This window comes from Microcaecilia unicolor, chromosome 5, assembly GCF_901765095.1.
Source record: "Microcaecilia unicolor chromosome 5, aMicUni1.1, whole genome shotgun sequence".
Classification (NCBI taxonomy): Eukaryota; Metazoa; Chordata; class Amphibia; order Gymnophiona; family Siphonopidae; genus Microcaecilia; species Microcaecilia unicolor.
Genome location: NC_044035.1, coordinates 342,420,473 through 342,564,651, shown reverse-complemented (window position 1 = coordinate 342,564,651; position 144,179 = coordinate 342,420,473). Strand labels below are relative to the sequence as shown.

General features: G+C 44.9%; 1 long non-coding RNA gene and 1 pseudogene across 1 annotated transcript in view; one reads left to right on the top strand and one right to left on the bottom strand.

The window, feature by feature from the left end:
- Positions 1–47,165: 47,165 nt before the first annotated feature.
- LOC115471365 lies at positions 47,166–97,214 on the bottom strand (annotated as a pseudogene).
- A 42,734-nt stretch (positions 97,215–139,948) lies between these two features.
- LOC115469906 overlaps positions 139,949–144,179 on the top strand; it is a 6,615-nt gene continuing 2,384 nt past the window's right edge. Inside the window, exon 1 of the long non-coding RNA XR_003942085.1 lies at positions 139,949–139,958. This is a non-coding gene — a long non-coding RNA (uncharacterized LOC115469906). The remainder of the gene's footprint in view (positions 139,959–144,179) is intronic.

Genomic DNA, 144,179 nt, shown 5'->3' with positions numbered 1-144,179 from the left:
GGAATGTTGCTACTATTTGAGATTCTGGAATGTTGCTACTATTGGAGATTCTAGATGGAATGTTGCTACTCTTGGAGATTCTGTTGCTATTATTTGAGATTCTACACGGAATGTTGCTATTCCACTAGCAACATTCCATATTTAGATTGTGAGCTCTTTGAGCAGGGACTGTCTTTTTGTGTATGGTGTACAGCGCTGCATATGCCTTGTAGCGCTATAGAAGTGATAAGTAGTAGTAGTAGTTATCGAATATGGCCCTGCGCGTCTAAATCTATGCGCCAGGATTTATGCCATGTTTTCATTGGTGTAAATGGACGCACATAGCTTTAAGCGCTGGGATATCAACTAATCGTATTCTATATACCGCGCCTAAATCTAGGTGCCACTTATAGAATACACTTAGGCGAAATTGTTTTCCGCGTGGATTTTTAAGGCACCATACATAGATTCCCCACCTATGGGGGGGGGGGGATTCTATAAATGGTACCTTAAGAAGCACATGGTGGTATTCTATAAACCGTGCCTAAAGTTAGGTGCAGTTTATAAAATAGCACTGAAGCCCAGGGATTGCGCCTACATTTAGGCACGGCCATATGTACCAATGAAAATGTGGTGCAAATGCCCACGCCTATATTTAGTAGCATATAATGTCCCAAACAAAAAAAAATATTTCAACTCATACCATCACAAATATCTTATCTAGATTTAAACAGGAGCATTATTATAGTAGAACTGTAAGCAGCTTCAACTATACAGTGAAGCATCATTCTCTTTTTCCGGGGATCATCAGATATTACTGCAACTCACACCATCGGAACTCAGCGTTCCTTGCTCTATTGAGCAATGGTTGCAGCGCAAATCTTCATAAGACCACCCTTTAGGAATTTTCTCATCTGGATCCTCAGTGGAAGTAATAATTCAAAAAGTGCATAACTTTAACTTATTTCAAAAACATATGAAGTGGAACATAAACACTTATCTTTTTTTTCTTATTTTTGCAAATGGCAGTAGATGGCAGCAACTTTTAACCAGAGGAGAACCTCTGCCGACTTGGCCAGGTTTCGAAAAAAAACTTCCTCAGGGAAGAGGCGCTAGCTCCATGGTACAAACACTCTCCTGCATGGGCACATAGACCTCTTATTCTATAATTTCATATGTAACTTAAAGTCGCGCTCCTGATCCGCCTTGATCCATCCATGCCCTCCCATTTCCACATCCCCTTTTCTGATTCACGCGTAAAATTTAGAGGCAGATCCCATGCCTAAATTTACCTGCATACCCGTTAATTGATTCTAATTAGAGCCAACAATTGCGTGTTAACAAGTCAATTATTGGCGCAAATTAGCTCATTATTCAATTATAATGCATGCACTAACTGGAAGTGTGCCCAGATTTGTGCGTGCATATTTTGGCGCTTTTTAAAGAATTAGATGTTTTTATGTTTGTTTTCCTTTCTTTGAGTTTATTAGAGAACATAGCTGAATTCATCCATTTCTACCCCACCTTTCCAACTTGTAGGTCATGACAGAGTATAAACATAACATGAAATGCTACAGTAAACAGAGAAGAACAACAAATCTGTTTAAGGCAAATAAAATTTTGAGACTAGTTTCACTTGACTTTTTCAAAGAAAAGGATGCATTTTGTCCACAAAATAAAACTGCTTTGCAACATATGAAAAGCCTTCAGCTTTTGCTCGGGGGAATTATGGCTTCACCTATTTGGTATAAATACGTATTGTGCAAAATCTGCATGAACGGCTCCATTAAACTGAGCTCAAAGCTTGACTGATTTATGATAAATCAATCCATTGTTGGAAACAAAAGAATACATTCAGGAAAATATATTCAAAATCTCCAGCAGCCTTCAAGTCTCATGACATTTTTGATGGTGTCCCTATTGTTAATGGGTATTAAATATAAATAACGGTGGGAAAGATAATGAGATTCAAAACTTAAAATCCACATATTTAAAAAAAAAAGGCAAGTTCAGAATAAAGGCTTTCCTCCTTTCACCCCGTTACACTTAGGCGCTGTATCGCATGCAGGGTCCTGGAGCAGGTAAGATCACCCACTGGTTTTAGAGGCTGCTGTACTTAGTCACTACAGAACCACGAGTCGAAAGAGATAATAGAAAATAATTGTGCCCTGTATTAAGCGAAAGCAGTACTGCTCTGTCAAATGCAGGGTAGAAACTCTGCATCTTTGTAATGCAGCCAGAGCACAGTATGCCCGCCGTGTACAATAGAGGCAGGGTACAGCAACATATCATTATAATGTGGTGGGAGCTACGTGACAAAGAAAACAACCTTTAAACTCTGAATTTCAGTGCCTTTTTTTGTGTACGTGTCTTAGTTTATTTAAGGATTAAGATAAACTTGTGTAACATTAGTAGTAAAATGAGAAAAGGCATGGAATTTGCAACAAATACAACAGCCGTAACATGGGAAACAATGGAAAACCAGAACAATGGTCTTCATGGCGATCATGGATTCAAATAAAGCAGCAAAGCAAAGGTTATACTGCCTTTTCAATAAAGGATATCAAAACCTTTCATTTGACATTATATGTATTTAATCAATTCTTTTGTTTAGCTAAATATGATTCATAAATGTAAATCTGAAGAACTAAATTCCACCAGTTATCATAAACCACTTGTGTTAAGTCTTTCCAGTGTGATATAATCATCTTGATGGCAAGCGGAATTAGGGTATCAAACAGAAAGCAATCCTCTAAGGATGTCAAACTATCGATGGAGGCAGATTTCAAAATGTGGATCTTGAAAGAATAATTAGTATTCAAATGAAATATTTTGCATATAGTATTCCAAACTAAAACCCAATATGCTTGTACAAATTTACATTCAAATAGTAAATGTTTGATATCACCTAACTCTGACGTACAGGACCAACACATTTCTGAAACATCAGAATTAATAAAATAAGATCTTAATGGAGTCCAATGAGCTCTGAGGTGGAAGAAAAATAAGGATTGAGTAATAGAAGTAGATCTAGAAGCGTGAAACATGGTGTGCGCCACATGGACTGCCATTGTGAATCGAGAATAGTACAATTTAGATCTACCCAGTCAAATGCCTTCTACACATCTAAGAAATTGAAAGGATGAGAAAGGAGCTTGACCGGGCAGAGTGTAAGGCATGACAAAAAAGTCTAGTGTTATCTGAACCATATCGGCCTTTGATAAAATCAGTCTGGTCTTTGTGAATCAGGTAGGGTGCCACATTTTCTAGGCAAAAGACCATTAATTTTGCAAAGTATCTTATTGTCAAGATTCAAAAATGATATTGGACGATAATTTTGAAGAAGAAGGGCTCACGCCACATACAAGAACACACAACCTACAGCACAAGAGGCCAAATAGCCCCGAAAACATTCTGGCAACAAATATACAACAGCGAATGGACAACACAAATGGACTCCATACACTACCTCTCAAACTGGGACAAAAGATGCAGAAGCATATTAGACGAAATAGCACCCTTACAAACAAGAACATCACAAAGACATATCTCGATACCATGGTTCAACAACGAACTGAAAAAACTAAAAACACAATCCAGGAAACTCAAACGAGCATGGAAAAAAATAAAAGACGAACACACGCTCAACGCTTAGAAACAATTACAAAGAAAATACAAATACCCAATAAGACAGGCCAAAAGGTCATATTACAGAACCAAAATAAGACCAGACTACAAAGACATGAAGAAACTATACCAACTCGTAAACAAACTTCTAGACACCACCGTGGTCACCACAACCAACACAGACATCCCATCTGCAGACAAACTCGCTAAATATTTCAATGAAAAAATTGTAAACCTACGCAACACACTCCCTCTTGACAACACTGATATCGAAAACTTCCTTAACGGTCTGGACCCAACCCCTGGAGAATACCCAGCGGATCGAATCTGGTCAAACTTCGCTCTTCTCACCACCGAAACCGTTACCCAAGCGACCCATAAGTCCTCCAACACTCGCTGCAAACTGGATACTTGCCCCAGCTACCTAATAAAATCCGCCCCCGACCGCTTCATAGCAGACCTCACATCCCACCTAAACTACTTACTCCAACAAGGTCTCTTCCCTAAGGAAAATGGCAACATCCTACTCACCCCAATTCCCAAAGACACAAAGAAAAAGACAAGTGAACTCACCAACTACCGCCCAGTAGCATCTATCCCACTAGCAGTCAAACGGACGGAAAGCATGGTAACCAAACAACATAAACAAATTCTCAATCTTACATGAATCACAATCAGGTTTTCGCCCCCTCCATAGCACTGAAACAGTACTCATTACACTCCTGGCCAAATTCATGCTGGAAATAGCAACAGGTAAAAGCATACTTCTCCTTCAATTCATGTCTAGTGCATTCGACACGGTAAACCATAATATACTACTAAGACTCCTAGAGTACTTCGGTATTGGTGGAAACATACTTAGTTGGATCAAGGATTTCCTAACCACCAGGACATATCAAGTGAAATCAAATTCAAACATATCATCACCGTGGAAATCCGACTGCGGAGTACCTCAAGGGTCACCACTATCACCGATCCTCTTCAACCTAATGATGACACCACTAGCCAAGTCCTTATCCAACCAAGGCCTCAACCCATTCATCTATGCAGACGACATCACAATATGCATACCTTACAAACGTGACCTGACAGAAATCACCAATGAAATCAAGCTCAGCCTAAACATCATGAACTCATGGGCAAATGCATTCCAACTAAAACTCAATACAGATAAAACACTGTCTCATCCTCTCATCCCAATAAAATACGAACAAACCTACTAATATAAACACCCCAGACTACACCCTCTCTATCTCAGACAGCCTGAAAATTCTTGGCATTACTATCGACCGTAACCTTACACTTGAGAGCCAAGTTACCTCTACAACTAAGAAAATGTTCCACTCAATGTGGAAACTCAAACGTGTGAGACTATTCTTCCCGAGGGAAACATTCCACAATTTGATACAAACAATGGTACTAAGCCATGTAGACCACTGCAATGGAATCCTTGTGGGATGCAAAGAACAACTCATAAAGAAACTTCAGACTGCTCAAAACACAGCAGCCAGGCTTATATTTGGAAAAACGCGATTCGAAAGCACCAAACCCCTCCAAGAAAAATTACACTGGCTACCAATCAAAGAACGTATTGCTTTCAAAATCGGCACCCTGGTCCATAAAATTATCTACGGCGAAGCCCCGGGCTACATGACAGATCTCATAGACAGTGGCGTAGGAAGGGGGGGCGGTGGGGCGGTCCGCCCCGGGTGCACGCCGCTGGGGGGTGTCAGCGCCTCGCTGGTTCCTTGCTCTCTCTGCCCCAGAACAGGTTACTTCCGGGGCAGAGAGAGCAAGGAACCAGCGAGGCGCCGACACCCCCCCAGTGGCGTGCTCTCGGCGGATTGGCCCTCCCACCCACTCCTCACCGCCTTCCAGGTATGTTCTCGCAGGCGGGGCGGGGGGGGGGTGTTGCGCTACGGAGGGGGGAGGGTGCGTCGTGCTGCACTCGGGGGGGGGGGGGTGCGCAGCGGCGACCCGCCCCAGGTGTCAGCTGCCCTCGCGACGCCACTGCTCATAGAACTACCAACAAGAAACACAATCGGATCATCACAAACATACCTAAATCTCCACTACCCAAGCTGCAAAGGACTCAAATACTACTACTACTACTACTACTACTTAGCATTTCTATAGCGCTGCCAGGGTTACGCAGCGCTGTACAAGTTTAAACACGGGGAGGGACAGTCCCTGCTCAAGAGAGCTTACAATCTAACGGTAACAGACTACGTAGTCAGTGTAGGTAACAGGAATGGGGAAGGTGGTTAGGCGCCAAAAGCAAGGGAGAAGAGATGGGCCTTGAGTAAGGACTTGAAGATGGGCAGGGAGGGCGCATGGCTAAGGGCTCAGGAAGTCTGTTCCAGGCATAAGGTGCTGCGAGGCAGAAGGGGTGGAGTCTGGAGTTAGCGGTGGTGGAGAAGGGTACAGATAGGAGTGATTTGTCCTGAGAGCAGAGGTTACGGGTGGGAACATACGGCGAGAGGAGGATAGAGAGGTAATGGGGGGCAGCAGATTGAGTGCACTTGAAGGTCAATAGGAGAAGCTTGAACTGTATACGGTAGTGGATTTGGAGCCAGTGAAGTGACTTGAGGAGAGGGGTGATATGACAGTATCGGTTCACGCGGTAGATAAGACGTGCGGCGGAATTTTGGACAGATTGAAGGGGGGATAGGTGGCTAAGCGGGAGGCCAGCGAGGAGAAGGTTGCAATAGTCAAGACGAGAGGTAACGAGCGAGTGGACGAGGGTTCGGGTGGTCTGTTCAGAGAGGAATGGGCGAATTTTGCTAATATTATAGAGGAAGAAGCGACAGGTCTTAGCTGTCTGCTGGATATGGGCAGAGAAGGAGAGGGAGGAATCGAAGATGACTCCGAGATTGCATGCTGAAGAGATGGGGAGGATGAGGGTGTTGTCAACAGAGATGGAAAGTGGGGGAAGAGGAGAAGAGGGTTTGGGTGGAAAGATAAGGAGCTCAGTCTTTGCCATGTTCAGTTTCAGATGCCGGTTGGACATCCAGGCATTGATGTCGGAAAGGCAGGCTGAAACTTTGGCCTGGGTTTCAACTGTGATGTCGGGAGTGGAGAGGTAAAGCTGGGTGTCATCGGCATAGAGATGGTACTGGAAACCATGTGATGAGATCAACGAGCCTAGGGAAGAGGTGTATATCGAGAAGAGAAGTGGTCCAAGGACAGATCCTTGAGGAACCCCGGGTGTCAGCTGCCCTCGCGACGCCACTGCTCATAGAACTACCAACAAGAAACACAATCGGATCATCACAAACATACCTAAATCTCCACTACCCAAGCTGCAAAGGACTCAAATACTACTACTACTACTACTACTACTACTTAGCATTTCTATAGCGCTGCCAGGGTTACGCAGCGCTGTACAAGTTTAAACACGGGGAGGGACAGTCCCTGCTCAAGAGAGCTTACAATCTAACGGTAACAGACTACGTAGTCAGTGTAGGTAACAGGAATGGGGAAGGTGGTTAGGCGCCAAAAGCAAGGGAGAAGAGATGGGCCTTGAGTAAGGACTTGAAGATGGGCAGGGAGGGCGCATGGCTAAGGGCTCAGGAAGTCTGTTCCAGGCATAAGGTGCTGCGAGGCAGAAGGGGTGGAGTCTGGAGTTAGCGGTGGTGGAGAAGGGTACAGATAGGAGTGATTTGTCCTGAGAGCAGAGGTTACGGGTGGGAACATACGGCGAGAGGAGGATAGAGAGGTAATGGGGGGCAGCAGATTGAGTGCACTTGAAGGTCAATAGGAGAAGCTTGAACTGTATACGGTAGTGGATTTGGAGCCAGTGAAGTGACTTGAGGAGAGGGGTGATATGACAGTATCGGTTCACGCGGTAGATAAGACGTGCGGCGGAATTTGGACAGATTGAAGGGGGGATAGGTGGCTAAGCGGGAGGCCAGCGAGGAGAAGGTTGCAATAGTCAAGATGAGAGGTAACGAGCGAGTGGACGAGGGTTCGGGTGGTCTGTTCAGAGAGGAATGGGCGAATTTTGCTAATATTATAGAGGAAGAAGCGACAGGTCTTAGCTGTCTGCTGGATATGGGCAGAGAAGGAGAGGGAGGAATCGAAGATGACTCCGAGATTGCATGCTGAAGAGATGGGGAGGATGAGGGTGTTGTCAACAGAGATGGAAAGTGGGGGAAGAGGAGAAGAGGGTTTGGGTGGAAAGATAAGGAGCTCAGTCTTTGCCATGTTCAGTTTCAGATGACGGTTGGACATCCAGGCATCGATGTCGGAAAGGCAGGCTGAAACTTTGGCCTGGGTTTCAACTGTGATGTCGGGAGTGGAGAGGTAAAGCTGGGTGTCATCGGCATAGAGATGGTACTGGAAACCATGTGATGAGATCAACGAGCCTAGGGAAGAGGTGTATATCGAGAAGAGAAGTGGTCCAAGGACAGATCCTTGAGGAACCCCAACAGAGAGCGGGACGGGGGTGGAAGAGGAGCCATTAGAAGATACTCTGAAGGTGCGTTGGGAAAGATACAAGGAGAACCAGGAGAGGACGGAGCCCTGGAACCCAAATGAGGACAGTGTGTCAAGAAGTAAATTATGATTGATGGTATCAAAGGCGGCGGATAGGTCGAGGAGGATGAGGATGGAATAATGGCCTTTGGATTTGGCGAGGAACAGGTCATTGCAGAGTGCTGTTTCTGTCGAGTGTAGTGGGCGAAAGCCAGATTGAAGCGGGTCGAGGACAGCCTGAGAGGAGAGGAAGTCAAGGCAATGGCTGTGGACAGCACGTTCAAGTAATTTGGAGAGGAAGGGTAGAAGAAAGATGGGGCGGTAGTTGGAGGGACAGGTGGGGTCAAGTGATGGTTTTTTGAGAAGTGGTGTGACTACTGCGTGCTTGAAGGTGTCAGGGACAGTAGCAGTGGAGAGAGAGAGGTTGAGGATGTGACAGATTGAGGGGTTAACTGTAGGAGAGATGTTGGTAAGCAGATTGGTGGGAATGGGATCCGAGGAACAGGTGGTGCACTTAGAGGAAGAAAGAAGGCGAGCAGTTTCCTCTTCGGTGATCTCAGGGAAGGAGGAAAAGGAGGCCAGGTTAGGTTGCATCCAGTTTCTCCTACATAAGCACACTACCAAAAGACGTGAAAACAATGTACGACCACCTAAACTTCCGGAAATCACTAAAAACTAACCTGTTCAAAAAGGCATACCCCATCAACCCAACTTAAGTGCCTAAACCCTGCAACACAGTGAAACCAAAGCTTGTAATAGACTATGCATAACTCTTCCTCTATATGATTCCCCAATGTGTCTCTAACACATGAACCTTATCCGACCACATCAACTCCATGTATTTGTTTCTCTACCGGAGATGGCAAACACCTCTACGGTACAATGTAAGCCACATTGAGCCTGCAAATAGGTGGGAAAATGTGGGATACAAATGTAACAAATAATAATAAGTTGGGCAGCTCTGTTAGGTTTAGTTAGGACTATAAAGTCCGCTTCCAAAAAAGTCCTTTAGAATTGTGGTCAGAAAATATATCTTGATAAAGAAGTAAAAGCTTAGATGTATTACTATATCTGAGACTGTTGGGTCCCGTAGCTTTTGCTTAATAGCAAATCAAATTTCTTGCTCAGAGATTGGTCAAGATAAAAGATCAGCTTGTTGAGTAGAGACTTTTGGTAGTATAATTGAATTTTTAAAAAGCCATTATATCTTTGGATGATTTCACACTCTCAGCTGTACAGAGGACTTTATAAAATTTCTGAAATTCAGCAAGGATGTCTTTAGATGATGTCAAAAACTTGGAATTAGACAATTTCAGAGAAGTGAATCTGCGCTTGGTCTGACGTCCCTTTGATTTATTGGCATCTGAATAGTAAGTGGCACTGCAGTGGCCATATTAAAGTCTCATTGTACTTGAACTTTGGAGTTGTTGAAAGATATCAACCTCTCTCCTGTGAAATAGTAAAGATTCCAACCTCTTGATTTCCAGTTCTTGTTGCTCCAATTTTAGACGTTGAGATTTGCATTGGTGAGCAACATAATCTCCTCTTGGCCATGCTTTATATGCTTCCCAGATTATGGGAAAAATAGAGGCTAGGAAGAACCACAGTTTCTCTTGAACATTTCTGTGGATTCTTTATGAATATATCGGATATAGGAATCATCACTTAGTAGAGCTGGATTCAATCTCCAGGCTCTTTGCATAGAATCAAGGATTGCCCATTGAAAAGAGCATGACGTTGCATAATCTGAGACAGAAAAATCATTGATCAGATGTGAAAGCATATCTTTAGAGGTCAGAAAGTAGTCTATTCTGGAGTCAGTATGATGAATGTTGAAATGAAAGGTATAGTATTTGCCTTTAGGATTCAGTAATCTCCAGAGGTCAGTCCATCTTTTAGAGTGCATTACGGAGATTCTATAAATGGTGTCCAAAGCCGAACACTGAGAAGATCCAAGCCAAGCGCCAATTCTATAAAGGTCGCATAGCACTAAGCAACCTTTGTAGAATAGCGTTTAGCTTGGAATGCTAAAACCTGGTGTAAATGTTGACACGCAACTAATGGCAGTTGGGAGCATAACAGGCTTATTTTCGAAAGGGATCGCCAGCGACCTTCCGACACAAATCGGGAGATCGCCGGCGATCTCTCAATCCCGGCCAAAACGATATTATCGAAAGCTGATTTTTGCCGGCCCCAATTGCTTTTTCGTTGCGGCGCTGGACAACCTTCAAGGGGGCGTGTTGGGAGGGTAGCGAAGGTGGGAAGGGGGCGGGGCAGGGTTACGAGATGGCCAGCTTCACCTTATTATGAAAACAAAAAGACTGGCTCAAACGAGCATTTTGCCGGCCGGAGTTGATCCATGTATTTTTAGGACCAAGTCCCAAAAAAGAGCCCCAACTGACCAGATGACCACCGGAGGGAAGCGGGGATCACCTCCCCTTACTCCCCCAGTGGTCACCAACCCCCTCCCACACAAAAAAAAAACAATTAAAACATTTTTTGCCAGCCTGTATGCCAGCCTCAAATGTCATACCCAGCTCCCTGACAGCAGTATGCAGGTCCCTGGAGCAGTTTTTAGTGGGTGCACTGCACTTCAGGCAGGTGAACCCAGGCCCACCCCACCCCCACCTGTTCCACTTGTGGTGGTTAATGTTGAGCCCTCCAAAAAACCCCAAAACCCACTGTACCCATATGTAGGTGCCCCCCTTCACCCCTTAGGGCTATGGTAATGGTGTAGACTTGTGGGCAGTGAGTTTTGGGGGGGATTTGGGGGGCTCAGCACACAAGGGAAGGATGCTATGCACCTGGAAGCTAATTTTGTTTTGTTTTTTAAAAGATTTTTTAAGTGCCCCTTAGGGTGCCCGGTTGGTGTCCTGGCATGTCAGGGGGGCCGGTGCACTACAAATGCTGGCTCCTCCCACGGCCAAATGCCTTGCATTTCACCGGGTTTGAGATGGCCAGGTCCGGTTTCCATTATGGCTGAAAATCGGAGCCGGCCATCTCATCTAAACCCGGCAATCCTATTCTAAACCCAGCGAGCGATTTGGCCGGCGCTAAGCGTATTCGAAAATACGCTTGGCTCCGCCCGCTTGCGGTGCCGGCCCCCGAAGATGGCCGGCCATCGATTTCGCCGGCGCTGTTCGATTATGCCCCTCTATTCCAAAATACTGGGCCTAAATTTTCAGAATGCCCTAAACCGCCCATGCCCCTCTCCTGGCTACACCCTTGCATGAGACCATTTAGGTGTGCAGTGTTATAAAATAGTGCATAGGTAGATTCGCATTTAAGTCTTAATTAGTGCTAATTTGTGTCCATAATTCATTGTTAGTTTATTTATTTTTATTTATTCACCATGCTGGATATACTGCAAGGGGGCCGGTGAAGGCAGAATGCAGTTAACAACACGACTCAGTGGTGTTCCTAGGGTGGCTGACACCCAGGGCGGATCGCCGATGCGCCCCCCCCCCCCCCCCCCGGGTGCAGCGCGACCCCCCACCCCTACCCCCGGTGAAAGGCCACCTTCCCCCGGCGAAAGGCCACCCCTCCCGGGTGCATTTTGACCTGCTGGGGGGGGGGGGGGGGCCGCGCGCCTGTCCGCTTCTCTCGTTCCATGCTCCCTCTGCCCCGGAACAGGAAGTAACCTGTTCCGGGGCAGAGGGAGCACGGAACGAGCGGAGCAGATAGGAGCGCGGCACCCCCTCCCAGTGGCGTGCACCCAGGGCAGACCGCCCCCACCCCCCCCCCCCCCCCCTTGGTACGCCACTGACAAGACTAAAAAAAGCAAAAAAAAAGAAAGGCTCATTAAGGGATCCTACAATCAAGGCATGGTAGGCCTAATCCTACGGATTCTATGCGATTCCGTGTGTAAATCTAGGCGTATTTTATAACTATGCACATAAATTAATTGTTTTAACAAGTTGTTAAGTATTGTTAACAGCGCTTAACAAGCAATAATGAGCACTAATTGGCTAAAATTACAATTTACGCATATACGTTGCTAAGCGTATTCTGTAATTCACTACACCTAAATTCTAATTGCACAGGCAAAAGGGATGTGGTTAAGGGGGGTGTACAGGGGCGTAGCCAGACACCCACATTTGGGTGGGCCTGGGCCCAAGATGGGTGGGCAGAAGAACTCCGCCCTGTCCCACAAGTGATTTGGTCTCTCCCTTTCTCACCTGCATGCCATATGGTCTCTCAAACACCCCCCCCTACCCCACATACCTTTTAAATAGCAGATTTTCACCAGCAGTGAGCAGCAACTAATACACACTGCTCATGTTGGCCCCACAGTCTTCCCTCTGATGCAACTTCCTGTTTCCGCATAGGTGGGAATACATCAGAGGGAAGACTGGTATGCAGGAGGGACACTTGTTGGGAGTTTTCGGCTGGTGGGGCTTGGGGATCCCTGGCAGACACATCATAGGTGTGCTGCTACTGGGTGGGCCTAGGCCCATCCAGGCCCACCCTTGGCTACGCCACTGGCGTGGAAATGGGTGTTTTGTGGTCAAACCACAATCTATGTGCGTTGTTATAAAATATGGGCCAGTGCACGTAAATCTACACGCAGGGATTTACATCAGCTTTTCATTGGCGTAAATGGACGTGCGTGGAATCAGTCACCTTAACTACACATAAGCGTATTCTAAATACCGCAGGTAGATTCATAGGAGCCACCTTTTCAAAATGATTGGGGGTTATTTAAGAGATATTTGCTTCAGTGAATGATTTGTTATATTGAAATATATATTTTTTAAGGTCTTGCATATAATGAAAAGGTCATATGTGTATTTTCTCAGGCATTCCTGGTGTCTTTTTATGTGATCTGCATAGAATTTACAAGGTATCTGCAGCATATAAGCATTGTGTTCGATTCGATTAGATTAGGTTAGAGAGGCAGCGAACAGAGAAAGTGAATTCAGCCCTCAGGTGTGTGACACGCACATAGCAAAATAAGAGTCGCTCATTACGGGCAGAACAGCAGCATTTTGACAGGTTGAGCAGTTTGAAACGATTTACAATTATCGCAAGAGCTGTATTCTTCACCATGACACCCGAACCTATCTCCTGAAGCATTCAGACTGAAATCAGCATTAGTAGCCCTGGAAATATATTATCTTTTATAAATGTTTTATTGTAAAGAAAAGTTTTCAAAGAAGGTCTCTTCAACTGTTCTCCACCTGGTCCATTCAAAACTATGTATCTCTGTCTCAATCTTTCTCTATTTATCTCTCTTTATATGTATCACCATCTATCTTTATATTGGTTTATCTCTATATGTGTCTCTCACTATTTATCAATATTTATTTTTATCTTTATGCCTGTCTTTATCTGTCTATATCTGTGTGTCTCCATCTATCTCTTTTTATATCAGTTTATCTCTACATGTCTCTATCAATCTTTATTTTTATCTTTATCTTTGTCTTTATCTGTCCATATCTGTTTATCTCTATTTGTCTGTTCCTACCCATTGGTTCCTATTTATAAATATCTCTATCGCTCTGCCTGTATCTACAGCACCGTGTAAAAAATCTTCAAATCCTTTTACATTTTTCATATTCAACAATCTAAAATGTTCAAGTCAACGTGCATGAAAGCAGGAGTATATTTTAATGACTTGAACAATGTTGCAGCAGGGTTGGGCACAGGGTAGAGAGTGGCAAGGGGGATAGGGGTAGAGGACATGGAAGGGGAAAGAGTAAGAGACAGATTATGTAGCATGCTCCGGCATTGCTCCTGAATATTTTCAGCAAGCCCTGATGCTTTTTGATACAGCTCGCTCCCTGAAGTCGACGGGGACTCACCAATTAATGCAGCCCTCTTTGGCAGCGGAGATTATTCTTCTATCCGTGACCGTGCATTAGCCGTAATTGGACCTTTATTACGGAACCAGCTGCCCAGCAATGTCCAACGTTTGACATCGCTAATATAAATTTTTAAGAAAATGTTGAAGACGCATCTTTTTGCGTCAAGCTTATGTTTGATGTGAAAACAAGACAATGAAGTGAGATTTAGGTCCCTGTTTACAAAGGTGCGCTAGCGTTTTATAGCGTGCGTTAACCGTGTAGACGCCCATAGGAATATTATGTTCAGAGGGAGTTGGAGGAGCTTCTGTCTGGGGAGATCGAGGGGAGGGGAGGCGTTTGTATATTTGACAGTTCCGGGCTTTTTTTTTTTTTTTTTACATCCCGGACCTGTCAAGCAACTTCTGCTGGAAGATTGAGCCTCGGGCACATGCGCAGGCACAATCCTCCCGCAGAGGTACCCCAATGATCGAAGCTAATAGTGTGCATAAATTTGCATGCTGTTAGCTTTGATCATAGTGGCGTTATTTCCCGCTAATTTTACAGCGCTGTTTGGAAAGTGCAGGAAAATTGATCACAGGGACCTCAATATATGCTTTGTCTTGTACACTGCCTGTCATGGCTGAATGTTATTGGCTCTCCCTTTTCTAATTCGTTTGCTTGAATATTGAACTCTACGGCCTTATTGCTCTATAGGTAATTTTCTCTGGATGATTTATTAAGATTGCACAGAGGGTTTTTTAAGTAAAAATAATGGCATTCAATTGAAAATATCTATCTACAGTTGGTCCACTCATATCCTTAGGGTGTCTGTATTGAGCAGGAAACCTTTGTTCAGTGGCATGAAACACCATGAATGTGAAGGTCGGAGGTGAAACAGGAAAAGGTAGCTTTGCACGTGTGCATCCATTTTAATAGAGACGTCTATCACGATGATCAGATGAACAGGATCAGAACCTACAGACGTTTCTGCAGGATTTAGGCAGTGCTGCTGCTGAATAGAGTATGAATTTCAAAGCCAGGCATGATGACGAAGCATTACCTGTGACCTAGAGCAATGAAACAGATACCTTCAGCACAATCACTGAGATGGAAAATCTCATTTGGCCTCACAATAACACATAATAAAAATAAGACTTCTTTCGAGCGATCCCTGTATGGATGTGAAATCTTCAATGAATCCTAAGAACACAGTGTGTAGAGATCATAACTGCTTTCGATGAAACTAAAGTCATCATTACTGCTTTCCCTGAGCCTCAGCTGTGATGGGAAAGAGACAGAGGTTGGAGTGGTTTGTAGGGATGTGCACTTGTTGGTATACATTCGATTAGTTTAGGCATTTTCAGCATTTTAGGGGTCCCTTTACAAAGCCGCGCTAAAAGGTGGCCTGCGATAGTGTGGGCATGTCTTTTGGGTGCACGCTGAGCCACTTTTTACCGCAGCTGGGAAAAAAACCATTTTTTTTAATGGACCGGGAAATGGGTGGGCACAAAAATTAAAACTAGCACTTGTCTATTTACATCCTGAGCCCTTACCACCAGCCACTGACTCGGTGGTAAGGGCTCATGCGCTACCCACGTGGTAACCATGCCGCGCACGCCAACATGGCCACACTGGCAATTACCGCTGGAAAGGCCCCCGTGGTAGAAAATATTGTACCACGGGATTCGGCGGGCGCCAAACTCGGAATTACCACCAGGCGCACTTGCTACCCCGGCAGTAGCGCCGATTTGGCGCATGCTACCCGCACGTTAACCCTCCCACAGCTTTGTAAAAGGGCCCCGTTGGTGCGCAAACTCAACTGTACATGCATCCTCCCACGAATTAATGCTCGTAGAATTGACTTGCATGCAGTAAACATGAATGTGTGAAAGAGGCTGTGAGGGCAATGGGTACAGTGGAACGGCGGGGAATTGCCTGTGTCCTTGTACCAGATTGTGTAGCACAGGGGCGTAGCTACGAGGGGCCAAAGGGGGCATGGGTCCCCGTAGATTTGGCCCTGGCCCCCCCCCGCCGCCAACCCCTTCGACCCCCCCTCCCGCCGCCAACCCTCCCCCGCCACCATCGCCGTCGGGTACCTTTGCTGGCGGGGATCCCCAACCCCCGCCAGCTGAAGTCCTCTTCTCCGGCGCGGCCACGTTGCTGATCTGCAAGGCTTCTGTTTCTGTGAGTCTGATGTCATGCACATCAGCAACGCGGCCGAGCCGGAGAAGAGGACTTCAGCTGGTGGGGGTCTCCAACCCCTGCCAGCAAAGGTACCCGACGGCGGCAGTGGGGGAGGGTTGGAGGGAAGGGGAGTTGGAAGGGTTGGCGACGGGTGGGGTCATAGGTGGTGGTGGCGGCGTGTGGGAGTCAAAAATGGCAGGAGGGGGTCAAATAGCAGGGGGGGGGGGGTCGGCGGCGCCGGGGGGGGGGGCTAAAATGTGCCCCTTCACCTCAGGCTCTGGACCCCCTACCGCCGAAGTCTGGCTACGCCCCTGGTGTAGCATGCTCTGGCAGTTTGCTCTGAATATTTTAAGCAAGCCCTGATACTTTTCATACAGCTCGCTCCCTGAAATTGGCGGGGACTCACCAATTAGTGCTGACCTCTATGGCAACAGTGCGTTATTCTGCTATCCATGATCGTGCATTAGCCGTAATTGAACCTTTATTATGGAACCACCAGCTGCCCAGCAATGTCCAACTTTTGACATCGCTATATGAATTTAAGAAAATGTTGAAGACGCATCTGTTTGTGTCAAGCTTATGTTTGATGTGAAAACAAGACAAAGAACTGAGATTTAGTATTTTAAGCTGTTGCGTGTATTTCTTTCTGCTTTTATTTTTTATCGTGCATGTTTAACTGTTACCCATGTAGTTAACAGGCAGCTATAAATGAGGTAAAGAGGTCTTGGCATTTCTAAAATGGTGATTTCAATGTGAGTGCAATATGAATGTGGATATGCCAACATATTCACATCTATATCACAAACAGCATTTCTAAAATGAGCAAAAAGCCACTGGAAGCCAGATGTGTCTATGTACACCCACTGCTACTGATTGGGGGCAATATTAGAACTGAATGCCTGATTTTAGGTACTTCGATGCAACGCAAGGAATGCTTATTTTATAATGGCATGTGGGCACCAGTAGCATAGCCATAGAGGGACCTTGAGGACCTGCGGACCCCCTCCCCCCCAAGGGTACAAGGCACGGTTTCTTTAGGAGCACTCCCTCACAGAAGCGGAGCCACCTTAATAATAGGTATTTTAGCCTACCTGGCCAGGAGGGTGGGGCTCCAAGCAGGAAGTTAAAAGCCCTCTGGCAGAACAGAACAGGGTGGCCCCCAGCAAAGTGGCCCTAGCTCAGAGGCTTGCAGCCTGTGTTGTAAGAAGCCTCAAGTCTATGCCTCCAGGGACTGTGTGATTGTGTGAGAGGTAAGTGAAACCAGCTATCCCTTGGCTATTGGAACTGTGACTGTACTAGAGAAAGTTATTACATATTAACCCATTAGTGCCCAATGTTAACAAATCAATTTGTTCCCATTTGGCTTATTATGGGAACATTGGGCACTAATGGGTTAAAGTGTGGAACGATGTCAGGATCAGGCTACTGAAACTAGGATTGTGTTTGAAGAGATTTTATTAGAAGTGTCATGCATGTGGTTGTGGTCACAGCAGTTAGCATATCTGGGTTTAAAAAAGGTTTGGATAAGTTCTTGGAGGAAAAGTCCGTAGTCTGCTATTGAGATAGACATGGGGGAAGCCACTGCTTACCCTGGTATTGGTAGAATGATATGTTGCTACTATTTGGGTTGTTGCCAGGTTCTTGGAACATGGATTGGCCAACGTTTGAAGCAGGATACTAGGGTAGATGAACCATTGGTCTGACCCAATATGGCTATCCTTATGTCCTTATGTGAGAGAACAGGGCTGATTATTTCCCTTGGGTACATAAATAAAGTGCTTTGACTTTTACCTGCAGCCCATATATGTCACAATTTCTGAGGTCCTGCAGCCAGCTGCTAATCCACGCCACCACTCAAGCCAATAAAAAACCTGAAATTGGAGGAAATTATAAATATTCAAAAATGAACCAATTTTTTTTTGGCTCTTGAAATCATAAGAACATAAGAATAGCCATACCGGGTCAGACCAGTATGGCAGCCGGAGAATAATGGCTCCACTTTGATGAGGTCTTTTCCTCCTTTTTTCACACCAACGTCCCAGGGACGTCCAAATCGGTATAATCGAAACCCGATTTTGTATGTCTCCAACTGCAGTCCGTCGCAAGGATGTCCAAATTTCAAGGGGGCATGTCAGAGGCATTGTGAAGGCGGGACTTGGGCGTGCCTAACACTTGGAATTCTTTGAGCCATAATTGAAAAAACTAAGGACGTCCATGATGAACACTTGGACATTTTCACCCGGACGTGTTTTTTTCACAAATAATGCATAAAAAGGTGCCCAAAATGACCAGATGACCACCAGAGGCAATCGGAGATAACCTCCCGGTACTCCCCCAGTGGTCACTAACCCCCTCCCACCCTCAGAAAACATCTTTAAAAATATTTCGTGCCAGCCTCAGATGTCATACTCAGGTCCATGACAGTGCATGAAGGTCCCAGGAGCAGTTTTAGTGGGTACTGCAGTGCACTTCAGATAGGCGGACCCAGGCCCATACCCCCCCCCCCCCTACCTGTTACATTTGTGGAGGAAACAGCGAGCTCTCCAAAACCCACCACAAATCCTCTATGCCCATATATAGGTGCCCCCCTTCACCCATAAGGGCTATATGCTGTACAGTTAGGGGTAGGGGGTTTTGGGGGGCTCAGCACACAAGGTAAGGGAACCATGTTCCTGGGAGCATTTTATGAACTCCACTGCAGTGCCCCCTAGGGTGCCCGGTTGGTGTCCTGACATGTCAGGGGGACCAGTGCACTAGAAATGCTGGCTCCTCCCAGATCCAAATGGCTTGGATTTGGACGTTTTTGACTTGGACGTCTTTGGTTTCGAAAATCGCCAAAGGTCAAAGACATCCAAATCCAAGGCCGTCCAAATCTAGGGACGTCCAAATTGAAGGACGTCCTTGGATTTGGATGTCTTTGACGGTATTTTCGAAATGAAAGATGGACGTCCATCTTGTTTCGAAAATACGATTTTCTCCGCCCCCCCGGATTTGGACGTTTTACAAAGACGTCCAAATCCAAACATAGACGTTTCTTTCGAAAGTGCCCCTCTTTATTCACTGTTTTTTATGAGGCGTTGCACACATTCAGTGATAGACAATTAGCAGCCATCCAGGCTCTAAGAGTTCTTAAATTGAGTTCCACCAGCCGGAACCCATCCTCTATCCTATCAGGTAAAGGAAAATATCTAATATCTAAATTGATAAGCAGCTTACAGACGATACATAAATAAGTTGAACAGCAAAGAAGAAAGGGGTGAAATCTGTGGAAAACCTGAATTTAGTGTAATTTAGTGTGATTGAACAACTTGAAACTGACACTCAGCCAAAAAAGACCTATACCATAATAACACCTTGCCTGAGATCCCAAAAGATTGCAAACGGTGTAATAAAATGGCATCATTTGCAGTGTTGAAAACAGCTGCCACATCTAACGATGCCAAAAAGAAAAAAAAAACCCTCAAACTAGGCAGGCGGCACCTAAGCACTCTCCTTTCATGCCACAGCGTACATGACATATGTCGACACTTGACAAGTCATCCGAGAACAGAGTGGAGTAGTAGGCAAAATGGCAATTGTACCTTTGCAATGGCCGTCCTTATTCCTTCCAGTGGCCACCTCCTGGTCCCAGGTGTTGCTGAACTTGATCCCAATGCTTTTCTGGTACAGTGGTATTGTAACGTTTACAGAGTTTTCAATGGATGAGACAAGCCGCCTTGTTGTGCTTTTCTGTATAAACGTTTTCCACAATCAGCACTTCGCAACCAGTTACAAAATAAGTAACCATGCCCGGCTCTTTTCTTACAGAATCTACTAACGTCTGTTGTACCCGTTAGGGGACCTCAACATGTATACGCTGGAAGAGAGGCGGGCGAGAGGGGGTATGATAGAGCTGTTTAAATACCTTAGTAGCGTTAATGTACAGGAGGTGAACCTTTTTCAAATGAAGGAAAACGCAGGTATGAGGGGGGAAGGGCACACAATGAAGTTAAGAGGAAATAGGCTTAGGAGGAATCTAAGAAAATGCTCTTTCACGGAGAGGGTGGTGGATGCGAGGAATGGCCTCCCGGTGGAGGTCGTGGAGACGGGAACGGTGTCAGAGTTTAAGAAAGCGTGGGACAGGCGTGTGGGATCCCTTAGGAAAGGAAGAGTTAGTGGTTACTGAGGATGGGCAGATTGGATAGGCCTTTTGGCCCTTATCTGCCATCATGTTTCTAGGTTTCTTTATTTGCTGTGAATCATCTCTTCTGTAAACCACCGTCATGGGCTGCAGCCATCTGTCTTTCACCCTTAGCTTACAGTTCTCCAGGGCCACCGAGAGGGGGGGACAGGGGGGACAAAATTCCCAGGGCCCGGGCCTCCAAGGGGGGCCGGGCGCCGCAGTCCCACCCGCCACTGCCACCGGGCCCCTTCCACCCGAACCCCCGCCAGCAAAAGTGCTGTCTTCTGTTCTGACTCCGGCGTGCGCGGCCCACACAGACGCACTCCTCTCAGCTGATCATCGCTGTACTCTGCAGGGCTTCTGCACATCTGACGTCCTGCATGTGCAGGACATCAGATGCCCAGAATCCCTGCAGATTACAGCGAAGATCAGCTGAGAGGAGCGCGTCTGCGTGGGCCGCGCACGCCGGAGTCAGAAGACAGCACTTCTGCTGGCAGGGGTTCGGATGGAAGGGGCCCGGCCCAGTGGCAGAGGTGGGTAGGACTGTGGCGCCAGGCCCCCCTCGGGGGGGGGGGGGGCGGCAACAAACTGGGGGGTGGCAGTGGGGGCGGAGCCAGGGGTGGGCCCAGGGGTGGCCTTGTCCCGGGCCCGGCCCAGTCTCTCAGCGGCCCTGCAGTTCTCCTCTTCTTAATCATTCATGTATCTGACCTTGATCCACACATGGTTTCTAGAGTAACATTTTATATTTCCCACTGTATTTGAGCATTTGCTACTTGTTTTTCCTTGTTTGCTGGTCTGCTTCTTTAAGAGCTTTTTTTCTTGCTTTGCACATTGGCCTAGTGGTTAGGGTGGTGGACTTTGGTCCTGGGGAACTGAGTTCGATTCCCACTTCAGGCACAGGCAGCTCCTTGTGACTCTGGGCAAAGTCACTTAACCCTCCATTGCCCCATGTAAGCCGCATTGAGCCTGCCATGAGTGGGAAAGCACAGGGTACAAATGTAACAAAAATAAAATAGATACTATTGGAGATTCTACATGGAATGTTGCTACTGTTGGAGATTCTACATGGAATGTTGCTACTGTTGGAGATTCTATATGGAATGTTGCTATTCCACTAGCAACATTCCATGTAGAAGGCTGCGCAGGCTTCTGTTTCTGTGAGTCTGACGTCCTGCACGTACGAAGCAGAAGCCTGTGCGGCCCACATTGGTGATCTGCAAGGGCCGACTTCTACATGGAATGTTGCTAGTGGAATAGCAACATTCTATGTAGAATCTCAAATAGTAGCAACAGTTGAGGAGTGGCCTAGTGGTTAGGGTGGTGGACTTTGGTCCTGAGGAACTGAGTTCAATTCCCACTTCAGGCACAGGTAGCTCCTTGTGACTCTGGGCAAGTCACTTAACCCTCCATTGCCCCATGTAAGCTGTATTGAGCCTGCCATGAGTGGGAAAGTGCGGGGAACAAATGTAACAAAATAAATAACATCTGAAGCTGGTATGTACTGTTTCTTTCACATCTTTGGGGAGTGGGAGGGAGTCAGTGTGACCACTGGGGGAGTAAGATGGGTCATGCCATAATCCCTTCAGTGGTCATTTAGGCCACCTTTTTGTGATTTAGTTGTGATTGAAACAGGTCTAGACCAAACGATCTAACTTTTAGCCCTGGACACCTTTTTGCTTTGTTCCATTATGGCAGAAAAATGTCCAAATTTTGAGAACACCCAAATCCTGCCCCCAACACCCCCACCCCCCTTCTGATTTTGATTCACTGCAGATGAGCTGCATAGAAAAAGTCTTTAAAATGGGTTTTGAAAATAGCGATTTGGACGTTTTGACAAAAAAAAGAGTCAATCTACAGCTTTGTGATTCTTGTTGGACGTACTCCTGTTTTGAAAATGAGCCCCGTAATCTTCCATAACCTCAGGTACAAAAATAAGATTCTAAGCCCTCTGGCTACAGTACCTAGGGGGTCCTTTTACTGAGGTGCACCGAAAAGTGGCCTGCGCTGGTGTAGACGCGTGTGTTGGACGCAGGTAGGTCCATTTTGCAGCGCACCTGCAAAAAAAGGCCCCCTTTTTTGCTGAAAATGGATGTGCGGAAAAATAAAAATTGGCGCATGTCCATTTTGGGCCTGAGTACATAAGTATTGCCATACTGGGAAAGACCAAAGGTCCATCAAGCCCAGCATCCTGTTTCCAACAGTGGCCAATCCAGATCACAAATACCTGGCAAGATCTCAAAAAAGTACAAAACATTTTATAGTGCTTATCCCAGAAATAGTGGATTTTCCCCAAGTCCATTTAATAACGGTCTATGGACTTTTCCTTTAGGAAGCCGTCAAAACCTTTTTTAAACTCCACTAAGCTAACTGCCTTTACCATATTCTCTGGCAACGAATTCCAGAGTTTAATTACACTTTGAGTGAAGAAATATTTTCTCCGATTCGTTTTAAATTTACTACATTGTAGCTTCATCGCATGCCCCTTAGTCCTAGTATTTTTGGAAAGCGTGAACAGACGCTTCACATCTACCCGTTCAACTCCACTTTATCGCCACCCATTGACCTAGCAGTAAAGTCTCAATCATTAACCAAGTGGTAATAGTCAGCCCGCATACAATGCTGATTACCGTCCGTTAGCGCTGCGTGCCAGAAATTTTCCAGGGCATGTAGTGGGTGCATGTAGAAAATGAAATTACCGCCCGGGCCACACAGTAGCCAGGCGGTAGTTCAAAACTGACACACATTGGATGCACGGATGCGTCTATGCGGCTTAGTAAAACGGGCCCCCTAGTGTACCTCACCTTGAACTACTACTGAAAACATGTGAGCTAAAGGCAAACAAATGGTTCTACCTTCCCTGCCTCTGCCCCAAGGCCGGCACTGTGCATGATTCATCAGCATCTCACAGGATAGGAAAGTGGGAGTTGGTCTGGGATGTGAGACACCAGTGGAAAAATGAGAAAAGAATGTTGAATGATGCCAGCAGATGATGGAGGTCACTGGCATCGGTGGACAGAATGAAAAATAGGAATGGTAGGGCATTAACAGGGGAAAAGGCGAGAGGCAGCTGAAAGTCTGAAAATGAATGGGTCAACCAGAGAAAGCAAGCAGAAGTGCCAGGAGTAAATGGAGGGAATTGAATAAAGGTGAGGGAGAGCAGTGATTGGCTGAAGGTGCACTTTCTGGTTATAAGAAGTATAAAACCTTCAGAACTATGTACACTGTTTAACAGCTTTTGAGTGAAGAATCCAGGGCATGTGCTTCATGGGTAAAGTTATTAATACACAATTATTTCCTTTAGAATATTTAAGTAATCTTGATCTGATTTCTTAATATTGAGGTCGATAATTTGTTGAAACTTACTAGTTTATTATATGTTTGATCAAGTGTGATTTCCAATTTGTGTATTATCATTCATAAAGGTGAAATTATGTTTGTTAAAAAGCTTAATTAAAAAAAAAAAAAAGTAAAAAAAAAAAAAACCTTCAGAACTGTTCTTGGGTTTCTCAGATTGTTCAAGTGCCTTTTTAAAAGAAGTTTATATATATTACTAATTATAGCTTCTCATTGGTTATCGTCATCCTTTCAATAGGTTTCTGAAATACCCTATTGTATTAATATCTTTTTAAAACCATGCACCCCTGGTGATAAATATTTTCTTTTCCAGAGGTATAATTTTGTCATCATTTGTGAGTGATTTTTTTTTTAAATTTGCTGTGTATTATCTGTGGTCTTGGTGAAACTCTAGTTGTGATAAGAAAAACTCCACACATTCAGGCGATTAAAGAAATTGTAACTTATTATTGGGAATATATTGTGATAATTAGTGTGGCACGTCAACTAAATGCATTCTTCAGCATCCATGAAATATGTGCGGGACAAAAGCCAAAAGCATACTAAAAATGTCCTAGTTTAATTTTTCTACTTATGACGGATTAATTTATAGCATGCATTTTAATTTGTGGGCCGATTTTATCTGCTGTAGACAAAAGTCTGACAATCTCTCCTCATTTTAATTAGTAGAATCCTCTTAGACAGAAACAGCACACTAAATAATCCTACGCGTTTGATGGCATTTCCTTGTTAACAAGCATTCTACAAAAATCTAATTTTTTCATGCATTTCACTTTCCTGTATCCACATGGTGATGGGGTTGCAGGGGTTGAGAACAGGAAAAATGACACATATTGAGTTGGATTTACTAATGGTGCAAACAGAGAATAAAATAGCATCTTTGTCCTGTACAAAATAAAGGGTCCTTTTACAAAGGCGTACTGATAAATGGCTTGCGGTAGTGTAGGCGCAGGTTTTGCCAAAAATGGACATGCGGCAAAATCAAAATTGCCGCGCGTACATTTTGGGTCTGAGACCTTACTGCCAGCCATTGACCTAGTGGTAAAGTCGGCAACACTGAAAATCTCAAGCCGTGGCGTATATAAACTCTTGCTGTGGATGACGTAAGACGCCTATACCATTCATAGCTATTCATAATATAGCCACGCCCCCCAAAAAAAGATTTTTAGTGTTGTCGACTGACAGGACTGAGATGAGCCATTGTTTAAGTAAGAAGTTAGTTTAGATTTGATGCATATTTACTTGGAGTGCTGTATAATTACACTGTGATTTTTGTTGCAGTAGAGGCGCCCATCTTCCTATGTGGACCCTGACGCAGTTTACAGAGCGAAACGCTGGCCAACGTCGGCCAAGGAAGAGGAGGGTGAGGCAACCGATCACAGGCAACCGATCACGAAGCTGATCAAACAGTGGCGGACCAGGAAGTTAAGTTTTTCAAACTGTTTCGGTCTTCCCTTTTATGATTTAATTGCGGGGACTAGAGTATTAAGCCATGACCTGCATTTTTGAATATTTGATACATGCTCCATTTTCTTAAGTGAGCAAAGTTTGGGGTTTTGCAGCCTAAGATGAGGCGTTGATCCTGAGGAGGCTAGTGTTTGGTCACTTGGATCACCCGTTGCCGAGCAAGGCTATTCTTAAGAACCTTGCGGCACTTTGAGGCTTCTCCCCAGAGCTCCATATCTAATTCCTATATATTTAGAAATCCTAGTGCTACCAGAGTGGTTCTTGAGTACGTGGATATAGGAATTTGATAATGCACTTTCCTTCTGTTCAGCAGTGGGAGTGTTTATAATGAGTACATTTCAGAATGCCCACTAAATGCTCATTTCCGCACCCATAACCATCCCCCTTTTTGCCTGTGTGCACTGCATTACAGCATGTGCTTTGCAAGTTGTGCGCATAAATTCTAATCATTGCCAATTAATGCTCATTAATTGCTAAGAGCTGTTATCAACGCAGATTAGTTCGTTAAAGCCAGTTAAGTTATGCGTGTTGTTATAGAATACTCTTGGATTTCGGTGCAGGTCTCTAGGCACGCTATACAGATAACTGTAGATATTCAGCGTAGATAACCGATTAAGCGCTGCTGAATATAGACAGTTAGCCCTGGACAAGCGAGTTAAACAGCCTCAGGAGCCTGTTGTTGCCTCTGAAATGGCTTTGAATATTGACCCTTTTTATTAACTACGTTGCTTTCCAAATTTCTTGAGTCTACATGACAGCCTATCAATATTCTACCACTTAAATGTGGGTTACGCAAATATAAAAGTTCATATCTTTAGAGATACCAGGATTGATTGCTATCTGTCGACATTTCTCTACATTCGCACATTTGTTTGTTAGTGACAACAATACAGAAAATGAGGGAGAGAATGGTATTTTTAATCAGTTAAGGACTTTTATGAATTATATTTGCAGCTTCAAGACATGCTTGTGTTTTTCACCCATTCCTAAAGCAAATTCTCACCTTCAGAAGAACAAAAATGCCACTACATCCATGAGAAATGCATATAAAAGGCTGTATAATTCAGATTCCCAGAGGAGACAGGGACATTCTTTAAATTTCTATCCACTTCCTTATCAAAGCGGCCTGTGGTGCAACCAAACCCCTGCTCTTGCACTGGGCCCCAGCTGACAGTCCGCGCTCTCTCTCTCTGACCTGTTTCATAATTGGATATGATGAGTTTTGCTCCACTCAGGCTTGCTGAAATTTGAAGAGCAAAACCTCTGACAGCAAACACATGTGCAGTTTCCATGTATGCTTTCTTGTGTTTCTTTCTGGGATTAGGGTACCACCAACCCCCTCTCAAATGTCAGCAAATCAAAAGTGTATCCAAGATGATGGAGGAGGAGGGGAACTGGGGATCCCCCAACTTATTCGCATCAAGAAGCTCCTTGAATTGATTGTTTTAATGCATCAGATTAGCCTACCAGAGAAATCCCAGTGCCAAGTTTAGTGTGTGTTGTGACAGTGAGGGCTGCAATTTGGGGAGTTTTCTTTCTCTGAATGTTGGGAGGCAGGAGATACTACTTGCCAGGCTGTTGAGGACTGTTGCCACTTACCCTAGGAAGAAAGGCTAAATCTTCAGGTTCCTTAATGATCTGTAAAGCCTGATTGCTGAATTGGAGAGTGAAGTTGACATGTGACATGGTGCAGTTGTATAAAATCACACCATGTCTAGCTGCTATATATATATATATATATATTTCATATTTTTTAATTTTATGGGATATGAATTACATATAGAAGATACACCTCCCTGAACTATTTGTAATTCACATCCCATATAATTAAAAAATATGAATATATATATATATACGTGTAATGTATACGTGTTATACCCCGCGCTTTCCCACTTTATAGCAGGCTCAGTGCGGCTTACATAATATAACAGGTATACAAGATAACAAAAAGGATAAAACAGCTAAATATAGTATATAAGCAGGTGGACAATAAAAATGGGTAAGTAAGATGGGTAAGGGAGGAAGGTGGTAGAGGAGGGAGTGGGAAGAGTGTGTAAATTGGGATAAAGTGTTGTAAATTAAGGAAGAATGAATAATGATGGTTGGGAGAGGGATGAATTCAAAAGGATAAATGAGGAAGCATATTTCAAGTTCAATCAAATAGTCAGATCCGGGTATCTCAGGTGGATTCCTAATTTAAGTTAATCAGGGAGGTGTATCTTCTATTTGTAATTCACATCCCATATAATTAAACAAAAAAACAAAACAAAACAAAAAAAAAATATATATATACACACATACATACATTTATTTATTTATAGCATTTGTATCCCACATTTTCCCACCGATTTGCAGGCTCAATGTGGCTTACATTTGCCGTAATGGCGGTTGCCATTTCCGGGTAACAGAATTACAAATGTTTTTGCGTTAGGTGCAGACATACATGGTAACATACATGGAACATAACATATATGGAACAGATCATGGTATATATATATATACCATGTGCATACATACATGGTAAAGCAGAATACATTATGGTATTGCATGAATGTTCCTGAGTAGTAAATGGATTCTAACATATATTAGGTCATTGACTATAGAGAGACCCTATTCGACATAAGGTTTAAGGTGGTAGTGCTTGATCATTAATAGCAAAGAGGTTAAACAGTCATGTGGTAAGATTTCGGTTTTGTATAGATCGTGTATAGTGTTATTATTTAGTATTTAAGATGGATGTTTGTGGTATGCCTTCTTGAAAAGATCTGTTTTCAGTAGCCTTCAGAAGATGGTTAGGTCTTGCGTTGTTTTTATGGCCTTCGGTAGTGCGTTCCATAGCTGCATGCAGATGTATGAGAAACTGGTCGCATATGTGGATGTATATTTTAGCCCTTTACAGTTAGGATAGTGGAGATTGAGGAATGTATGTGATGAACCTTTTGCGTTCCTAGTAGGCAAGTCTATAAGGTCTGACATATAGGTCGGGGCTTCCTCGTAAATGATTTTGTGGACCAGGGTGCACACTTTGAACGCAATTTGGTCTTTTAATGGGAGCCAGTGTAGTTTTTCTCTTAAGGGTTTGGCGCTTTTGTATTTCGCTTTCCCAAATATGAGTCTGGCTGCTGTGTTTTGAGCGGTTTGAAGCTCCTTAATGATTTGTTCTTTGCATCCAGTATAAATGGCGTTGCAGTAATCTAGATGGCTTAGTACCATTGATTGTACTAGGCTGCGGAATATTTCCCTTGGGAAGAAAGGTTTGATTCTTTTAAGTTTCCACATTGAGTATATCTATATCTATATCTATCTATCTATCTATATATACAGTGGGGGAAATAAGTATTTGATCCCTTGCTGATTTTGTAAGTTTGCCCACTGACAAAGACATGAGCAGCCCATAATTGAAGGGTAGGTTATTGGTAACAGTGAGAGATAGCACATCACAAATTAAATCCGGAAAATCACATTGTGGAAAGTATATGAATTTATTTGCATTCTGCAGAGGGAAATAAGTATTTGATCCCCCACCAACCAGTAAGAGATCTGGCCCCTACAGACCAGGTAGATGCTCCAAATCAACTCGTTACCTGCATGACAGACAGCTGTCGGCAATGGTCACCTGTATGAAAGACACCTGTCCACAGACTCAGTGAATCAGTCAGACTCTAACCTCTACAAAATGGCCAAGAGCAAGGAGCTGTCTAAGGATGTCAGGGACAAGATCATACACCTGCACAAGGCTGGAATGGGCTACAAAACCATCAGTAAGACGCTGGGCGAGAAGGAGACAACTGTTGGTGCCATAGTAAGAAAATGGAAGAAGTACAAAATGACTGTCAATCGACAAAGATCTGGGGCTCCACGCAAAATCTCACCTCGTGGGGTATCCTTGATCATGAGGAAGGTTAGAAATCAGCCTACAACTACAAGGGGGGAACTTGTCAATGATCTCAAGGCAGCTGGGACCACTGTCACCACGAAAACCATTGGTAACACATTACGACATAACGGATTGCAATCCTGCAGTGCCCGCAAGGTCCCCCTGCTCCGGAAGGCACATGTGATGGCCCGTCTGAAGTTTGCCAGTGAACACCTGGATGATGCCGAGAGTGATTGGGAGAAGGTGCTGTGGTCAGATGAGACAAAAATTGAGCTCTTTGGCATGAACTCAACTCGCCGTGTTTGGAGGAAGAGAAATGCTGCCTATGACCCAAAGAACACCGTCCCCACTGTCAAGCATGGAGGTGGAAATGTTATGTTTTGGGGGTGTTTCTCTGCTAAGGGCACAGGACTACTTCACCGCATCAATGGGAGAATGGATGGGGCCATGTACCGTACAATTCTGAGTGACAACCTCCTTCCCTCCGCCAGGGCCTTAAAAATGGGTCGTGGCTGGGTCTTCCAGCACGACAATGACCCAAAACATACAGCCAAGGCAACAAAGGAGTGGCTCAGGAAGAAGCACATTAGGGTCATGGAGTGGCCTAGCCAGTCACCAGACCTTAATCCCATTGAAAACTTATGGAGGGAGCTGAAGCTGCGAGTTGCCAAGCGACAGCCCAGAACTCTTAATGATTTAGAGATGATCTGCAAAGAGGAGTGGACCAAAATTCCTCCTGACATGTGTGCAAACCTCATCATCAACTACAGAAGACGTCTGACCGCTGTGCTTGCCAACAAGGGTTTTGCCACCAAGTATTAGGTCTTGTTTGCCAGAGGGATTAAATACTTATTTCCCTCTGCAGAATGCAAATAAATTCATATACTTTCCACAATGTGATTTTCCGGATTTAATTTGTGATGTTCTATCTCTCACTGTTACCAATAACCTACCCTTCAATTATGGGCTGCTCATGTCTTTGTCAGTGGGCAAACTTACAAAATCAGCAAGGGATCAAATACTTATTTCCCCCACTGTATATATATGTACACACACACACATATATATATATATATATATATATATATATATATATATATACATATATATGTATATATATACATATATACATATATATGTATATATGTGTATATATATACATATATATATTTTTGTTTTGTTTTGTTTTTAATTATATGGGATGTGAATTACAAATAGAAGATACACCTCCCTGATCAGAAAAGACAAATAATTAAATTAAGAGCAGTAAACCTAATTTATTTTAGGCAGACTACATGTGGAGGCAGCAAAAAACGTTCAGCCCGATACTTAAATGCTGACCGTGGTGTTAAAAATATGGAATTTCAACACTACTGTTTGGATAGCAATCAGCATCAAATATATATGTAGAGTGGATGGTACTGCCGCTACTGAGTGAGCAGCAATATCCAGTCTGCTATCCAGATTGGCTGTCCTAAATACAGTGCACTCCATTTAAGTACACGTCGCATAAGCGCATGGTCTGTTTAACTGCATGCCGTACTTCGGTCCCGTTTTTGGCGCCATCAATTTCTATGGGGACAAACTTCAGTTTAGCGCACCACTGATAAGTGCAAGATTCGCTTATATGCATGGTTCAATACCACTCCTCTACAGGAAAGACTCCGCATTAGCGCACGCACGGAATATGGAAGCCGATTAGCGCGTGACAAAGGGGCGGTAAATTTGAAATCTCGTTGGTTAACTGCCACAGGCAGAATAAGCGAAAGAACATTGTTAGAGCGTACACTGTCTTTGGAATTAGGCTACAAAATTCCAATACATTTTCAAAATAAGTTTATTGTGTCTTGCGTAAAACAGTTTGTTTGATTTTTTAACAGCATCCCCTGTAGGGAAAAAGATGCCACAACTACTTAGATATGCATTAATGATTGGTGGTATATCAGATAAAGTGAACCAGAACCATGAACCCTACAGGACTCCATCTTATTGGCATTATCGGCATCTATGGAGTTTATCTTGCATACAAATGATAGCCAACAGTACCAGTGAGGAGAAGGTGACGGAAGGCAAAGTCAAAGAAAACAGTCATCTATCTCCGAAAGCAATGTTTATGCTAGTGAAGAATTTCTTGATCTGAGAAATTCAACTCACAACATTACTTGTTTCCCAAGAAATTAAGAAAAGTAGACTAGGGTGGAAGAGAAGACAGTAAGTCCCAATTTTCTTCCTCAAGCAATGGCGAAGTAGACCCCAGCTGATCTGTGGCTGTCCCCTCACTTGGATTTTGGTGAGTCACCTTTCCAAATCTGAGTTCAACATAAATTCCAGTTCAAGGACTGAGATTATTTCTCTATTAAAGAGGGTTTACAGTCCAAATTCTAGCTAAGACAATGGAAGATGGAAATGACAAACCCCGAGGTCAAGAGCAGAATTTTTACCCCGATCTTCCTTCTACTATAAGGCTTCTCCTCTTCTTCACAAAAAGGATCCTCCGTGCCTGCTCCAGGCCTTTTGGTTTTCTGTTCCTGTTTCTGCCTCCGCCGCCTCCCACCCCAATTGATAAACACAGCATGAAAGGTTATAAAAGTTTTAATTCCACTGGTTAAGATTTATAGGAAGCAAAATACATCGGTGGACAGATTTATCAAAGGTTTTTACTCCATTTCTGTGCCTGTGGGAAACACAAACTCTTGATAAATCAGACCATGTATGTGCAGTGCAGGTCTTAGAGCCAATTAGCAGTAGAAGAGAATACATTTTGCAGTTCAATTGAAAAGGGAACTGAAAGAAAGAAGAATCATACGTCATTTTACAGTCTTCAGAGTGCATTGATATAAGACGCTAGTGACTCGGTTCTGCATTCAGTGCATGCTTTGATTAACTTTTTCTTTTATTCTTTGCACCAAATGACTTTAAAACCAGTTCAAAAAAAGTCAAAAGCTGATTAATGAACTTTCTCCGGCCATCTTGGACAGCTCTGAAAAGGTAGCTTTGGAAACTAGCGTCAAATACGTTGTTCTGAAGTTAAATTAGGACTCCACTGTTTGTTTTCTTGCCTTTGGTCCCTTTTGCAGCCTTGCTGGCCGTTCCTCACTCTAAATTTAGGGCCAAACTTCAGTTTATATTTAAGGTAAAGTTGGCGAGTCCCTTTTACTTGCTCAGGTTTAGGATTACCACCTCTTTAGTCAAAGAGCTTAATCATTTTCAGGAAAGGAAACTTGACTGGCTGAATGAATAAAGCAAGCGAAAAGTCATGCACAGACAACAAAGTGGGTTCTTTCCCCAAAAGAGCTAATTATCTGAGATGGCTGGGCAAAGCCGTGCAAGACTGAGGCACAAACTTCGTTTCCACGCTATTTCCCATGGAATTTGTTGTTTTCTTCTAAAACTGCAAGAAAACAAATCCCTGTGCAAATGGGATATTTTCAAAGATTTAGCCAAGAACTACGGGCCCGATATTCATAAGTACATAAGTATTGGCAGACTGGGAAAGACCAAAGGTCCATCGAGCCCAACATCCTGTTTCCAACAGTGGCCAATCCGGGGCACAAATACCCGGCAAGATCCCAAAAATGTACAAAACATTTTATACTGCTTATCCCAGAAATAGTGGATTTTCCCCAAGTCCATTTAATAACGGTCTATGGGCTTTTCTTTTAGGAAGCCATCCAAACCTTTTTAAACTCCGCTAAGCTAACAGCCTTTACCACATTCTCTGGCAACGAATTCCAGAGTTTAATTACATGTTGAGTGAAGAAACATTTTCTCCAATTCGTTTAAAATTTACTACATTGTAGCTTCTTTGCATGCCCCCTAGTCCTAGTATTTTTGGAAATCGTGAACAGACACTTCACATCTACCCGTTCAACTCCACTCAATATTTTACAGACCTCTATCATATCTCCCCTCAGCCACCTTTTCTCCAAGCTAAAGAGCCCTAGCCGCTTTAACCTCTCCTCATAGGGCTTTTGCTGTCCGCCGCCAGTGTTAAACCTGAATATTCAATGCCAGGCCATTTCCAGCGACCAGCATTGAATAACCAGGGGATTTTTAACCAGTTAAGCCGATATTCAGTGCTAACCAGTTAGCTTTTTAGCAGTTAACGATAGAACAGCTATTTATCAGGCTATTTATGCACAGAACACGGCAGCTAGGCTCATCAATGGAAAAACACGATTCGAAAGCGCGAAACCCCTCCTCCAAAACTACACTGGCTACCAATCAAAGCACATATTGCCTTCAAGATTTGTACTCTGGCACACAGAATAATCCACGGCCTAGCTCGGACAACATGACCGAACTGATCGACTTACTAATTAGAAACACAATTAAATCAGTGAGATCGTACCTAACCCTTCACTTCCCCAGATGTAGGGGCCTTAAATACAAATCAACATATGCCCCCAGTTTCTCCTATATATGCACCCAGCTATGGAACGCATTGCCAAAAGACATGTCTTTCTGTCTCTCTCTCTCTCTCTCTCTCTGTCTCCTTTGAAGCTTTCCCTCTGGCCAATCCCTACCGTCTCTAACATCACTTCCAGTTTCTGCATGGGTGGGACGGATCAGAGGGAAAGCTTCAAAGCTGTTGTAAACTGCTGTTTACCGCCGGGTACGCATAGAAAATATTTCCTACCACGTGTTTTTGGCACGTGCCAAACTCAGAATTATCACCAATTTTAAAGTTAACACGTGCATTGCACACTTGGCATCTGGTCTGCATTATTCATATGCCATTATGTCATATATGGATTAGAGTAACAGAGAGGCAGGTTGTCCACCCACTCGCCACAAGCATGCAAAATCTGAGAGCACTTCATTGACTCTCTCTCTCCACTGCTCTTGCATCATTTCCACTGCGCCTTCACGCTTTCAGAGTGTCCATGACAATGGACACCTCTGCGACCCCAGTTAGGGATGAGGTCATCGTTAGCTGATCGGCTTTATGGAATTGTGCAGAAACCTCAGTGGAGCAGCACAGGCAATGTAAAGGAGCAGAGACAGAGGAGTCGAACGCATATGACTAGAATGAATTGACTGGAAAGGATATCTCATTTTTAGGATATTACAGAAAGCTGTATTTTATTTGTATGATGACTTCATTGTACTTTTACTGATGTTTGTCACACTAGGCTATTTCTGGGGAAAGCAGTTTAGACATATAAAATCAGAAAAAGAAATAACCTTTAGCAAACGCCAAAAATTGATCAAAAGTAAATCTTTCATTCACTTGCTTCATGCTGGGAGGAAGGAATCCTTTAAAATTAATAACACCTAGTATTGAACATGTCTCCCATGCCCCAACAGTTTTTTTTATTTTTTTGGATTTTGCTCACACCTTTTTCAGTAGTAGCTCAAGGTGAGTTACATTCAGGTACACTGGATATTTCTCTGTCGCAGGAGGGCTCACAATCTAAGTTTGTACCTGAGGCAATGGAGGGCTAAGTGACTTGCCCAAGATCACAAGGAGCAGTGGTGGGACTTGAGCTGGCCATCTCTGGATTTCAAGATTGGTGCTCTAACCACTAGGCCACTCCCCCACTATTGTACACAGTAAGGGCAATGCCAGAAATTGGACACCCACATTTATATGTGCATTACATGCATAAATCTTTAGAATGCTAGCATTTACATGCGTGTGTGTGCACATACTTGTGCAAATGCTATAATTTTTCCGAAGTGTTATTCTGCGGACACCCACTTAACTTACATAGTATGTATTTGGGAACATACACATGGGTAGACAACATAGAGAAAAATCAGGGACAATCAAGAAGATGAGATTGAGGAGACTGGTGTTCCAGCACAACATAAACTTTTTTGAAGTATCCAAAGTATATTTTTCAACAGTGTTGGATCATCTCCATTCATGGAGTCTGTGGTGGTCAGATTCAGTGTAGATCCCTAAAGTTATTGACATCCCCCCCCCCCATTACTAAACCACACTAGCAGCTGGTGGTGTGCTAATGCCAACACAGTCCATTCACTTTGAATGGGCTGTGTCAACATGGCTAGCATGACTTAGTGGAGGAGTGGCCTAGTGGTTAAAGCACTGGTCTTACAATCCAGCAGTGGTCAGTTCAAATCCCACTGCTGCTCCTTGTGATTTTGGGCAAGTCACTTAACCCTCAATTGCCTCAGGTACCAACTAAGATTGTGAGCCCTCCTGGGACAGAGAAATATCCAGAGTACCTGAATGCAACTACTGAAAAAGGTGTGAGCAAAATGCAAACAAATAAAGGGGCAAATGTATATCAGATCTGGTAAATTTTTCCCCAGTTCAACGGAGGAATATTTTGACAATCTCTGTCCAGAAAATCCAGGAAAAATCTGAGGCAGGCTTTATTTCAACTGGCTTGAGTGTAGGCCTGGAAATGCCTACACAATTCTACTAATGAAGTATTTAGCTGTAATCAGCCCTTACATTCTCCTATCTACCTCCTCAGTCAACGGTATGGTTTCAAGGTACAAGACAGTAATCACTGCACTGTTAATGAAACTTATAGATCAATAGACTAAGTAGTACCACATACGGCTTTCTGTAATCAAAGTTCATTAGTAACAATTGCCCTTTCATTGGCCAACACACACCATTGTCTACAGTAAATGTTTCACTTGCAGTTCAAATACCAAGTAGAGAACAATGCGGACTTTTATTGATGTATTACTCTTGTACAAAATACCAAAATAAACAACAGTGGACACTATCACAACTTTCTTCTCAACAGAAACTGAGAATGTAAATGTGAGGAGCAAACACAAACTATATAAGTTCACAATCTTCAAAAAAATGGAGGAAAAAGAAGACCTCAGCTGGCTGTGATCGTCACAAGACGAAATCAACATCCATCCCATAAGGGAAAACCAGTTCTTTCATATATGCAGCTCACAGTTTCGTTCAGCATACAAAAAACCTCCTTCAAATTCCAAAAATTACTTATCATTGCTTCCTACACAATACAAAACATTGACATATGTTCAACTGAATGGTGCACGGAGACAGATTGTATTGTGTAGGAAGCACTGAGAACTAGAAGAGAAGAATTTATTTATTTATTTTTTTAAGTAGCTAGGAAACTGACCTGGGGGCATGAAGTCTGATCCCTTACCACAGATCCTGCCCCATCCTCCTCCCTACGCACGTTTCCGAAGTTCACTCATTTTCTTTTGGATTTCAGGAGGTTAGACTTAAGGACTTCCTAAGTAAGAGGTGAAACTCTAGGGCACGGCTATCCAACCTCGGCCCTCGCCCAGTTGGGTTTTCAGGATTTCCACAATGGATATGCCTACGATCTTTTTTGCATACAGTGTAGGCATTACATTTGCATATTCTTTGGAGAAGTCCTGAAAATCTGTGTTGGGGACCTCAAGGACTGAAGTTGGATATCCCTGCTCTAGGGCATAAATCACAAAGATAGCTGTCTGATGCTTTGGGGTTACAGGTCTTATCTGCATTTTGGCTGGAGTCAAGCAGTGCTTGGTGCTCCCTCTTGCATGCATGCTTCCACTGGCTTTCCTGTAAGAGTAAAGAGGTGTGGTCCACTCTTAAAGGTTATCAATAGAAATCAAACAAAATAAAACATGGAAAAGAAAATAAGATGATACCTTTTTTTATTGGACATAACTTAATACATTTCTTGATTTGCTTTCGAAGGTTGCCCTTCTTCGTCAGATCGGGTTCTACATGGAACGTTGCTATTCTTTGAGATTCTGCTGTGGAATCTTGTCACTCTTTAGCATTCCGGAATCTTGCTATTCTTTGGGGTTCTACATGTAGAGAGGTGTGGTAGCCGTGTTAGTCCACTCTTAAAGGTTATCAATAGAAATCAAACAAAATAAAACATGGAAAAGAAAATAAGATGATACCTTTTTTATTGGACATAACTTAATACATTTCTTGATTAGCTTTCGAAGGTTGCCCTTCTTCCTCAGATCGGAAATAAGCAAATGTGCTAGCTGACAGTGTATATAAGTGAAAACATTCAAGCATTACTATGACAGTAAAATAGATACTATTGGAGATTCTACATGGAATGTTGCTACTATTGGAGATTCTACATGGAATGTTGCTATTCCACTAGCAACATTCCATGTAGAAGGCTGCGCAGGCTTCTGTTTCTGTGAGTCTGACGTCCTGCACGTACGTGCAGGACGTCAGACTCACAGAAGCAGACGCCTGCGCGGCCACATTGGTGATCCGCAAGGGCCGACTTCTACATGGAATGTTGCTAGTGGAATAGCAACATTCCATGTAGAATCTATAGAAATCAAACAAAATAAAACATGGAAAAGAAAATAAGATGATACCTTTTTTTATTGGACATAACTTAATACATTTCTTGATTAGCTTTCGAAGGTTGCCCTTCTTCGTCAGATCGGAAATAAGCAAATGTGGTAGCAGATAGTATATATAAGAGAAACATCAAAGCATTACTTTGACAGTCTGACAGAGTGGGAGGGTGGGGGTACGCATGGGGACATCAAAGCATTTCATTGATATTCTAACAGAATGGGTGTTGGTAGGTGAGAGGAAGGTAATAAACAGAGAAATAATGGAGAAACAGGCCAGATGCTTAAGACAAGATTCAATCTGCACAGACATCACATGAAAATAGCCGGTGCCAGTCAGGCCCCCACCCCTGTGGGCCAACACTTCACAAGACCAGAACACGGCACCAGTGGTTTCACAGTAAGAATACTGAAAGGTAATTTTAAAACAATACAGGAACGTAAGACCTTTGAAATAAGAATGATTGAATATTTTGACACCTAACAAACAGGACTTAATAAGGATCTGGGTTTTCTAACCCATTATAAACCATAAAGCTGTATTTCTCTGTTTATTACCCTCCTCTCACCTACCAACACCCATTCTGTTAGAATATCAATGAAATGCTTTGATGTCCCATGAGGGAGTCAGTCATTATGTGCTGCTTTTTATTCCACTCCGTTGTTTTAAAGAAAGTCAGCTATCCACATAATGTTTTCAATATTGGTGAAACTGAGAGATAAAAGGAGTAAGCAGTGTAATTACATGACCAAGGAGCAATGTAACAGAGAGTGTATGCACGGTACCTGCCATGGGACATAACTGATCTGATGTTTGGCGATATGTCAGGAAGCAATAGGCAACTTCAAAGCAGAAAAGTCATACAAAATGCAGTTTCATCACTTTGGGTAAATGGATTCACTCACTTGTGGCTTGGTCCTAGCTTGTAGAAAGGTTATATGATGATACTGGGAACAACAGCAGACTTGTGGAAGAAGTTGTGTCCAGTGCTGACCAATGTACACACTTCCTGCAGGATTGTGATTAGAAAAGCAAATCACATTTCTGTCAATCACAATCCTATCTTTATTTATTTATTTATTTATTGCATTTGTACCCCACATTTTCCCACCTATTTGCAGGCTCAATGTAGCTTACATAGTACCATCAAATGCGTTTGCCCAGTCGGTGGATAACAAATACAAAGTTGTATAGTGATCGTATGAGGTATAAGTGGAGGGTCGGAATGGATAAAGATTGCGTGTTGTCCTGTGCGATCACAGTCATGCTGTGTTGGTAGGTGAAGAGGGTTACGTGGGGTCGTTGGGGTAGGCCTTTATGAAGAGGTAGGTTTTTAGTGATTTCCTGAAGTTCCTTCCAGATGAACCTTTGCCTTTAAATCCCTCCGTTTGCTATACACAGCCTCCCCCATCTGCCCATAAGGTGGCTGTGCAGTTCATCTCTGGTGGTGATTGACTGTTTATATTGAGTAATTTGGTTTCACCCCACTCCTTTTGTCAATGATATGTAATTGTCCATGTGGCTTAATTAGAGGCTGCTCAGGATCCAACAGGTGAACCTTCAGCCATGCCCCCTCCCCAGGGGCAACTCGATGCCCTATTCCTCCCCTCCCATCTCCCTCCAGTCCAGTATCTCCCCTTCCCTTCTCTACCCATCTCCCAGGTGTACAGCATCTCAGGTGTACAGCATCTCACCTTCCCCTTTCTACTCCCTCTCCCCGATGTAACCAAGATCCTTCCTTCTCCTCTCTATTCCCCTCCCAGGTGGTCAACATATTTCCCTTCCCTCTCTACCCCCTCCCCCAGATGGCCAACACTTTCCCTTCACCCTCTAACTGTCATGTCTCCTACCTCAATGGAAGCGGCGTCCTCGGGCTGCACAGGGTCCCGTCGACACGCACACGCCACTGCAGGGGTGTCAGCTCCACTGGTTCCCTGCTCCCTCTGCCCCGGAACAGGTTACTTCCTGTTCTGGGACAGAGAAAGCAGGGAAACTGTGGAGCCGACGCAGCTCCCAGCGACATGCACTCGGGGCGGTTCGGCCCTCCCGCCCGTTCTTCGCTGCTTTCCCATGTAAGTACGCGCTCCGGGGGGGTGCGCTCCGGAAAGGGGAGGGTGCGCTCCGGAAAGGGGAGGGTGCGCTCCGGAGGGGGGAGGGTGCGCCGTGCTGCACCAGGGGGGGGTGTGCAGCGGCGAGCCGCCCCGGGTGTTAGCTACCCTCGCTACGGCACTGGCACTGGCATTGCCCTGAGCCATATATGTGTAGTTCTTCTCTGGCTGCAGGCTCCACCTGGGTCTGCTCTTCCTCTGCCTGGCTTCCCTTGCTTCTCTCCTATTAGTCTTCCGGTTCCTCCTTCCGCTGCTCTTGTCCTTTGGCTGTGCCCCTTCTCCCTGCTGATGTCAGCCGCCAGCGCTTTATCAGCTGAGCTCTCCCTAGACTCCTTGCATTGGCTTCTACGTTGGTAGGTGTTACTTGCTCAGTAGCGTGCTTCTACTCTACTTTGTTCTTTGTTGCTGACTTTGTCTGTACCTGGATTACTCTTGTGTCTGCTGCTTGCCTACTGACCTTGCCTGTATCTGGATTACTCTTGTGTCTGCTGCCTGCCTACTGACCTTGCCTGTACCTGGATTACTCTCTTGCCTGCTGCCTGTCTGGCCGTCACGTTCATCACCCCGCTTCCTGCTCCATCTCGTAAGTCCTGCAGGCCACCTGCACCTAGGGGCTCAACCTCTGGGGAACGGCAGTCAGCGCAGGTGAAACCTGGGGTTGTCCGGCCGCCAAGCAGAACCTGGTCCGAGTACCGGGCTCGGCAGTGCTGTACTTGGTACAAGCACTCACAGGTCTGACATTAACTCTTACTTCCCTCCAAATGGCCAGCATCTCCTCTTCTCCAGTCTACCCCAATGTGGCCAGCATCTTTCCTTCACCCTCTATCTCCCACCAAGTGACCCAATATCTCCCCTTCTCCTCTCTACTCCAGGTGGCCAGCATCTCCCCTTCACCCTCTACCTCCCTCCAAGTGGCCAGTACCTCCCCTTCCCCTCTCTATCCCTCCCCCTAGCATATAATTTCCCCTTCCCTACCTCTACCCATATCTGTCTCCCTACTTCTTCCCTCCCCACTTCCAGGCTGCTGCCCTACCTCTTTCAGGTCCTGCCCAAAGTTGAAAGGAGACTTAGCACTGCTCAGGCACTGTAAGTTCACTCCTTCTTTCAAGTGATCTCTTGACCCAACCTCCATTATCAGGAAGTCTGTCTCAGAAGGGAGCAGAATATGGCAGTGCACCTCTGCTTATAGGGCTTACACAGCACTCAATCTTGTTTAAGCTTCAGGCTAGCTCGGAGGAAAGTAGACAATGGCAGCAAGAGGTCCAGCAGGAAGAAGGGGAGTGGAAGAAGGTTCTGTCATATACCAGAGCCGCACCGCAGCACCTCCTAGTGACAGGGCTGGCTCTGATCCTGAGTTATTCTACAATAAAGCTGAACTGCATGATCTGGAACTTCTTTGTTGGAATTGTCAATGGCCATAGAAGAAACTGGAGGAGCTTTTAGTATTAACACTGTAGGTGCCAGCTTTTCAAAATGATTGGGGCAGTTAAACACAACAGAAATTCTCCCTCCCCGGACACAATAAAGGAGGTTGCTCAAAATTGGGGGGTGCTCAGTTGATACCTGTGGTTAACACCAGCACCCACAATAGCAGCCTAGCTCTGCCAGTTTCTCCCTGTGATCTCCCTGTTTTTTCCAGGTTTATTTCTAGGGCCTGGATGTGTAGGGCAGTGGCGTAGCCATGGGTGGGCCTGGGTGGGCCAGGGCCCACTCTATTTGGACTCTGGCCCACCCAAAATTGTGCACTCTTGCTATGGTTTGCCGAGGTCCTCAAACCCCGTCAGTTGAAGATTTCCTCCTTCTCAGGCAGCCAGTGCTCTTTCAAACGGCAGCTAGCAGCACTTGCCTCGAGCTGAAACCAACACCAGCCCCTCTTCACATGCTTAGTTTTCATGCATGCACGGCCTGCTGGCCGTGGCATCAGCTCAAGGAAAGTGCTGCTGGCTTGTTTGGAAGAGCAGGAGGAAATCTTCAGATGGTGGGGTTTGTAGATCCCCTCCTGCTCAGGTATTTAATATTGTGGGCTTGCAGGTGGAGGGAGGGATGAAGAGCAGAGCAGAGGGGGGCTAGGGACGGGGGGAGGGCATGAATTCTATGCCCACCCACTTTGGACTCAGGCCCACCCAAAATTGGCTGTCTGGCTACGCCCCTGGTGCAGGGGCCCATCCACTTTGGGTTCAGGTAGCAACGCATCTTGTTGGTGTTACTGGTGGGGATCCCGAAGCCCGGTCAGCTAAAGATATCCTCTGTGTTTAATGTGGTGGGGAGGGGGAGAGAAAATATATAAGCCCACCCAGTTTGCCCTTAGGGCCCACCCAGAAATACAATCCTGGCTGTGCAACTGCTTATCATGACAGAAATGACCCACCTTTTCTTTTTAGGCCTAAACAGCGAATTCAGATCTCCACCAGAATCCTCAGTTCTCATGTTTCGTGTGAGTGTCAGGGGAGTGTGCGGACATACGAGGAATGGGCATGGCCCAACCAAAGTTCAATTCAGTTCAATATCAAGTATATAAATGCATGTATGTGACTGAATTGACTACGATGTCCTGCATTTCCTTACTCCAGAACTGACGGCACTGAAACCCCGAATTGAACTCACTACCGAATAGTGTTACACGAAGATTTCAATACTAAAGCCACATTAAACGTAGTATTACGCAAGATCTAGTTGTCGGAGCAATCTAGACAAGTGTAGGGTTCACAAATTGCCAAGGACCAGCGATTGTGTTAGGGGACAATCATTCGCGTCCATAAAGCTTTCAAGCAGTGTTGCGGATTTACAGCATAGAGCGGTGAGTATTCACAGCCCTGCACATCATCCGTCAGGGTTTTCTTGACCATTTACCAGCTTCCTAGCAGGTGGCTCTTAAAAAAATATCATCCTTTGTGCCCATATTCCGATTGTAAACAAAAATGGAATGGATTTAAAAGAACCTTGAGGGGGAAAACACACTTAGATTAGTGCAGAGGGCGAAAGTTTTATTGTGAGCTGTAATGCTATTAATTTAAGTGCATGAGTAATAATGTTGAAAAACATAAAAAATGACCAGAAGCTGCTAGTTCGGGTTCTTGTTCTCTGTTTCCTGTATTTAGCTGGTTTTAAATTTTCTCTTTGAACAACAGCCAAGAAGTCATAGACGATCAAATCAACACAGCTTCTTTTTATCTTGTCTCTCTCTCTCTTTCTCTGCACATTTTCACACTAGAAAAAGAACGATCTTGCCGTTGGCACGTGCACTACTCTTTTTCTGATATTTCTGGTGGATCACGGAGAAGAGAGTTGTCAAAGCAATCTAGTCCTGTTGAAGCAGGGCTAGGGCACCTAGCTTGCCCTCTCTGAAAACTGCCAAAGGAAAGGACACCGGGGAATCCGCAGCAGACGGACTTCAAGCCAGATTGTGAGGAAAAACTGCCATGTGCATGTTTAGATCGAAAGAGGAAAACAGCAGACATATGCTATATTTCACTCTCCTCGGACACTTGTATGAGAAGGACGGAAGGGGGACATGGCCATTTTTAGCGTATGTACTTTTGAAAATGAGCATAAAGAAACTACCCGGTAGCTTATCTATGAAAATTAGTGTGGGGTATTTGAAAATCGCTCTGTAACAGGGCTCCCAAGGTGTTTTACACAGTGTCACCAGGAAGAGCGCTCCCGGTACAATCAAGAAACAAATGTCCACCACCAACTTCAGTCTTAAGGCTTTTATTCCATGCAGGTTTCTAGTAGAGCTGAAACACGGTTCCAACAGCACCTACCAGGATTCAATACAGGCTCACAGTCAGCTTCAGTCTGGGCTCTTTATCCAGTGCACAGTAAACAGTAGTTCAATTCCCAAGACAAACAGTTCATTCAGTTCATCATCCCTATTAAATCACAAAGTGGCCTTTACCTTCAAGAGGGTTCAATACTTTACGGACTTCTCATACCCAAGGGATTTTCCCTGCATCAGCTTCACTGGTAAATACAATACTTCAGGGCCCTCTCTTGCCCAAGGATTTTTTTTTTGTTACATTTGTACCCCGCGCTTTCCCACTCATGGCAGGCTCAATGCGGCTTACATATTGTATACAGGTACTTATTTGTACCTGGGACAATGGAGGGTTAAGTGACTTGCCCAGAGTCACAAGGAGCTGCCTGTGCCTGAAGTGGGAACTGCTTCTCTCCTCCTAAACTGAACTCCTTAGACTCCTTCCCACCTGCCTAATCAATCCCTGGCTTCTGCTCTGACAACCAATCTGTCTCCTTCCACTAGCTTCCCCCACACCCATACCAGCTGAGTTGAGCATTAGACTAATGAGGAGCTCTTGCACACAGAGTTTCCTATCTCTCTTTCCCCCTAGTGGCAGCCAATCTACGCATTCTGCCAGCTTACACCCATGTCTTCCCCGATTGCAGCTAGGAGTCCAGTCCGGGTTCTTCATCTCACCCCCTGGCTCCTGGCCTGCAATGCCTTCTGGGACTTGTATTTCAAACTGAAACTGCCTTAACCCAACTATCCTGGATGTGACTATCACAACAGTCAGGGTTAGATTCAGTAAACGGCACCAGGAAAAATCAGCACTCAGTGCTATTCTAGAAAGGGCAGTCCAGGATGAGCACCTTTTACCGAACAGCACCTAGATTCTGTAATAGTTTGCAACTGAAATGTCCTGCATTTAAATCAAGCAGTTGCTATTTGGCATAAGTTACCAAGAGGGACATTTTCGATATGATGCCCAAGTCTGACTTTGGACGTTTTGCAAAAAAACGTCCAAAATCTGAATAGGAAAGAAGGTCATTTTCGAAAAAGAAAAATGTCTTTCTTTTTGGAAAATACTGCTTTGTGATTTGGACGGGGTTTTTTTTCGGATGTTTTGTGATTTGGACTTTTTTTTGGTCCGTTTTCGACAGAAAAAAAACATCCAAGTGCAAAACGTACAAAATCAAGCCATTGAGATGTAGGAGGAGCCAGCATTTTTAGTAGACTGGTTCCTCTGCCACAGGGGCATATCTGCGTGGGGCCACAGTGGCCTGGGCCCCCGCAGATTTCGCCCTGACCCCCCTACCACCGACCCTCTCCACCTCCCGCCCGCCCACCACCAACCCGTCGCCGATTTTTGCTGGCGGGGGACCCCAAGCCCCCGCCAGCCGAAGTCCTCTCTTCTGTGCAGGATGCAAGTTGCAATGCTTCCTGTTCTTCTGAGTCTGATGTCCTGCACGTACAACGTACAGGACTTCAGACTCAGAATTTGGAACTCAGTCTGACGTCCTGCGCGTTGTACGTGCAGGACGTCAGACTCAGAAGAACAGGAAGCATTGCAACTTGCATCCTGCACAGAAGAGAGGACTTCGGCTGGCGGGGGGTTGGGGTCCCCCGCCAGCAAAGGTAAGTGACAGCAGCGGGGGAGGGTTGGCGGCGGCGGGAGGGGGTGGAGAGTGTCATTGGTGGTGAGGGGGGGGTCTGGCAGTGGCAAGGGGGTCCAGAAATGGCGGGGGGATCGGTGGCGCCGAGGGGGGGATTGGTGGCGCCAGGGGGGGGCTAAAATGTGCCCCCTCCCTCTGGCTCTGGCCCCCCCTACCGCCAGAGTCCAGATACGCCCCTGCCCTGCCATCCCAGAAAAGCGATAGGGCACCTTAGGGGGCACTGCAGAGGACTTCAAAAAATGCACCCAGGTATACATCTCACCATTGCTCCCTTACCTTGTCTGCTGAGCCCCCCCAAAACACACTACCCCCAACTATACACCACTACCATAGCTCTTACGGTTGAAGGGAGCACCTATATGTGGGTACAGTGAGTTTCTGGTGAGTTTTGGAGGACTCACAGTTTTGTCCACAAGTGTAACAGGTAGGGGGAGGTAGGAGCCTGGATACACCTGTCTGCAGTGCACGGCAGCACTACTAGGCTACTCCAGGCACCTGCATGCTATTCTAATGGACCTGAGTATAACGTCTAAGGTGGGCATAGAGGCTGGCAAGTAATGTTTTTCATCACATTTTTTGAGGGGTGGGAGGGAATTAGTGACCACTGGGGAAATAAGGGGAGGTCACCCCTGATTCCCTCCAGTGGTCATCTGATTATTTAGGGCACCTTTTTGTGTTTTATTCATTATGAAAACAGTCTAGCTTAAAACATCTTAGTTTTAGTCTTGGGCATTTTTGTTTTCTTCAATTATGGCTGAAAAACGGCTAACTCTTAGGAACACCCAAGTCCCGCCATGAACATGCCCCTGATGCCCCCTTGAGATTTGGATGTACTTCTGACGGACTTCATAGAAAAACATCTAAAAATAGGTTTTGAAAATACTGATTTGGATGTTTTTGTGAGATTAGATTAGGGATTCTCACACCCAACTTTTGGGTATGAGGACTGATGCCAGTTGAAACCTGGTATAATTCCTGGAATGCAACTTGGGCAAGCATCCTCCAAATTCTTTCACACTGCGCATAATTCATTGGAACTTCCCTGACCCACTGGTGCTCCTCTCACAGCCACACCCCCTTCTGGATTGTGTGTGAGAGGATTTTGGGCACAGATCATTATAGAATCGCAGACAGCCACATCCATGTGCAAATTCAAATTAGTGCCAATTAACCTCAATAATTGATTGTTACCAACTAATTATCGATTGCTAATGGCTCATTATTTTGTGTTTGGATCTAAGGATCATGTGCAAATTTGGGCATCCAAGTTTTGGCGCCATTTAGAGTTTATTATGGTTTATTTCAATTTCATTTATTTATTTTATTGCATTTGTATCCCACATTTCCCACCTATTTGCGGGTGCAGTATGGCTTACAATATGTTGTAAAGATGGAAGTACAATTGTAGCAGCTTGGTTATTGATTACATTGTGACGAGTTATGCGAAGACAAGTCAAGTATCATCGAGGGAAAAGAACAATTGAGAGAACAATGAAACAATGGAAAGAAACAGCAGAAGATGATAGGAGAACATTCTTTTTTTTTTTTTTTTTTTTTTTTCCTCTACAAAAACATCTTTATTTTTTATACTACATTCAGTGTTAAGTTATGGGAAAATACAATCAAAGTTCTCTTTCAAGTACAGGACACTGAGATTTTAGAGTTAATAAAATCCACAGTTAAAAAAAACTGTTGAAGGTTTAAAGATTGATGGCGATATCTATACTCCTCTGACACTGTTCCTTCTAGTTTGTTTGATCAGAATACTATTCTTTCTACATCATAGTCCCTAGGCATGAATGTAATTTCTATGTTAAAATACATATATTCATATATTGCAAATATCATCCAAGGCTTAAAATGTAGTCCCAAGAGCAAATAACAAGTTAAAAACCATGTCCTTCATATGGTAATGCATTTCATAGCATCAAAACAGTTCCTTTGTATGTGAATAAGCCTGGTTTTGTCTTTGATGAGTTCTTCATGACATTTGGATTTCGAACTTTGACATGCTATTTGTTTTCGATGATGAGGTAAGTATAATACAGAAAGAAGATGGGAACTGGCCAAAAAAGAATACAGATAGTCCAATACCAATGAAGACGAAGTAACAACTAGAAAGCAACTCCCTAATGCCATTCTAGGGAATCTGCACTCAGTTTATTTGAAACATAACAGTAAAACTTACAATGTAAAAGGCAAACTGGTCACAAGACTTATTCATTTATAGAACAATACAAGGAATGTTTATTGTACTTGCTACCATAGTGAACCAGTAGGCAATGTAAAAACAATGAAGTATTGATATTGGCAATCATGCCACTCACAAACGTGCAAGCCAGTCAAATAATGCTAGTCACAGGACACATTGAAAGTGCTCTGAATTCCAAAAGGATACACAACTAAGGTTTTGCTTATTTCACTTCTTTGGAAAAAAAAAAAAACAACCAAACAAAAAAGTAAGTTCTTGTTTGTGAAAACATCAAAAGTGTTGTTGCTTGGGAAGTTTTGGAGGTATTCATGGTCAGGGTAAGTCTAACAAGCTATTGAGCCACTGTAACTATGGATCAGACAATGATTCTGCATCTATTCAGTAGTAGCACATCTGGCTTGATCAGGCTTGTGTGCTGTCTTCACTTTAAGGACACCTTTCAAAGCTCACTGTTGTCATTTCTTTCTATAGCTGGTATGCTTGTAGAATGTTACTGTAATGCTGTAAAGTGTTTGTATAATACAGTAATGAAATCTTAGGAAGCTGTTGTACTCTGCAACTTCACTCATTTTAGAGCCCCCTCTTCTCACTGAATTATCTGCTTCATACATCCTGTCACAGGTATCATCATAGAACTTCTTGCTGTAGTTTTAGGTTTTATTTGTAGGTGCTGTATGTGTTCGATTGTGAGCTCCTGGCTGGTATAACTGCATGGCTGGACGATCCTTATTTCTTATGCGCTCCTTTTTGGATGTCATGTCATCACACTTGTCCTCTTTACCCAGTTTGTCTACTGTCTCCACAGTGAAGCTGTAGCTGTGGCTCCCTTTCTTCCCTCTGTCCTGGTTGTAGCTTTTCCCCCATTTCAGCTCGTCTTCATTCCTTCGCACAAACTTCTCAAACTCATAATGAGCTCTGTGCTTTCTGCTGTCATCCATTCGGAACCTTTGTCTCTCTGGTTCTTTGTCTCGAAATCTTCTCTCCATATCCCTTTGTTCTTTGTCACTATCATTTTGTGATTTTTCCTTAAGTTCTTTTACAAAACTTTCAAAAGGTTTGGATTTTGTGTTCCCAGATCCAGAAGATTTTCCCCATTTCACTTCTTCAGCTTCAGTTTCATCCCCTTTATCTTTTTGCTTCTCTGTCACCTGTTCATCTCCTTTTTCAGGCTTCTTAAGAAGCTTGATCCTGATTTCTTTCTCTGCTATTTTCTTCTGTTTCTCTGCTTCCTTTCTTTTCCGCCTTTCTTCTTCTCTGCGCTTCCTTTTCTCTTCCTCTCGCAGACGTTTTTTCTCCAACTCCCGACGCCTCCTCTCTTCTCTTTTCTCTTCTCTGATTCTCTGTTTTTCTAATTTCCTGTTTTTAATATATTCCAAAAGAGGTGTAGTTCGCCGAGCTATGAGTTCTCTTGTCTTGGCTTCTATCTCTCCCAACAGAGTCTCAGGATTGGCACAGATTTTCTCTTCATCAACACAATAGCTTTCTAAAAATTTTCTGTATTCTGGATCTTCTTCAATGCTCCCTGCTTTCGCATCTTTTTTCTTCAGTTTTTTTTTTGAAAACTTTTGAAATGGGGCAAATTCTACAACAGCTGGATACTCCTGACCTTTGTTGTCGATGAATACATATCCATCAAAGCGATCTCTAAAAAGAATGATGTCATCAGGATTTCTAAAATTTATATATGCTCTTGAGAAGAGATGAGGATAAAGGCTCGGATCAGCTGTGCAAAACTCAAAGTAGTCATGAGAAGGCAGAGGTTGTAACTGTTCTTCCAGTTGCTTCTTGGTTATGGTTGGAGGCAATCGACGAATAACCACCTTTGTGAGCGCAGCTCTCTTCTCCTCCTTTCCTTTGCAGGGCGGGTGCTGCTCCTGCTCCCGAGGCGATGGAGGAGCTCTAAACTGGAGCTCGACGAGCCGCTTCTCCCTGGCCCGAGCCAGCGACTCCTTCTCGGACTTCTATTAAAAAAAAATATTATGAGTAATGGTATACATGTGGTAAAATTATTAATAGTGTGCGTAAATTTATTAACAGTGTGTGGACTTCATATGCTTTGATCTTTTCTATAAATTTTATCAAAGAGATGAGTCTTCAATAATTTGCGGAAGTTGGTTAGTTCGCAAGTCATTTTCAGGTTGCGTGGTAGTGTATTCCAGAATTGTGTGCTCATGTAAGAAAAGGTTGATGCATGTAGTGTTTTGTATTTTATTCCTTTGCAATTAGGGAAGTGGAGGTTGAGGAAAGTACGGGATGATCTTTTAGCGTTTCTGGGTGGTAGGTCTATTAAGTCGGACATGTAGGCTGATTTTGTGGACTAATGTGCATACTTTAAAAGTAATGCGTTCTTTGAGTGGGAGCCAGTGCAGTTTCTCTCGTAAGGGTTTAGCACTCTCGTATTTACTATACCACCCTTCCTGTGCGCATCACAGGGCGGTTTACAATGTGACCACTACAACTAAACTAAGAAAATGAACGCCACAATGATACACGACAGAATCATTCATAGAATACAGGGTCAGTGTGGAGAGTAATTCTATAAAAGAGTTGCCTATTCAGAGCCTATCTATATAGGAAAATAAGCACCTACTTTCCTGTATAGAATACAAGCCTAATGGTTAGTGCAATGGCCTGTGAACCAATGGAACTGGGTTTGATCCCCACTGAAGCTCCTTGTGACACTGGCCGAGTCACTTAACCCTCCATTGCCCCAGGTACAAAATAAGTGCCTGTAAATAAATATGTAAGCTGCTTTGATCGTGACCACAGAAAGGCGGTATATCAAATCCCATTCCCTTTCCTTTCCAAATATACGCACATCTGGGGAGATTCTAGATATGGCGCCCAAAAAAATGGGTACTGACTAAGGGCATGCTATAATTGGCGCTTAGAATAAACTTAGTTGATATTTCAGTGCCTAAATCTACGCACATCCATTTACACCAAGGAAAACGTGGCATAAATCCCGGCGTGTAGTTTAGGTGTAGCGGCCCATCCTATATAATAAAACGCACCTCCAACGTTCTGAAGCCGAGAAAGTGAAGCCTTCAAGCCTTGAAGCATTCCGGCAACGTTCCGGAACTACGTGTCGTCAATTGAGGAGATGGAGTCTTACAGAGCGCATGAATGCTTCAAGGTTTGAAGGCTTCACTTTCTCACACACACACACACACACACACTCTCACTCTCTGCCTCTCACATACACTCTCTCTCACACACAGACTCACACACACACTCTGTCTCTCACACACACTCTCTCTCTCTGACACAAACACACACACACACTCTGTCTGTCTGTCTCTCTCTCACTCATTCTCTCTCACATACACATTTCATCTCTCACCCACACACTCTCTCTCAAACATACACACTCCGAGGAAAGGGGGGCATGGAACACGCTGGGGAGGAGAGGGAGGGGGGCATGGAACTCGGAGGGAAGGGGGGGCCAAGAACTCGGAGGGGAGGAGAGAGAGGGAGAGAAGAAGAGAGGGAGGGAGGGGGGCCTGCACCTCGGACGGAAGGGGGGCCTGGAACTCGGAGGGGAGGAGAGGGAGGGAAGGAAGGAGGGGGTCATGGAACTTGGAGCCCCACCCACGCACACTCAATCTCTCTCTCTCACATACACTCTCTCTCACACACTATCTCTCTCTCTCACACACACACACACACACACACACACTCACTCTCACACACACTCTCTCTCTCTCTGACACACACACACACACTCTGTCTCTGTCTCTCTCTCTCTCTCTCTCTCTCTGACACAAACACACACACACACACACTCTGTCTGTCTCTCTCTCTCTCTCTCTCTCACTCATTCTCTCTCACATACACATTCCATCTCTCACCCACACACTCTCTCTCAAACATACACACTCCGAGGAAAGGGGGGCATGGAACACCCTGGGGAGGAGAGGGAGGGGGGCATGGAACTCGGAGGGAAGGGGGGGCTAAGAACTCGGAGGGGAGGAGAGAGAGGGAGAGAAGAAGAGAGGGAGGGAGGGGGGCCTGCACCTGCGTTAGGAGTTACGGATCAAGAAAGGGATCTGGGTGTCGTCGTCGATGATACGCTGAAACCTTCTGCTCAGTGTGCTGCTGCGGCTAGGAAAGCGAATAGAATGTTGGATGTTATTAGGAAGGGTATGGAGTCCAGGTGTGCGGATGTTATAATGCCGTTGTATCGCTCCATGGTGCGACCGCACCTGGAGTATTGTGTTCAGTACTGGTCTCCGTATCTCAAAAAAGATATAGTAGAATTGGAAAAGGTACAGCGAAGGGCGACGAAAATGATAGTGGGGATGGGACGACTTTCCTATGAAGAGAGGCTGAGAAGGCTAGGGCTTTTCAGCTTGGAGAAGAGACAGCTGAGGGGAGATATGATAGAAGTGTATAAAATAGTGAGTGGAATGGATCGGGTGGATGTGAAGCGACTGTTCACGCTATCCAAAAATACTAGGACTAGAGGGCATGAGTTGAAGCTACAGTGTGGTAAATTTAAAACGAATCGGAGAAAATTTTTCTTCACCCAACGTGTAATTAGACTCTGGAATTCGTTGCCGGAGAATGTGGTACGGGCGGTTAGCTTGACGGAGTTTAAAAAGGGGTTAGATAGATTCCTAAAGGACAAGTCCATAGACCGCTATTAAATGGACTTGGAAAAATTCCGCATTTTTAGGTATAACTTGTCTGGAATGTTTTTACGTTTGGGGAGCGTGCCAGGTGCCCTTGACCTGGATTGGCCACTGTCGGTGACAGGATGCTGGGCTAGATGGACCTTTGGTCTTTCCCAGTATGGCACTACTTATGTACTTATGTACCTCGGACGGAAGGGGGGCCTGGAACTCGGAGAGGAGGAGAGGGAGGGAAGGAAGGAAGGAGGGGGTCATGGAACTTGGAGCCCCACCCACGCACACTCAATCTCTGTCTCTCACATACACTCTCTCTCACACACTATCTCTCTCTCACACACACACACACACACTCACTCTCACACACACATACACTCTGTCTCTCACACACACTCTCTCTCTCTCTGACACACACACACACTCTGTCTCTCTCTCTCTCTCTCTCTCTCTCTCACTCATTCTCTCTCTCTCACTCACACACACACTCCATCTCTCACACACAGTTTCTCTCTCACACACACACACTCTCTCTCTCTCTCTCTCTCTCTCTCTCTCTCAAACATACACACTCCGAGGAAAACCTTGCTAGCGCCCGTTTAATTTGTGTCAGAAACGAGCCTGTTTTACTAGTATTCTATAACTTGGCACGGAAATTTTGCAATGCCCACAAAACACCCATTTTCCCACCCATAACCATGCCCCTTTTTGCCTACATGCATTAGAAGTTCAGTGCACATCATTATAGATTACGCTTAGCAAGTCGTGCACCTAAATTATAATCAGTGTCAATTAGTGCTCATTATTGCTTGCTGTTATCGGCGCTCATTATTTATTTATTTATTTATTTGTTGCATTTGTATCCCACATTTTCCCACCTATTTGCAGGCTCAATGTGGCTTCCAATGTTCCATCATGGCATTCGCCGTAGCAGTGTAAAAGATACAAATGGTATTACATAAAGAGCATGGATGACATAATAGAATTAGGCAATCAGGTATAGAGAGATAACATTCAGAATATCAGGTAAATGGTGATGCGCTACAGTTCCTATTGTGGAACGTTGTGGTATGCCTTGTTGAGGAGCTGGGTCTTCAGTGACTTGCGAAAGTTGATTGGGTCGTAGATTGTTTTCAGGTCAAGTGGTCAAGCTTAACAAGCTTGTTAAATTGCATGCAGTATTATAGAATCCACGCCAGTTTCGGTGCGGATCTTTAGGTGAGCTCTATAGAATATGAGGGATAATGTAGGCCTCAGCACTTACACCAGCTACAGAGCTGGTGTAACTATTCAAGCCTAGATTGCTAAAAATGCATGTACATTATATTATTCTATAATTTGCATGCGTAGCAGAGTGCACCACCCACACTCCACTCAGACTCCGCCCATCTTCAAACTGCATGCCATCACATTTAGGCAGTGGCGTACCAAGGACGGGTCGGTGGGGGCAGTCCACCCCCAGTGCAGGCAGCAAGGGACTGCACTGAACAGTCTCATGGCTGTCGGCTATGCCGGTTCCCTGCCCTAGAACAGGAAGTTGACGTCAGAGGGGCAAGGAAACTGCAGAGCCGACAGCCGTGCGACTGCTCAGTGCATCCCCTTGTTGGAGGAGAGAAGGAGGGCAGGGGGACTGCGCCTGGAGGAAGGGGTGTTCCCTGCTGGGTGGCAGCCAAGCTAGATATGCCACTGCCAGAAGTGTAGCCAGGTTGTGATGCCAGGGAGAGCGGAGAGGCAACTGCATTTATGCATCATTTTATAGAATAGCGCATAGCTAGAATATAGGCATTTATGTGCATATCTGCACACCTACACACATAACTGTGTATGTGCCTGAATTCTGATCATTTACACATGCTCTTGGTGTCTAAACATTGGTGTCCTCCATGGGCGTAGTTTGACTGTTTCATTTGGGGGGGGGGGAGCAAGGGATAGGGCTGGGCATGTTAGCATATTCATTTGTATGTGTATATATATATACAGTGGGGGAAATAAGTATTTGATCCCTTGCTGATTTTGTAAGTTTGCCCACTGACAAAGACATGAGCAGCCCATAATTGAAGGGTAGGTTATTGGTAACAGTGAGAGATAGCACATCACAAATTAAATCCGGAAAATCACATTGTGGAAAGTATATGAATTTATTTGCATTCTGCAGAGGGAAATAAGTATTTGATCCCCCACCAACCAGTAAGAGATCTGGCCCCTACAGACCAGGTAGATGCTCCAAATCAACTCGTTACCTGCATGACAGACAGCTGTCGGCAATGGTCACCTGTATGAAAGACACCTGTCCACAGCAGGGGCGTATCTGGACTCCGGCGGTAGGGGGGGCCAGAGCCAGAGGGAGGGGGCACATTTTAGCGCCCCCCCCCCCGCTGCCCCCCCCGCCGCCGAGCCCCCACCGCCACCAATGACTTAGTCTCTCCACCCCCCTCCCGCCGCCAACCCTCCCCCGCTGCCGTTCTTACTTTTGCTGGCGGGGGACCCCAACCCCCGCCAGCCGAGGTCTGCTTCCACCTGCCGCTGCCTTCAAACCTTCTTCTTCAGCCGGCGGGGGACCCCAAACCCCCGCCAGCCGCCCCGCGCTGTTTAAAATTCATCTTCGGCCTCCGTGGCCGTGCTGCTGGGATAGGCGGCGCTGTTGAAATCCACTTCGGAGTCTGACGTCGCAGCACGTACAACGACGTCAGACTCCGAAGTGGATTTCAACAGCGCCGCCTATCCCAGCAGCACGGCCACGGAGGCCGAAGATGAATTTTAAACAGCGCGGGGCGGCTGGCGGGGGTTTGGGGTCCCCCGCCGGCTGAAGAAGAAGTTTTGAAGGCAGCGGCAGGTGGAAGCAGACCTCGGCTGGCGGGGGTTGGGGTCCCCCGCCAGCAAAAGTAAGAACGGGCACGGGGGAGGGTTGATGGCGGTAGGGGGGGCCAGGGCAAAATCTGCGGGGGCCCAGGCCCCTGAGGCCCCACGCAGATACGCCCCTGGTCCACAGACTCAGTGAATCAGTCAGACTCTAACCTCTACAAAATGGCCAAGAGCAAGGAGCTGTCTAAGGATGTCAGGGACAAGATCATACACCTGCACAAGGCTGGAATGGGCTACAAAACCATCAGTAAGACGCTGGGCGAGAAGGAGACAACTGTTGGTGCCATAGTAAGAAAATGGAAGAAGTACAAAATGACTGTCAATCGACAAAGATCTGGGGCTCCACGCAAAATCTCACCTCGTGGGGTATCCTTGATCATGAGGAAGGTTAGAAATCAGCCTACAACTACAAGGGGGGAACTTGTCAATGATCTCAAGGCAGCTGGGACCACTGTCACCACGAAAACCATTGGTAACACATTACGACATAACGGATTGCAATCCTGCAGTGCCCGCAAGGTCCCCCTGCTCCGGAAGGCACATGTGACGGCCCGTCTGAAGTTTGCCAGTGAACACCTGGATGATGCCGAGAGTGATTGGGAGAAGGTGCTGTGGTCAGATGAGACAAAAATTGAGCTCTTTGGCATGAACTCAACTTGCCGTGTTTGGAGGAAGAGAAATGCTGCCTATGACCCAAAGAACACCGTCCCCACTGTCAAGCATGGAGGTGGAAATGTTATGTTTTGGGGGTGTTTCTCTGCTAAGGGCACAGGACTACTTCACCGCATCAATGGGAGAATGGATGGGGCCATGTACCGTACAATTCTGAGTGACAACCTCCTTCCCTCCGCCAGGGCCTTAAAAATGGGTCGTGGCTGGGTCTTCCAGCACGACAATGACCCAAAACATACAGCCAAGGCAACAAAGGAGTGGCTCAGGAAGAAGCACATTAGGGTCATGGAGTGGCCTAGCCAGTCACCAGACCTTAATCCCATTGAAAACTTATGGAGGGAGCTGAAGCTGCGAGTTGCCAAGCGACAGCCCAGAACTCTTAATGATTTAGAGATGATCTGCAAAGAGGAGTGGACCAAAATTCCTCCTGACATGTGTGCAAACCTCATCATCAACTACAGAAGACGTCTGACCGCTGTGCTTGCCAACAAGGGTTTTGCCACCAAGTATTAGGTCTTGTTTGCCAGAGGGATCAAATACTTATTTCCCTCTGCAGAATGCAAATAAATTCATATACTTTCCACAATGTGATTTTCCGGATTTAATTTGTGATGTGCTATCTCTCACTGTTACCAATAACCTACCCTTCAATTATGGGCTGCTCATGTCTTTGTCAGTGGGCAAACTTACAAAATCAGCAAGGGATCAAATACTTATTTCCCCCACTGTATATGCAAATGACTATGCTAATATGGAGGAAGGAAGAAAGGGAGTTTGGGAATAGCCATAATGAATATTTATGAGATATCTCATACATATTCATTATGGTTATTCCCAAAAAAGCCAATTCTTTCTCCCTTCCTTCCTTCTTCCCCCGTTACCCAGCACTCCCTCTTCTCCAGTAGTACTTCCCCACCCCCTTTCCCATACTATGCCAGTGTTGACCTTAGAAATGCATAGGCTCTATATGTAGATCCTTCAAGAGGTAGTATGTCATGATTTAGGCTCTAAAACCCTTTCTGGTGTTTTGGTGCCACCTCAGTAAGGCCAACACACAATCTCTCCACTGCAAAACGCTATACACAAACTTGTGCAAAAATACACTCATAACCTTACCAAACCATAACAGCACTAATTCCAAGGACAAGACGAGCTACAACCTTATGCGTGGAAAGGCAGCACTGTAATTACACCAGGCTCTAAAAAACCAATACACTACCTCGTGACAAAAAAGGCTGCAAATACTACACACTAGCAGAATACTGCACCTTGATCAGACATGAAAAACACATGGCACAACAGACATGACACAAGGAACTAGAAATCAAAAAATATGAAGGCAAAATACTGAACTGGAAAGTTACCTGAAGAAGTCAGACTTGGGATGCAGCAATACTAGAGAAATTGAAACTTAAATGCAAAATATCACAGATGCACATTTCCAAAAGCTGATGTATTCCAATTAATAAATTCTGAATAAAATACTTTTTTCTACCTTTGTTGTCTGATCATTTAGTTTTTCTATTCGCTTTGGTCCCAGTGTCTTCTGTTTTATGCAGTGTCTTCTTTCCATTTGATATTTTTTCTCTCCCCATGTCCATCATCCTCCTGTGTCCTTATGCGTCCTGTCTACCATCTGTAGCCCTGTCCCTATCCTTCCACCAGTTTCAGCATCTGCTCTCAAAGTGTTCCGATCCAGCCCTTAAATTCACCAGTTTCCCCTCCATCCATATACTCCCCACTCCCCTCCCTCGCGGAAACAGGAAATACATCATCAGAGGAAGGCGGGACACTGAGAGGGAAGGGAAAGGCTGGAGGTGAGCCCGCTGTGCTGTTTGCAGTGCCGTCGCTGCGACTTAAAATAAAAGGTTGAATCACAGCGTGGCAGGAACTGAGAGGAGGGCTGTCAGGGAGCTGAGGGGGGGAAGGAGAGACCAAGAGCTGCCTGTAGCCAGGGCCACCGAGAGACTGGGCTGGGCCCGGGGCAAGGCCGCCCCACCTCTGCCCCCCCCCCCCCGCCGCTGCCGCCCCCGTCGCTCCCCCTTCCACTGCAGTCCGCTGTCTCACCTGCCTGCCTCCACGGCTCTGGGCCCCCTGCATTCAAGGTGGAAGTTGCAGATCACCTCTCTTCTGGCCTTCCCTCCCTGTGTCCTGCCCTCATCTGATGTAACTTCCGGTTTCCACGAGGGCGGAACACAGGGAGGGAAGACCCGAAGAGAGGCGATCTGTGACTGCCGCTTCGAATGCAGGGGGCCTGGAGCCGAGGAGGCAGGCAGGTGAGACCGGGAACTGCAGCATCGGCGGCCTGACCCTGACGCCGGGCCCCCTGCATTCGAAGCGGCAGTCACAGATTTTGTCCCCCCCCCCCCCCGTCCCCCTCTCAGCGGCCCTGCCTGTAGCCGGGTTGCATTGCCCCCCCTCGCCCCCCCAAACTACGCCCATGGTGTCCTCCTTTGCTTCCCCAAAAGCTGCTGATAAAGGTACACCTACTCCAAAGCAGTAATAATTGTTCCACATAAGTTTAGGTGTCAACGTCTGTATTTTATAACATATATCAATGTGCCACTCCCACCGCAACTCCCCTAACATTTAACGTGTGCTTATTTTTAGTGCATGCTAAAAATGCTAGCATGCTTTTGTGAAAGGATCCCCACCCCCACCCCACCCCTCAGTTCTGTAAATGTACCTTCCTTTCACAGGAACATTCCCAGCTGTAGATGCAGAATGAAGTATGTTTTCCCTTACTTTTCAGCAAGCAAAAATATTCAAATTCTGGTGTCACCCTAGTAACTGCAACAGAAAATCTGAACAGAACCAGATAGTCTGTGAAATAATATAAAACCTGCAAAAGAAAAGGCACTCAGAAGCTCTAGAACAAAACAGCCTTTTCACAACAGCACTAACTGCCAAAAAAAATCCAACAGCAACAATGCAACCCATTAGAAATATTCCAACAGGTGGTAGAACATCAGTACAGCTCCTGCTAAAAACTAGATTAAGCTGCATTACTAGAGATCCGTATACAGAAACTACAATCTACCAGAATCCCTTAAAACCCTACATGTGGAAATTGTTCCCCATCCGTTGTCTCCTTGGTTGCAGAGCAGTGGGCGGGGCAGGGGCACTAGGGTACATGTCATGTGATTCTAGCTTGATATAGAACATTACAATAGCCATACTGGGTCAGACCAGTGGTCCATCTAGCTCAGTATCCTGTTTCCAACAGTGGCCAAGCCAGGTCACAAGTACCTGGCAGAAACCCAAATCGTGGCAACATTTCATGCTTCAAATCCCAGGGCAAGCAGTTGCTTCTCCTATGTTTGTCTCAATAGCAAAGTATGGACTTTTCCTCCAGGAACTTGTCCAAACCCTTTTTAAACCCAGATACTCTAACCGCTGTTACCACGTCCGGCACAGAGCTTAACTGTTCGTTGCGTGAAAGAGCCGGTGATGGGAGGCGGGGCTAGTGCTGGGCAGACTTCTACGGTCCGTGCCCTGAAAATGGCAGATACAAATCAAAGTAGGGTATATGAGTTCATCTTGTTGGGCAGACTGGATGGACCGTGCAGGTCTTTTCCTGCCATCATCGCAGTAGCGTAGCCAGACCTCAATTTTTGGGTGGGCCTGGGGGTGGACTGGGTGGGCATGACCCACATATTTCCTCTCTGTCCATCCCCCTCCCGTAAAGATAAATACCTGGGCTGGCGGGGATCTCCGGGCCCTGCCAGCTGAAGAATCTTCTGGAGGCCCCCAAGGCTTGAGAAGTCTCATCCCTGCGCCAGTCACCAGCGTGGCGGGAGGCAGCGTTCAGCAGCGTTGCCTGCGTGCCTGCCTTTTAAAATAATTCGTCTCCCCAGGCTCCACTGCATTTACTTCTTCGCCCGTCGCAAAGCGCTGCCGTTCGCACAGGCAGCTCTGCTCCCCTTTGCCACGTCCAGCCGGCCCTCTCTGATCCACTTCCTGTAGTGGATACGTAGGGCTTTTGACTCGTAACCACTTGTAACCACTCGCCTCCACCTACCCTCCTCTCTTCCTTCCCGTTCACATTAATTGATTTGATTTGCTTAGTTTATTTATTTTTTGTCTATTAGATTGTAAGCTCTTTGAGCAGGGACTGTCTTTCTTCTATGTTTGTGCAGCGCTGCGTACGCCTTGTAGCGCTATAGAAGTGATAAATAGTAGTAGTAGTAGTCTCTTGTAACCAGAGCTAATATTGTGATGTCATAATGCCTCAGGCCACCAATAAGAGCCAACCTCATCAGTGATGTCACAATAGCTTGATTGTCCTATACTTGGCTCACTTTTATTACATAGCTCTTTGAGCAGGGACTGTCTTTCTTCTATGTTTGTGCAGCACTGTGTACGCCTTGTAGAAATGCTAAATAGTAGTAGTAGTAGTAGTAATGTCCCTGAGCATACCTCTACTCAATCTCTGGCTATATCCCGCTTACCATTTCACTCCATATTTGCCTCACATATGCTTGAAATCTGTCACAGGTTTGAATGTTACCACCTCTGCTGGTAGAGGATTCCAGGCCAGTGGTGTACCAAGGGGGGGGCGGTGGGGGCGGTCCGCCCCGGGTGCACGCCACTGGGGGGTGCCGCGGTGCGCGCCTGCTCCTCCGAGTTCGCTAAACTTCATTCGTTCGCTGCAGCTCCCTGTGCCCTGGAACAGGTTACTTCCTGTTCCGGGGCAGAGGGAGCTGCAGCGAACAAACGAAGTTTAGCGAACTAGGAGGAGCAGGCGCGCACTGCGGCACCCCCCCCCAGCGGCGTGCACCCGGGGGTGTCATTTCGCCGGAGGGGGGGTGTCATCTAGCGGGGGGGTGCGCTGCACCCGGGGGGGGGGGGGGCGCATCAGCGCTCCACCCCGGGTGCCATCCAGGCCAGGAACGCCACTGTTCCAGGCATTCACTATTCTAGTTCATTACATTCTTTTCACATGTCCTTTGTAATGCTTTTCAAAATGTAAGTAGTTATGATCATCACAATTTATAATACTGTTCCTACATTTCCTTGTTTTTACTGTATTCTTTACCATGTAAGATGCTTTCTTTTACTATGTAAGCCGCACTGGACCTGCTGTATGTGGGAAAGAGCGGGGTACAAATGTAATAAATAAATAAATTCACGACTGTCCCAGTGAAGAAGCATTTTTTCACTTTTCCTCAGAGCCTTTTTACTTCCTGCTTTCTATTTTCATCCCTCGTCCTTGAATGTCTCCTCTTGTGAAAGATGCTATGTTCCTCTACCTCCTGGAAGTATGCCAGATAGTTGATTGTTACTATCATATATCTTTTCTCTTCTCTCATTCTGTTATTGCTGATGGTTATTTAGTATCACTTTCCATAGCACAAACCAAAAAAATAGTGCATTATATAATAACTAGTAAAAAAAGGCCCGTTTCTGTTTGGTGCTAGCAAGGTTTTCCTCGGAGTGTGTGTGTTTTACAGAGTGTGTGCGAGAGTAAGTGTGTGACAGAGAGAGAGTGAGTGTGTGAGTGTGTGTGACAGAGAGATTGAGACTGGGTGCGAGAGTGTGCGTGTGTGTGTGTGAGAATGAGAGTGTGTGCCAGGGCCTCCCCTCCCCTCCCTCCCTTCCAGTTCCAGGGTCCTCATCCTCCCTCCCTCCTTGGGTCCTCACCCCCACTCCCTCCCTCCCAGGGTCTTCACCCCCGCTCCCTCCAAGAGTCCTCATCCCCCCTCCCTCCCTCCCAGTTCCATTCCTTCCAAGCATGGTTGCATAGCTGTACAGTGACATCCATCATCTTTCACTTTTGCTTACCCACATCGCTGTAGCGCACCCATTTCTGATGGAAATGAAACGGGAGGCAGGCAGGCACAACTGAGGCTCCTAGGGGCAGTGGTTTTTTCGTCAGCTGGGGGGAGTTTCGGGAGGGTGGCAGCGTTTCAGGAGAGAAGAGGTAGGGAGGCGGCGGTTTTTTTAGAGCGGTTGGCAGGGGGAGGAGTAGGGAAACATGCTCTGCGTGTTTCCCTACTCCTCCCCCTGCCTAGGTCGCGGTTTTGCTTACCCACATCGCTGTAGCACATTTGTTTCACTTTCCCCACTGTGCAACAAAACAACTCAGGCTGCAAGGGGCAGCGGTTTTTTCGTCAGCTGGGCGGCAGCGTTTCGGGAGAGGAGAGGGATGTCGCCGGCGCTTTTTGAGGGCGGTTGGCAGGGGGAGGAGTAGGGAAACACACTCTGCGTGTTTCCCTACTCCTCCCCCTGCCTGGGTCGCGGTTTGTTGCTGTGCGTCGGGCTGGTGACGTCATCCGAGATGCAGCCAATCAGTGGGATGATCTACTCCATCTACCAGACCACCTTCGAGAGATCCACGGTTCCAGGCAGCCTCAGAACGTTGGAGGTGAGAATTGTTATATAGGATGGTTAAGATGCACTGAATGTTTTCTCCTGTTTATAGGATTTAAAATAAAATCTTTTTAAGTAGTAGTAACAAAGCTAGAGCCATCCTTAGGGTAGAGTGAATCAAGACAGCAGCCACAGGCATCATGCAAACATGCATCACACAAACACACAAACCACACACATATAAACACACACACAAATATGCAAACCACACACACAATTATGAATTTCTCACATGAAGAAGGGCAGTTTTATTCCCTTATTCTACCTCCTCGTGCTGTGATAAAGCTTGAACATGGGGGCAGGGAGGGGGAAGGATAATTTACAAAGGCATTTTCATACCTGCAGGCCATTATACACATGTAAAATGGCTCTTATAGAATCACACACAAAAAAGAAAAAAGGAGAAGAAATACCCTTACGTGATAAGTCAACGATATACAAAAAAAGTAGGGTGGGCCAATGGTCTTCTGGTGCAGTGAAAAAATGAGAACTCCAATCCTTTCCCCACATCTTTCACTATTGTCCCACCCTATATAACTGTGTTTCTCTGTGACACATTGTACCATACTTTGTATTACCTCTGTTATACATTGTAACATACTTTGCACTATCTCTGTGATACTTTATAACTTACTTTGTATTGTATCTGTGATACTTTATACCATACTCTGTAAGCCGCACTGAACCTGCTATTGAGCGGGAAAGAGCGGGGTATAAATGCTACAAATAAATAAAAAAATAAACGATGGAAGCAATTTACTAACATAGAAAGGTCACTAACAACAATGGTCCATATAATAATAGCAAGAATCCAAATAAAAATTCATCAAGAAGTGTGCTCATAAACACAAATTTGATGAGTTTGCATGTGGACTATTGTTGTTACTGACTGTTGTATATTAATAAACTGTTTCCATCTTTTATCCTCTGGAGTCCTACTACTACTACTATTTAACATTTCTAAAGCGCTACTAGGGTTACGCAGCGCTGTACAATTTAACATAGAAGGACAGTCCCTGCTCAAAGAGCTTACAATCTAATGGACAAATGTACAGTCAGTCAAGTAGGGGCAGTCAAATTGGGGCAATCTAGATTTCTTGAGAGGTATAAAGGTTAGGTGCCGAAGGCAACATTGAAGAGGTGGGCTTTGAGCAAGGATTTGAAGATGAGTAGGGAGGGGGCTTGGCGTAGGGGCTCAGGAGTTGATTCCACGCATAGGGTGAGGCGAGGCAGAATGGGCGGAGCCTGGAGTTGGCGGTGGTGGAGAAGGGTACTGAGAGGAGGGATTTATCCTGTGAGCGGAGGTTTCGGGCGGGAACGTAAGGGGAGATGAGGGTGGAGAGGTAATGAGGGGCTGCAGACTGAGTGCATTTGTAGGTGAGAAGGAGAAGCTTGAACTGTATGCGGTATCTGATCGGAAGCCAGTGAAGCGACCTGAGAGGGGTGATATGAGTATATCGGTTCAGGCAGAATATAAGACGTGCAGCAGAGTTCTGAATGGATTGAAGGGGGGATAGATGGCTAAGTGGGAGGCCGGTGAGGAGAAGGTTGCAGTAGTCAAGGCGAGAGGTAATAAGAGCGTGGATGAGAGTTCAGGTGGTGTGCTCAGAGTGGAAAGGGCAAATTTCGCTGATGTTAAAGAGGAAGAAGCGACAGGTCTTGGCTGTCTGCTGGATATGCGCAGAGAATGAGAGGGAGGAGTCGAAGATGACGCCGAGGTTGCGGGCAGATGAGACGGGGAGGATGAGGGTGTTATCAACTGAGATCGAGAGCGGAGGAAGAGGAGAGGTGGGCTTTGGTGGAAAGACGATAAGCTCGGTCTTGGACATGTTCAGTTTCAGGTGGCAGTTGGACATCCATGCAGCAATGTCGGATAAGCAGGCCAATACCTCCTCTGATAGGATTACCCCACTCTATGCATAGTAAGAACATGTGGACTTGTATGTGGTTTTAGTACAGTATTTTGGGCCACAGTTTGGGTGGCGCCTGGGCAAAGTCACAGTTTGCATGCGCACTTTATATAATATATGTATATTAGAACATACTTTATCTGTGGACATTTACACCTACTTCTGAGCAGGGATAAATATCCATGACTTCATTTTAGGCAATGGTTTCTGTGGGAATTGTTCTAGTATTTCTAGGAAGCAAGTGAAAGCTTGGCTTTTCAACCAGGCCTTTAATGGAAGACGTAATTAACTTGCTAGTCACACATATGTAGCGAGAAGACATGTTTATCCACTCCTACCCTAGCTAAGATAATATTCAAACAGCTTTCTGACCTCATTTGTAACTTTCCTTAAATTAGTACCTCATCGTCTTACTCCTGTTACTCTGTCTTATCTATCTATGGGGTCCTTTTACTAAGGTGCGCTGAAAAATGGGCTGCGCTAATATAGGCGTGTGTTTTCGGTGCACGCAGATCCATTTTTCAGTGCGCCTGTAAAAAAGGGCTTTTTTTATTTTTGCCAAAAATAGACGTGCGTCCATTTTGGGTCTGAGACCTTACCACCACCCATTGACTTAGCAGTAAGGTCTCCCATATAACTGTATAACAGTTTCTTGAGGGGATGTGAGCCTTTCCACTTTTCCAAGCTGGTGAATTAGGAGGGCACAGGAGGGGACCAGGCTGACACGTTCTAAAAAGAAATGCATGGGGGTGGGGATTGATTTGAGGCAGAGGCGTAGCCAGACCTCGGCGGGAGGGGGCCAGAGCCCGAGGTGAGAGGCACTGTTTAGCCGCCTCCTTCGCCGCCGACCCTCTCCCTCACCACCGTCGACCCCCCCCCCCCCACGCCACTTTGGACCGCAACCCCCCGCCACTTTGGACCGCAACCCCCCCCCCACGCTGCCCGCCGCACCGCCGCATCAAGTACCTTGTTTGCTGGCAGGGGTCCCCAATTTGAGGCCATATAGAAGGTCACGGTTTCTACAGATTTTTTAATATTCCGTGAGGATTTTGCATTATAGAGCTAGAGAGAGTTTTATTCCTTTCTGCTCTGAGTGTTCTTATTTATTCTGATATTTCTTTGAATGTCTCCATCCCCACCCCACCCCCATTTGATTGTCTTGGTCCTTGGACCAATTTAAATAAAATGATGGCTGCAAACAGCAAAGTGAACACTTGAAACCCCTTCTGAGAACCTGTTCTGAAGTTGGAAATTATCTTTACTTGGATGAAAGGAGTGGATTCAGTCAGCTAAAATGAACCAAACAAAAAAAAAATCATTGCAAAATGAAAATCCGAATTGTACGCAGAAAGAAATCAAGAGGTTTCTTTTAAATATAAAAACAAGGTAAAACTAGCATTTCTCAATTAAACTGTAATTTAGATACTGGTTGACTTTTGGATAAAAACATCCCTTGTTTATCCAAGTGAGAAATAATATTATTTAGAAGAATGTGCTAGATGTGCATTGTTGGCATGGATATGAATAAATAAATGACACTTTAAACTGCGGCTGTGCGTCACAAAAATACAAAAATTTTACTGAACATACATTCAAAGTGACACTCGAACGTGGTTCATACAAAGAAGCTAGTGCAAGAATTTTGCGTTCGAACAGCTCAGTGCACAGCTTCCTGACACAAGCATATAGAAAAAGCAATATGCAAATAGATGTATGCAAAAAAAATGTACATTAGTATGGGAAAGCACACCTGATGCATGCACAAAAAAATTGTACTGGCACTCAGTATTGCACAGGCAAACATCCACTTATACTAGAATACCAGTATTTATGCGATGAATGGCATTCCAGCATGAGTGCAGATGAATGCACATGCATAAGTCCAAGTGCAGTACAATTTTTGCAATACCAATTTGTCAACAGTCTAGCGCTTTACTCTTTATTCCAGCTCACCTCCTCCTCAGCTCTGTTTCTTTTTTAACCCGTCCACTTAACAGAAGCCAGAAAAAAACCTGAAGGTCTTGTACATCCCCAGTAAAGAGGAGAAACAGGCATGAAATCCTCTCTAATGCTACCGCAGAACGAGCTAACCTTTGCTCAGCCTTTCAGACTTCTACACACATCTCTACGTTAAGAATACTATCATCTGTACAGAATGGTTCAAAATAAATGCATTGGGCTGTTTTTATAGGGGTCCTTTTACTAAGGTGACCTACTACTACTATGACTACTACTTATCATTTCTAAAGCGCTACTAAACGTACGCAGCGCTGTACACTTGAACATGAAGAGACAGTCCCTGCTCGATAGAGCTTACAATCTAATTAGGACAGACAAATAGCACACATAAGGGATAAGTACAAAAGAGTAGCAAGATTCCGGAATCCCACAGAGTAGCAAGATTCCAGAATCCCAAACACTACTACTACTACTTATCATTTCTATAGCGCTACTAGACGTATGCAGCGCTGTACACTTGAACATGAAGAGATAGTCCCTGCTCAACAAAGCTTACAATCTTATTAGGACAGACAAACAGGACAAACAAGAGATAAGGGAATGTAATGCTGAAAAAGGCTTACCGCGGGACGCGCTAAAACGTCTTGCAGTAAGTTTCCCTTTTGCATGCAATAACCACATCGTATTTCTTTTTTTGTATTATTTTGTGGAGGGGTGTGGCACAGGTGGGGAAGGGACAGGGAACGGTTATGGATGTTATCGAACTAGTATGCAGCAACATATCAAAAGGAGATATGGGTGGAGCAGTAAAGACTGAAACAATGAGGCATAAAGAGCAGGGATTCTCAAAGTCCGCCAATACTTTAATAAAGTCTCTCAATGCAGTGTGTTGAAAGGACTCACTCGACACAGCCGTGTTTCAGCAACTCGCGCCTTCATCAGGAGTCTTCTTCCAATAGACGCTAAACTCAAGGATAAATGAATTGCAAAGTAGAGAATATGAGCAAATAAATTATACAGAGTTGCAACAATGTATCAGCCGGAGTGCACAATCCCCAAATTTTATAAGGGCGCCTTAAGTTGTGTGTGCTAATTTGGCCGCATGGTCAAATTGCGCACACAATTTAATTGAATAACAAGCCAATCATCGCCAATAATTAGTACTTAACAACCAATTAGCGGCACTAATTGACATTAAGTAGAATTTACGCACACAACTTTCCGGGCATATTTTACAACATGATGTGCATAAATCCTAATGTATGCAGCTGAGAAGGGGAAGTGGCTACAGGCATAGAATGGATGGGTTGTGGACGTTTCAAAAAACTATCCGCACTATTATAGAATACACCCGATCTGCGCCTAACTTAGGCTCAGGTATTTAAGCCTGGTTTAAGGTGGTCTAAATGGGTGTGCCTAAATTTTAGCTGCAAGAACAGCGCATGAGCATATTCTATAAACTATGCCTAACTTTAGGTGTAGTTTATAGAATCACGCTAAGCGCATGGTTTTTTGGCACCGATTTTTAAGGTGCCATTTATAAAATTTGGCCCAATGCAAATAATAGCCCTATGCCATATTATATAACATGTGTGCCAAATTTCATACTGGGGAATTCTATAAATGCTGCCTACCATTAGGCACTAATCAATCGCCCAACATTAGATGTGAAAAGTGCTCTAATGGATGCCGAAACGGGACTGAAATACGCTTACACACCCAGTTATAGGATAGCACCTAAGTGTCTGTGTGAGTACCTGCAAAGGGGGTATGGCCATGGGAAGGGCATGGGAAGGGAATGGGCGGGTCAGGAATGTTCCAGAAAATTGCTTGCAGTTTTATAGAATTCTGCAGGTGCACGTCCAATTTGTGCCCCAGGATTTACACTAGGCTTCAACTAATAGAAGTCCTCATGCTCAAAGTTGGGTGTGGAATTTTTATTTATTTATTTATTGGGATTTACTAACCACCTTTATGAAGAGATTCACCCAAGGCGGTGTCCAGCAGGTACAGTTTAATATCAAACTTACAATTTTGTTAACAGCAGTGGCATAGCTATGTGGGGCCAAGGGGGCCTGCCCCCCCAAATTTCATCCGGGCCCCTGGTTTTTCTGGCAGGGGTTGCTGAAGCCTTGTTCAGCGCCGGTCTCTGGCACTGCCGCGTCACTTGCCCTGCTTTCTCATCCTCCTCACGTCCTGCAGGCTTCTTTAAAGGAGCATGCAGGACATGAGGAAAAGAGAACAGGTCAGGGAATGCGGTAGCGCCAGAAACCGGCGCAGGAGAAGGTTTCAGTTGGCGGGGGTTGGGAAGCAGCGAGGCAGAGGGGGCGGGGCGGCAGCAGGATGGCAGACTAAAATGTGCCCCCCCCCACCTCGGGCTCTGGCCCCCTCCCACTGCGAGGTCTGGCTACGCCCCTGGTTAACAGCATAACAATAGTAAAATGAACAAGTAAAGACATAGAATGAAAGAGTTAAACTTTAAAAAAGCAAACTGAAGCCTAATAAGACTAACATGAAATAGCATGAAAAATATACACATTTAGCAGCACTGAATTTCAAATAACACTGATATAATATGACTTCAGCACAATATCAATGAAACATCTAATAATCACACATTAGACCATTATTTATTTAGATTTTGCTCACACCTTTTTCAGTAGTAGCTCTAGGTGAGTTACATTCAGGTACTCTGGATATTTCTCTGTCCCAGGATGGCTCACAATCTAAGTTTGTACCTGAGGCAATGGAGGGTTAAGTGACTTGCCCAAGATCACAAGGAGCAGCAGTGGGATTTGAACCAGCCACCTCTGGATTTCAAGACTGGTGCTCTAACCACTAGGCCACTCCTCCACTAGCAGCATGCCATCTAGAATCTCAAATAGTAGCAACATTCCAGAATCTCAAAAAGTGGCAACATTCCATGTAGAATCTTCAATAGTAGCAACATTCCATATATTTATTTATTTAGATTTTGCTCACACCTTTTTCAGTAGTAGCTCAAGGGGAGTTACATTCAGGTACTCTGGATATTTCTCTGTTCCAGGATGGCTCACAATCTAAGTTTGTACCTGAGGGTTAAGTGACTTGCCCAAGATCACAAGGAGCAGCACTAGGATTTCAACCGGCCACCTCTGGATTGCAAGGCCAGTGCTCTAACCACTAGGCCACTCCTCTTCCACTCCCACAGTCAAGTAACATTGCTAATGCTTTTCTACAATACAGCTTACCATCTAGCTGAGGGGCCAAATACAGATATCCAGATGGAGACAAGATGTGTGGGACGGAGTCAGTTGGGATAAATAAATGGGTGGCTAAACTAAAGCCATGTTCTTTGCATTTGAATTTGGTACCGAATGCTACTCTATAAAGAGCATTCATCCCAGAGCACCCTTTATAGAATAGCGTTAGATGCCGATGTTTTCCGTTTACTGAATCTAGCTCAAAAGGCTAATATCTTCCACTTGAGTACATGCTTTGTTAGGACAAACTATTAGAAAGTTGCCGTTGAATTACGCAATTCACTAAGCTGTACTATTTGCATATTCTCCACAATCGTACTCTGCTTTTTCTTTCTTTTCATTTCTCTTTTTTTTTTGTAAATGTTAAATCCTCAATAAAAATGCTTAGACTAAAAAGAAAATATTCCAATATTCAGTGCCACTACACCGCAGCTTTGTACAAGGGCCCCTGAGTGTCACCACTAACAATTCCTAGACTGCCCTGGCTCCAACCGTGTTCTATAAAAATATTCAGAGGAAAGTAAACAAAAACAAGAGAAACCGGAAGCCTATATGATTCTTCAAACAAGTGGCTGAAAAAATACAGACAAAAGAGGCTTTCTTCAAGAAATACAAAATAACGCAACTAGAGGATCACGGAACAGAATGTAGCAAGAGCGGAAAAGAAGCGAAGAGGGAAATACGGCTAGTGAAAGCAGAGGTAGAATAACAAATGACTAAAGATTTAGAGAGAGGTGACAAGACCTTTTTCAGGTATATTGGGGAAAGGAGAAACGCTAGGAATGGAATTGTAAGACTGAAAGATGTTGAGAATGGCTATGTGGAGAGTGATGAGGATAAAGTGAATGAACTAAACAAATACTTCTCTTTGGTGTTCAAGGAAGAAAATCCTTAAGAAGGACCGCAGTCAGCTGCCAAGGGTATATCTGGGAGTGGATATTGAACCATTCACGGAAGAAAGTATTTATAAACAGATTGAAAATCTGAAAGTGGACAAAGCTATGAGGCCGTGTTGGATACATCCCAAGATTCTGAGGGAGCTCAGAGAAGTCCTGGCAGGACCTTTTAAGGATTCGTTTAATAGATCTTTAGAGATGGGGAGAGGTTCTGCAGGATTAGAGATGAGCTGGTGTGGTCCCTCTTCACAGAAGACTCATGAATAAGCTGAGAGGGCTGAACTTAGGACCCAAAGTGGTGAACTGGATTGGAAACTGGTTGACTGAAAGGCCACAGGGAGGGGTGGTAAACGGAATCCGTTCTGAGGAAAGGAAGATGAGTAATGGAATGCCTCAGGGGTCGGTGCTGGGGCTAATTCTGTTTAATATATTTGTGAGAGACATTGCTGAATGATCAGAAGGAGTAGAAACCATGAGAAGAGATCTCCAAAAACTAGAAGAATAGTCAAAGGTTTGGCAGATAAAATTTAATACTCAGTATATTATTCACACCAGTATGTTGAATGTACCAAACCTAGAATAACATTTACTTTTCTCTTGTTGTAATCTTCAGTCGTACTGGAGGTCGGTTTGGGGCACCACCCAGAAAAAATTTACAATCCAAGATGCTCTATCTTTTAAAATACTAATCCTCAAGGCTTCGACTCCTGACTTGTCACTTCCTCCTAAATATGCCTAACTTAATGATTTCTCTTGCTCTTCATCTGATTGCATTGCATTGGAAGAATAATCAGCTTGTTTCATATCACGAATGGTGGAATTTGCTGTGTTCTTATAGGCGATATGAGGAACTGGCTGCCATAAGATTTGGTTGCATCTCCTCTTTCCATAGAGCATGGTCACTGCTAGACAACTATCCAGCTTATAATCGAAAGACAAAAACGCCTATATTGCGACCTAAATCTGGAGATAGGCGTTTATCTCCCAAAAACGAATAACGCGGTATAATCGAAAGCCGAACTTGGACGTTTTCAACTGCACTCCATCGCGGAAGCTTACAAAGTTGATGGGGGCGTGTCAGAGGCGTGGTGAAGGCGGGACTGGGGCGTTGTTATCACCCAAACAGAGATGGGCGCCTTTCGCCGATAATGGAAAAAAAGTATGCGTTTGTAGCTAGAATTTAGGGCACTTTTCCTGGACCCTGTTTTTTCACGAATAAGGCCCCAAAAAGTGTCCTAAATGACCAGATTACCACCAGAGGGAATCGTGGATGACCTCCCCTGACTCCCCCAGTGGTCACTAACCCCCTCCCACCAAAGAAAATGATGTTTCACAACTTTTTATTTTCACCCTCAAATGTCATACCCACCTCCCTGGCAGCAGTATGCAGGTCCCTGGAGCAGTTGTTAGGGGGTGCAGTGGACTTCAGGCAGTGGACCCAGGCCCACCCCCCCCCCCCCCCACCTGTTACAATTGTGCTGCTTAATGCTTAGTCGTCCAACCCCCCCAAACCCACTGTACCCACATGTAGGTGCCCCCCTTCACCCCTTAGGGCTATAATAATGGTGTAGACCTGTGGGCAGTGGGTTTTGAGGGGGATTTGGGGGGGCTCAACACACAAGGGAAGGGTGCTATGCAACTGGGAGCTCTTTTACCTTTTTTTTTGTTTTTGTAAAAGTGCCCCCTAGGGTGCCCGGTTGGTGTCCTGGCATGTGAGGGAGACCAGTGCACTACGACTCCTGGCCCCTCCCACGAACAAATGCCTTGCATTTATTCGTTTTTGAGCTGGGCGCTTTCATTTTCCATTATCACTGAAAAACAAAAACGCCCAGCTCACAAATTGTCGAATAAAAAATGGACGTCTATTTTTTTTTGAAAATACGGTTCGGTCCGCCCCTTCACGGACCCGTTCTCGGAGATAAACGCCCATGGAGATAGACGTTTTCGTTCAATTATGCCCCTCTATGTGACTTGTGAAGGGAATTAGCTCTCTAAAGTATGTTGCGCATACTGTCCTGTTTTATTTTTATCAGCTCACTGACCTGTATGCTTTTTTTTTGGGGGGGGGGGGGGGGGTTGTTTTTTCTTCATTGTTCCTTATTATATGCTGTTCTATGTTTTTATAAATATTATGTTGCTTTAAAATCAATAAATAAAGTTAAAAAAAAGATATTACCTTATTTCCATTTTCTGTATTTATTAACACAGCTACCACACTACTTTATACTAAACTAAAAATAAAATTCATTTTTTCTTAAAAAAAAACAAAAAAAACATTTCAAATCTTTACCATTTTTTATTTATCTTTTTAAATATGCAGTGCTCAGTGTGTGCTATTGGGCCAATTTACTGTAATTCATGGTGACAGCTTATGGCACAACAACCCTATTCCACCATAGCACTGAACCTGCCTGCCTTCCTTCTCAATAAAATAATCCAGTCAATATAGATATTAATGTCACTTATCTTATCGGCAATTCAAATTCAGTCCATTGCTAGGTGGTATGCTGTTGCTGATTGATGAACACCCATGTGCCATGTGCTCGATAGTGCTTTAAAACCAAGCTAATATTCTCACAGTTGTTCCCAACGTGGAGCCACGTTTCACCGTGACGGCGTCTTCAGGAGAGCTTATTTTCAAAACTTTCGAGCAAACATTTCAAAACGACTCTCGCGGTCTTTCCGGGAGGTGAAACCGTATCAGGCTCCTCCAGAAACTAGAACTGTTGCAGGGAGGAGCCTGATACGGTTTCAGAGTCTACAATCCGGATAATGTCTGTGAATATCCTGGTCAGCAACACAGTAGAGACTTTGGGATCTTTGGAAGAACAACTGTCTCTCTGTGCAAGAATTATGCCAGTGGATTGAGGTCTAGCACTAGGTTGATACTGGACATTTGGCAAGTCCTTGCAATACCCCTTAACGAAACATCTTTTGCAGAAACGAGTGGGATTGTTTGAGAAGGGGTAATGAAACAGATGGAGAGGATTCATCTGCTAATTTCACCAGGACTGCAGTTGACGATATTAGATATTGGACAGCTGAGCACTGAGGAAATCAGAAGAATAAGGTTAGCCAGAAGAATCCTGCATTAGACCAGTGTTATTAGATCTTGCATTGAATCGGTCTTCTACAGGAGATCTGCACTGTTCAGTGCTGCAAGGATTGGATTGACCCTTGACTCAATAGAGCATTCTGGAGGCGAATGTGCAGGCCTATGCTTATGAGGAATCCCTGAGGAACTTCAGCACTGGTATGTCTCTGCTTCTCATGTGCTTTGGAAGGGGTCAAGGGTGAAATGTACATTTATTTGTATTCTAACTACAAATAGGCATATGACAGTAAAACCATCATAACAGCAATGCAAAATACAAAACAGAAACACATAAAGCTAACCCACATTACATACAAAAAATGTTGTTCCACCCCTCACACCTGTCTTTGGTCCTAGGAACCTCCAAGGAATGAAGACAATATAATATAATAGGAATAAGTAAATATAAATAGACCAACAACATAGATAAAGTACAAACAAAATAAATTGACTCATGATCAAATTAAGATTGAAGGGGACCTGAGCTGCTTTTTCTGTCCAATTATATATCATCTGTTTATTATTTTTTTTCTTCCTTCTTTTTCTCTAGCATTAATGATTCCATCTGGATGTTTTGCTTCTTCTAACTGCTTTGTATGTGCATTAGAATTATATTTGGAAAATCTGATGAGCCAGAATGCTACAAGAAATCTCACAGAATGATATAATTACTACAGAAGTCATTATAATAATTTGGCAATATAATTAGTGGAAATCTGTGTACCCTGCTAAGTGTATGCTTTCATTTACGCAATCCTGGGAGTCCACGACCACTATGAATGCACATGCACAGGTGAGTGTGGTATGTATGCTTTCCACTATCTCTGACCTTCATGAAGCATCATTATGCTATTTATAGCCGGTCCTCCAACTGTGGGGCTGAGGGTGACCCCTGAGGTATGTTGTTAGTGTCTATGGCCAAAAATCACAATCTCCTCCATCACTCTCTTCTCTTACAGACAAAGCACTAAATTTAGTAAATGGTGCTGAGCACTATTCTATAAATGGTGATCCAAGTTGAGCACTGTTCATAGAATATTACATAGCACTGGAATTCACACCCAAATTTTAGGCGCAAGGCTTTACACCAACTGAACCCTGGTATAAATCCCCATTGCCTAAATTAGGCACAGATCCACAGGATTCTATAATAGGGCATGCATCTTTAGCAAAAGCTCCTGATTCACCCATACCTCTCCCATGGCCATGCCCCCTTTTCAGTAGTGCACTAAGGGGCCTTTTTACAAAGCAGCAGTAAGCCCAACACGGGCTTACCAAACACCATGGGCGTAGCCAGACTTCGGCGGCAGGGGGGGTCCAGAGCTCGAGGTGAGAGGGCACATTTTAGCCCCCCTCCCAGCACCACTGACCCCCCCTGCTGCCGCCACCATCACCAACAACAACAACTTTGACACCCCCCCTGCCGACGACCCTTTCGAACCCCCCTCCCGCCGCCAACCCGCCGTCGCCTACCTTTGCTGGCAGGGGACCCCAACCCCCGCCAGCCAAGGTCCTCTTCTTCTGGCGCAACATGCAGGACGTCAGACTCAGAAACAGAATGAAGCCTTGCACCGGAAGAAGAGGACCTCGGCTGGTGGGGGTTGGGGTCCCCCGCCAGCAAAGGTAGGCGATGGCGACAGCGGGTTGGCGGCAAGAGGGGGGTGTCGAGAGGGTCATCGGCAGGGGGGATCCAGGGCCAAATCTACGGGGGCCCAGGCCCCTGTAGCCCCATGTAGCTACACCACTGCCACACGCTAATCTGGAGCTACGTCTGGCCCAACGAAGGCACTGTTGGTAGTAGTTCAAGCCCCAGTGCTCGGCATTTCCCACACTGGAGAAAATAGGGATGTCATTTTTAGCACAGTGCTAACCCGGCGGTACTCAGGTAGTGCTGTGTGCTAACCGGTTACTGCTGGGTTAGCATGGGAGCACTTACCAAGTTTGTTTGTGTCCCTAATTTTCTTTAAAATTTCTGCATCCGTCTGTTCATCCTGGCCAGGCGGGCGATAGTACACTATCCTTTTCCCCTTTACACATGGAATGTCAATCCACAGTGATTCCAAGAAGTGTGGTCTTATCTTGTAGTTAGTTCAGCGCAAACACATATTAAAACCTAAGGTAGGCCTCTAGAACGGCCACTTATCTTACGCATTAGCACTAGACAGCAATTACATGGAAGTTATACAACCTGAATGTAGATGGCACAAGATGGCCAGCAGGTGGCAGAGTGTTCCTCAGGTGAATCAGTCAGGTAGGCAGCGCAAGGGCTGAACTTCAGATCAGATGGAAAGCAAGCAGCAGCTCTTTCCCTTGGATATGAGCCTCTTTTAGCACAAAAGAAGAGCAAACCCACGCGACAAAACAAAATCCACTCAACGCAGATGTCCAAAAACAACCAACTCCCCTCCAACATGGCCATGTTTCATCCCCTCAAGGTGTGCACCAGGGGCTCAACACAAACTGCAAGAATAAATAAATAAAGAAAAGACCACCAGATTCTAACCCTTTACTTTTTCCAGTTTAAAAAAACCTGTAAAACCATGAAACATCTTGAAGGAATTGTGTAGATGTCATATGGCTGATCTGTTGATGTTCAAGCTTTGTCTTTTATAAGAAACAATCCAACTGATATTTAAAACCATTTAACCACCTAGGAACAGCACCTGGCCGGTTAAATGGTACTTAATTGACTATCCAGCGATATTTAGCGGGAGATAGCTGGTTACCCCCTGCTGAATATTGCGGGTTAGCGCTTACTGGATATCCGGTTATATCGTGCAGTATAACCATCTATCCACCGATATTCAGTGCATTGCCAGCTAAGTTTGGCAGCCAAATTTGGCCACCCAAATAGCAGATATATCTTTGGCCGATTTAAATTTAATCTCCCGGCGCTGAATATCGGCAATGCCGGTCACTGTAAATTGCCCAGCATTGAATACCCGTCAACCATGGAGGCAGCCCGGCTACCTCCCACGGTCTAAATACCTGACCCAATCATCCAAAAGAAAGCTGGAACACACTGAGGCGTGGAACGGCCTCCTGGTGGAAGAGGTGGGCACGAAGACTGTATCTGAATTCAAGAAAGCTTGAGACAAGTACATAGGGACCGGAGGAGACGGTAGATGGGCAGACTGGATAGGCCAGATGGCCTTTATCTGCCTTCATTTTCTGTTTCTCTGGATTGTACATTTCAAGCAAATCCTGCATTCATGACAGTCTGTATGGTAATCTCCAGAACTTCCTTCAAAGTGTCTTAAGGAACTAATTATCTTCTTTGTGTAAGACCTAGGCCTTCATGCGCTGCTTAAACTGTGTGTGATCAGGAATTCAAAGTGGAGTTTTCAAGGTGAGCGATTAACCTACCACTCACTTTCCAGCTAAGCCACAACACATTCTTTTTGTATAATGAGCTAGATCTAGGTAATTAAAGGACCTTTTTTTTTTAAAATGTAATTCAATCAGCTATGGGCCAGCAGTGCTCTGATCTAAGGGGAAAAAATTATTCATTGCACTAATACTTATATAGTAGTTTGGATAGATGCGTCCCTCAGAGTATCTCGCAAATTAATTTTAATGTACTGCATCCTGTTATTCTATTCACATGCTCTTTATTTGCCGAATGCCCTCATCTTGTTTGAGAATAATGTACTCCGTGTCATTCATTGCAGCTTTCATCCTATCATCTGCACGCACAGACCTATACTGTCTGATATGCTACTTGCACTGAGACGTCCAAAAAAACCCGTGTGCTACTTACCGGATAATCTCTGCTACTGTACCACACTCCGTCAAGGGTCATACAGTTTAAATAGCAAAATGCCCTTTTTATTACCTGCATTTCTTTCTTTTGGAATCACATTTACAGACTGCTAACAATATGGATGTTGTACAAAAAAAAGGAGTGTGCCAGGCTGTGAGTAATTGGTTCTCTCCAGCAGTTTTCCTCTCACGCGCGTGCAGACTGCTGTGGATTTCGGACTGCTGGCTGCATGCACTTAAGCAACACTGAAAGCAGGATTTCATTGTTAATAGTAGCTTCAAATCATTAAATGTAACCATGAAAGAAAATGAGAAAGAAAAGAGAACAAGGTTAAAATATAATGAGAACAGAGAAAACATTTTTAAAGGGCAAAACTCTGAAAATGAAGATTAGGTGCTTTTGATATGAACTGTGCCGTATATTTTGAAGTACCAGAGAGTATTTCCCTGTGGGCAAACTGACCTTTCTTTAGAATCGAGTTCTATAAGAACTGGTTTCAGAACTGGACTGCAGAGCTCTTAGTTTTAACAGCAGAAAGCTTTTTGCTTGTCCACAGAGCCCCCTAATTCCGTAAGCGTGGAGGGCAATTCCATTTCGGCGCGTCTAATGTGCGTAAATGCAGAATAAGTGCCACGTACGCGTGTACTTGCCCAAAACACTATTATATAAGCTCTCGTGTAATTGAAAAGGGAGCATTCTTGTGGGAGGAGCATAGGATCTCATAAGCCTCCCATTGTCCCCTTCCAATGTTTCAATGTCTATGTTCCATCATTATATTCCTTAACGTTACTTCGACTGTCTCGCTTAAATCTACACAATGTAATCCATAACCAAGATGTAACAAATTGTATTTCCATCATTTATATCATATTGTAAGCCACACTGAACCCACAAAAAGGTAGGAAAATGTGGGATACAAATGCAATAAATAAATAAATCCCATGGTTTTCAGTATCATCTTTACGCTGATGACTCCCAGATCTACCTCTCCACACCAGAAATTTCAGCCGAAATCCAGGCCAAAGTATCAGCCTACCTGTCTGACATTGCTGCCTGGATGTCTCAGCGCCATCTGAAACTAAACATGACCAAGACTGAGCTTCTTATCTTTCCCTCTAAACCAACCTCTCCTCCTCCCCCATTCTCTATTTCTGTGGATAACACTCTCATCCTTCCTGTCTCATCAGCTCCTAACCTTGGGGTCATCTTCGACTCCTCCTTCTCTGCACATATTCAGCAGACTGCTAAAACCTGACGTTTCTTTCTCTATAATATCAGCAAAATTCGCCCTTTCCTTTCTGAGCACACTACCAGAACCCTCATCCACATTCTTATCACCTCTCGCTTAGACTATTGCAACTTGCTTCTCACAGGTCTCCCACTTAGCCATCTCTCTCCTCTTCAATCTGTTCAAAATTCTGCTGCACGACTAATATTCCGCCAGTGTCGTTCTGCTCATATTAGCCCTCTCCTCAAGTCACTTCACTGGCTTCCTATCCGTTTCCGCATACAGTTCAAACTCCTCTTATTGACCTATAAGAGCATTCACTCTGCAGCTCCTCAGTACCTCTCCACTCTCATCGCTCCCTACATTCCTCCCCGGGAACTCCGTTCACTGGGTAAATCTCTCTTATCTGCACCCTTCTCCTCCACCGCTAACTCCAGACTCCGTTCCTTTTATCTTGCTACATGGCGGTACAGCAGCTGCCGTGCCATACTTTTTTGTAATGGCCATGTGCTAATTTCCCCATGCAGGGGCGTAGCCACGGGCAGGCCTGGACGGGCCCAGCCACTTTCCCTCCAGGCCCGCCCATCCAACATCCTTCACCCGCTGTCGCTGCCTTTTCTCCCGCGGCTCCGGATATGGCCGTCCGGGAGGCAGCGTTCAGCGTTGCCTGCCCTGAAATTCTTCTTCTCCCCAGGCTCTGCTGCCTCAGTCCCTGCATTCTCTTTTTCGCCCGTTGCGCAGCGCCGCCATTCACACAGGCAGCTCCGGCCCCATTTGCCACGTCCATCCGGCCCTCTCTGATGCACTTCCTGTTTATGTAGGGCCAGATGGACATGGCAGGGGGGAGCGGAGCTGCCTGTGTGAATGGCAGCGCTGCGCAGTGGGCAAAAAAGAGAATGCAGGGACCGAGGCAGCAGAGCCTGGGGAGAAGAAGAATTTCAGGGTAGGCAACGCTGCCTCCCGGACGGCCGTATCTGGGGCCACGGGAGAAAAGGCAGTGACAGCGAGCTAAGGATGTCGGATGGGCAGGCCTGGAGGGAAAGTGGCTGGCCATGGCTACGCCCCTGCACTAATGGGGAAATTAGCACATGGCCATTACAAAAACGTATGGCACGGCAGCTGCTCTACCGCCGTGATAAATATGACCAGAATGTGTGGAAAACCCATGTGCTGAGACCAGCGCCAGCCACTTTTTTTAGCACGGCTTGGCAAAAGAACCCCTTAATGCAGCTTAGTAAAGTGGATCCTGTATTAGGTTGTACCTGGATTCTTTCTTGAGTTTTCACAACCATATCTCAACTGTGATGAGGTCTTCTTTCCATATGTTAAGGCAAATACACAGTTTTACTACTACTACTATTACTTATTTCTATAGCACTACAAGGCATACGCAGCGCTGTACACCATACACAAAAAGACAGTCCCTGCTCAAAGAGCTCACAATCTAATTATGGAATGTTGCTAGTGGAATAGCAACATTCTGTGTAGAATCTCAAATAGTAGCAACAGAATCTCAATAGTAGCAACATTCCATCCAGAATCTCAAGTAATAGCAACATTCCAGAATCTCAAATAGTAGCAACATTCCATGTTCTACTGCACTAACCACTAGGCTACTCCTCCACTAGCAACATTCCATCTAGAAGCCTGCCCTTGCAGATCAGCAATGCGGCCGCGCAGGCTTCTGTTTCTGTGAGTCTGACGTCCTGCACGTACGTGCAGGACGTCAGACTCACAGAAACAGAAGCCTGTTTATGTCTCTATTGGAATATGAAGCACTCTGCTATGCTTTTTTGCTCTAAGGGCAGTATAAGAAGTTTTTAAATAACCTAAAACTAAACCAAATTAGTGTGCGCTTACACACTTTAGTGAATCTAACTAGAAGCAGTGCAGGAATAAGACAAACTAGGCACATGCCTAGGGCCCAAATTCTGGGATGGGGGAATAGAGTGTTACAAAGAAAGGGGAGAATGGTGGTGGTGGGGGGAGTACAATGGAGGAGAGAGGAAGGATAAGGGGGAGAGAACATGGGGTTGGGAAAAAATATGCCCTCAACATCAATGCTTCTCAACCTAGTCCTCGGGGCACACCCAACCAGTCAGGTTCTCAGGATACTCACAATTAAAATGCATCAGATAGATTTACATAGAAAGGAGGAAGTACATGAAAAACTCTCTCATGCATATTCATTGTGAATATCCTGAAAATCCACTTGGTTGGATGTGTCCCAAGGACTGAAGGACTGGGTTGAGAACCCCTGCCCTACATTTTCACCTCATACCTTCACACTCACCGTATTGTACCCCACTCTACACTCACCTTAACACATACAGCCTACTCCCTCATCTCACTTCCCCATACATCTCAGCACAACCCCCTCCCCCACATACACACACACACACACATGCAATCACACCCAACACACCTTCCCCATAGATATGAACAAACACACTGCACCATCCCTATAACCCTGTTACCCTCCCGAGATACACTTCTCCCTGCCTCCCTCAGTACGTCCTCAACATAGACATGCCTAAGTAATGCTGTGCATTGAGACTGCATAACATGAGTCTGTATATTCATACTAAAAAGTAACCACATTCAATTTCAAGTGAATATTATCTACTCCCCGTTACAAATACATTTTCCCTTCTATCATGAGCTTCTCATTGCCTAAAGTATCTCTTACATTTTATATCTACTTCAATGGAGGTGTGTCACGACAGTATTGCTCTATTGATATGAGGGATTTTTTTTTTAAATTTTCAGAAGAAGCTGTAATCATGCCCTCCGGCTCCACATCGCTTGTAGCATCTGCAGCCTGCATTCCACCACTGTCTTCTGCCATACTCAGCAGCTGGGCATGTTTCCATTATATTGAAGTCTGCAGCAAAAACACAGGAAAATCTCCATCCCTGGAGTGCATGGTGCAGAAAAAGCAAGGAGAAGAAAAATTAAGTGTAAGTTGTTTTTTTTTTGTGTGTGTGTGTCATTATTGTGTTCTATGAAATGAAACACATTCGATGATGGGTGATGCACAGAGCAAATGAAGATTTGTGTTTTTATATCATTTTCATGTGTCCTGTGCCCTGACAGATGCAGCCAAATTAAGGCTGAAACTCAATCCACTGATGAGGTCTCTGTCCCTCTGCTCCACTCCTCAGCGATTAGGGCATCAGTAAACTGATTGCTCCCAATGGTTGTTGAATACCTGTTATGGGCCACTGTGTAGCTGCTTAGTCATAGCTTTCAAATTAATGTACAAGATGGGGAAAGAACTGCATGGACAAAAATAAAGAATACCCTAGTTCACCAGCTCCGTGAAGTGTGTCTTTGGCACTAATTAATTTACAGAAGTTTACTGTAAAAGAGATCATGAGAGACGGTGGCTAAGCAGAGAGAATTCCCTGAAGGTGAAATGTAATAGGCAGCAATGTTTAATAAACCAAGGAGCGTATGGAACCTGAAATACTAAAATCTCCTCTTTGGGACAGTGGGTTTCATGGGGTTTACTGCTCTCTTTCAAACCAGATAGGGTAAAACCAATCACTGGAAAATTTTAGGTGTGGATTTTCCTGCCCTCATGGTGATCTGGATTTGTACATAAGTACGTAAGTATTGCCATACTGGGATAGACTGAAGGTCCATCAAGCCCATTAGCCTGTTTCCAACAGTGGCCAACCCAGGTCACAAGTACCTGGCAAGATCCCAAAACAGTGCAATACATATTATGCTGTTTATTCTAGAAATAAACAGTGGATTTTCCCAAAGTCCATTTTAATAATGGTCTACAGACTTTTCCTTTACGAAGCCATCCAAACCTGTTTTAAACCCCGCTAAGCTAACCGCTTTTACTACATTCTCTGGCAATGAATTCCAGAGTTTAATTACATGTTGAGCGAAGAAATATTTTCTCCAATTTGTTTTAAATTTACTACTTTGTAGCTTCATTGCGTGCCCCCTAGTCCTAGTATTTTTGGAAAGAGTAAACAAGCGATTCATGTCTACCCGTTCTACTCCACTCGTTATTTTATAGACCTCTATCATATCTCCCCTTAGCCGTCTTTTCTCCAAACTGAACAGCCCTAGCCGCTTTAGCTTTTCCTCATAGGGAAGTTTTCCCATCCCATTTATCATTTTTGTTGCCATTCTCTGTACCTTTTCTAATTCCATTATATCTTTTTTTTGAGATGTGGTGACCAGAATTGAACACAATATTTGAGGTACAGTCGAACCATGGAGCGATACAAAGGCATTGTAACGTCCTCATTTTTGTTTTCCATTCCTTTCCTAATAATACCTAACATTCTATTTGCTTTCTTAGTCGCCACCGCACACTGAGCAGAGGGTTTCAAAGTATCATGAACGATGATGCCTAGATCCCTTTTCTGGTCGGTGACTCCTAATGGGGAACCTTGCATTACATAATTATAATTTGGGTTCCTCTTTCCCACATGCATCACTTTGCACTTGCTCACATTAAACGTCCTCTGCCATTTAGATGCCCAGCCTCCCAGTCTCGTAAGGTCCTCTTGTAATTTTTCACAATCCACACACGATTGGATTTTAGATGTAGGGGTCCTTTTACTAAGCTGCTTTAACACGTACCTAACACAACAAAAATGGCCTAACATAGGACATGCTAAAGTGTTGTGCATTTGTTTTTGCATTTGCACATGCTTTACCGTGCGGTAAATATTTACAAAAACAATTTTAGGGGTTGTGTCAGGGGGGGAGAGAAGACATTCTTGCATCTACGTTACCATACGCTAACTGGTTAGTAAACAGATATAAAAATAGGTGGTGATAACTGCTCCATCAGTAATTTTTAGATAGAAAATCGAGGGGGTCTTACAGCCTTGGTAAAAACGGCCTTACTCTCATATTCTATATACGGCGCCTTAAGTTGTGCACGCTAATTTGGCTGCATGGCCAAATTGCGCGCACAACTTAATTGATTAACAAGCCAATCAGCACTGATAATTGATACTTAACCAATTAGCAGCACTAATTGGTTTTAATTAGAATTAACACGCACAACTTTCTAGGCATATTCTATAATGCGGTGCGTGTAAATTCTAATGTGCACAGTCAAAAAGGGGGTGTGGCCATGGGCGTGGACTAGGCGGGTTGTGGGCATTTCAAAAAACTATGTGACCTATTACAGAATACACCCAATCTGTGCCTAAATTAGGGCTCCTTTCACTAAGCAGCGGTAAGTCCATCGCGGGCTTATAAGTACGTAAGCATCGCCATGCTGGGACACACCAAGGGTCCATCGATCCCAGCACCCTGTCACCGACAGCAGCCAAAAGAACAAGCAATTTGTCCCGCCCATCCTAGAAATACCATATTCCCTCGTCCATTCAATAACATTCTATGGCTTTTTCCTCCAGGAAGCCGTCCAACCCTTTCTTGAAGTCCGCTAAGTTAACCGCCTTAACCACCTTTTCCGGCAGCGAATTCCAGAGTTTAACTACGCGTTGAGTGAAGAAAAATTTCCTCCGATTCGTTTTAAATTTACCACACTGCAGCTTCATCGCATGCCCCCTTGTCCTAGTATTTTTGGAAAGCGTAAACAGATGCTCCACATCGACCCGTTCCATTCCACTCATTATCTTATAGACCTCTATCATATCTCCCCTCAGCCGCCTTTTCTCCAAGCTGAGGAGCCCCAGCCTCTTCAGCCTATCCTGATAGGGAAGCCGTCCCATCCCCTGCATCATCTTTGTCGCCCTTCTCTGCACCTTTTCCAATTCCACTATGTCTTTTTTGAGGTACGGCGACCAGAATTGTACACAATACTCGAGGTGGGGTCGCACCATGGAGCGATACATCGGCAGAATAATATCCTTATTTTTGTTTTCCATCCCTTTCCTAATGATACTCAACATTCTATTTGCTTTCCTAGCCGCAGCAGCACATTGAGCAGAAGTTTTCAACGTATCATCAACGACGACACCTAGATCCCTTTCTCACTATACAGGAAGTACTGCCAGGCTACCATAGCATCTTGGCAGTACTTCCTACCCCTAACGTACCGTCATTTCCGGCGGTAATCGGGCAGTGCCACACGCTGCCTGGTTACCACCGGGTTAGCGTGGGAGCCCTTACCGCCACCTCGATGGTTGGCGGTAAGGGCTCCCCCCAGAAATGACCACGCGGCAATTGCTTTACTTGCCACATGGTCATTTCCTGTAGGAAAGCGAGACTTTCCTTTTACCAGCTGCAGTAAAAGGGGACCTCAGCGCGCATAAAAAACGCGTGTCAATGCCAGCGCAGGCCCCCTTTTGCCTCAGGTTGGAAAAGGAGCCTTTGTTGCAGGGATTTAGACCTGGTTTTCGGCAGCCTAAATGGGTGCGTCTAAAGTTTATTTGCAAGAATGACACATGAGCTTTAGGTGTAGTTTATAGAATCACACTAACTGCATGGTTTATCGGCACCGATTTATAAGGTGTCATATATAGAAATCCCTCCTTAGTGAGTGGGAATGACCCATGCAAGGACGTGCTAGGGCCGTTTGTTATTAAAAAGATTCTTTCATTATCCGCTCTTTCCAAATCCAAGCTCAAGTCGAGAGACCTATTCATGTACAGTTGAAGGTTCCTGCCCAACAGAGCTTACAGTCTCTATGAAGCCTGATCAAAGAGGAAGTTGCCACAAGCCTGGGACTGACAGATCTCTGGCACCACATCCAAAGCAAAAGTAAAACATCAAGCTAGGAAAATGAAACCTTTATTTCCTGCTGTGCATTGCAAGCTCGGTGATTATATTTTTGTATATATCTTGCAGGGAAAGAAGAGAAGGGGAGTGAACACACAACTGCAGAGTAACTGGCAGGTAAAAATTTCAAGCCATGATTAGAATGGAAAAAGCTTCTGAAAAGAAGGCAAGTCAAACAGAAAAGCTGTGAGTGTGATACAACAGAATTTAGATATTGCAAGAAACAAAGGGGACAGAGAAAGAAAAAGTGAATGCAGTAAACCGGCCACCATCTCTTGTTATTTCTTTGTCCTGTCTGACTAGCTCCATGCATTTTTTTTATTACACAGAACCCCGGGGTTTCCACGTTTTTTATTCGCAGAACCCCGGGGGTTCCAGGATTCTTCTTCTGCCACAGGAACAACCAGATGAGCTGCCGAGGGGGTGGGGGGATGGGGTTAAAAGGGGGAAATTTCATGTCCAAACTTGCGGCAAGCAGAATGCAATACAGAAAGTGAATGCATTTGCATTGATGCCTGGCTCAGAGAAAAAAGGGTTTATTTTTCTCTTTAGTTTAGCAGGCGGGTTAACCTTCCCGCTGTGGCAATGGTCACTATCATCATGTCCTTAATGGGGGCAGGTGGCATCACACCGCACCATCCATATTGTGCAGGTTATCAATCTTAGCCCAAAGGATGAGAAAAGACTGTCCTCAGTTCATGGCTCAGAGCCTTCCCTTGGATCCCAGGCACAAGGTGTGGGAGAGCGCCAACGAAGATAAATCAGCGATGATAACTTAAAGAAAAAAGAGGAAGCAATTTGCTGTAATGTAACAGTTTGCTTCCCCTCAGACCTCTTATTTCCCATAGCACCTGGACATCCCACCCCCACGTCCACCCCATTCCCCCTAAACTCACCTCCTTCCATATACTTTCTGCTGGGTCGAGCACAGGTTTTAACAGAGAGCAAAATCTCCTGTGTCAGTGTTAGGAAACACATGATTAATGCTCTATCTTCAATCTTCTTGTGATAACCCCTTAAAATTATTGTACAGCTGTTGCACAATTCAAAGGACTGTTGTCATAACTCCTGAGAGGCTGCTTTTCATGACACAGGTACAGATTAAAACCAAAACAAACTAAGACACAGGTTCAGATTATAAGAAAAACTAACTGGAATAAATCAGTCTCTCTCTCTCCGTCCTTCCAGACTTCTCCATTTTTATGAAATCTCTCTCAGGAGTAATCCCCTGGATTCAATACATGGCATCTAAAGTTGCATGCTGAAATTGGCGCGCGCAACTTAATTGATCGATGAGCCATTAACTAGCGATGATTGGGTGCTAACAAGCAATTAGTGCAGTTAATTGACATCAATTAGAATTTGCAAGCACAAATAATGGCATGCTATTCCGTAAGGCTAGGCGCCTAACTCTCATAGCGCGTACTTCAAAAGGCGACATGGCTTGTCAGCAGAATTTTCAAACAATTGCATGCATAATTACAGAATTTGCATGAAGCACACCTAAGTTGGGTGCTGGCATTTATGATTGCTTTTAGTAGGTGTAAATACAGCACCGAGAAGTTAGGGACCGGATCCGTGCCGGGTGCGTTCCCTTTCTAGAATAGTACTTTGGGCGTGTGCCCAATTTAACATGCACTACTCTCCATGCCTTATATAGAATCCAGGAGTAAGTACGCAGTATTTATTTTTCTTATTTTTTGGGAAGGGGCGTGTAAAGTGCAGAGAATGAGTGTGGATGCGCTCATCAGTGAGTGCGCTGACCTTACCACCGTGCTAACATCCATAACGTGGGAGCCCTTACCCCCGGATTCTATATATGGCGCCTAGATTCTGTGTATCTTAATTGGTGTAACACGGTAATCGTCGTTTTCTACATATGGCGTCTGAAAACTCCGTGCGGAAATAAATTTCCACCTAAGCGTATTCTGTAAGCGGCATCTATATTTAGGCGCAGTATATAGAATTCGCTTAGTTGATATCATAGCGCTTAGAACTACACGCATCCATTTACACCAAGAGAAATGTGGCGTAAAGAACGGTGCGTAGATTTGGGCGCAGAGGGGCAAATTCTGTAACACTGCGTGTAAAATTTTGGAACGCCCACGAAATCGCTCATTTCCCCACCATAAACACGCCCCTTTTTGGCTGCACGGATTAGAATTTAGGCACAGTGCATTGCAGGATACAGTTAGCGCGTTGTGCATGTAAATTCTAATTATTTCCAATTAGTGCGCATTAAGGCCTGTTATCAATGATGATTAGCTTGTTAGGCCAATTAAGTTGTGTGTTGTTTTAGAATACGCTTGGATTTTGGCACAGAACACTAGGCTTGATCTATAAAATCCTGGGTTTAGTGCTCAATTTTTTCAGTGCGCAACTTTGAATGCCTTTTATTGACTTCCCACCAATGTCTCCACTTGGGTTAGGTTTGCACATGGCATGACAGTAACGAACCTAACTCCAAAGTCTGGGTATGCAGAATATGATACCAGTCTCTCAAATTTGCAGCTAATGTATATAGGAATTTTGGATTTAAGCTCTGAAGTTCAAACTGAGGACGATTCAGGTACTCTAATAGGCCAATGATCAAAACTTTATTCTGAATAGCGCCATAAAAATACCGCCGTAACAACACAGAACAATGCCCTAATGCTCAAAGCTAATGAGATGCAAATATAGGCGTGCTCATAGCTTTGAGCATTAGGGAGTTCGGCGGGAGGGCTGTGCTTGGCGCATGCGCAGAAAAGTTCAATGGTAAGCTTAGCTCCTGTGTGTATGCACCTGGGAAAACTCGAACGTGAAGCGCACATTGGTGTCTGTTTACTGCAGCCTACATATAAGCATTTTTTTTTCTGGATGCATATATTTACATGCAAGTAAGAGACGCCAATGTGTGCTTTGGGTTTATTTTAAAGCATGGCCACTTTAAATTTAGATGCAGGACAACAGTGGCGTAGCTATGGGTGGGCCTGGGTGGGCACAGGCCCACCCATTCTCGGCTCAGGCCCACCCAGCGGCGGTACCCCACATCAACATCTCTCCTCCTCCGCAGCATCCCGGCATCTGCCCACCCGTTGCTGAACCCCGTCCCTCCCTGGTGTACCTTACAGGCATCTCCGGCGCCTGCAGTGATTCAATTATTGCTACCTGCACCAGCCCTGCAGGCTTCCATTAGCCAGATCCCACCAGACAGGAAATGATGAAAGCGAGGGCGGGACCTAGCTGATGGATGCCTGCAGATCCGGCACGGGCAGCAATAATTGAATCACTGCAGGGGACACCTGCAAGGTACACCAGGGAGGGACGGGGTTCAGTGACGGGCGGTGAGATGCTGGGATGCTGCGGAGGAAGAGAGATGTTGATGTGGGGTAGGTGATAAAATCTATAATTTAAAAAAATTGAGGGGGGGGGGGCTGTGGAGTGCTGTGCTGTGGCTGGGCCCATCCAAAATACTGGGTCTGGTTACGCCACTGCATTACAAGAACGCTAATGTGTGCTTCACTTTCAGGTCTGCTGTTTTTCTCACAGCCAGCGCTGAAGGGCTTGCACGGGCTTCCTTCTGCTTCCAAAAGCAATCAAAACCAGTAGATTTTGCAGAACGAATCATGACAGAAGCATGCCCATCATGGGAAATCCTCTCTTCCAACACCCTAAGGCCTGCTCCGACCTCTGATTTTTTTACAGTGGTAAGGCACCTTTGTTTCGGGCGCTCTTTTCTGATCATTGGCGAGGAATACAAAATGACCTCATTACCGTGAGCTTGACTACATTTGCATGCTATCTGCGCTAAGGCCTGGCGCACTCATTGTTTGCTGCGCTAGAACCCTCTGATCATTCTGCGCTGGTAAATGCAGGCATTAGTATAGCGCTAATGGCTTCAAGCACCCGTGTTTAATTTTGATCATCGACACCTATGTATTTCCCTGTCCCGGGGGGGGGGGGGGGGTTACAATCTAAGGGACCCTTTTAGTAAGCTGCACTAGTAAATGGGCTTAACATGACCTTACTTGAGACTTTTCCAAGCGCTAAGCCTATTTGTAGTGTGGATGTCAAAAAGGGCTTTTTTCTGTTGTATTTCTGGTCGTTCACTAGGGCAGGATTCTATATATGGTGCCTAAAAAATCAGCGCGGAACTAAGCGTATTCTATAAAATTTAGGCGCGGTATATAGAATACGTTTAGTCGACAACATAGTGTCTAAATCTATGCGGATTTATTTACGCCAATAAAAACCTGGTGTAAATCCATGCACGTAGATTTAGGCGCACTGACCTGTATTCTGTAAACAAAACGCCCATAAACATGCCCCTTTTAAGCTGCGCGTGTTTATTTTCAACTGCACACTTTTCAATTTAGGCACAGTTCTTTATAGAATATGCTTAGCGATTTCCATGCATAAATTGTAACTATTACCAATTAGTGTTCGTTATTGTTTGTTAGGTGCTGTTAAAAACGTTGATTACCTTGTTGCACCAATTAAGATATACTTCAAGCTCCATCTCTGGCTGTCTTCAAATCTAGGCTAAAGGCCCACCTTTTTGATGCTGCTTTTAACTCCGAACCCTTATTATCATCCTCACTTTAATATTCCCTTATCTCTTGTTTGTCCTGTTTGTCTGACCTAATTAGATTGTAAGCTCTGTCGAGCAGGGACTGTCTCTTCATGTTCAAGTGCACAGCACTGCGTATGTCTAGTAGCGCTATAGAAATGATAAGTAGTATTAGTGTTTGGGATTCTGGAATCTTGCTACTCTTTGGGATTCCGGAATCTTGCTACTCTTTGTCCTTATCCCTTATGTGTTCTGTTTGTCTGTCCTGATTAGATTGTAAGCTTTGTCGAGCAGGGACTGTCTCTTCATGTTCAAGTGTACAGCGCTGCGTACGTCTAGTAGCGCTATAGAAATGATTAGTAGTAGTAATTAAGATACGCGCGTATCTCCGCGCAGAATCTAGGCGCCATATATAGAATCCGGGGATAAGGCCTCTCACGTTATGGATGTTAGCACGGTGGCAAAGTCAGTGCACTCATTAGCGCATCCACACCCATTCTCTGCACTTCACACGCCCCTTCCCAAAAACTAAGAAAAATAAATACTGCGTACTTACTCCTGGATTATATATAAGGCATGGAGAGTAGTGCACGTTAAATTGGGCACATGCCCAATTTATGCATGCTACTTAATTGAGCAATGAGCCAATCAGTGATGATAATTGACTGATAACAACTGTTTATTTCTTTACTAGGAAAAAATGCCCGTTTCTGAGCGGAATGAAACGGGCGCTAGCAAGGGGCCCCCTCCCTCCGTCCCTCGAAGCTACTTGCCTTGTTCGCCCTCCCTCCGTCCGTCGAAGCTACTTGCCTTGTTCGCCCTCCCTCGGTCCCTCGAAGCTACTTGCTGCCTTGTTCGCTGTGGGCCGTTTCGGCCCTCGAGTGTCAATAGCTCCGCCCTCGACGTCATGACGTTTTGACGCGTCATGACGTTTTGACGCGAGGGCGGTGCAGACACTCCAGGGCACACCGGATATCTCGGGCGCCTCAACTTCAGTGGAGGCTTCAGAACGTTGGGGTTGCCTTTTATATATATAGATTTATTGCACTTGTATCCCACATTTTCCCACTTATTTGCAGGCTCAATGTGGCTTACAAAGATCTGTTATGGCAGCGCCATAACAGGGAAGAAATACAATTGGTGTTGCAAAGAGATAGAAGAAGACAGAGGATCTGGTTATGCAGCTGTACAGTGAGACATTCTGAATAAAGGAGTGTAAGGGTTGTGTTCAAGTAGTTATGAGTTCTCGTGGTAGGCTTTGTTAAAGAGATAGGTTTTCAAAGCTTTGCGGAAGTTATTTAATTCGTTGATCGTTTTCAAGTGAGTTGGTAGTGCATTCCACATCTTCGTACTCATGTAGGAAAAGCTGGAGGCATGTGTTAGTTTGTATTTGACCCCTTTACAGCTGGGGAAGTGTAGGTTGTATTTATCATCAATCATTGGCACATTCCTGAATCTCCACTATCCCAGCTGCAAAGGACTAAAATACAAAGTAACATATGCTTCCAGCTTCTCCTACATAAGCCCGCGGTTATGGAATGCATTGCCACTCGCCGTGAAAAAAATGCACGACCTAACCAACTTTCAGAGATCACCGAAGACCAACCTGTTCAATAAGGCATACCACACTGATCCATCCTAATCACCAGATAACAAAACTCAACCCTGAACTGAATAAAACCTACTCTCCGCACGTGACTACCAAAGTCTACCCAACCACGAAAGAACTTTAACGCAATACCACTTTATCTCTTATTCCGAATACGAACTCTTTATACTTGACTGCTTAATCTACTATCCACCTTATAATCGAAAGAGAAAAACGCCTAGATTTCGACCCAAATCGGGAGATAGATGTTTATCTCACAAAAACGAATAAATCGGTATACTCGAAATCCGATTTTGGACGTTTTCAACTGCACTCCGTCGCGGATGCGGACAAAGTTGATGGGGGCGTGTCAGAGGTGTGGCGAAGGTGGAACTGGGGCGTGGTTATCGGCCGAGGAGAGATGTACGCGTTAGGGCGATAATCAAAAATAAAGGCGTTTTTAGCGAACATTTAGGACACTTTTGCTGGACCCTTTTTTCACATGAACAGGTCCCAAAAAAGTGCTCTAAATGACCAGATGACCATCGGAGGGAATCGGGGATGACCTCCCCTGACTCCCCCAGTGGTCACTAACCCCCTCCCACCACAAAAAAATGATGTTTCACAACTTTTTATTTTCACCATCAAATGTCATACCCACCTCCCTGGCAGCAGTATGCAGGTCACTGGAGCAGTTGTTAGGGGGTGCAGTGGACTTCAGGCAGGTGGACCCAGGCCCATCCCCCCCTACTTGTTACAATTGTGCTGCTTAATGCTTATTAGTCGTCCAACCCCCCCAAACCCACTGTACCCATATGTAGGTGCCCCCCTACACCCCTTAGGGCTATAATAATGGTGTAGACTTGTGGGCAGTGGGTTTTGAGGGGGATTTGGGGGGCTCAACACACAAGGGAAGGGTGCTATGCACCTGGGAGCTCTTTTACCTTTTTTTTTTTTTTTTTTGTAAAAGTGCCCCCTAGGGTGCCCGGTTGATGTCCTGCCATGTGAGGGGGACCAGTGCACTACGAATCCTGGCCCCTCCCACGAACAAATGCCTTGGATTTATTCGTTTTTGAGCTGGGCGCTTTCATTTTCCATTATCGCTGAAAAACAAAAACGCCCAGCTCACAAATTGTCGAATAAAACATGGACGTCTATTTTTTGCGAAAATACGGTTCGGTCCGCCCCTTCACGGACCCGTTCTTGGAGATAAACGCCCATGGAGATAGACGTTTTCGTTCGATTATGCCCCTCTATGTCAGTCATGATCGTAATGTAATAATACCTGTTTCTTTCACTCCGGAATTGGCGATCGCCATGACGGAACAATGTAAGCCACATGGAGCCTGCAAATAGGTGGGAAAATGTGGGATACAAATGCAACAAACAAATAAATAAATAAATGATTGGAATTTACGCGGGCTTCTTTTTAGGCATATTCTAAGAAGAGACCCGCGTAAATTCTAATGCGAGTAGCTGAAAAGGAGGCATGACCATAGGAGGAGTGTAGGCATGTTGGGGGCGCTGGTTAAATTTACGCACATGGTTATAGAATTCGGGGGAACGCGCCTAGAATTAGGCGCGGGTATTTACACCAGGTTTTCAGTGGCATAAATGGCTGCTCCTAAATGTAGGTGCGTTCCCCGGCCCTCTGCGCTATTCTATACACAGCGCCTAACTTTAGGTGCGTTATATAGAATAGCGCTGTGCTTTTTTCGGACCTGTCTAGATTTTAGCCACCATTTACAAAATCTGGCCCTTAGTGTATGCAGATGGCAAAACTTACATAAGTACATAAGTATTGCCATAAGTAAGTACATAAGTAAGGTCCATCAAGCCCAGCATCCTGTTTCCAACAGTGGCCAATCCAGGTCACAAATACCTAGCAAGATCCCCAAAAAAGTACAAAACATTTTATACTGCTTATCCCAGAAATAGTGGATTTTCCCCAAGTCCATTTAATAACGGTCTATGGACTTTTCCTTTAGGAAGCCATCCAAACCTTTTTTAAACTCCGCTAAGCTAACCGCTTTTACCACATTCTCTGGCAACGAATTCCAGAGTTTAATTACACGTTGCGTGAAGAAAGATTTTCTCCGATTTGTTTTAAATTTACTACATTGTAGTTTCATCGCACGCCCCCTAGTCCTAGTATTTTTGGAAAGCGTGAACAGATGCTTCACATCCACCCGTTCAACTCCACTCATTATTTTATAGACCTCTATCATATCCAGTGGCATAGGAAGAGGGGGCGGTGGGGCAGTCCGCCCCGGGTTCACGCTGCTGGGGGGGGGGTGTCGGCTCCGCTGGTTCACTGCTCTCTCTGCCCCTGAACAGGTTACTTCCTGTTCCGGGGCAGAGAGAGCAGGGAACCAGCGGAGCCGACACAGCTCCCAGCGACGTGCACTTGGGGCGGAGCGGCTCTCCCGCCCGCCCCCTTTGGTAAGGATGCGCTCCGGGGGGGGAGGGGGTGCGCCGTGCTGCACCCGGGGGGAAGGGGTGCGCAGCGGCAAACTGCCCCGGGTGTCAGCCGCCCTCGCTAAGGTACTGATCATATCTCCCCTCAGCTGCCTTTTCTCCAAGCTGAAGAGCCCTAGCCGCTTTAACCTTTCCTCATAGGGAAGTTGTCCCATCCTCTTTATCATTTTCGTCGCCCTTCTCTGCACCTTTTCTACTATATCTTTTTTGAGATGTGGCGACCAGAATTGAACACAATATTCGAGGTGCAGTCGCACCATGGAGGACACTTTAGCACGTCCTGTGCTAGGTCATTTTTCGTGCATTAGTGCCTAACACAGCTTAGTAAAAGGGCCCCTAAGTTTGTAGGAGGGTTAAGCAAATTGCTTTAGATCATAGGCAACAGCAGTGGCGGAATTTGAACCCTGGCTTCCCTGGTTCTCAGCCCGCAGCTCTCACTATCACAGTACCCCCTCTGCTACATAGCAGTTTGTGAGCTGAAAAAAAACCCACCTCTTTCATGTTCAGATTTAGTGCAGTATCTGGGAAGCAAAGCCCTTTCTAAAAACTGACTGGTTTTGTCTTCTGTTTCCACACACCCCTTCCTGGCTCCTTGGCTGTTTAATATAGAAAGGCAGCGCAGGAACCTTGGCTGAGTATTAAGTGAAGATTTTGTGAGGGAGACAGATTTGTCTGTCTGGCAACCTGCAGACAAGACTGCCGAAAGCAAAGTGAGCAACATGTCAGGCTCTGTGGGAGGCGAAGCTGTCGGGAATCAGGAGGAGGTGAAATCTTCAGCAGTCAGATGCAGTTCAGCCATTTCTGAATAACTGCAATGATGGACACCCTCCCCCCCCCCCCCCCCCCCCCCCGCTGCAACTGTGACATGATACAGGCTCCAGTATCCCACACAGTCTGATGTCCCATGCAAGCTCCGGAACCTACCCAGGGCTGGCGTTAGACATTCAGGGGCCCAGGACAGAAACCAGGGATGGGGCCCCTGCCTCCTTTAGCTTGAAGCGGGTTTGGACCCCCTATGGTATGGGCAAACCCTAATGCCGGCCCTGTCCCCCAACCACCACCCCAACACCCCCCCCCCCCCCCCGTCTCTTACAATGTATAGGACAGTCTTAATCTAGTACACCCTACAATGCTATGTGTGCATCAAGCCCAGACTTCAAAGTATGTGTATCTATATCTCTATAGATTCATTTTAGGAAGGTGTTTTACAACACAGTGGTGCTTATTTTAGGAGGTCCATTCATGATTTTGATATTTGAATCCCGGCACACAAACATGTAGCTATATAAAAAAAAATGTCTATAACCCGATTTTGAGAAACCAGGATTCTAATGCGAAATTGCCAGTATGGGTGGGATTAGGACAGGACAAAGTAGGAAGCACCCAGAAATGTGCGTTCCCCATTTCGGAAGGGGAATGTACCCCCATGGCCCCCAAGATCAATGTTGGCAGTTACACTTGCTCCTGAGCAGGGGCGTAGCCAGACAACAGATTTTGGGTGGGCCTAGGCAAGAATTGGGTGGGCACCAAGTGTTCTTCCCCCCTCTAAAAAAAAAAAATCTCGGCTGGTGGGAAAACATTCATTTCCATCTTGGCAGCAGGAATGCACTGAAAACTGAGCATGCGCAGGTGTCGTGGAGAGTAGCGTTTTTGTTACCATCAGGGGAAAATCTTCCACTGGCGGAGCTTGGGATTCCCACCAGTTACCACTAAACATGTGCTACTGTTGGGTGGGCCTGAGCCATAAATGGGTGGGCCCTGGCCCACCTAAGCCCATCTGTGGCTACACCACTGCTCCTGAGGATGTCTATGGTGCAAGAGAAGCACTAAGGTCAGTTGTAACAGCTAGTGCCTGGGATCAGAACCATGCGCCAGCTGTCACAAGTACAAATACCGCAGCTGTACTTACTAGTAGTCCATCAGCATGGGAGCAGCCCCACAATATAGAAGCACTAACACCCCCTGTTACCCCAACTCCCCAATCATATCCACACAATCCCAGCACTTCCCCTGATTGCATCAACACAAACGCCCCACCCCAATCACATCAACACAATATCCCTACCGTGGTCCCTCCACCATCCCTGGGATTCACCTAGGGTCCATCTCTATATCATAGTGGCATGGGGAAGGAGCAGTCCCCCGCCATTCCCACACTATATGGCTCTAGGTGTCAAAATGGAAGCGCTGACGCCTACTGGTAGTTTTATGGTACTAGCGCTAAGGGTCAACCTTCCATATATGGGCAAATTTGGTGGCATTGAACCCCTAGTGGTAGTCTTGTGGAACTACCAGTGGGAGTTAGTCTATCAATTTTCCCTTATAGGGAAGATTGACTCCCAGTGGTAGTAGCTTGTGTTGATGCAATCAGGGACATGTGGGGATTGTGGAGTCTCTGTCACAGATATGTAGGGTTCGGCGCTGCAAAGTCCATGGTCTAAAACCCCCACATAGACATTACAGTACCGAACCTGATATGTCTATATGGCAGGGTAGTCAACACTGATGCTATTGGAGTGGACAAGCAGCCTAGTGGTTAGAGCACTGGTCTTGACATCCAGAGGTGGCTGGTTGAAATCTTGCTGCTGTTCCTTGTGATCCGGGGCAAGTCACTTAACTCTCCATTGCCTTAGGTACAAACTTAGATTGTGAGCCCTCCAGGGACAGGGAGCTACTGTTTGAGATTCTACATGGAATGTTGCTATTCCACTAGTAACATTCCATGTAGAGGCCTGCCCTTCCAACGCGGCCGCGCAGGCTTCTGTTTCTGTGAGTCTGACGTTGCTATTCCACTAGTAACATTCCATGTAGAGGCCTGCCCTTCCAACGCGGCCGCGCAGGCTTCTGTTTCTGTGAGTCTGATGTTGCTATTCCACTTGTAACATTCCATGTAGAGGCCTGCCCTTCCAACGCGGCCGCGCAGGCTTCTGTTTCTGTGAGTCTGACTCACAGAAACAGAAGCCTGCGTGGCCGCGTTGTTGATCTGCAAGGGCAGGCCTCTACATGGAATGTTGCCAGTGGAGGAGTAGCCTAGTGGTTAGTGCAGTGGAACATGGAATGTTGCTACTATTGGAGATTCTACACGGAATGTTGCTAGTGGAGAAGTGGCCTAGTGGTTAGAGCACCGGTCTTGCAATCCAGAGGTGGCCAGTTCAAATCCCACTGTTGCTCCTTGTGGTCTTGGGAAGTCACTTAACCCTTCATTGCCTTAGGTACAAACTTAGATTGTGAGCCCTCCAGGGACAGGGAAATACCCAGTATACCTGAATGTAACTTCACCTTGAGCTACTACTGAAAAAGGTGTGAGCAAAATCTAAATAAATGTATGGAATGTTGCTACTACTGAAGATTCTACATGGAATGTTACTAGTGGAATAGCAACATTCCATGTAGAATCTCAAACAGTAGCAACATCAACATTCCATGTAGAGGCCTGCCCTTCCAAAGCGGCTGCGCAGGCTTCTGTTTCACAGAAACAAAAGTCTGCGCGGCCGCGTTGCTGATCTGCAAGGGCAGGCCTCTACATGGAATGTTGCCAGTGGAGGAGTAGCCTAGTGGTTAGTGCAGTGGAACATGGATTGTTGCTACTATTGGAGATTCTACACGGAATGTTGCTAGTGGAGGAGTGGCCTAATGGTTAGAGCACCAGTTTTGCAATCCAGAGGTGGAAGGTTCAAATCCCACTGCTGCTCCTTGTGATCTTGGGAAGTCACTTAACTCTCCATTGCCTCATGTACAAACTTAGATTGTGAGCCCTCCAGGGACAGGGAAATACCCAGTATACCTGAATGTAACTCACCTTGAGCTACTACTGAAAAAGGTGTGAGCAAAATCCAAATAAATAAATATTGACATCTCCGGATATAAAATGGGTCCCCCCTGTGGGATTTAGCTGCTGCAGCAGAAAAGTGATGATCCGCAAGTAGGCGTGACAGCAGAAAAACCAGCAGTCTGGAAAGATGTGCTGCTTTATTAAAACAATCAATATCTGGAAAACAAAGGGCCTAGATTTGACGATCTAAGGTGGTTCCACTTTGGAAAGGGGAAACATGGGCTTTTAATTAATTTACGTATTTATGATTTTACATGGTGAATAAATTTGGGCCCCCTTTTTATACCATCACTCTGCTGTTTTGTTGTCCATCTTGGATTTTTAGATTGCCTGCCTGTTTGTTTTTTGGGAATCATAGATTTATGTCACTGAGAAGCTTGAAATAACTTACCACATTAATCAATTCAGGCCTCTCTGGGGCATATCTGCCCCCGTGGATGCTCAACCGATAGCCGCCCAACAGGTCCAACTTAAGCATGCTCAGCAAATCTGCTGAATTCAGCCACCAACAAAAGCCTGTAATTCTATCCGCTGCTACATTTGTACATAGTCAAGTTATTATTTATACTAAAAGAGCAGTGTAATTGGCCATCAGCACACAATCAGTAACCAAGACTAAAGACAAAACAATTACAATCACATTGACAGCTGAAAGCATAACAATTATAGCAGTCACAAACATTCCTTCAGCACAATATGACAGGCATTGTGAGCCCACAGAGGACTGGCAGGGCTCAGCTACTGGAAGGAGAAGAAGCCGCAACAACAGCTGATTTCTTGGTTCTCGTACAATCTCTGAACTCTCCGAAAATGAATAGTGAGCCCAGGGCCGGCCCAAAGCAAGATGCTGCCTGAGGCGGGACTAACATGCTGCCTCCCCTCCGGGCGTTTTACCTCATCACGGTGAGATTCCAAATCCGGCAGCAGCAGCAGCAATTCCCGTACACTGCCCTTCCACTGCCAGCACCCGCCCTTTCCCTTTACTGTGGCCTGCCTGAGCGAAACAGGAAATTACTTCAGGCGGTCGCAATAAAGGGAAGAGGCGGGTGCCAGTGGCGGCAGGGCAGTACGTGGAAATCGCTGCTGAGTTTGGAACGTCACTGTGACGAGGTAAAACGCCATGAAGTCGAAACCCCGAGATGCTGCTCCTGAAGAATGCCGCCTGAGGTCCCCGCCTCAGGTGGCCTAATGGTCGGGCCGCCCCCGACTGAGCCAAAGGTAAGCAAACCCTGAAAACCATAGCGCAGGATTTGTATGCGGTGTGCATGTATAGACAGAGACATTAATAAATTATGAGGTCCTTTTACAAAGCTACAGTAAAACGTGGCCTGCGGTAGTGCGGGCGCGTGAAATTGCCGTGCACCAAGGGCACTTGTTATCGCTGCCAGATTATTTTAAATGGAAGTCATAAATGGCCGTGTGCTAATAAAAATATTGGTGCATGGCAATTTACTGTCTGAGCCTTAAAGCCACCTATTTAGTGGGCAATAAGGGCTCCTGCGCTAACCTGGCGGTAATCAGGCAGCATGCAGCAAAGTCTGATTACTATCAGGCACACCTACACTGCGCCACTGCATTAGAAAATAGCAAAATATTTTCTGGCATAGTAAACACCGTGCGACAAACACAAACTAACACAGGGTGCATGGGCACACCCCACGGCAGTGCTGTTTTGCTGCATGCCAGTGTACTGCTATGGAATTACAGCCTGTCTCACTAACACAGACTACTCAATAATTACCGTGGAATCTTTCGGATTCGTATTAGGTAAATGAGACCTTTATTAGAGGTGCCAAAATCTACAATGATTAAATCATCTAACTAAAAGAAAGCTATAAGACAGATATATACATACATCACTGGTCAGGAATTTCAGGCCCTTATCTCATCAGCCGGGAGGCCCGTTGCAGCGAAAGCCCAAAGTCTCCTTATGACCAGGAACAAGTCCTCTGCGTAATACGTCTACCCACAGATGAGCCTCAAATCTCTGCTGCAACAAGACCCCTTTTTATAAGGCTTAGAACGCATGTTCAGTGCTAAAGAAAATTACAGAATGCTTCTCTCTTTAGGTAAACAAGCCATACTGTGGGAACGTGGTCACATGTTTTCCAAGTCCAGGTGGCCAGGCTGAACTCCAAAAACAAGCACCATCCTCCTCGTCACATACCAAATTAATTAGAGCTGTGTCTTATCTTCTGCATTCCAACTTATTTTCACACAATCAAAGTTAAACAATCATTTTTAAACAGAATTACTTCTAATCAACAATACAGACCCCGAGTGCACTGGTCGATCAAGACAGAGTTGAAAAACAATCTTTAAAATTCACTTTTATTACAGCCAGTGGCATAGCTAAGTGGGGCCACGGAGGCCTGGGCCCTCCCCAAATTTGCTCTGGGCCCCTGGTTTGGCTGGCGGGATTCCCTACCCCCGCCAGCAGAAGCCTTCGTCTGGCATGCTCAATTTCATTAAAATGAGTGTGCTGTATGTGAGGGGAAGAGAAAGCAGGGTAGACAATGCGGTGGAGGCAGCGGTGCCGGAGACCAGCGCTGGACGAAGGCTTCAGCTGGCGGGTGTTGGGGACCCCCCAACCAAGATATGTACAGCAGCAGTAATGGGTGGGGAGCGGCAGGGCAGCAGAGGAGGGCAGTGGACCAAAATGTGCCCCCCCCCCCACACACACACACATACTTTGGGCTCTGGCCACATCCCACCTCGAGGTCTGGCTACGTCCCTGCCATGCACTACCTGCACGGTAGCACTACCGCTGCTCTGTAAAAGGGCCCCTATATTTTGTACTTATTTTCCTCCCCAAAGGGGTTTTTTTATTAAGGTGTGCAAGCATTACAGGTACCTACATGGTTAGCACATGCTAAAAATGCTAGCGAGCTTTTAGTGTGGCTTAGCAAACAGGGCCCCTGAAGTGCTAACATTTCTTATTGGACAGAAGTGATAAACTTGTTCCTGTTAGCAATAATTATGAGAACATTGAGACTATCCATCCCATTATTGTTACTGAGTATTATGTACAATTATTGACCAAGTACAGTCGGTCCCCTTCATACATTGAGCTGAGCTCAGCAAATGTTGAATTTTTGCAAACGGGGTGCAGGATGTGGTTGGATTACAGTGTGGAAAATATGACAAACTCCTTCCTTCAAAAAGGTATAAAAAACAAGGAATTGCAAATTGCAATATTGTTCCCTTGTTTAAACCGAGGTTCCATGGTTTCACTGCTTTTCCTTCACAGTGCTGGACCAGAAACTGTGCGAAGAAAGGACGTGCAAGGTCAAAAGCTAAGAAGTTAAGATCCAAGGTGTGCAGGAAAGTGCTGGGTTATAAAATACTTTGAAATATTGCAAACCGCTACCATATACATAGATGAGAATTAAAAAGTCAATTCGTGCATCCATCATCAGAACTCGAGCCCACAGCACAGACAAATACTCCTTCAGGGAACTGGTAATGGAATGAGCATCCCAAATAAGATAGTGAAATATGAGAAACGCCAAAAATAGTCTTAAATTCCAAACAAAGCTCCTGGCGACCAGCTACAGCTCATGTGCAGGGAAAGCACTGTTCCTGGAAATATATGCAAGACCATAAAATATGCTAGCAGAAGACACAGCTCCTTGCTCAGCACAGGCAAAAAGCAAACGGATAGTGATCTCAGTCCTGTGCACGCTTGCAACACAGTAATAGTGACTTCACTCCTACCCACACTCACAACATACACTGATCGTGGCCTCACTCAGAACACTGAAAAACCCACCTTTTCACCACTGCTTTTGGCTCCTAGCCACTACTCAATTGCCTCCCCTTGTTCCTTCTCACCCAGTACTTCCCTCGCCCTTAATTGTCTTGTCTGTATTATTTTTAGATTGTAAGCTCTATTGAGCAGGGACTGTCTCTCTCTATGTCAGGTGTTCAGCGCTGCGTGTGTCTGGTAGCGCTATACAAATGTTAATAATAATAATAATAACACACCAATCCCCTTTTATAACATGTTCACAGGCTCACTTGTGGGTTCGCTTGACTCCCCTTTGGTGCGTGATTCATCAGCTTTCACTCTCAGACTGCCATAATATCAAAGGCTCTGTAGGGCAGTGCCGGCCCAAATCATTAACTAGCTCTAGGCGGTCGCCTAGGGCAGCAGCTTCCATGGGGCAGCAAACAGCAGCTACAATAAAATCAAACCAGCCACACAAATTCAAAGAACCATCAATGTGTGATTTTACCTCCTCAAAGGGTGGGCAATTTTCAAATAGCTCATTTGCCTGTGTGTGTATCACCCAAGGGAGGGGGCAGATTAGGGGCTTGAAAAGATTTGATTAAACCTCCCTTATTTTATAGCAAATCAGGAAGATGAACAAACAAAATATTAACGCCATAAAATACAGGATAGAATATCAATCAAGCAATCGCAAACATATTAATGGACAGAAGGGAACAGGGAACCTACTGGCAAAAGCGCCCTCGACGTACAACACGTCAGCCAAGTCACTTAACCCTCCATTGCCTGCCGCATTGAGCCTGCCATGAGTGGGAAAAAGTGTGGCGTACAAATGTAACAAAAAAAAAAAAAAAAAAGAGCTCATTTATTCCATTCGTCGAAGAAAGGCGCTACTCGAGCGCGGAAGAAAGTCTGTCTTCAAAAAAAAGGTATCATTTACGGCGACGGGGCGGGTGGCGACGGCGGGGGAGAGTTGGTGGCGGGAGGGGGGTTGAAGGGGATCGTGGGCAGGCCGGCAGGGAGGGGGGGTCCGATGTGGTGGTGGTGGCAGCGGCTCGGGGGGGGGGCAGCTAAACAGTGCCCCCCCACCTCGGGCTCTGGCCCCCCCCCCGGCGAGGTCTGGCTACGCCCCTGCTAGGAGGTCTGTCATATATCCTGGGGCTTCACCGTAGATAATTTTATGGACCAGGGTGTACATTTTGAAGGCTATGCATTCTTTAAACCAGCTAAACATAGACCAGCTATTTAAGTGGCCCAATGTGGCCGCTCACAATAGCCGGATATGAATGGCCAACCGGCTGTATCATCCAATAGAGCTGGTTATCTCCTAGTCCCTAACCAGGAATATTCAGCGGGAGATAACCGACTAGTCCCCCCTCCCCCCGCTGAATATCGCTGGATAGCTGGTTAAGTGCTATTTAACCGGTCAGGAAATAGTGCACAATTGCAAGGAAGCACGGACCTGGGAGGGTCATGGGCATTTCAGAGCGGAATGGGAGTTACGTGTGTAATGACAGAATATGGGTGCTCTGTGCATAAATATAGGCACAGGAATTTGCACTATGTTTTCATTGGTGCAAATGGCAGTGCCTAAACTTATGTGCAGGACTTTTTTTTTGAGGGGGGTACTGATTACTACTACTACTACTACTTAGCATTTCTATAGCGCTGCCAGGGTTACGCAGCGCTGTACAAATTTAAACATGGGAAGGACAGTACTGATTACCGGCACCTTTTCCACTGTCTGCTAAAATTGACCCATGGACCCCCAAGTTTTAATGAAAGAGCTCAGGCTCTACACACCAATTCTGCCTTGTTATAGATTCTGTGACTGGTTGCAGGGGGCCTGCCTATTGTGGGGTGGGTCCCTCAGTGATGACCCTACCCCTGAAGGGAGGCCAGGACTTTGAGCACCGGCACCTTTTTAGCTAGAAAAAACACACTGCTTAAGTGTGACCTCTCTGCTTAACCATTTATTCTATAAACCGCACCGAACTATAAGGTGGAGCTTATAGGATACCGCTTGAGTATTTTTTGGCAACAATTTTTTAGCTGCCATATATAGAATCTAACCATATGGGGGGGGGGGGGGGGAATTCTATATATGATGCCTAAAAAATACGCATGGAAAACATTTTTTGCCTAAGTGTATTCTATAAGCAGTGCCTAGATTTGGCATCTCAGTGCGTCCATTTCCACCAATGAAAACATGGTATTTATTTGTTATATTTATATCCCATATTTCCCCACCTATTTGTAGGCTCAAAGTGGCTTACATTGTACCGGAGAGGCGATACAGACTCCGGTATAAACAAATACAAAGTGATGTTGTGGTAAGATAAAGTTCATGTGGCACAGCCACACTAGGGAATCGTACGACGGAAGAGTTGTGTTAAGTCCATTACGTTCTTTACTTTTGTTATGTTGAATCGGTAGGGTATGCCTTTTTAAACAGGTTCGTTTTTAGTGTTTTCCGGAAGTTTAGGTGGTCATTCGTAGTTTTCAAGGCTTTTGGTAATGCGTTCCACAGTTTTGAAGAACTTGGGTGTTTAGGTGATTACTGAGGGCTTTTTTTCTTTGCATGTGGGTTTTCTCTCTTTACACTTGTTCACCTTGTTTTATTTTTCATGATTAACATTCATAAATCTACTATAATAAATAAAACTCACCCTCAACGTTCTGAGGACACGGACGTCAGTGAAGCCAAGCCCTGACTTCCTGCAAAAAGGTTCGAAGGTTCATGGTGGTGAAGCCACCAAAATCGCTCCGGGCCCCGCCCTCGAGGGTGGAGCAATGGCAGAACAACGAAGGGGTTGGCAGGGAAGGAGGCAGGGAGGGTGGGAAATCGCTCCGGGCCCCGCCCTCGGGTCAAACGTCATGTCGTTGGGGGCGGAGCAATGGCAGAACAATGAAGGGGTTGGCCGGGGGGGGGGGGGGTGGTGTTGCTGACGAAAACCTTGCTAGCGCCCGTTTCATTTGCTCTGAAACGGGCCTCTTTTACTAGTAACACATAAAAAGAGACACATCTGTAATGGGAGAGAAAGGGAAGGCGAAAGTTCAACAGTCCCTGTAAATACTCATTCAGGAATGAGATAAAGCAACATGGAAAGCCACAGGGAGGTGAAAAGAGACTTGAGGCAGAGCTAAGCACTCACTTCTCCTCCAGTCCTGGTTACTTTACTAATTGGAGTCTCTTTCCTTTACCGAACATCATCTGCAGCAGGAGGGCTGGACTTCTTTTCCTGTCTCTATCAATGGTTTATTTTTAATTGTGTAACAGGAATTCTGACCCAGAGCTGAACCTTTGCACAAAGATCCACTGCATGCTGAATGGTTTACCGCCTTTCTGTGGTGCAGTTCACGATTATATATAGGTACTTTCTCTGTTTCCTTTCCGGGGGGGGGGGGGGGGGGGCTCACAACCCGTTTCACTGTTTGTAACTCTAGATCGCCCCAGGAGGGAAGGAAATGGAAAACAACATTGTAGGGGGTAAGTGGGTGACCTAATTCCAGTTTTCTGAAACTTTCATGTGTAACTTTGTGCCCCTGCAGATGTTGTGCTGTCGGAGAGATGCCAATCTGCACACGTATGCTAGCATTGTAAATATTTTCTTGCATAACTGGACCGTTAATGTCAGCTCTTGCCTTCTCCAAAAGCCAAAAAAAGCACACAGAGCCTCCAAAATGAAGAGCGTCTCAGCGGTCCCCGCCTCGACCACAGGTGACCGCATCAGGGGTCCACACATGACCGAAAAACAAACATGTCTTGAAAAAGACATTTCCGCTAGGAGCCAAATAGACAACAAAAAATCCTGACGCATAGACTTAGGTGCACTGAGCCATATTCTATAATAATGTGCACCTCCATCGTTCCATGTCTGGCTGCCTGGGTTCGTAACATCTCCTGACGTTAGCCAGCCTCCAGCGTTCCATTCCCCCTCACTGTCCCGCCCTTGCGTCAAGACGTAATGACGTCAGAGGGCGGAACAGTGAGAGGGAATGGAACGCTGGAGGCGAGCTGATGTCAGGAGGGATGTTACGAATAGAACGGAAGCCAGCGCCAACCAACCAGAATACGTTCAGGAACAAATCGATGTGGGATATTTGTGTGACTCAGTAGGGGAGGAAGGGGAGAGGTTTTCAATGTATCAATGACGATACCTAGATCCTTTTCCTGATCGGTGACTCCTAATGGGGAACCCTGCATCACATAGCTATAGTTTGGGTTCCTGTTTCCCAAATGCATCACTTTGCACTTGCTCACATTAAACATCATCTGCCATTTAGATGCCCAGTCTCCCAGTCTCGTAAGAAACTCTTGCAATTTTTCACAATGCTCTTGTGATTTAACAACTTTAAATAACTTTTGTCATCAGCAATTTTAATTACCTCACTAGTTATTCCTATCTCTAGATCTTTTATAAATATGTTAAAAAGCAGCGGTCCTAGTACAAATTCAATGCATGCATATTTCACTCTCTCAACCCAAAACTATCATAAGTGACTCAAATCATTTTTTGCAGTGTGGTGTATTTGTGTGACTCAACAGTGGCATCTAGTGGCCAGTTCATTTCTCCTGCATCAACAGTAGGTCTTGAAAGGACTTCAGAATCTTCCAACGCTGTCTAATGTTTAGGGAACATTAAAAAAAATGTTAGGAACAGAATTGCCCTCAAAAAACCTTAAGAAAACTAGCTTGAAATCATTTTTTATTATAGTGAAAATCAATTTATTTTATGCATTTATATCCCACATTTTCCCACCTCTTTGCAGGCTCAAATTATACCGTAGAGGCGATCACCATTTCCGGAATGAGAAGTACAGAGTAATATTACAATTAAAAGTATAGAATATAAAAAGTTAAAAATAGATGAAAATAGATATACAATTCATTACAGGTATTTGAGATCACGAGTAGTGAATAACGTTCAATAATGACAATGTAATTGAAGTAACCAAATAAAGATAGTTCAATATTAACTTATTCTGGTACAGTTTTGTCGTCATGTTTTTATGAAGGATCCTGAAGAATAGGTCAGTCTTTAATAATCTCCGGAAGGTTGCCAGATCGTGCGTTGTTTTATGGCATTCGGCAGTGCGTTCCAAAGTTGCGTTCAAAATTCAGCTGCTATTTGTTCTATGACATTCAGGGGGTAATTTTATGAAAGATTTACTGTGCACATATTAGGGTTTTATAAAATTGTCCCAGGGGTTAGGCATGTAGAAGGGCAGACGATGAGAAGACGATGCATATTAAGTGATCTGCATCTAAAAGTGTGTTCAGGGACAGAGTTTGGGTGGAGCACGGACAGACATGTGATTATAAAATATACGTGCACACATGTACTTTACACCTGAACATTCGTGCCTGCTCCTCAGTAGGCATCGAAGCCCACACCTTCAGTCTAAGTGCCATTTCTGCTGGTATTTAGACCCATAGGAGGGAAGTCGGTAAATGGTACCTATCGTTGGGGCATGCATATTTGGGTGCGGATCTAGGATCTGTGCCTAAATTAATTATTAATCAAGCACTGACAATCAATTATTGATGTTCATTGGTACTAATTTGGAGTCATGCACACAACTGCCCTGGCACACCCAGATTTCATGGCACACAACTCCAAAGGGGGCATGGTCATGGGAAGAGCATGGGCAGGTCAGGGACGTTCCCAGAATTTAGGCGTGATGTCATAGAGTACTGTCATTTCCGTGCCTGAGTTGGGCACAGGGGCAGACTGATAGTGATCTGGGCCCTCGGGTTTAAAGGCTTCTTAACAGCAAGATCTTATCAAGTGATTTCAAACTCAAAAACGTCAACACCATGGAAACCTGAATGTGGAATACCACAAGGATCACCGTTCTCACCAACCCTTTTCAACTTAATGACGACACCTCTAGCCAAATCACTATCCAACCAAGGACTCAACCCGTACATCTATGCAGACGATGTCACAATATACATCCCGTTCAAACAAGACATAACCAAAATTACAAATGAAATCATACACAGCCTCCAAATAATGACCTCATGGGCGGATGCATTCCAATTAAAGCTAAACGCAGAAAAAACACAATGTCTCATCTTGTCCTCACAATACAACACAACCAAAACCAATACCATAAACACCCCAGACTACACACTTCCGGTCTCAGACAGCCTGAAAATACTGGGAGTCACGATCGACCGAAATCTCACACATGAAGACCATGCGAAAAATACAGCAAAGAAAATGTTCTACTCAATGTGGAAACTTAAAAGAATCAAACCTTTCTTCCCAAGGGAAGTTTTCCGCAGCCTAGTACAATCAATGGTGCTAAGCCATCTAGACTACTGCAACTCCATTTATGCTGGATGTAAAGAACAAATCATTAAGAAGCTTCAAACCGCGCAAAACACAGCAGCCAGACTCATATTTGGGAAAGCAAAATACGAAAGTGCCAAACCTCTAGGAGAAAAACTACACTGGCTCCCACTAAAAGAACGAATTGTGTTCAAAGTTTGCACCCTGGTCCACAAAATCATTTACGGGGAAGCCCCGACCTACATGTCAGACCTTATAGATTTGCCTATTAGGAACTCAAAAAGATCATCACGCACATTCCTCAATCTCCACTATCCTAACTGTAAAGGGCTAAAATATAAATCCACATACGCAACCAGTTTCTCATACATCTGCACACAGCTATGGAATGCACTACCGAAGGCCATAAAAACAACGCAAGACCTAACCATCTTCCGAAGGTTACTGAAAACAGATCTTTTCAAGAAGGCATACCACAAACATCCATCCTAAATACTAAATAACATTCTACCCAATCTATACAAAACCGAACTCTTATCACGTGACTGATTATCTTCTGTGCTATGAATGATCTATCACTAGATGACCAAATGTATGTTACAATCCAATTAATACTCAGTAAACTTCATGCAATACTATAATGAACTCTTCTTTATCATGTATGTATGCACATGGTATATATATATATACCATGATCTGTTCCATATATATTATGTTCCATGTATGTTACCGTGTATGTATGCACCTGAACGCAATACCATTTGTAATTCTGTTAACCGGAAATGGCAACCGCCATTACGTCAAATGTAAGCCACATTGAGCCTGCAAATTGGTGGGAAAATGTGGGATACAAATGCTACAAATAAATAAATAAAAGGGTCACCAGCCCCCAACCACCTCTCAAAAGTGATTAGATTAGATAGAATTTAGGGCACAGTGGGCCCCCTACTGTTGTGGGCCCTCAGGCATTCCTCTATAGCAGGGGCGTATCTGACCTTCAGCGGTAGGAGGGGCCAGAGCCGAGGTGAGGGGGCACATTTTAGCCCCCCCGGCACCGCCATCATCATCATCGCCACCACCCCCCCCCCCCCCCCGCCGCCCCTCTCGATCCCCCCCCCACCCGCTCGTCTGCCCACTCGCTCGCCGTCGCCTACCTGGGCTGGCGGGGGATGGGTCCCCGCCAACCCAGGTAGGCGACGGTGAGCGGGCGGGGGGGGGGGGTCGATGGTAGGGGGGTCCAGGGCCAAATCTACGGGGGCCCTGGTCCCCGTGGCCCCATAGAAGTGACGCCCCTGCTCTATAGTCTCAATGGTCTGTCGGCCCCTGATTGGATGCCGCGATTACACCACCTTTCAGCAGGTGTAGCACTGATGCCCAACTTAGGTGTAGAAATGCACATTAAACTAATGTTCTTTAAAGGTTGTGTGCCCTTTGCAGAATGCTAGCTTAGTACCGATCATGTTGGCACCTAACCATTGCTATTTACTGAATTTACCCCGTAGGCACTGATAGTACTACTACTACTTATCATTTCTATAGCGCTGCTAGACGTACACAGTGCTGTACACTTGAACATGAAGAGACAGTCCCTGCTCAACAGAGCTTCCAATCTAATTAGGACAAACAGAGCAAATAAAGGATAAGTACAAAGAGTAGCAAGATTCCGTGCAGAATCCCAAAGAGTAGCTAGATTCCGTAACCCCAAACTCTACTACTACTACTACTTATCATTTCTAGAGCGTTACTAGACATACGCAGAGCTGTAGACTGGATATGAAGAGACAATCCCTGCTCGACAGAGCTTACAATTTAATCAGTACAGACAAACAGCACACATGAGGGATAAGGACAAAGAGTAGCAAGATTCCGGAATTCCAAAGAGAATCAAGATTCCATGCAGAATCCCAAAGAGTAGCAATATTCTGTACAGCTGTTCCATTAAACCATGTTTGTCTATGTGTTCCATAATTTTATTCTTTATAATAGTTTCTACTATTTTGCCTGGCACTGACATCAGGCTTACCAATCTGTAATTTAAGGGATCTCTCAACCCTTTTAAAAAATCGGCATTACATTGGCTACTACGGATGATTTTAGCATGTTACAGATCATTAACAGCAGATCAGCAATTTCATGTTTCAGTACCATCCGGTCCAGGTGATTTACTACTCTAATTTATCAATTTGACTCAGTACATCTTCCAGGTTCACCAAGATTTCTTTCAGTTCCTCTGTATCATCACCCTTGAAAACCATTTCTGGTACAGGTAGATCTCTTACAGCTTCTTCCATAAAGACCGAAGCTTAGAATTCATTCAGTCTCTCCGCTATGGTCTTATTATCTCTGAGCACCCCTTTTGCTCCTTGATGATCTAACGGTCCCACAGATTCCCTCACAGGCTTTCTTCTTCTAATGTATCTGAAAAGTTGTTAATATGAGTTTTTGCCTCTACGGTAAGTTTCTCTTCATATTCTCTTTTAGCCTTCTTTATCAATGCTTTGCATGTAACTTGGCAGTGCTTATGTTGCTTCTTATTTTCTTCAATCGGATCCTTTTTCCATTCTTTGAAGGATTTTTTTTGGCTCTAGTAGCCTCTTTCACTTCACCTTTTTAACATGCTGGCTGTCGTTTACTCTTCTTTCCACCTTTGTTAATATGTGGAATTTATCTGGTCTGGGCTTCCACAATGGTATTTTTAAACAGCGTCTGTGCCTGATTTAGGGGTCCTTTTACAGAGCAGTGATACCGCTCGCTATTCCAGGACTACTGGCAGCCCAATATGGCCACTGGCAGTAGTTCTGGGTCAAGCATGTGCCATTTCCAGGGGAAAATAGAACCGGAAATGGTTAGCACAGTGCTAAGCCAGCAGTAATCAGACATCGCCGTGTGCTGCCTGGTTACCACGGGAACCCTTACTGCCACCTCTATGGGTGGCGGTAAGAATGCCCTCAACCATATAAAGAGGAATCCAATAAAAGTTTATATGGAAATATGATGTTTGACTTTAACAAAATATTTCTAAAAAGCAAGGAAAAGTCCTCAAAACGCCCGACCGCTTACTTTCAGTTTTTGGCGGCTTTAACTGGGGGTGTGGTGTTCATCACTGGTCATAAAAACCTTGCTTGGAAAGAATTACTTTAACTTTTAATTTATTTCCAAATTTATTTCCAAAAAGATTTTAGCAATTTTGCTCTTTTTTACAAAAAAAGTTTTTTTAATATATTGACAATATCAATGCTAACTTCAAAATCTATTTAGTTCATAAAAACCTTCACCGGTTCTCATGAGGCGCTACAAAGCAGCTTGACAAAGATAAAGGAAAGTCGAGCACTTATCTGTTGCCCGGGCTGTGCTTCGACAGAGAAAGCATTGAGAAAAAATTTTTTTCTGAAAAATATTTACCATATATTTCATTATGAGGGAAAACCACTGGAAAGTTAATATACAAAAACTACTATGAAAATTGCAAGTTTAGAACTATATTTTAAACTTGCGTTTTATCTCATTTTAACCATAACTGGTTGCTGTTTCAAACAAAGAACTTTTATTTTCACACAGCTTTTAAGTTTAATAATTGGAAAGATTACTTAAACCTAACATTGTGAGAACAATGACTATGACATTTGAATATTAAAGCTCATATGAACATTACAAATAAAGAATACTCTTTGGACTTACCCTCTCTCCTGATCTGATCATGGCTTAGTGCTGCTTTGAACAAAGAACCCATCATTCAACACAGTATTTAACTTGTGAGAACCAAATGGATGAGCCAATCACAATCTGTTTTAAAATTACAATGTAATGTTGTGTAAACTGGCTTAATTCACCCTTTCAGTACTGACGTCCATTTTCTCAATTGTCTCATTGGCAACCCATTGTGTTGAGGACAAATGGGAATGAGACCATCTCTGCTTGTATTGACAACTCTTTTGGTTATTAGCCTCTAGAGTCTTGAATGCATTGAAAACCTAGTCATTGTAAGAAAGTTTGATCAACACTTTGTTTCAATTATATGTCCTTTCAGTACTGATGACTGTTTTCTCAATTGTCTCATTGGGCAACACATTGTGGTGAGAACAAATGGTAATGAGCCAATCTCTGCTTGTATTGGCAACTCTTTTGGTTGTTAGCCTTTAGAGTCTTAAATACACTACAAACCTAGTCATATTACACTGCCAATCTACCCTATTTGGCTTCCAGAATTTTATTAAATGAGTAAATGACAAAAAACATCAACTTGTGAGCTGTTTGTTAATATAGCCAATGCCTAACAGACTCAATGATACCTAATTGTAATATGTTTGTTGGATCATTAAATCAACACCTATCATTACAGCTGATCTCAAATTAGTGTCATTGAATCACATCTAATAGTATTAATTGTTGATTGTATAAATCATACTATATATTGTCTCAGTTGTTTGACTAATAAATTCCTACCAAAACATTGTAAGAAAGTTTGAACCACACTTTGTTTCAATTAGATCACATTTGGTTTTTACCCTTATTACTGATTGTGATATATTTACGTAACAGATTAACTAGCTTATGTCTTATTACTGACGTTGGAATTGGTAACAAATTGCTGCTGGAGGGCATCAATACTTTATGTAGCTTGAATAAACGTAATTAATTAAAGAATACCCTCCATTCAATGTTATTATTCAAACCTGCGGGTTCCAAAGTGTTCAATCTGTGTATCCATCTCTGTTCCAATTTCAACAAAAGTTTTGCGCGATCACCTCCTCTGATATTAGGTTTAATTAAATCGATGATGAAACATTTGGAGTTGTCCAAATCCATGATTAAATTTCAAGCAATGATCAACTAATGGAGCCTCCAATTTTAATCTTTTGATATTACTACGATGTTCATTTAATATAAGCTTGAAATTTCTTGTGGTTTTCCCTACATATAAACGATTACAGGGACAGAAAGTTCCATATACTGCGTATGCAGTATTGCAATTACTAAAATGTCTTAAATTATGAGTGGAGGAGTGGCCTAGTGGTTAGGGTGGTGGACTTTGGTCCTGAGGAACTGAGTTCAATTCCCACTTCAGGCACAGGCAGCTCTTTGTGACTTTGTGCAAGTCACTTAACCCTCCATTGCCCCATGTGAGCCGCATTGAGCCTGCCATGAGTGGGAAAGCGCGGGGTACAAATGTAACAAAAATAAAATAGATACTATTGGAGATTCTACATGGAATGTTGCTATTCCACTAGCAACATTCCATGTAGAAGGCTGCGCAGGCTTCTGTTTCTGTGAGTCTGACGTCCTGCACGTACATGCAGGACGTCAGACTCGCAGAAGCCTGCGCGGCCACATTGGTGATCTGCAAGGGCCGACTTCTACATGGAATGTTGCTAGTGGAATAGCAACATTTCATGTAGAACCTCAAGTGGAGGAGTGGCCTAGTGGTTAGGGTGGTGGACTTTGGTCCTGAGGAACTGAGTTTGATTCCCACTTCAGGCACAGGCAGCTCCTTGTGACTCTGGGCAAGTCACTTAACCCTCCATTGCCCCATGTAAGCCGCATTGAGCCTGCCATGAGTGGGAAAGTGCAGGGTACAAATGTAACAAAACAATATATATATTTTGTTGTCAAAAGGATTTTTGAAAGATTTACATTGTAAAGTGACATCACAGTTTTTGCACTGTCCACACTTGAAGTGCCCTAAGATCTTATTCTTGACAGTAATCTTCTTTGTGGGGCAATATGATGGACTAAGAATCTCTTTTATATTTCTTCCTCTTGAGTATGACGTTCTGAGGGAAGTATTTTTTGAATTTCTCATGCGATTGCATGATGTGCCATTGCTCTTTAATGATCCTCGAAATTCTTGGACTTGCATTATTGTATCTACTAATAAATGTAAGAAAATTGTCAGTGTCTGTGGTGTTCATCAATTTTTTAAAAAGCCATTGTCTCAGGAGCGTATCTGCGTGGGGCCACAGGGGCCTGGGCCCCCGCAGATTTCGCCCTGAACCCCCCTACCACCGACCCTCTCCACCTCCCCCTCCCTCCTGCCCGCCACCAACCCGTCGCCGATCTTTGCTGGCGGGGGACCCCAAGCCCCCGCGAGCCGAAGTCCTCTCTTCCGTGCAGAATGCAAGTTGCAACGCTTCCTGTTCTTCTGAGTCTGACGTCCTGCATGTACAACGTGCAGGACGTCAGACTCAGAATTTGGAACTCAGTCTGTACGTGCAGGACGTCAGACTCAGAAGAACAGGAAGCATTGCAACTTGCAGCCTGCATGGAAGAGAGGACCTCGGCTGGCGGGGGGTTGGGGTCCCCTGCCAGCAAAGGTAAGTGACAGCAGTGGGGGAGGGTTGGCGGCGGCGGGAGGGGGTGGAGAGTGTCATTGGTGGCGAAGGGGGGTCTGGCAGTGGCGGGGGGGGGTGTCCGGAAATGGCGGGGGGGATCGGTGGCACCGGGGGGGGGGGGGGCTAAAATGTGCCCCCTCCCTCTGGCTCTGGCCCCCCCTACCGCCAGAGTCCAGATACGCCCCTGCATTGTCTGTCATTGAATTTTGCACGTTTGTATGCTTTTTTTAGATGTTTTTTGTAACCACGTTTTTTCAGATCTTTAATTAACAATTTGGACTGATGTTTAAAATCATCATCATTTGTGCAGATTCTTTTATACTAGTAAAAGAGGCTCGTTTCTGGAGCAAATGAAATGGGCGCTAGCAAGGTTTTCCTCCCCAACACCCCCCTTCTCCCTCCCTCCCTACCTACCTGCCGACCCCTTCGTCATTCTGACGCCATTGCTCCGCACCTCCTGAACGCACCGCACCATACGCCATTGCTCCGCCCTTGGTGTGTGACGCCATTGCTCCGCCCTCGACGTCATCACGTTTGACGTGAGGGCGGGGCCCCGAGACTTGGCGATTTCGGTGGCTTCACCACCACGAACCCTTCGAACCCGTCTTGAAGGAAGTGACGTCAGTGGCTTGGCTTCACTGACGTCAGTGTCTTCAGAACGTTGAGGGTGAGTTTTATTATATAGGATCTTAGAAATTGGGAAAATGGTAATGCATCTATGCAATGTTTAGGACGACAACTTGTGGAATGCAACAGAGTATTTTTATTCAATGTTTTATTCAATGTTTTTTTTTTAAACTTTAGTGATTATATCAAAATCTAAAAAATTAAGTTGTTCAGAGGAAAATTTGTAAGTAAATTGAATTGCAGAGTTGCAAGAATTTGCCCAGAGTACAAAGGATTTTAATTCAGTGATGTTTCCTTTCCACAATAGGAAAGCATCATCAATGTATCTATGCCATGAATGAATACATTCCACGGGCGGGAGGACGCTTTAACAGGTGTTCTTTGAAGAGTCATACAAAGACTTCATATGTTTATTGCTTCCATCAAGTAGAACATTAATATCATAGAAACACTCCAAGACTTTCCAGGTATTCTGATAAACCAGTTGGGGGAGGGTGTATTTTCTTTTTTTTTTTAACTCTATTACTACTACTACTACTTAACATTTCTAGAGCGCTACTAGGGTTACGCAACACTGTACAGTTGAACAAAGAAGGACAGACCCTGCTCAAAAGAGCTTACAATCTAAAGGATGAAATGTCAAGTTGGGGCAGTCTAGATTTCCTGCTTAGAGGTATAGTGGTTAGGTGCTGAAGGCGACATTGAAGAGGTGGGCTTTGAGTAAGGATTTGAAGATGGGCAGGAAGGGGACATGTCGTATGGGCTCAGGGAGTTTATTCCAAGCATGGAGTGAGGTGAGGCAGAAAGGGCGGAGCCTGGAGTTGGCGGTGGTGGAGAAGGGTACTGAAAGGAGGGATTTGTCTTGAGAGCGGAGGTTACAGGTAGGAACATAAGGGGAGGTGAGGGTAGAGAGGTAAGGAGGGGCTGCAGAACGAGTGCATTTGTAGGTTAGTAGGAGAAGCTTGAACTGTATGCGGTACCTGATCGGGAGCCAGTGAAGTGACTGGAGGAGAGGGGTGATATGAGTATATCGGTCCAGGCGGAAGATAAGACGTGCAGCCGAGTTCTGAACAGACTGAAGGGGGGATAGATGGCTAAGTGGGAGGCCAGTGAGGAGTAGGTTGCAGTAGTCAAGGCGAGAGGTAACGAGAGAGTGGATGAGAGTTCGGGTGGTGTGCTCAGAGAGGAAAGGGCGAATTTTGCTAATGTTATAAAGAAAGAAGCGACAGGTCTTGGCTATTTGCTGGATATGCGCAGAGAAGGAGAGGGAGGAGTTGAAGATGACTCCGAGGTTGCAGGCAGATGAGACGGGGGCGATGGGGGTGTTATCAACTGAAATAGAGAGTGGAGGGAGAGGAGAAGTGGGTTTGGGTGGGAAGACAATAAGCTCGGTCTTGGCCATGTTCCAACCTTATGCAACTTCTTCCTCCTCCTGCTCCAGATTCTTACGGCAGTGGCTAGCGCTGCTATAGCTTCGGGGCAGCTAGGGCAATCACTTCTCACAGGAACTCCTTTGGCTCGCTCTCGTGTTCAAATGCTTTCATGGTCAGAATTCAGAATCAATGGGAAGGATTCTTCAGTTTGTACGTCATAGTAATCATTTACGAAGTAAAACACTTCTATCACTTGGTACTTCTTCAGTAAAAGGAATGGTTTATAAAGTTTGTTGGGCGTGGTCATTCGGATTCTAAGCAAGTAGAATCTGGAATGGTATTCCAACCAATATACGAACCACGCCTTCTTATATTCTCTTTTTCGTAAGAAACTAAAGACATATCTTTTTACTAGACAAGTGTTTTGATCTGATTAAATGATATAATTTTTATTTGAAGTGTTATAGTTTATAGTGATAATTATGTAAATTCCTTCCTCTTAGGAAGTATCTTGATCTGTACTTCACTTCCATCTTAAGGTTTAAAGGATTATAAATCCCCATATAGAATAGAATAGAATTCCATGCTGCTATCTGTTTCATGCGAAATGTTTATTTTGTTTGACTCAATTCCCTCTTTAACATATAGCGCACCTCCCCTCCCCCAATCTAATTTGATCCACTCTATCATTGCAATATAATCAGACTGGTTCTCTGGTATATTTTCTAGAATAAGATTTTATTCACTTAAATATATAGTGTTTTTTCACTTAATCATGGTTGCTCTCTCAGCAGGTTGCGTCAGCATCAAATTCCAGTACAAACTGAAACACCTCCAACTTTCCTTATAATAAGGGCACAGCACAGCCCATGTTGAGCGCTCAAAAATAGCATTTGGTTGAGACAAAATATATCAGGAAGCAGGGGAACTGAGAAAATAGAACAATTAAGTTAGCTAGCAGTGTTCAGAGGAGCACAAAACAGCCATTCGGAACTCAATGTCTGAAGACGTTCAGCTCTTCAGCCTGGATCAATAGCGAAGATGCTATTACCCAAATGGTAAAAATATATAAAGTGCCCCTGCTGCGTCCGTCTTTCACGGCTACTTCAGAAACCCATTTCAGGAAAGCAGGAGAATGCAGCTCTAAGCACTGCTTGGTTACAAAAATCATTGCTGTGTTGGTAACTCTAGACTCTTATCGAACCCAACAACTCAAGGTGATGCTCTTCGTAAAAACCTCTGATCTGCCTTCCTATTTTCTTAAAAACAGGTCATCAATACTTAATTTACAAAAAGAGAAATAATTGAATGCACGGAAGGTACTAACTGTTAATAACATCATTAAATGAGTCCAGAAAAGTGGTTACAAAGATCATCTTGGGAAAGCAATTTGACTAATTAAATAATGTGGGCCTCTGTTAAATGAAAAGCTATCACAGCTCCTTCTAATAACTGGCTTTTGCAAAAGATTTCCACTTCTATGCCGCCCTTCTAAAACCAGTTCAGTTAACAACATAGAGACTAGGGGGCACTTTTAGTAAGATGCACTGAAAAATGGCCTGCAGTAGAGTAGGCGCGGGATTTGGGGCGCATGCCGACCCATTTTTCAGAGCAAATGCAAAAAAATGCTTTTTATTATTTTGCCGAAAATGGACGTGCGGCAAAATTAAAATCGGCACGCGTCTCAGTCCCCACCGCCAGCCATTGACAGCGGTAAGGTCTCTCACATTAACCGTTCGCAAATCGCCTACGTGCATCAAGTCAGTTAAACTTTCGATGATGAGTTTGTGTTTCAATTCATGACCATATGAGCTCGTTGGATGTTTATTGTTGATTTCAATAAAATTGTTGAAACTTAAAAAAAAAAAGAAAATATGTTTCTATTTTCTACTGTGGGGGGCATTCCTGGCAGTAATCGGCAGCGTGGCCACGTTGGCGCATGCTGCATGATTATCGTGCAGGCAGCGCGTGAGCCCTTACCGCTAAGTCAATGGCCAGCGGTAAGGGCTCAGGCCATAAATAGGTGCGCACTAGTTTTAATTTTTGCGCACATCCATTTCCCTTTTCCCAGCTGCGGTAACAAAATGGCCCAGTGCGCACCCAACAGATGCATTCCACACTACCGCAGGCCACTTTTTACCATGGCTTTGTAAAAGGACCCCTAAGTAATTACATTGCATGCACAAATCCAGAATACGACCGGATTTGCACGCACAATTTTGGTCAGAGTATATGTATACCCCAGATTCTATTTAGAGTGCTGTTAATTGTCACTTAACAAGCACTAATTGGCATTAATTAGAATTTACACACAGAACTGTCTAAGTGTATCCTATAATGTGATGCACATAAGTTCTAAGTCGCATAGTTGAAAAGCTGGAATTGGCCATGAGCATGGAATGGGCAGGTCATAGGCCTTTCTAAAATCTACGCGCATTGTTATAGAGTACACCCCGTCTGCGCATAATTTAGGTTTGGGCGCTTACAGCAAGTTTTACTTGGTGTAACTGCCTGTGACTAAATTTAGTCACGTGAATGGGCACTCAGCGTATTTTATAAACCGCACAGAAATGTAGGCTTATTTTATAATGAACGCCTAAATTTAGATGTACTTTATAGAATACTCCTAGACATATTTTGCTTTGGTGCTGATTTTTTAGGTTGTATTCTATAACGTGATGTGCATTTGGAAAGGCTTACCTTAATGGACCCGTCCTAAACCCATAATTCCTGGACTACAACTAACTTATGGATCTCATGGACTCTGTGACCCTCCCCTTCTTTCCCTCATTCTTTGTAATTCAATTCTTGCTATTCACCTTACTATAATTCGTTTGTTGTTTACCGGATTGGCGTTTGCCTTTACGGTCTGCTGTTAGCCACATTGAGCCTGCTGGTGGGTGGGAAAATGTGGGGTATAAATGTTATAAATAAATAAATAAATAAATTCTAAGTCGCATAATTGAAAAGAGAGTATGGCCATGGACGTGGAATGGGCGGATCACGGACATTTCTAAAATCGAAGAAGCTAACAATCGAGAAAGGAGAAATAATATTCTCATTCTTGGCATATCTGACAACAGAGTGCCAAAACTTGATTAAGGGCTCCTTTTATTAAGTGACAGTACCTTTTATAAGTGACAGTACCGCTCGCTATACAGGAAGTACCGCCGGGCTACCGCAGCAGCCTGGGGGTACTTCCTACCACTAGCGCGCAGTCATTTCAAGTGCTACAAAAATGTATTTATTTTTGTAGCACCAGAGTGTACCCAGCGGTAATCGGGCAGTGCTGCACGCTGCCTGATTACCGCTGGGTTAATGCGGGAGACCTTACCGCCACCTCAATGGGTGGCGGTAAGAACTCCCCTCCCCTGAAATGGCCACGTGGCAAGTGCTTTACTTGCCACGCGGCCATTTCCTTCAGGAAGGTGAGACTTCCCTTTTACCAGCTGCGGTAAAAGGGGGCCTCAGCGCGCATGTAAAACACGCGCCGACACCAGCGCTGGCCCCCTTTTGCCGCAGCTTGGTAAGAGGGGCCCTAAGTTCTTGGAAGAATTCATTCCTTCTGTCCTGGATCTTCAATTTAACAAAGACTTTTGAAACTGAGAGAGCACATCATGATGTACCATCTCAGCACAAGTTGCAAGATAAATTCCTAAGGCCTTTTGTTCTAAAGGTTCTTCGTTATTCTCAAGTTATAGATGTAACGCAGAGAGCAGGCCTGAGAGCTCCCATCAAATATGAAGGTAACGCTATTCAATTTTGGCTCTGAACAAAACTACCTTGAAGGCTTACGTACAACTCCTAGCTTTTCATCCAAAGCTTAAGGAAATTAATACTTGTTTTACCCCCCCCCCCCCCCCCCCCCCCGTGCATATGCGGGTCACATTTAATAATTGCACTAGGGACCTTTCTGATCCTAACACTCATTTCTTAAAGAAATTTCACCCAGCGACATGAATTATCATAACTAATAACTGACCAACTTGTTCGTTTCAGCGATACGAACCACTTGTAACCACTCGCCTCCACCTACCCTCCTCTCCTCCTTCCCGTACACATTAATTGATTTGATTTGCTTACTTTATTTTTTGTCTATTAGATTGTAAGCTCTTTGAGCAGGGACTGTCTTTCTTCTATGTTTGTGCAGCGCTGCGTACACCTTGTAGCGCTATAGAAATGCTAAATAGTAGTAGTAGTAGATACATTTGTAGTGTGCATAATTTTACTTGCCTTGACAAATTTCTCGCAAAATATTTGAACTATGTGTCTCTTAATTTAAATTTACTGATAACGATGCTTAGCTGCAATCAGCATGCTATATCTAGCATCATTAGTTGCTAATCATTGTTTCATATTTTACTTTGCTAAACATCCTTTGATAAATGCATTAAGATTAGTATAATACTCAGTGCTGGACAGATGTTTTGTTTTATCTTTAAACAAGTTTAATCATTTTGAGTCAGTGCCAGGTAGCTGTAATGTACTAGTCTCATCATCTCATGGTTGTTACATTATGTAAATTGTTTTGTTGCATGTGGATACCTTAAATCTTTCACACTTATGTAGTACCTATATTTGCCTTTAGATGTGAATAATGTATTTTTCACCCTGTTTATAATGAATCCGTATATTAATCGACCTGATTTTTAACGACTGTTACTTATATTTCCCATAACATTAAGAGGGGCATAATCGAATGGCACCGGCCATCTCCATGGCCGGCGTCACGAAGGGGAGGAGCCAACCATATTTTTGAAACGAGATGGCCAGCCATCTTTCGTTTCGATAATACGGTGGGACCCGGCCAATTCTCAGTATTTTGGCCGGCTTTAGAGATGGCCGGCATTGATTTCTGTCGATAATGGAAACTAGTGCCGGTGATCTCAAACCCGGCCAAATGCAAGGCATTTGGTCGTGGGAAGAGCCAGCATTTGTAGTGCACTGGTCCCCCTGACATGCCAGGACACCAACCGGGCACCCTAGGGGGCACGTCTAAAAATTAAAAAATAAAAATAGCTCCCAGGTGCATAGCTCCCTTACTTTGTGTGCTAAGCCCCCCCACAAATCCCCCCCCCCCAAAACCCACTCCCCACAACTCTACAGCATTACCATAGCCCTAAGGGCTGAAGGGGGGCACCTACATGAGGTAGAAGTGAATCAGGCATCATGGGGTCGAGGGGAAAGAGGAAAGTAAATTGACCAGTACGAACATTGATTATGTTGCGTTGCTGGGTGTGAGGATTTATGTTGGATCGGTGGGATAAGCTTTTTTGAAGAGGTGGGTTTTTAATGATTTCCTGAAGTTTAGGTGGTCATGTATTGTTTAACCTTTAGCAACACCTAACTAAAGTGCTCCCCTGTCCCCAGGTTTCCCAGTTGCTGTCAATGCTGTGTGGGGCAAAATGTTGGTGGGGCCTTGGCTCCTGTAGCCCACCCTAATTTTCTCTGTGGCAGTCCTTTTTTTACAAACGTCATAGAGACCCCTGACGCAGGCGCTGTGCGCTGAAATACAGCCCGTGTCGGGTCTATATTGGAATATCTATTTTTAATAAACAGAACTGTGTCCCTTTCTAAAGGCTCCTGCTGCTATTTTTTTGAACTTTGGAGTGTGTTTTGTACTTTGGACCCTCTCTCTGTACTGTTATACAGTCCTATTGGATCAGCAAGCAGGTCCCTGGAGTGGCCTAGTGGTCGGTGCAATGCACTGTGGAGAAGGGGACCCAGGCCCATATACTACTCTAATTATTACATTTGTGGTAGAAAGTATGAGCTCTCCAAAAACCATCAAAACCCTACTGTACCTATATATAGGTGACACTTGTAGGCAAAAGGGCTATTGTTGCGGTGTACAGTTGGGTACAGTAGGGTTTTGGTGGGTTTTGGAGGGCTCACCATACAATATAAGGGGGTAATGGTGAGATGTGTACCTGGAACCTTTTATATGAAGTCCACTGCAGTGCCCCCACAACGCTGTGGAGGATGTGTGTGCAGCCAGTCTACTAGCAATGCTGGCTCCTCCTACATCCCAATGGCTTGATTTTGTGCATTTTTAGCTTGAATGGGTTGGGTTTTTTTTTTAATGGTCCAAAAAAATAGACGCACTGAGCACAACAACATTTAGCAAATGGCCATTTTCAAAAAAAAGAAAAGATAGCCATTTTCAAACCTGAAAAGTCTATGTTCACTACTGGATTTTTGGACATTTTCTGCAAAAATCCAAAGTCAGGTTTAGACGTCATATCGAAAATGCCCCTACACATGATGTGAATTGGATAACCTTCTGGTATGCCTTTAAAGCATACATTAGGGAGGTTATTATAGCATTTGATGCCTTCACACAAAAACAATTACATGTTGAAATTAGTGGTAAAGAATCCTCCATAAAAAAAAACTGGAACAATTACATCAATCTAAGTCATCTGATATGAATGTTTATGCTAAATTGAAAAAAAGCACAGTTTACTTATAACTGTCTTCTAGGCAGGAATGCTAATAGATCTTTGTTTATGCAATCAGCACAATATTACTCTGAAAGCAATAAACGTGGCCATTTATTAGCTAATTATTTAAAATCAAGATCTGAAAGGAATGATATTGCAACTATTAAAGATGAAAATGATTCTGTATTGATTACAAAGGAGGACACTGTAAACAGATTTCATTCTTTTTATAGCTCTCTTTATATCTCAGAGCATTACTCATGCCCCACGGAAATACCATTTCTTAAGGGACTTGAACACCCATAATACTACGAGGATGGTATGGGATTTGCGTTACAAGACATATGAGGAGAGACTTGCTGACCTGAACATGTATACCCTAGAGGAAAGGAGAAACAGGGGTGATATGATACAGACTTTCAGATATTTGAAAGGTATTAATCCACAAACTAACCTTTTCCGGAGATGGGAAGGCGGTAGAACAAGACGGCATGAAATGAGATTGAAGGGGTGGCAGACTCAAGAAAAATGTCAGGAAGTATTTTTTCACAGAGAGAGTAGTGGATGCTTGGAATGCCCTCCCGTGGGAGGTGGTGGAGATGAAAACGGTAACGGAATTCAAACAACCGTGGGATAAACATAAAGGAATCCTGTTCAGAAGGAAGGGATCCTCAGGAGCTTAGCCTAGAATGGGTGGCAGAGCCGGTAGTTGGGAGGCAGGGCTAGTGCTGGGCAGACTTATACGGTCTGTGCCGGAGCTGGTGGGTGGGAGGCGTGGATAGTGCTGGGCAGACTTATACGGTCTGTGCCAGAGCCGGTGGTGGGAGGCGGGGCTGGTGGTTGGGAGGCAGGGATAGTACTGGGCGGACTTATACGGTCTGTGCCCTGAAAAAGACAGGTACAAATCAAGGTAAGGTATACACAAAAACTAGCACATATGAGTTTATCTTGTTGGGCAGACTGGATGGACCATGCAGGTCTTTTTCTGCCGACATCTACTATGTTTTGATACTGTGTTATCAAGTTTCAAGTTTATTTAAGACTTGATATATCACCCTAGGGCAGGGTCTTCAGAGCTGTTCACAAATACAAACAATTAAAGAGGTGGAGAATACAGAGAAAGGAAATGAGACAAAGATGGAAAAGGAAAGAGGAGCTAGAATGGTCTCAGGAAAGGAAAGCAAAAGGAAGAAAGGAAGGCAGAGAGGTAACCATGAGCTGTCACATAAGAGTTTACACTGTACCAAACAGCTAGGGACAGAAGAAGAGAGGCAAAAGGCGAGAGCTGTGAAACTCTGGGATTAAGACTGAAAGCTTCCTTAAAGAGCAGACTTTTAAAGGCAGAGCGAAAGTCTGAGGGGCCCTTTTACTAAGCCATGTAGGCGCCTACGTGCGCTGAACGTGCGCCAAATTGGAGTTACCGTGTGGCCCTTGCAGTAATTTCAATTTTGGCGTGTGTCCGCTACGCGTGTCTGAAAAATAATTTTTATTTTCTGGTGCGCGTAACGGACGCGCGCCAAGTGGCATTTGATGCACGTAGGTCATTACCGCCCAGATTCTTTACCGCTAGGTCAATGGCTGGCGGTAAGGTCTCAGATCCAAAATGGACGTGCAGTAATTTTGATTTTGCCGCACGTCTTTTTTTGGCAAAAAAAAAGAGGCATTTTTTACAGGTGCGCTAAAAAATGAATCGGCGCACACCCAAAACCCGTGCCTACACTACGGCAAGTCATTTTTCAGCACACCTTTGTAAAAGGACCCCTGAGTGTACGTAGAATCCTTAGTTGGGGAAGGAGGACATTCCAAAGGGAGGGGCCTATGACATAAAAGGCTTTATTCCAGACAAAAACATAACGGACATGCCTAAAGGAAGGAACATGAAGCAGACGGGACTGGGAAGAACATAGGGGATCTTTTACTAAAGCTTAGTTTGAGTTATCTGCAGTAGGGCCCATAGGAATAAAATGGGCCCTGCTACAGATAACTTGAGCTAATTCTGGTCGCCGCATCTCAAAAAAGATATAAAGGAAGAGAAGGGCAGAGAAGGGCGACGAAAATGATAAAGGGAATGGAATGACTTCCCTATGAGGAAAGGCTGAGAAGGTTAGGGCTCTTCAGCTTGGAGAAAAGGCGGCTGAGGGGTGATATGATAGAAGTCTACAAGACAATGAGCGGATTAGAGCGGACACATGTGAAGCGTTTGTTTATTTTTTTATTACATTTGTACCCCGCACTTTCCCACTCATGGCAGGCTCAATGCGGCGGGCAATGGAGGGTTAAGTGACTTGCCCAGAGTCACAAGGAGCTGCCTGTGCCGGGAATCGAACTCAGTTCCTCAGTTCCCCAGGACCAAAGTCCACCACCCTAACCACTAGGCCACTCCTACACTTTCAAACAACAACAAAGCCAGGAGACACAAGATGAAGCTACAATTTGGTAGGTTTAAAACAAATAGGAGAAAGTTTTTCTTTACTCAGCATGTAGTTGGACTCTGGAACTCGTTGCCGGAGAATGTAGTGACAGCAGCTGGCCTTACGGAATTTAAAGGGGGTTTGGACAGATTCCTGAGGGAAAAGTCCATTGAACATTATTAAGAATTAAGGTTTTTTTTGGGGGGGGGAGGGAGTTTGCTGGGTTCTTGAAGCCTGGATTGGCCACTGTCGGAGACAGGATGCTGGGCTTGATGGACTCTTGGTCTTTTCCCAGTATGGCAGTGCTTATGTACTACTAGTTTAAGCCTACGGTCCCACACGAAGACCACAGCTGAACTTCCACTAGACTTGGTAAACGAATCAAGATACAAGTGATCAACCAATATATCTGAAGACAACTGTAAGAAATTCCTAACTTTAACATTCTTCCCTTCTCTCTTCAACTTACTTGGTAATGGTTCAATCAAACAACTGTCTTAAATGTTGTCTTCTACAACCATAGGAGCCAACTTTTCAAAATTATTGGGGGTGCTAAGCCCAATGGAAATGACCCCTCCCTGGACACATACAAGGAATTTTCTCAATATTGGGGGTGCTCAAGCACCCACAGCACCCACAGAGTTGGCTCCAATGTCTACAACACGTGGAGACCTACCAACATCTTGGCCATGATACATGTCCCAGGGCCTGAAACCATCTGAACAAAACCTTGACTTAGTAACAACTTATATCAACTTTTTAGCCACTCCCACCATTAACTCCTCAGTATGAATGTTAAAATATATAAACACTCCAAATATATATTATAAATCTACTAAATCAATTAGTAGAAAGACAACCCCTAGTGTCCTATGCTCTAATAAAATAATTAGTTCCACTACTTTCTCATCCTCCCTCAAAAATCAATAAGTATTTCCAGCTTAGCTAGTGTTACTTTCTTAGGTTTCAATGCATTCCCCACAATAACACCCTGCTCTCCAGAAGACAGTCACCATCCTTGAACACAAACCACTGCATCGCCATACAGCCACATCTCAATCGACACTCAAACATCTGATCAAATAAAACACATCTTATCATATAGATTTTTTAACTCACTGAGTATACATTAATTAAAGTAAACAACAATTTTCCCCTTATCCCCAGGTTCCTCCATCCTATTAACTGTGCATAGTTCAATTGCCAATTCCTATTCCCTTTACAATAGACTCTCCATCCATCCACCCTTCAATATTTCTCCATCCCTACCATATCTGGAATACACTTGCCCATCTTGAACCTATGCCTCAACAATCAAACTCCCAGCACAAACCATTATATTAAGGCCCACTCCATGCCCATGAAGGAGCAGACAAATGGGTGTGCCCCTCTGGATCTCACTGCAGCAACACGCCACAGTATATCTACTTGAGTGCCCATCGAGTGATAATGTGTGGAGTCTGTGGGCGGAGAAGTATGATGCCCAACCAATTAAAGTTCACAGTATAGAATGGACCAGTGGTGTACTGGAGCAGGCTCTCACAGGCTCTTGAGAGCCGTTTGTTAAGAATTTTGGGAGCCGGTTCTCCATGGCTACTTTAACAAATGGATCCCAAAATGTGGGCTTGGGCCCCTCCTGAATTCTCTTTTACTTTGCTGGCGAGAGAGAGCCCCCTGTTAACAATTTACCAGCACACCCCTGGAATGGACCAATAGATGGGCTCTTACTTCACGTGCAGGAGCAAGTGTAATAGGCAGAAAACTCCTCTCCAGCTGCAACTACAGCTTTGTCTTAACACAAGGGACCTTTAGAGATGCAGAGACACCAAGTGTGGTCATTCTCAAAGAGTGAGATTTATCACCCCACTGAGTGAGACTGAAAGCCAAAGAGTAAGACTTTTCAGCGGCACTTAAGTCTATGCAAACACACGCCTACCCTCACCAGCAAGCCCTTTTCTTCAAACTACATCTCCTGGAAACTACCCTCTGCCCTCATGTACTCTACACCCCTCATCCCTGGAAAACATACCACCTCTGGTCTCAATCACCCACTCCCATACCTCATTTTCACGACTAGGCTTCTCCTGTATATCCCAAGCCTGTTTTTTTATTTCTTGATGGAGTCCTACATCTACTCAGCACCACTATTCCAGACCCCCTCCTGCTACCTTTGAAGGTGGCCCTAGAAAGCTCTTGGGCATTCAGCACTACTGCTCTGGACTCCCTCCTGATTTCATAAACCACAGGACTTTGGAAACCCTGCAGCTACTCAGTACCACTTCTGTTCTTCCAGGGATTCCCTCACCTCTGCAATGTGTATGAAATCTCCTCCACTTGTGAATGTCACACAAACAGTGTGTGTAACTTAGTACCTCTGGATCACATCAATCAGTACCTTGCTGGAGGAAAAACTACCCAGAAAATTATGAGGTAGAAAGCACTTGAACTTATCAAGCCCTGTATGTATCCACATAATATAGCCTTTCCCCAAAAGAGCATCCAGTGACTACATCACAGCCAACAACTCCAGTGCTATTTGGCTCTCGAGTATCTCGGTCTGAGAGACTGCATTCCTCTAACCTTGATTGTGTCAACTTGCCTGACCTGTGCTGACTTGAAACTTGTACCCTGACATCACCAAAGAGATTTATGCTTTTAATGTCAAAATGCTTTAATTAAATTTCAGTCCTCTGTCTTGTTGCTTGAATGTTAGGTAGGATACCGATATTGAATAGCAATATTGAGGGCTATGTGTGTATCATAGAAGTAAAATCTGTACCCTGATGCTGCCTCTGTATAGATCAGTGGAATACATCTAAGTGACCTGGTTTTCAGGATAGCTATAAAATGGATAATGCACGAAATGGAAACTCTATGTATTTGACACCCAATGTATGCACACTGCTTGAACACTTGTGGCCCCATCATTAGGCCAACTGAGGCAGGGGCCTCAGGCAGCACTCTCCAGGGAGCGGCACTTTCCCCTTCCCTCCTCAACCCTCTTCTCCATGTTTACCTTATTTTTTTCTTTTTCAAAAGGCAGAAGTGGTAGCGATTACCATAGGCTGCCCTTATGCCGGTACCAGCATCTTCTCCCTACTGTGGCCCGCCTCTTGACTTAATTTCCTGTTTCCTCAGAGGTGGGAAGCAGTAGAGCGAAGAGGTCAGTGCCAGAGGCAGTGCACCAGGGCAGCCTATGGGAATCACTGCTGCTGCCACCTTTTGGAAAAGAATACAATAAGGTAAATGAGGGAAAGAGGGTTGAGGAGGGAAGGGGGGAGATGCTGGCTAGCAGGAGGCGGGATGTCAGACTCAGAAACAAAACGAAGGAAGAAGACTTCGGCTGGCGGGGATTGGGGTCCCCCGCCAGCAAAGGTAGCAGATGGCGACGGCGGGTTGACAGCGGGAGGGGGGGTTGAGAGGGTCATCAGCAGGGGGGTCCAGGGCCAAATCTACAGGGGCCCAGGCCCCCGTGGCCCCATAGTAGCTACGCCCCTGTGCTAAACACTAGAGACACCCATATATTCCTATGGGTGTCTTTAGCGTTTAGCGTGTGCTAATGTTTAGTTCACACTAAAAAAGCTAGCACACCCTTACAGCAGCTTAGTAAACAGGGCCCTAAATAAATCCTAAATAAATAAATAAACTTATAGATGTCTATCATTTAGGCAAGGTGTGACCATTGAGCAGCCATAGGGCTGCTATAACTGAATGCGCCTTAATGTATACCGGGTTTTGGCCATTTGTGCTAGTATTTTATAAATGAGCACCTAGCATACAAGAATTTAACTCTTCCATATTCCAAACGTCCTCCTTCTATCACCCTATATGTACATTTCTGTTAACAATTTGACCCCCCCCCCCCCCCCAACACACACACACACACACACACAGAGAGTGAGTGTTCTGTCCATGGTGAGGAATGAAAATAGTCTAAAGTGAATCTGATGCACAAATAGTTCAATCCAATGGCAAAAATGTGGATTTTTCTTAAAGGATTCTCTTGGTCACAGTCTTTAGCCAATTCACAGTATTTACCCAAATGTCAGTTTGAAAAACTAATGCAAGAATCATGTTGAGCAGACTCAATAACCCATTGCCGCAATCAGTTTACAGCTAAAAACATTAAGCAAAGCCATTCTGGGACAACCAAGGTCCATCAAGCCCAGCATCTGGTCTCAGAAGTGGCCAGTCCAGGTCACAAGTTCCTGGCAGATCCCAAAAAGTAGGATCTATTTCTCATAGCTCATTTCCAGGGCTGAGCACTGACTCTCCCAAGTCTCCCTAGTTGATCATTTTTATAGTCCTTTTCTCCAAAAACTCTTTGGAATCTTTCTACGTCAATCGCCTCAACCACGTGATGAAGCAACAGAGTCTTGTGTTAAGCGGAGCCTTTCAGGCAATGCATTCCAGAGTGTGGGGGCTACTCTGGAGAAGGCTCGCTTGCGGGTATCACATCGTGTAATGTCTTTTGGAGAGGGTGTAGTTAGTGAAATTTGACAGTTTGTGGATTTTGGTGTTTTTCTATATTTTTTGCCTATTTTTCAGTGTCATTTACTCGGTGAGTGAGCTCCGGAGGTCCCAAGTAAGGGAGACCCACCTGGCCGGTCCTACCTGGACTGGAACAGACCGGGAGGCGACAGAACCGGAGTCCGATCCTGTGCTCGCTAACCAGCCGAGTCCAAGGATCAGGGAAGTGGGACAATCCGGTCGAGAGTGCCCCACCACGCGTCCCATCCAACTACGGGCGATCGAGGCCTAGAGGGGCCTGGAGAGAGCGGAGCCGCCGGGCCATCAAAAAGTCTACAGACATCCCGACCGCACCGGAACAGCACTGACCGGTCGGGAATCAACTTGGTGCTGAACCGCCGTTGCGCCGGGCATCCAGTCGGCGCGAGAGCAGCGGGTCCAGCGAGGGCCCTCTGTGAGAATCCGAGGGTCATTGAGCTGTCCACGGTGCGGGTCGAGCGAGTGAGGGCCAGTGGCGTTGACTGCAACAGACGGCGAGGAAAAGCGGAGACTGCGCTGCGCGGCTTCAAGCGATCGAACGACCGCTCCATCTGCCCGGTATTGAAATTTGCCTTGTGGCGCCGGCCTCGAGGCCGAACTGGGATCAGAAGAGCTCACCTCGCCCAAGCACACGTGGAGCCAGGGAGAAGGCCGGAGCGCGGAGAGCCGGAGACAACGAACTGTTTGTCCTCACTAACGACCGGCCAGCCGCGAACGGGCAAGAACCACACGACCGACCGAGACCCCTCCCCCCCCCGATACCCGACCACATCGGAGCCGACCACTGCTGGAACGGCGGACAGAAGAACTCCCCCGACCATGGAACAAAGACAACACATGTAATATATAAAATAACTGCTTGCTTTGCTAACGGCATGCGCTGCTTTCAGCTTGACTTAAAGTATATACTTTACTTTGCTTTGCTTTGCTTGCTATAAATAGAAGGCTAAATGCATGCACTGCTTTCAACTTGAATCCAAAAGTTTATACTCTGCTTTCTGCAATTGAGCCCTACACCAATATTACACCATTCCCTGAAATGATTTAATGCAGATACTTTCAAACATCTCAAACAAGTGAACTGTTCAGCCAATATAATATTATTCTCTGCAATGAGTTAAATGCAATTGCCTTGCCTCGCTGTAAAAAGGCAAGGAAATAACTTTGTACTTACATTGTTAACAGTTTAATTTAAATGCAGCTATCTAGCTTGCTCTGACCTCCAGACAAATAAGCCACCTTGGGCAGCAAGACAATCAGATTAATATGCAATACTCACTATTATGCTCTCACTGTAAATACAGGCTTGCTATATACTCTGACTATAAACCAAGCACAATCAGTAAGAATTGCTGCTAAGTTCTAACGCAAATGTAGGCTGCTTTGCGGTGAATGGTTGCCAAGCTCAAATGTAAATGTAAGCTCTGCCTCGCTTTGAACTGTAACCAAGCTTAAATGCTGCTGGGACTTTCTGTTACTATGTTTGTCTGCTGCCAGGATTTTTATTAATCCTCCTGCTTGCTTGCTGCATGTTTGCTTTGAATGTATAAGAATAGCGGTTGACGGAGTTAACCCCTCTGATGAAACTAGGTGAAACATGTTCCACGTCGGAACCCGGGCAGCGGCACTGTCGATTTGGAATCCATCATAGGTACAGACTTTACACCCACATCTCGGACTGTAAGGCTGCTGCAGTTTGAGTTCTGGGTTGTAGTCACAATCTAGGGCCCAATAGACACACCGCACAAACTACACTCTACATCCTAGGCATTGTCAGTTCAGAAATCGCTGCAGTGTCTTCATCGCTGATATGTACCCCTACAAAATAACCTTAATTATCCGTTGCCTCATCATATTCATACAAGCACAAACAATCCAAGACACACCTAAAAATAACCTCATACCGCACAAACCACAAACATCATACACACTAATCATGCCCTCAAGAAACAACAACAAAGTCCACTACAACCCTAACACCCACAGACACCAACAAGGAATGATAAAAAGAGAGAGCTCCGCATCCACACATCAAGAAAACAGACAACTGATAAAAATAAATACAAACCTGAACTCAAGGGAGCAATACCAATTAGTAAATGTGGGCTACGCTAATGCTAGATCAGTAATCGAAAAAGCCACAACGATAACTGACTGGATAACAGCAGAAGACCTTGACTTCCTTCTCATTAATGAAACCTGGACCCATAACGCCAAAGACCCAATAATCCTAGAGCTCTGCCCACCAGGGTACAAATGTATCCATTGGGCAAGAGAACGAAAAAGAGGTGGAGGAATAGCCATAATTTATAAAGACCAATTCACAGTCACAACAACAGCGGAATCAATCCTTCCCCAACTCGAAATAGCCTCAGTCAGGATCAACAACCCCAACCTGCACGACCAACTAAATATAATCCTATTTTACAGACCTCCAGCCAAATGGCAAATCGCCCAGGCACACTTCATGGACTTCATATCAAACACCTGCCTGTCTTACCAAAATATTCTTATAGTGGGAGACATCAACCTTCATTTGGAAAATATAAACATAAATAACGTACACGAATGCAAGGAATTCCTTCAACTTTGGGATTTCCACTGGCCTAATATGCAACCCACCCACAAGAAAGGACATACATTAGACATCATAACCCACAAATTTTCACCAGAAGAGACCATCAGAATAAAAGACACAAACTGGACAGCCATACCATGGTCAGACCATTACAAGGCAAACACATCGCTCCTCTGGAAAACAAAAGCAATACAACAAAAACAAGAAAAAAGAACATACACTACAAGAGGCAAGATAGATCCGTTGAAATTCTGGCAACAAATATACACCGACGAATGGACAACAACTACAGACTCTCCCCAATTTCTACAGGAGTGGGACGAAAGATGCAGAACAGTGCTAGACAAAATAGCACCACTCCAAATTAGGACCTCACATAGGAAAAGTTCAATCCCTTGGTTCAACGAAGAGTTGAAAGAACTAAAAACACAGGTTAGAAGACGAGAAAGAGCCTGGAGAAAAAAACAAGACGAATACACACTCAGTGAATGGAAACAGACACAAAGGAAATACAAATACAAAATCAGACAAGCCAAAAGAATGCACTACAGAACTATAATAGGACCAAATTACAAGGACACGCACAAACTCTTCTCACTTGTAAACAATCTCCTAGACACTACACTGGTCACCTCAAATAGCATAGAAGCCCCATCGGCTACTAACCTAGCAAAATATTTCAAAGAGAAAATCATAAAGCTTCGACACATGATTCCAATCACTACCACTGAATATACAAGCATCCTTGAATGCCTAGACCCGAAACATGGGGAATATCCAGCGGACAGATCATGGACCAACTTTGACCTGATTACAATGGATGAAATCACACACTGGCTTGGAAAATACGCCAAATCTCAATGCAAGCTTGACATCTGCCCGATCAGCTTACTAAAAGCCGCCCCCAAACAATTCAAAATAGACCTCATGAACCAACTGAATTACAGACTCCTAAATGGTCTCTTTCCTAAGGACAAAGGAAATATCCTTCTCACACCATTGCCAAAAGACGCCAAGAAAAGCACAATGGACTTAACAAATTACCGACCAGTCGCCTCCATCCCGCTCATAACAAAACTGATGGAGGGCATAGTAACGAAACAACTCACGGAATACCTAACAAAACACTCAATTCTACATGAGTCTCAATCAGGATTCAGATCAAACCACAGCACTGAAACTGTACTTGTGTCTGCAATGAACTCATTCAAAAAAACAATTGCAACCGGCAAAAATATACTCGTACTACAATTCGACATGTCTAGTGCCTTCGACATGGTAGACCACGAAATATTATTACACTTATTAGAATATTTTGGAATCGGAGGCCCAGTTCTCAACTGGATCAAAGGCTTCCTCACCACCAGGTCCTACCAAGTAGTAACGAACAATGACAGATCACCAACCTGGACGCCGGAGTGTGGAGTTCCTCAGGGATCTCCCCTCTCGCCAACTATTTTCAACCTGATGATGACACCACTGGCCAAACTACTAGCAAATCAGAATCTAAACCCCTATATATATGCGGACGACGTGACGATCTACATCCCGTTCAAAAATAACCTAAACGAAATAACCAACGAAATCAATCAGAGCCTCCACATCATGCACTCTTGGGCGGACTCATTCAAGTTAAAACTGAACGCAGAAAAAACTCAATGTCTGGTCCTCACATCCCAATACAACACAAGCAATTATCCTACCATAACCACACCTTACTGCACACTTCCTATCTCAGAAAATCTGAAAATTCTGGGAGTCACTATTGATCGAAACCTCACACTCGATACCCATGTGAAGAACACAACGAAAAAAATGTTCTACTCAATGTGGAAACTCAAAAGAATAAAACCTTTTTTTCCTAGATACGTCTTCCGCACCCTGGTACAATCACTAGTGATAAGTCACCTGGACTATTGCAATGCTCTGTATGTAGGATGTAAAGAACAGACCATTAAGAAACTCCAAACAGCCCAGAACACCGCAGCCCGTCTTATTTTTGGAAAACCCAAATACGAAAGTGCAAAACACCTAAGAGAGAAACTACACTGGCTCCCGCTCAAGGAACGAATTGAGTTCAAGATCTGCACGACCGTATACAAAATCATTCACGCAGAGGCCCCAATCTACATGCTGAACCTAATAGACTTACCACCCAGAAATGCCAGAAGATCAGCCCGTAAGTTTCTCAACTTGAACCTCCCCAGTTGTAAAGGAACCAAATACAAACAGGCATACGCTACTACCTTTGCGTACAAAAGCACACAGCTATGGAACGCACTACCCAAGACCCTGAAAACCACGGACAACTTAACCAACTTTCGCAAAACTTTGAAGACATTTCTCTTCAACAAAGCCTACAAAAATAATCCTTAATGAATCAAACTACAAACCTTTGAAGACCCTTCCCCTCAACATAGCCTACAAAACAATCCTGATGAATCATACTACTCAGTACATCACCCAAACGCTCTAAAACACTTCGACATGACCTTACCCATTACCTTCTAATTAATTCCTCTTTTATTACAACTCACTACCAACTGTACCCAACTCTATGTAACGATCATACCAAATTCACATCCTGTAAGCCACATTGAGCCTGCAAAAAGGTGGGATAATGTGGGGTACAAATGCAATAAATAAATAATAAATAAATAATCAATTACTAACATCAGACATGAGCCCATGTACTAAGTATTTTTCTCATAGATACCAAATTGGATAAAACCTTTAGCACATATGTAGCTCCCCAGTTTCCCAGGTCACGCAAATGCTCACTTTTCTGATGGGCCTCCCTCAATTCAATTTTGTGGTCTTGTTCCCTCACAAATACAAGATGTACTTGAAGTTTAACAGTTCACATCATCTTGCATGGAACTGCTTTCATTCAAGTCCAAAACAAACTATTTACGGTCTTAACAAGCCACTTCAGTCTTTGGAATTTCTTTGGAAAGATGCAGCTGAGTGAGGACATTATTACTCTCCCGATGTTCCCAAGTTTTCTCCTTCTTACAGTTACTTAGAATAATCACAGTCTCAGGAGGCAGGCTAAGGTTTCTCTCACTCTCCAGCCCCTCCAAGTTATTGTCTGTTACACTCCTTCAAGCAGTCATATCACTATAAGCATTATTCTATAAATGGTGCCCAATTCAGAGCATCTTATATAGAATAGCACTAATTTTTTTTTACTGAATTTAGTCCTAAATACTAGGTGCTATTCTATAACGTACATGCCGAAGTCACTTAGCATGCAACTGTGAGGGGTGTGCATGTGGCTGGAGCATGGGTGGGCCCTGAGCATGTCACCAAGCAACACATGCAGCTTATAGAATACATTGTGTGACACAATTAAATGCACCAACTTATACTAGCCATAAGTGGGCATGCCTGTCATAAGTGGGCATGCCTACATTTCAGAACACCAACACAGCTTCACACTAGTGTTCTATAATGGCTTAGAGCGCCTTCCATTATAGAATTGGTGCCTCATTCTGAGACTTATCTTGGCACCATGTTATAGAATTGCTCCCCAACTACCTTATTTTCTAAAGGGAAGGACGCCCATCTTCCGACACAAATCGGGAGATGGGCGTCCTTCTTGCAGGGTTGCCCAAATCGGCATAATCGAAAGCCAATTTTGGACGTCCCCAACTGCTTCCCGTAGCAGGGACGACCAAAGTTCTCGGGGGCATGTCAGAGGTGTAGCGAAGGCGGGACTGGGGCGTACCTAACAGAGTGGGGTCCTCAAGCGATAATGGAAAAAAGAAGGGCGTCCCTGACAAACACATGACCGATTTTACTTGGTCCTTTTTTTTTATGACCAAGGACATCCTCAACTGCCGTTGCTGAGGCATAGCGAAGGAAATCCTTCACCCATACTCTAAAAAAAAAAGACAAAAATTTTTTAAGTTGTTTTTTTCGGGGTGGGAGGTGGTTAGTGACCACTGCATGCCTTTTTCCATACAGTTAGTGCATCAGTTAGTCCACTGCAGTGCCCCCTAGGGTGCCCAGTTGGTGTCCTGGCATGTCAGAGGGACCAGTGCACTACAAATGCTGGCTCCTCCCACAACCAAATGACTTGGATTTGGTCGTTTTTGAGATGGGCGTCCTCGGTTTCCATTATCGCCAAAAACCAAGGATGACCATCTCTAAGGTCGACCTAAATGTTGAGATTTGGGCGTCCCCGACTGTATTATCGAATCGAAAGATGGACGCCTATCTTTTCTCGATAATACGGGTTTCCCCGCCCCTTCACCGGGACGTCCTTAGAGATGGGCGCCCTTAGAGATGGTCGTCCCCGTTCGATTATGCCCCTCCAAGTCACTTGTACCCTTTGAGGACACCAATGGTGTTATGCCATTAAAACTTCTCTGCATAATAAATACCTTTAACACTTCCCATACACATAACCCCCACAGTCCTTATAACAACACCTTAAAAAAAGGATAATCACTGCCAGATGTCTATGATCAACTGTTTGTATAGAATTACTGACACTTCAGAGGTTCATTAGAGTGCTTTCACCTCAGAAGAAAAGGTTTCAGGGTAGTATTATCATGAGATATTACCCGGTTGAGTGTGTCATGATCAATACTTTTAGCTCTGGATACATCTTTATCTAAAAAACTCCTACCTAAGGGGTTTGTTCCCTAAGATAAATTTATTTCATAAGGCCAATCAATATAAAGTCTCAAAGAATTGATGGACCATCCTTAAATTTTTAACATTTCTAATTCACCCTAGCTGCTTTCCTTCTGGGGTGCTAGAAAGGCATCCTGTATCTTTCGCACGACCGTGATTAGATCAGCAGTGCATCATTTTTCTTTAGGGTGGAAAATGTAATAATGGGGGAAGGCACTAAAGATCATTCACCTTTAGTAGGTTTTTACTGTACACTTGATTTATTACAAAGTGATATTCAAGCCAAAAAGAGACCAAACTTTACTATGTTTTGAAGGAAGAAGGAACAGAACATTTAACGAGAAAAGCATACCAAAAGTCACTTAACATTGTGCTAAAAGCACAACATCATGACTTGCTGAGTGACCAGAAAAGCATATTGCCTTTGACTTGCACCGTGTAAACGGTAAAGCAACAATCACGTAGAAACCTGTGACTCACCAGATAATGTGACTCCCTTACTACTACTACTACTTCTACTTAACATTTCTAGAGCGCTACTAGGGTTACGCAGCGCTGTACAAATTAACAAAGAAGGACAGTCCCTGCTCAAAGGAGCTTACAATCTAAAGGACGAAATGTCAAGTTGGGGTAGTCTAGATTTTCTGAGTAGAGGTGTAGTGGTTAGGTGCCGAAGGCGACATTGAAGAGGTGGGCTTTGAGCAATAATTTGAAGATGGGCAGGGAGGGGGCCTGGCGTATGGGCTCAGGGAGTTTGTTCCAAGCATGGGGTGAGGCAAGGCAGAAAGGGCGGAGCCTGGAGTTGGCGGTGCTGGAGAAGGGTACTAAAAGGAGGGATTTGTCTTGAGAGCGGAGGTTACGGGTAGGAACGTAAGGGGAGATGAGGGTAGAGAGGTAAGGAGGGGCTGCAGATCGAGTGCATTTGTAGGTTAGTAGGAGAAGCTTGAACTGTATGCGGTATTTGATCGGAAGCCAGTGAAGTGACTTGAGGAGAGGGGTGATATGAGTGTATCAGTCAAGGTGGAAGATAAGACGTGCAGCACAGTTCTGAATGGACTGAAGGGGGGATAGATGGCTAAGTGGAAGGCTGGTGAGGAGTAGGTTGCAAATAACGGCCCTTGAATCTACGATTCACCTTTAGCATCCATAATAGTGTTTTATTGATCATCTTTATTTATATCTGATTGATAGGAGTTTGGATTTTTTTCTTTTTTATATATAAAAGCTATGGTTCCAGATCGACTTTTGGGGGGAAAGTGTCGGCAGAGGTCAATTGAAAGACAGAGCATCTAATGAAATATTCTGAGGACATTTTCTGTGAAATCCATGAGGACCTTCTTACAGAATAGCTCCTTGTACATTCAAAATTCATTTGGGTTACTTAACTGTAAGGATGTAGACTATCAGGGGCATTCTCGAAAGAGAAGGGCGCCCATCTTCCAACACAAATCGGGAGATGGGCGTCTTTCTCTCAGGGTCACCCAAATCGGCATAATCAAAAGCCGATTTTGGGCGCCTTCAACCGCAGTCCGTTGCGGGAATGACCAAAGTTCACGGGGGCGTGTCGGAGGCATAGCGAAGGCGGGACTGGGGCGTGCTTAAGAGATGGGCATCCTCGGCCAATAATGGAAAAAAGAAGCATTTGGTCGACTTTACTTGGTCCATTTTTTTCATGACCAAGCCTCAAAAAGGTGACCAAACTGACCAGATAACCACCGGAGGGAATCGGGGATGACCTTCCCTTACTCCCTCAGTGGTCACCAACCCCCTACCACCCCAAAAAAAAAGTTAAAAACAATTTTTGACAGCCTCTATGCCAGCCTCAAATGTCATACCCAGCTCCATCACAGCAGTGTGCAGGTCCCTGGAGCAGTTTTTAGTGGGTGCAGTGCACTTCAGGTAGGCAGACCCAGGCCCATCCCCCCCTACCTGTTACACTTGTGGTGGTAAATGTGAGCCCTTCAAAACCCACCCGAAACCCACTGTACTCACATGTAGGTGCCCCCCTTCACCACTTAGGGCTATGGTAGTGGTGTACAGTTGTGGGGAGTGCGTTTTGGGGTGGGGGGTTGGGGGCTCAGCACCGAAGGTAAGGGAGCAATGCACCTGGGAGCAATTTGTGAAGTCCACTGCAGTGCCCCCTAGGGTGCCCGGTTGGTGTCCTGGCAGGTGAGGGGGCTCAGTGCACCACGAATGCTGGCTCCTCCCACAACCAAATGCCTTGGATTTGGTCGTATTTGAGATGGGCGTCCTCGGTTTCCATTATCGCTGAAAACCGGGGACGACCATCTCAACATTTAGGTCGACCATCTCTAAGGTCAACCTAAATGTTGAGATTTGGGTGCCCCGACCATATTATCGAAACGAAAGATGGACGCCCATCTTGTTTCGATAATAGCGGTTTCCCCGCCCCTTCACGGGGCTGTCCTGCGGGGACGCCCTCAGGAAAACTTGGGCGCCCCGTTCGATTATGTCCCTCCACGTCAGAGAAACAGACTGAAGCCATAATGAGCCGGACACAATGCAACAGCCATTAGAGTAATTGACAGCCTCTGGAAAAATGAGTTATTGGCTGTGCAAGAATCTTTGGAATCAGATTTCAAGCAATGCATCTTTTTAAACTGAAGAATTTTAGAGAGGACCAGCAATACATTAATTACATGATCTTGAGCTTTCTTTTCAGAAGACCTTGTTCACCAGTGAATAACTAGACCAAAACTGACAAATTCAAGCTAAATCACTGAGATCGCGAAATACTCATTTTTCCGTTGTAGCTTGAATGCTGCAACCACTTACTCCTCACCGAAATGTGTGTAGCATTTCACTAACACATTCTGTAAAGCGGTGGCCAGCGGGGTCTTAAGTACTGCCCTCTGCTGTGATAAAAACATAACTCTGAATGAAGGCAAAATGTATTCATAATGAACAGGGTTGCATAAAGCACGCATTACTTGTGGTCAGGTACCTGTGAGAAATGTCTGCCTTTTAACCATCCTGAATTATAAGCCAGTGGGAAGTCTCTGCTGCACACATAATAATTCTATGTAGCTTTCTTAAAACAGAGAACGGGTAAGTGCATATTATCAACCTATTTAAAGTTGTTGTTTTTTTTCTTTATTTATTTTTACTTTGAACAGTTGGTAATTACAAACGACGGTGAGTTATAGTTTCTAGATGCTGTTCTTAACACTTGCTCATACCAAGCCTAGAACACGATCCCTTAAAATTTCTTCATGTAGTTCCTTTTTAAAAGACATTACTTATTCAGTTATATATGTTTACATGTATAATTCAGATTTTACATAAAGCCTAACCCTTCTAAATGATACTGTGTGAACAGTATTGGCAAGATTTTTAGGTCACTGAAAATCAGATAATGAACAAAAATATTCATAAAATCAGATGGATAGAGCCCTTTTCCGTACTCTGGCATTACACAGGGTGTGAAGGTGCCCGCAGGTAAATCCAAGAAGACAGGAGGAACCTCCACGGAGAGTCAAAGCAAAACAGCAAAAGTAGAGGCTGACAAATGCGCAAACCAATAGGGAGATAATATCAAAAACCAGTTTATTCAGAATATTCATATCAAGGACCCGACACAGTCTGTGTTTCGGCGCAAAGCGCCTGCCTCAGGGGTCACAATCAACTTTCTCTGAGAAGAAGCTGATAGGCTTGAATTATTCCTTTATGTATGCAAGTCAATCCACAGAGAGAACAAAAGAACAGCCAACCGATCAGCAAACACCATGCTCCCTCTGCCCCGGAACGGGTTACTTCCTGTTCCGGGGCAGAGGGAGCAGGGAACGAGCAAAGCCGACAGGCATGCGGCACCCCCCAGCAGGTAAAGATGCACCCGGGGGGTGTCATTTCGCCCGGGGGAGGTGTCCTTTCGCCGTAGGAATTTGTGTACCTCCACCCTCGTGGTGGCTTGGCTTGCTTGTCGAGCTACCCTAGGAACGCCACTGATGGGGAGGAGTTACAAAGGGGATAAAGGTTGGAATTATGCCCATGAGGTGGTCTTTGGTTGCCTGATGGTCCCCTGCCAAGAGACCAGGAGGAGAAAAAGGGAATCCTAAGTGAGGAATGTGATCACTGGCTGTAAAGGCGGGTTACAGCTCCTGAAAGTGGCAACCAGGAGTTTGTGTATGCTCTAGGTGGGCAGAGGAGAGACCCAGCCCGGGAGCAGGGGATTGGAGCCAGGGAGAGCTTGGTCCTGAGAGCAGGGTGGATCGAGAGAGGGGTCACCGCTGCAAGAGGGTCAGACCAGAGGAGGGTCTGAGCCTGCAGAGATTGAATTGTGATGTGAGAAGGAGAAACAGCCACTGAAAATAACACTCCCCTGCAGAATAGGCATATACAGGTCAACTGTATATGTGAAGAATATTTAGGGTGTGGAAATATATTATCGTTAGATACTGCCAAATCACAATAAATTTCCACTAGATGAAAATGTTAAAGTATCCAACAGAGGTGTTGGAAAAACTGGAGTACATTCAGTTAATGTCCAAACTTACTGCCTTAAGAAAAGGGCGCCTGACCCAGCATCAGAAGATTTGGGAACCTTATACAGCCTGGACGGCTACCACTGTAAAATCCTAATGCCATATAACTTGCTAGAGGGTGAAGCAGGGGCGATAGAAAGAGGGAAGGGGGTGGGGGGATAGGGGAGAAATATCAGATGACACATACTGTTATTGATTAAGACTTGGCAATGTTAACGATTTGATCCGTTACTGTATTTCGGAGAATTGTAGCGTTTCAATTTTGACTGGTATAACTTTGAAAATGCAAAATAAAAGATTTTAAAAAAAAAAGTATCCAACAGTAATACCGTTATGTGTATCTGAAGGGAAAAAAAGGCCTCACAGAGCTCCTAGATAATGACAATCTATCGGAGCTTAAAGGGTCTATATAGATCCTCTGTTCATCATTGGCCAAAAACCTTCTGTAGTGTGTGGTGTTTAAAGTATCCTTCACACAATTATGTACCTGTTAAACTTGATACTCAATCTCAGATTTCACTCAAGTTGTCACACTGTAGCAAAATCACTCTACACGTAAACAGTGAATATATAATGTTTGAAAGAACACTTATCTTTCAAACTGTCAGCACTAGGGAATTCCACGATTCTAACTCGTTCTTTCTCTCCCTCGCCCCAAAGCGAACACCAAATATGTGTACATATTTGGTGCCCACGAGGTATCCCTGTAAATGAGAGAAGAAGTGATATAAAAGTTCCCCCGAGGAACAAAGACGGATTGGATCTAGGCTGGAGTTTCTATGCTGTTTGGACTGCTTAAGAAAGGTTTGAAGTACTGTCTGTTGCAGAGTTGGATGAAATAAACAGTTTTGAGTTTGCATAAGTTGTGACTACAGTGTATCTGTGAGCACGAGGGTTCAAGTGCCTCCCAAACCCCCGGATCGCTATTCTGGACCATAGACCCACCCCCAAGCTCGACTACAGGTGAACTAGAACGGATGAGTGAGGTGAGAGTGGCCCTGAATGTGAAACTGAACCGAACTGATTTGCTTTGTGGCCCAGGTTACACCCATATTCAATTTCATCTGCCATTTGGATGCCCAGTCTTCTAATTTCCTAAAGTCGTCCTGCAATTTTTCACAGTCCGCATGTGTTTTAACAACCTTGAATAGTTTTCTGTCATCTGCAAATTTAATAACCTCAATTGTTGTTCCAATTTCCAGATCATTTATAAGAAAGTTAAATAGTACAGGACTCAGGGGCGTAACTGAGGTTCAGCGGTAGGGGGGGCAGGGGCTAGAGTGAGGGGGCACATTATAGCCCCCCCGCCGTCACCTACCCCCGCCAAGGTCCGCTTCCTCCTGCCTGCCGGTGCCTTTTACTTCAGCTGGCGGGGGACCCCAACCCCCGCCAGCCCAGCCGAGGCCTTGTTTAACGTGCTGCGACGTCAGACTCCGTCCGAAACTGGAAGGGAAGGGATGCATCTTTTACAGCACAGCAGGAGGAAGAAAACTTAGACAAGACCTCGGCTGGGCTGGCGGGGGTTTGGGTCCCCCGCCAGCTGAAGTAAAAGGCACCGGCAGGCAGGAGGAAGCGGACCTCGGCGGGGGTAGGTGACAGCGGTAGGGGGATCCAGGGCCAAATCTGCGGGGGCCCAGGCCCCTGTGGCCCCACGCAGATACGCCCCTGGTACAGGTCCCAGTACAGATCATTGCAGCACTCCACCCTCCTCCAGAAAAATGGTCATTTTAACCCTACCCTCTGTTTTCTGTCCAATAACAAATTCCTAATCCATAACAGAACATTGCCTCCTATCCCATGACTCTTTAATTTTCTCAGGAGTCTCTTATGAGGAAGTTTGTCAAAAGCTTTCCTAAAATCTAGACAGATGACATCACCCAGCTCCAGGAGTGGACGAGTAGCCTAGTGGTCAGTGCAGTACAGTTTGATCTTGGGAAACTAGGTTGCCAGGATCAAAGCCCACTGCACTAACCATTAGGCTACTCCTTTACTCATTCACACTGTGATTCTGATCCGTCTTTGCCATTTATGGGAGCCAGACTGTTGGTCCTACTTCCCAACCTCTGGAGCCTGCCGTCACAGCTCACTCCAATTTCAATTTTGTTTTAATTTGATTCCATCCTTTTTTTTTTCTATATAGGGATACATTGTGTTGATCCCACACATTCTTGAATTCCATCACCTTTTTTGTCTTCACAATCTCCCCCGGGAGGGCATTCCAGGTATCGGCCCCCTGTTGCTCCTAAGTCAAAAAGACATACCATAATGAGACATCATAAATGACCTAACATCAAAACTCTACCAGAACCAGATAAAACCGAATTCTTTACACCTGATTGCTTCGATCAATTTGTCACCAATGAACATTAACGTCCTACCCCCACTATCTCTCATGCCTGAAATGAACTGTTTATCCAACTTACTTTATAATTTACTTCAATATTTATGAACTTTAATGTAATAATACATTGTATTTCTCATTCCGGAAATGGCGATCGCCATTACGGCATACTGTAAGCCACATTGAGCCTGCAAATAGGTGGGGAAATGTGGGATACAAATGCAACAAATAAATAAATAAATAAATCAAACATATAAACGGCGAGTGACCGTACTCACTCGCAAATGCGCAGTAGAGACTTCCCTGTCTGTCCCGCCCCCGCGTCAATACGTGATGACGGGGGGGGGGGCGGGACAGAGAGGGAAACTGCGTGAAGGGGAGGGAACTGCCGAGGTCACCACCGCAACCCCCCCCCCCCCCCGAGGTCACCGCCACTGGTACCACCCCCCCCCCCCCACGGAGTCGCCGCTGCCGCCACCCCTCTACCCGGCCGTCTCTTCGCTATTCAACTTACATCTCCGAAGCAGGCAGATCAGCTGAGCTGCCGTTGGCCTTCCTTCCCTGCCTGTGTCCTGCCCTCGCTGACGTTACGTCACACGAGGGCAGGACACAGGCAGAGAAGGAAGGCCGACGGGAGCTCAGCTGATCTCTGCCTGCTGCGGAGATGTAAGTTGAATAGCGAAGAGACGGGCCGGGTGGAGGGGCGGCGACCCACCAGCCCGTTTTAACGGGCTCAACTGCTAGTAAATAAATAAGTCTACAACTCTGCAACCTCAACTCATGACCTCTAGTTCTACTGTGCCCCAATCTCTGAAAAGAAGATTACTTTGCATATCCTTTTAAGTATTTAAAGGGGTCCTTTTACAAAGCCGCGGTAAAAAGCGTCCTGCGGTAGTGTGGGTGCATCTTTTTTGGCGCCAGCTGGACCACTTTTTACTGTGGCTGGGAAAAGGGTCATTTTTTTTTAATGGGCCGGGAAATGGGGGGGGGGCACAAAATTTAAAAGCAGCGCGTGCCTACTTATGGCCTGAGCCCTTACTGCCAGTTATTGGCCTAGCAGTAAGGACTCACACGCTACCCGTGCGGTAACCATGCAGCGCATGCCAATGTGGCCACGCTGCCGATTACCGCCAGGAACACCCCTGTGGTAGAAAACAGAAAAAATATTTTTTACCATGGGATTCAGCGCGCACCGAACTCAGAATTACCGCTGGGTGCAAGCGCTACCCCAGCTGTAGTGCCGATTTGGCGCATGCTACCAGCACGTTAGTCATCCCGTGGCTTTGTGAAAGGGTCCCTAAATGTCTATATCATAAGTACATAAGTAATGCCATACTGGAAAAAGACCAAAGGCCCATCACGCCCAGCATCCTGTCCCCGACAGCGGCCAATCCAGGTCAAGGGCACCTGGCAAGCTTCCCAAACGTACAAACATTCTATACATGTTATTCCCGGAATTGTGGATTTTTCCCAAGTCCATTTAGTAGCGGTCTATGGACTTGTCCTTTAGGAAACCTTCCAAACCCTTTTTAAACTCTGCTAAGCTAACCGCCTTCACCACGTTCTCCAGCAACGAATTCCAGAGTTTAATTACGCGTTGGGTGACGAAAGATTTTCTCTGATTTGTTTTAAATGTATTACACTGTAGTTT